The sequence below is a fragment of the Bos grunniens genome, chromosome 15 (assembly GCF_055505025.1).
Source record: "Bos grunniens cultivar Pamir isolate PY7600 chromosome 15, Bosgru_T2T1.0, whole genome shotgun sequence".
Classification (NCBI taxonomy): Eukaryota; Metazoa; Chordata; class Mammalia; order Artiodactyla; family Bovidae; genus Bos; species Bos grunniens.
In genome coordinates this window covers 50,966,472-51,079,614 of record NC_141179.1, presented here as the reverse complement: position 1 = coordinate 51,079,614, position 113,143 = coordinate 50,966,472, and the positions used below count along the sequence as shown (strand labels likewise).

Sequence of the window (113,143 nt, the reverse complement as noted above, 5' to 3'; positions counted from 1 at the left end):
GAGATACAGTTCCATATATTGGCTGTTGGTTTAGAGAATAAATTCTGGAGGTCAGCTTTCCAACTTAGTGAGGCCTCCCCAAACTGGCATCTAGACTCTCATTCCAATTTGATGGAGAAATTAAAAGCATTATAGACAATCAAAAGCTAAAATAATTCAGCACAACCAAACTAACTTTATAGCAAATGTTAAAGGAATTTCTCTAGGTAAAAAAGGCCAGAACTAGAAATAAGAAACTTATGAAATGAAAAAGCTCACCATTAATGACAAACATACAGTCAAGGTGGGAAATCAACCACACACAAAGCTAGTAGGGAGGTTAAAAGGCAGAAGTAGTAAAATTTTGTATATCCACAACAAGCAATTAAGGAATACACAAAAAATTAGACATAAAATCTGATATAAAAGTAGTAATCATGAAGGGCTGTGCTGTGCTTAGTTGCTCAATCATGTTCGACTCTTTGCAACTCCCTGAACTGTAGCCCACCAGGCGCCTCTCTCCACGGGGATTCTCCAGGCAAGAATACTGGAGTGGGTTGCCATGCCCTCCTCCAGGGGAACTTCCCAACCCAGGGATCAAATCCAGGTCTCCTGCATTATGGGCAGATTCTTTACCATGTGAACCACCAGAGAAGCCCAAGAATGCTGGGTGGGTAGCCTATCTCTTCTCCAGGGAAACTTCCTGACCCGGAATTGAACTGGGGTCTTTCTGCACTGCAGGCATTCTTTACCAGCTGAGCTTCCAGGGAAGCCCAATCATGTAGGAAGAGAAGTACATATGCAGGGTTTTAAAAATGCATTTGCAAGTAAGAGATCAGCAACTTCAAACAATTATATAAAAATACACACATACAGTAATATATACAATAGTATATATGTGCATGCGTGCTCAGTCCTATCTGACTCTTTGTGACCCCATGGACTGTAGCCCACCAGGCTCCTCTGTCCATGGGATTATCCCGGCAAGAATATACTGGAGTGAGTTGCCATTTCCTGCTCCAGGAGAACTTCCTGACTCAGGGATCAAACATGCATCTCCTGAGGCACCTGTATTGCAGGCAGATTCTTTACCCACTGAGTCACCTGGGAAGCAGTGTACAATAAATCCTACTATACAGTAAATCCTCTTAACCACAAACCAAAAATCTATAATAGATATACACATAAAAAGAAAAAAGAATCCAAACATAACACTGAAGATGGTCATCAAACCACAAAAGAACAAAAGAAGAAAATGGGTCAGGGGAAGATGACCTATAAAAACAAATGCAAAAATTAATAAATAGCAATAAGAACATGTATATCAATGATTACTTTAAATGCAAATATATTAAATGCTTGAACTAAAAGATATAGACTGACTGAATGGACACAAAAACAAGACATGTTGTATGCTGCCTAAAGAGGCTCACTTCAGGTCTAGGAACACATAAACACTGAAAGTGAGGGAATGGAAAAGATATTCCTTGAAAATGAAAATCAAAAGAAAGACAGACTAGCAATACTTAGACAAAATGACTTTAAAGACTGTTACAAAAAAAAAAATACTATTACAATAGACAAAAGGACACTACATAATCATCAAAGGATCAATCCAAGAAGAAGATAAAACAATTGTAAATATATATACACCCAACATAGGAGCACCTCAATGTCTAAGGCAAATACTAACAGACATAAAAGGAGAAATTGGCAGTAACATAATAATAATGTGTGTGTGTTAGTTCCTCAGTTGTGTCCAACTCTTTGTGACCTCATGGACTCTACCCTGTCAGGCTCCCCTGTCCATGGAATTCTCCAGGCAAGAATACTGGAGTGGGTTGCCATTTCCTTCTCCAGAGGATCTTCCCAACCCAGGCATCGAACTCGGGTCTCCTATACTGCTGCTGCTGCTAAGTCACTTCAGTCGTGTCCGACTCTATGCGACCCCAGAGACGGCAGCCCACCAGGCTCCCCTGTCCCTGGGATTCTCCAGGCAAGAACACTGGAGTGGGTTGCCGTTTCCTTCTCCAATGCAGGAAAGTGAAAAGTGAAAGTGAAATCGCTCAGTCGTGTCCGACTCTTAGCGATCCCATGGACTGCCGCCCACCAGGCTCCTCTGTCCATGGGATTTTCCAGGCAAGAGTACTGGAGTGGGGACAGCCTAAAAGTTGTTAATTGCATCGGTCCCCTGTCCATTCTTCTGGATGTATATATGGTCCCAGGCACATAGGTTTGTAAGTGAACTCTGACATAACAATGTCACAAACAACACTACCTCGAGATCTGACTTTCAGTTTTTAGTGGAACAGCATTATCAGATCATTCACAGAAGGAAGATTCATCTTCCCCAAACATTATCATAATATTTGGGGATCCAGAGGTGTGGGATGGTCATGATCAATTAACTTCCCCCAATAGTGAAAAAAAAAGGGTGGGGGGCTTCCCTGGTGACTCAGACAGTAAAGAATCTGCCTGTAATGCAAGAGACCCAGGTTTGATCCCTGGGTTAAGAAGATCCCCTTGAGAATGGAATGGCAACTCAATCCAGTATCCTTGCCCAGAGAACTCCATGAACCGAGGTATAGTCCATGGGCTCTCAAAGAGTCAGGACATGACTGACCAAATAACACTTTCACTTTTTCACTTTCAATAGCAAAAATGGCCATGGTGGTGGCATTAACTCTTTCCTCTTGTAGTAAATGTGAAACTATAGATATGTGGTTATTACTGTAATAGTTATCTTCCCTGTGTAACAAATTAGCTCAAATTTAGCAACTTAGACAACACTTATTATCTCAGTTTCTGATTGTCGGTGGGGTGAGGGCAAGAAGGTGGTCAGGAATTGGGAGATGGCTTAACTAGGTGCCTCTAGTTCAGATTGTCTTACTGGTTTCGATGAAGGTGTTGGCCAGAACTGTAGTCATCTGAAGATTCATTTGGAGGAGGATTTGCTTCCACGCTCACTTACATGGCTGGTGACAAGCCTCAGAAGATCCACTTCCAGGCTCACTCAGAGATACAATTTCCTTGTCATATGGATCTCTCCACAGGGCCACTAATAACATGACTGGCTTACCTCAAAATCTCAGAAAGAGTGAGAAAGACAGCAAAACAGAATGAGCAAGTTGGAAGCCACAGTCTATTGGTAATTTAAACTTCAAAGTTAAATTCCACCATTTTTGAAGCTTTCTACTCATTAGAAGTGAATTATTTGGTTGAATCCAGACTCAGGGCTTCTCTGGTGGCTCAGCAGTGAAGAGTCTACCTGCAATGCAGGAGCCACAGGAGACAGGGGTTCCATCCCTATGTTGGAAAGATCCCCTGGAAAAGGGAATGGCAACCCACTCCAGTATTCTTGCCTGGGAAATCCCATGGACAGTGGAGCCTGGTGACTACAGTCCATGGCATCACAAAGAGTCAGACATGACTGAAGCAGCTTAGCATAAGCACAGGCTCAAGCAGAGGGAATTAAAAATGGGTATGAATATTGGTAGGTACCTGATACCTACTACAAACTGCCTTCTGAGAAATCCCCATAATATTGGGACCAGGGGTTTTGGTGACTGAGGTTTTGTATCAACCAATGTAAATAACAAGTAAATAAACTTGGATGGCAATCTAAACATCTCATCTTCTGCCGCATCACCAACAATGGACATGAATTTGGGCAAACTCAAGGCTTCCCTTGATGGCTCAGATGGCTCAGCTGGCTCCTGCCTGCAATGCAGGAGACCTGGGTTCGATCCCTGGATTGGGAAGATCCCCTGAAGGAGGGCATGACAACTCCAGTATTCTCACCTGGAGAATTCTATGGACAGAGGAGCCTGGTGGGCTACAGTCCATGGGGTTGCAGAGTCTTGACAGGACTGAATGACTAAGCATATTGGGAGATAGTGAAGAACAGGGAAGCCTGGCATGCTGCAGTCCACAGGGTCACAAGGAGTCAGACATGACTTAGCGACTGGATAACAACAATAAACTTGGATGGCATGTTCTTAAAGACAGATAGATCTTTGGTCTATTTCTGAATGCCTCCACGTCTATCTTGGGGCAACATATTATAGCAGTTTTGGGGACTAGTTTTCTTTTTTTGTTTTTTGTTTTTTTTGGTTTTTACTTTTCTTTTTTTTTAAATTTTATTTTATTTTTAAACTTTACAATATTGTATTAGTTTTGCCAAATATCGAAATGAATCCGCCACAGGTATACCCGCGTTCCCCATCCTGAACCCTCCTCCCTCCTCCCTCCCCTACCCTTCCTCTGGGTCGTCCCAGTGCACCAGCCCCAAGCATCCAGTACCGTGCATCGAACCTGGACTGGCGACTCGTTTCATACATGATATTATACATGTTTCAATGCTATTCTCCCAAATCTCCCCACCCACTCCCTCTCCCACAGAGTCCATAAGACTGATCTATACATCGGTGTCTCTTTTGCTGTCTCGTACACAGGGTTATTGTTACCATCTTTCTAAATTCCATATATATGCGTTAGTATACTGTATTGGTGCTTTTCTTTCTGGCTTACTTCACTCTGTATAATAGGTTCCAGTTTCATCCATCTCATTAGAACTGATTCAAATGTATTCTTTTTAATGGCTGAGTAATACTCCATTGTGTATATGTACCACTGCTTTCTTATCCATTCATCTGCTGTTGGGCATCTAGGTTGCTTCCATGTCCTGGCTATTATAAACAGTGCTGCGATGAACATTGGGGTACACGTGTCTCTTTCCCTTCTGGTTTCCTCAGTGTGTATGCCCAGCAGTGGGATTCCTGGATCATAAGGCAGTTCTATTTCCAGTTTTTTAAGGAATCTCCACACTGTTCTCCATAGTGGCTGTACTAGTTTGCATTCCCACCAACAGTGTAAGAGGGTTCCCTTTTCTCCACACCCTCTCCAGCATTTATTGCTCGTAGACTTATGGATCGCAGCCATTCTGACTGGCGTGAAATGGTACCTCATAGTGGTTTTGATTTGCATTTCTCTGATAATGAGTGATGTTGAGCATCTTTTCATGTGTTTGTTAGCCATCTGTATGTCTTCTTTGGAGAAATGTCTATTTAGTTCTTTGGCCCATTTTTTGATTGGGTCATTTATTTTTCTGGAGTTGAGCTGTAGGAGTTGCTTGTATATTTTTGAGATTAGTTGTTTGTCCGTTGCTTCATTTGCTATTATTTTCTCCCATTCAGAAGGCTATCGTTTCACCTTGCTAATAGTTTCCTTTGTTGTGCAGAAGCTTTTAAGTTTAATTAGGTCCCATTTGTTTATTTTTGCTTCTTTTCCAATATTCTGGGAGGTGGGTCATAGAGGATCCTGCTGTGATATATGTCGGAGAGTGTTTTGCCTATGTTCTCCTCTAGGAGTTTTATAGTTTCTGGTCTTACGTTTAGATCTTTAATCCATTTTGAGTTTATTTTTGTGTATGGTGTTAGAAAGTGTTCTAGTTTCATTCTTTTACAAGTGGTTGACCAGTTTTCCCAGCACCACTTGTTAAAGAGATTGTCTTTAATCCATTGTATATTCTTGCCTCCTTTGTCAAAGATAAGGTGTCCATATGTGCGTGGATTTATCTCTGGGCTTTCTATTTTGTTCCATTGATCAATATTTCTGTCTTTGTGCCAGTACCATACTGTCTTGATAACTGTGGCTTTGTAATAGAGCCTGAAGTTAGGTAGGTTGATTCCTCCAGTTCCATTCTTCTTTCTCAAGATCGCTTTGGCTATTCGAGGTTTTTTGTATTTCCATACAAATTGTGAAATTATTTGTTCTAGCTCTGTGAAGAATACCGTTGGTAGCTTGATAGGGATTGCATTGAATCTATAAATTGCTTTGGGTAGTATACTCATTTTCACTATATTGATTCTTCCAATCCATGAACATGGTATATTTCTCCATCTATTAGTGTCCTCTTTGATTTCTTTCACCAGTGTTTTATAGTTTTCTATATATAGGTCTTTAGTTTCTTTAGGTAGATATATTCCTAAGTATTTTGTTCTTTCCGTTGCAATGGTGAATGGAATTGTTTCCTTAATTTCTCTTTCAGTTTTCTCATTATTAGTGTATAGGAATGCAAGGGATTTCTGTGTGTTGATTTTATATCCTGCAACTTTACTATAGTCATTGATTAGTTCTAGTAATTTTCTGGTGGAGTCTTTAGGTTTTTCTATGTAAAGGATCATGTCATCTGCAAACAGTGAGAGTTTTACTTCTTCTTTTCCAATTTGGATTCCTTTTATTTCTTTTTCTGCTCTGATTGCTGTGGCCAAAACTTCCAAAACTATGTTGAATAGTAATGATGAAAGTGGGCACCCTCGTCTTGTTCCTGACTTTAGAGGAAATGCTTTCAATTTTTCACCACTGAGGATAATGTTTGCTGTGGGTTTGTCATATATAGCTTTTATTATGTTGAGGTATGTTCCTTCTATTCCTGCTTTCTGGAGAGTTTTTTATCATAAATGGGTGTTGAATTTTATCAAAGGCTTTCTCTGCATCTATTGAGATAATCATATGGTTTTTATTTTTCAATTTGTTAATGTGGTGTATTACATTGATTGATTTGTGGATATTGAAGAATCCTTGCATCCCTGGGATAAAGCCCACTTGGTCACGGTGTATGATCTTTTTAATGTGTTGTTGGATTCTGATTGCTAGAATTTTGTTAAGGATTTTTGCATCTATGTTCATCAGTGATATTGGCCTGTAGTTTTCTTTTTTTGTGGGATCTTTGTCAGGTTTTGGTATTAGGGTGATGGCGGCCTCATAGAATGAGTTTGGAAGTTTACCTTCCTCTGCAATTTTCTGGAAGAGCTTGAGCAGGATAGGTGTTAGCTCTTCTCTAAATTTTTGGTAGAATTCAGCTGTGAAGCCGTCTGGACCTGGGCTTTTGTTTGCTGGAAGATTTTTGATTACAGTTTCAATTTCCGTGCTTGTGATGGGTCTGTTAAGATTTTCTATTTCTTCCTGGTCGAGTTTTGGAAAGTTGTACTTTTCTATGAATTTGTCCATTTCTTCCACGTTGTCCATTTTATTGGCATATAATTGTTGATAGTAGTCTCTTATGATGCTTTGTATTTCTGTGTTGTCTGTTGTGACCTCTCCATTTTTGTTTCTAATTTTATTGATTTGATTTTTCTCCCTTTGTTTCTTGATGAGTCTGGCTAATGGTTTGTCAATTTTATTTATCCTTTCAAAGAACCAGCTTTTGGCTTTGTTGATTTTTGCTATGGTCTCTTTTGTTTCTTTTGCATTTATTTCTGCCCTAATTTTTAAGATTTCTTTCTTTCTACTAACCCTGGGGTTCTTCATTTCTTCCTTTTCTAGTTGCTTTAGGTGTAGGGTTAGATTATTTATTTGGCTTTTTTCTTGTTTCTTGAGGTATGCCTGTATTGCTATGAACTTTCCCCTTAGGACTGCTTTTAAAGTGTCCCACAGGTTTTGAGTTGTTATGTTTTCTTTTTCATTAGTTTCTATGCAAATTTTGATTTCTTTTTTGATTTCTTCTGTGATTTGTTGGTTATTCAGCAGCGTGTTGTTCAGCCTCCATATGTTGGAATTTTTAATAGTTTTTCTCCTGTAATTGAGATCTAATCTTACTGCATTGTGGTCAGAAAAGATGCTTGGAATGATTTCTATTTTTTTGAATTTACCAAGGCTAGCTTTATGGCCCAGGATGTGATCTATCCTGGAGAAGGTTCCATGTGCGCTTGAGAAAAAGGTGAAATTCATTGTTTTGGGATGAAATGTCCTATAGATATCAATTAGGTCTAACTGGTCTATTGTATCATTTAACGTTTGTGTTTCCTTGTTAATTTTCTGTTTAGTTGATCTATCCATAGGTGTGAGTGGGGTATTAAAGTCTCCCACTATTACTGTGTTATTGTTAATTTCTCCTTTCATACTTGTTAGCATTTGTCTTACATATTGCGGTGCTCCCGTGTTGGGTGCATATATATTTATAATTGTTATATCTTCTTCTTGGATTGATCCTTTGATCATTAGGTAGTGACCATCTTTGTCTCTTTTCATAGCCTTTGTTTTAAAGTCTATTTTATCTGATATAAGTATTGCTACTCCTGCTTTCTTTTGGTCCCTATTTGCATGGAAAATCTTTTTCCAGCCCTTCACTTTCAGTCTGTATGTGTCCCCTGTTTTGAGGTGGGTCTCTTGTAGACAACATATGTAGGGGTCTTGTTTTTGTATCCATTCAGCCAGTCTTTGTCTTTTGGTTGGGGCATTCAGCCATTTACATTTAAGGTAATTACTGATAGGTATGATTCCCTTGCCATTTACTTTATTGTTTTGGGTTCGAGTTTATACACTGCTTTTGTGTTTTCTGTCTAGAGAATATCCTTTAGTATTTGTTGGAGAGCTGGTTTGGTGGTGCTGAATTCTCTCAGCTTTTGCTTGTCTGAGAAGTTTTTGATTTCTCCTTCATATTTGAATGACATCCTTGCTGGGTACAATAATCTGGGCTGTAGGTTATTTTCTTTCATTGCTTTAAGTATGTCTTGCCATTCCCTCCTGGCTTGAAGAGTTTCTATTGAAAGATCAGTTGTTATCCTAATGAGAATTCCCTTGTGTGTTATTTGTTGTTGTTCCCTTGCTGCTTTTAATATTTGTTCTTTGTGTTTGATCTTTGTTAATTTGATTAATATGTGTCTTGGGGTGTTTTGCCTTGGGTTTATCCTGTTTGGGACTCTCTGGGTTTCTTGGACTTGGGTGATTATTTCCTTCCCCATTTTAGGGAAGTTTTCAACTATTATCTCCTCAAGTATTTTCTCATGGTCTTTCTTTTTGTCTTCTTCTTCTGGAACCCCTATGATTCGGATGTTGTAGCGTTTAATATTGTCCTGGAGGTTTCTGAGATTGTCCTCATTTCTTTTAATTCGTTTTTCTTTTATCCTCTCTGGTTCATTTATTTCTACCATTCTATCTTCTAATTCACTAATCCTATCTTCTGCCTCTGTTATTCTACTATTTGTTGCCTCCAGAGTGTTTTTAATTTCATTTATTGCATTATTCATTTTATATTGACTCTCTTTTATTTCTTCTCGGTCCTTGTTAAACCTTTCTTGCATCTTCTCAATCTTTGTCTCCAAGCTATTTATCTGTGATTCCATTTTGATTTCAAGATTTTGGATCAATTTCACTATCATTATTCGGAATTCTTTATCAGGTAGATTCCCTATCTCTTCCTCTTTTGTTTGGTTTGGTGGGCTTTTATCCTGTTCCTTTGTCTGCTGGGTATTCCTCTGTCTCTTCATTTTGTTTAAATTGCTGAGTTTGGGGTGTCCTTTCTGTATTCTGGCAGTTTGTGGAGTTCTCTTTATTGTGGCGTTTCCTCGCTCTGTGTGGGTTTGTACAGGTGGCTTGTCAAGGTTTCTTGGTTAGGGAAGCTTGTATCAGTGTTCTGGTGAGTGGAGCTGTATTTCTTCTCCCTCCTTTCGAAGACTTGGGTTGCTTTTCTGGGTGCCTGACGTCCTCTGCCGGCATTCAGAAGTTGTTTTGTGGAATTTACTCGGCGTTTAAATGTTCTTCTGATGAATTTGTGGGGGAGAATGTGTTCTCCCCGTCCTACTCCTCTGCCATCTTAGCTCCTCCCCCCTGGGGACTAGATTTCTTGTAAGCTTGAAGACTGGATCTTCTCAAAGTTGCTAAGCCTAGCAAATTGAATCTAAAGTACTCCCTGGTCATTAGAAATGCATTGGCTGAGGAAGGCATGCAGTGCTCCCATGCCCCTCCCTGCAGAAGGCAGCAGAATGCCTTTCACCATTCACTAAGTAACAACTGTATCTCTGCTGAGGACTTGGGGAGCTGGGAACACACTGTATTATGTCTTGATTTTTCATATTTCCATATATGTGTGTGCTGCTGCTGCTGCTGTTTCGTTGCTAAGTCATGTCCAACTCTTTGTGATGCCATGGACTGTAGCTCACCAGGCTCCACTGTCCATGGGATTTCAATACTGGAGTGGGTTGCCATTTCCTTCTCTAGGGGATCTTCCCAACCCAGGGATGGAACCAGCATATATGGCATCTCCTGCTTGGCAGGTGGATTATTTACCACTGAGCCAACTGGGAAGCCTATGTATCTGTGTATCTTCTGCAATTGGGGAAAACAAACAAACAAACAAACTTTTGTATCTTGTGCCTGTTGGTTTATCTCAGCTTTATTCCTGGTGATACCCAAGTAGAAGTCAGGACTGCTAATATATGGCCCATACCCCCATCTAGCCTCATTACCTGCATTCTCTTTCAAGTACCCTGCATTCTACCTTCTCTGCTTATTTTCTATTTGGAAAATAGTTTGTCTTTTCATATCTTTGTGCTGAAGTGCATACCCTTCCCCCAGTTTGAAAAGCCTATCTTCCTTGGCCTCCCTTACACTCTATTTTCATTCCCTTTTCAAATAGGACTGTATACCACACTGCTAGGAGAAATATTTAAACAGTGAAGCCCAACATGAGTCCCCAGGCAGAATGCAGGAACTGAACAGAGAAGTGGACTTTGAGATATTAAGTATACTATCGGTGTAAAGAGTTCTTCAAAAAGCAAAATAAATTATGAATGCTAGAATTTGAATTATAACTCTGGTTTACTATTTTGTAACCTATACACCCTAATTTCATCTATAAAATATAGATGTAATAATGGTAGTTAAGTTCAGAGGGTTGTGAAAATTGAAAGAGATTTTTGAAAAATGTTTAGCACAGTGCTTGGAATATAACAGAGTTTCACAAATCTAACTAATCTTGGGCCTTTTGTTTTCCTTTTAGCATGCACTCTCTATTCTAACCCCTTAAGTATCCTCTGAGGATTTGAAGAAATGAAGACTCTTTAACCATTAGGCATCTGTCTCTCTCTGAAATCTGGAACACTCTAGGGACCAGAGCACAGATAAAAGTCTGTCTCTGGAGGAGTTACAGTGTTTGGCTGCTGGGTGGAGGCCAAGGGAAACTGGGGTGTCCAGGGGAAAAGAAGGATGATAGAGAATCTAAACGGGGAAGAGGGCCTCTAATGGGAGGTCTTTGAAAGAGACAGCACTCCTCACTATGCCTCTGTGTTGTTCATATTTGATCTTGTGTTGCTCCTTCTGATGGCTCCTGTATAAATCCCCCTTCTTTTGAGTGAAAGAAATATGGACCACCATAGGAAGTCAAATAGAGAAAACTCCAGGGATGTGAGTAGCTAACCTGGGGACTGGGTGTTGGGCTTGACAAAGTCTCAAAGCCAGGGTCACCCTAGAAAGGATATAAGCCTTCAGTGTGTTAGTCACTCAGTTGTGTTTGACTCTTTGCAAACCCATGGACTGTAGCTCTCCAGGTTCCTCTGTCCACGAGATTCTCTAGGCAATAATATTGGAATGGGTTGCCATTTCCTTCTTCAGGGGATCTTCTTGACACAGGAATAGAACTCAGATCTCCTGCATTGTAGGCGGATTCTTTACTCTCTGAGCAACCAGAGAAGACCATGAGCCCTCAACCCAACTAAAAAGGGCTGGCCAGGACTAGTGGGTACTTCTTATACCAAGATCACATCTGGAAGTGATGGGACAATTAGGGAAGGAGAAAGAACAGGAATACATGACTACTTTGGTTCAAAACTGAGAGAGGAAGGGGTAAGTCTAACCTTGAGGTGATGGAGAGAGGGTTTTCAGGGACTAGGGGGGTTTGAGAGAATAGAAACTGAGCAGTAGGGCTGATTGGGAGCACGTGCTTTTGGTCATAGAGGGGAGGCATTGTTTATCATAAACACAAAGGTTCCATTCGACTGAATTATGCATTACTACTTTTACCTTTTGATGTTGTTCAGTCACTAAGTCCTGTCTGACTCTTTGCAACCCCATGGACTGTAACCTGCCCAGCTCCTCTGTGTATGGGATTTCCCAGGCAAGAATAGTGTAATGGATTGCCATTTCCTTCTCCTGGGGATCTTTTTGGACCAGGGATCGATCAAAGACTCCTCTCCTGCATTGGTGGGTAGATTCCTTATCACTGAGCCACTACAGAAGCATGCTTTTACCTTTAAGACAATTTTAATTTGAATTACTTCCCATCCTTTAAATAGGAATAAAAAAATCTTCATATACCCTATGATTTAGTTAAGTGACTTGTTTTAGTTTTTCTCTAGTAACTGACTTTCCAGATCTTCCTGTGAATGTCTCTACAACATTGAAGGCAGAGATAGGTTCTGGGCTGGAAATTGGCTAGACCTTCCTGAAGAATAGTGCACTTCAACAACCAGAAAGCAATTGTGTCTGTATATTGATCTGGGTAGTGGTCATGAGGATGTGTTTATGTGCTGACCTTATAAAACTTTATCAACTACACATCTTCTGTGCATTTTACAGTATGTATATCACATGCTGTGTGCTCAGTAAGTAGCTCAGTTGTGCCTGACTCTTTCAGACCCCATGCACTATAACCCACCAGGCTCCTCTCCATGAGAATTTTCCAGGCAAGAATACTGGAGTGAGTTGTCATTTCCTATTCCAGTGGATCTTCCCAACCCAGGGATTGAACCCACATCTCTTGCATCTCCTGCATTGGCAGGCAGATTTTTTACCACTGTGCCACCTGGGAAGACCATGTATATCATATTTAAAAAACTTAACCAATATTAGAGACCAAGCAGTAATGTTAAGTGTTTGGATAGGTCAAGTAAAATAAAGACTGAAAAGAAAACACTGGATTGCCAATATGTCATTGATGGAGATGACTGCTGAACTTAGCAAGAAAAATTTCAGTAACAGTAGATTGAAGAATAAAAAAAAGACCAACCAAATCAATTGTCCTGTCACTTGAAAGGACTAATAAGGTATGTAAACATCTAGCAGTGCTAATCAAGAAAAGGAATGAGGGGGAGATAAATCTCTCAAAAGAATGAAAGGTATGACTATAATTTGAAAGATGGGCAAATACTAGCTCAGGCTGCCCATAGAAGAAAGGAAGATTTATACAGAGCAGAGATGCAGAGAGGAAGACCTTGGATGAGAGGTGAGTTAGTTCAGTTCAGTCGCTCAGTCATGTCCGACTCTTTGCGACCCCATGAATCACAGCACGCCAGGCCTCCCTGTCCATCACCAACTCCTGGAGTTCACCCAGACTCACGTCCATCGAGTCAGTGATGCCATCCAGCCATCTCATCCTCTGTCGTCCCCTTCTACTCTTGCCCCCAATCCCTCCCAGCATCAGAGTCTTTTCCAATGAGTCAACTCTTCGCATGAGGTGGCCAAAGTACTGGAGTTTCAGTTTTAGCATCATTCCTTCCAAAGAAATCTCAGGGCTGATCTCCTTCAGAATGGACTGGTTGGATCTCCTTGCAGTCCAAGGGACTCTCAAGAGTCTTCTCCAACACCACAGTTCAAAAGCATCCATTCTTCAGTGCTCAGCCTTCTTCACAGTCCAACTCTCACATTCATACATGACCACAGGAAAAACCATAGCCTTGACTAGATGAACTTTGTCGGCAAAGTAATGTCTCTGCTTTTGAATATGCTGACTAGGTTGGTCATAACTTTCCTTCCAAGGAATAAGCGTCTTTTAATTTCATGGCTGCAATCACCATCTGCAGTGATTTTGGAGCCCCCCAAAATAAAGTCTGACACTGTTTCCACTGTTTCCCCATCTATTTCCCATGAAGTGATGGGACTGGAGGTGAGTTAAGGGAGGAAGAATTCTGGTTCCTCAAACTCTTTTTTGATTCTTTGAGGAATGATGCTCAACCTTGAGTTTGTGGCATCCAGGAAACACACAGCAATCTTAAAGATATCCTGAAAAACTTTTTTTTTTTTTAACTCTGCATTATTTTTCTACTTTGAAAAGCTTTCCCTTCTCCTCTCATGATCTATCACTGAAGATGTTTCACCCAGTGGCTAGACACAGCAAGGCTCTCTGATCATGAAACATAGCTCACTACATCATTCTGTTTCATTATAAGGCATTTCTTATGTTCAGGGTTTTAGTTTGTTTGTCTGTTTAAACAAAGACCACAATTTGCAATCACATCCCAGAAATGTGGCTTTTTAAGAAACTTCAGAGGTCTCTCATCAAGGCTGCTGTTGGCACCTCAGTGTGGAATCAGTTAGTGGTAGGCACTCTAGGGGATAAATGGAAGGGTAACATATATTTACGTGTTACCTGGTTAGACTTGAGAACCAGGTAAGTGATTGTCTAAGGAAATATAATTTTAGTTGCTTCGTTGTGTCTGACCCTTTGTGACCTCATGGACTGTAACCTGCCAGGTTCCTCTGTCTATGAGATTTACCCCTTCTCTAGGGGATCTTCCTGACCCAGGGATCAAACCTGGGTCTCCTACATTGCAGGTGGATTCTTTACTGTCTAACCCATGAGGGAAGCCCAATGCTCGTTTAGTGCTTGGCTAAAAAAGAAAATGGTACAGTAGCTGATTGAATTCTGAAACCAGTACTCCATCAATCTTACCTACTCAAATCTTTAGGGAGAAGCCAGTCTGATGAGAAATCCAAGAAGGGTCAAGAATCCAAAATCACTGCAGATGGTGACTGCAGCCATGAAATTAAAAGACACATACTCCTTGGAATAAAAGCTATATGACAAACCTAGATAGCGTATTAAAAAGCAGAGACATTACTTTGCCAACAAAGGTCCATCTAGTCAAAGCTATGGTTTTTCCAATAGTCATGTATGGATGTGAGAGTTGGACCATAAAGAAGGCTGAGCACCGAAGAATTGATGCTTTCAAATTGTGGTTCTGGAAAAGACTCTTGAGAGTCTCTTGGACTGCAAGGATGTCAAACCAGCCAATCCTAAAGGAAATCAACCCTGAATATTCATTGGAAGGACTGATGCTGAAGTTGAAGCTCCAATACTTTGGCTACCTGATGTGAAGAGCTGACTTGTTAGAAAAGACCCCGATGCTGGGAAAGATAGAAAGCAGGAGAAGAAGGAGATGACAGAGAACAAGATGGTTGGATGCCATCACTGACTCGATGGACATGAGTTTGAGCAAGCTTTGGGAGTTGGTGATGGACAAGGAGGCCTGGCATGCTGCAGTCCATGGGGTTGCAAACAGTGGGACATGACTGAGAGACTGAACAACAACAAGTGAAGACAGTGTCCAGGATATGGAAAGTTCTTAGCCTATATGCCCCTGACTGAGGGGAGGGATAGGAGGTGAATGATAATAGTTGGCTAGTGTTCAGGATTAGCAAATAAGCACTCTTCATATGAGATTGCCTGGAAACCCAGGAAAGAGTTCTGGGCCTATAAATGACTATTGTAAAGTCAACATACTCACACAATTGGTGTGGTAAACCACTAGCTTAATGTCTTGAGAGATGCAATATTAGGGCATTGAGAGGTTGAGGAAGGAAAAGATATAAAATGTTACATGTTCAATCTCAAAAAGTTTCACACAACAATTATTAAATATTAGGAACTGAACATAAAAAAGTAAAACAAAAAACCTTTCTTTTGTTTCTGTTTCATCCATCCATCCATTCAACCATTTGCTATAATGAGTACATATATCTTCTTTTAATGGACCTGTACACAACAGCTGTGGGTCACACTCTTGGCATAAGGGATAAGGCCATGAACAAGACATACATGACTGAATATAAGAAAATCACAGGTAGAGTACTTAAAAGGTCAATTTAGGTCCCTCTGAGGTCAGCATGGATAAGTCCCCCTATGTAACTTAGGTTTAGCATGGGATGGGTCAGGAAGTAGAGAAGATTTCCCAAAGGATGTAACTTAAGATCTTTGAACACTGATAGAAATTAGTAAGGCAAAGAATACTGAGAATTATGGAAGGTAGAGCAGGAAAACTTTGTCACATGTCATTTCCTTAAACCTGCGGCCCACTGAGTTGAGAATAACATCAGGCCCTTTTAACACCGGAGCTGGGAACACATCTTACAGGATTGTATCCTTTTCTTACCTAATTTTATACATTAACAGGAAAGCAGTCTCATCTGTGATGCTGGGGTTACCCTACAACCATACAACGGAAGCCCCTGCCACCTTCATCCTGGTGGGTATCCCAGGTTTGCAGTCTTCACATCTTTGGCTGGCTGTCTCACTGAGCATCATGTATACCACAGCCCTGTCAGCAAACACCCTCATAGTGACTATCATCTGGATGGATTCCACTCTACAGGAGCCCATGTACTGCTTCCTGTGTGTTCTGGCTGCCGTGGACATGGTGATGGCCTCCTCGGTGGTGCCCAAGATGGTGAGCATCTTCTCCTCAGGAGACAACACCATCAGCTTTAATGCTTGTTTCACTCAGATGTATCTTGTCCATGCAGCCACAGCTGTGGAGTCGGGGCTGCTGCTGGCCATGGCTTTTGACCGCTATGTGGCCATCTGTAAGCCCCTACACTATAAGAGAATTCTCACACCTCGAGTGATGCTGGAAATGACTGTGACCATCACCATCAGAGCGACTGTATTCATGACTCCCCTGAGCTGGATGGTGAGTCATCTGCCCTTCTGTGGCTCCAACGTGGTTCTCCATTCCTACTGTGAGCACATAGCTGTGGCCAAGTTGGCTTGTGCCGACCCCAGGCCCAGTAGTCTTTATAGCCTGATTGTTTCCTCCATTATTGTGGGTTCTGATGTGGCCTTTATTGCTGCCTCCTATATCCTGATTCTCCAGGCAGTATTCAGTCTCTCCTCAAAGAATGCTCAGTTGAAAGCATTAAGCACATGTGGCTCCCATGTGGGGGTTATGGCTCTGTACTACCTGCCTGGGATGGCATCCATCTATGTGGCCTGGCTGGGGGAGGACGTAGCGCCTTTGTGCACCCAAGTGCTGTTAGCTGACTTGTATCTGATCATCCCGCCATCTTTGAACCCCATCATCTATGGCCTAAGGACGAAGCAAATACGGAAGCGAACATGGGGCCTGCTGATTCACCATCTCTTTAACCACTCCAACTTGGGCTCAGGAATTCAGGCCCTTGAGCAAACCAGACAACTTCAAAGACGCCCTAGCTAACCTGGACAGTTTGGTTCACCTGATGCCATACAAAGTCTAAGTAAAGAAGCTGTAAAGTTTAACTTTACCTAACTATTCAATCTCTAGCAAAGATGTCAATGAAATGATTTATTTTCTGATGAATATCATGGTTTGAATAAACTAGTATTTGAATCAGAGATAAGTCTGGGCAGGCAATATAGATTTGTGATTTTTCTTTCCTTAGATTTTGACCTACATTTCCAATTTAATATCCTACCAGACCCTCTGCAGAAGAAACCAACTGTTGGGTCTGCAATGTCTGACTGATTTTCTCACAACTGTTTTCCTTATAAGATTATATGGAAGCAACTGTTAATATATAATACACTGACCTCTGGATCACTGATAAATCCACTCAACTTGGATCCTGTGCTCATATCAGGAACAGAGTCTGTCTCCAGTCAAAATGGATTCCAGCTTCTGAGGAGATGTAAACTTGGAATCACTGATGATGGCCATTTTCTAACACATGTACTTGGAAAGTGAAATCTGTTCAAAAATTGGTTCTTTGGTTCCAATTCATTTCGAACACACAAGTACATCCCTGCTATTCAGTACTATAAGATGTACCTCTGTTTCCTATGTACCTAGTATTGTTCAGGAAGTTGGAATGGTGTACTAATCACCAACTTTTTGTTTGTAAGCAATGGAAGCTAAGGCAATGTGAGTTTGCTTTTAGTTTATCCTTTCAGAAAGTCTTAATTCCTATAGTTAGTGCATTGGAGAAGGAAATGGCAACCCACTCCAGTGTTCCTGCCTGGAGAATCCCAGGGACGGGAGAGCCTGGTGGGCTGCCATCTATGGGGTCGCACAGAGTTGGACATGACTGAAATGACTTAGTATAGCATAGTCAGTACATCTTAAAGAGAAAGGGATTTCATATGTAGGAGATACAATACATATATTTGACTCTGGTGTATTTGAAAATCTTAATAAACTATAGTTTCCAAATAAGTGTTGGTAGCAAGTTACTGTATCTTAATATTTCCTTTGTACTGATGGGGAAACAATGCTAATTATAAAGTGCATGGAAGATTAAATTTCAAAATGAGCACATAAAACAATACCTTACATACATACTGTGCATACTTTAAAATATACCCAATAATTTCTAATTTCATAATTTTAAGGGGTAGTCATAGGTACTGTTGATATTATATATTCCTGTGTAGATAAGCATGTACAAAGTAATTGTTCCAAAGAGATCTGATGCTCAACCACCTAGCAGCCACAGATTTCCCTAATATTGCTATTATTTACTTGCTTAGAATATATTCTATTTCTGAAAATGAAACAAGTAGGAATCAATCTCTAAAAATCAGATAAACTTATTTGGGGCCTTGTTTTCTTTTCAGAATATGTGTTATATTCCTTATTAGTTATCCTCTGAGGACATGAAACAAAGTCTCTTCCACTAAGCACCTGTCTCTCCCTACAATCTGGAAAGCTCCCTTGGGGCAGAGAACAGGGAAAAATCAGTCTCTGGAGGAGTTATAGGGTTTGTCCGCTGGGCAGAGGTCAAGGGAAGCTGGGGTGTCCAGGGGAAAAGCAGGGAGATAGAGAATCTGAAGGGAAAGAGGGCTCCCAATGGGAGGGCTCTGAAAGTGACAACACTCCTCATTGTGCCTCCACGTTGTTCATATTTGATTGTGTGTTGCTCCTCCTGTATAAATCCCCCTTCTTTTGGGTGAAAGAAACGTGGCCTGCCAGAGGAAGTCAAATAGAGACAACTCCAGGGATGTGAGTAACTAACCTGGGGACTGGGTGTTGGGCTTGATGAAGTCTCAAAGCCAGCGTCACCCTAGAAAGGAGGATATAAGCAACTCCACTACAAAGGGCTGGACAGGTCCCATGGGTACTGCTGATACCAAGATCACATTCTGGAAATCATGGGACAACTGGGGAGATAAAAGGAACAGGATATATATGATTATTTTGGTTCAAAGCTGAGAGAAGAAGGAGTAAGTCTAACCTTGGAATGAAGGAGAGAGGGTTTTCAGGGACTAGGGGGAGTTGAGAGAATAGAAACTGAGCAGTAGGACTGATTGGGAGCATGTGCTTTTGGTCATAGAGGGGAGACACTGATTTATCATGAACACAAAGGCTCCATTTGACTGAATTACAGATTACTACTTTTACCTTTAAGACAATTTTCATTTGAATTGAGTATTTCCCATCCTTTAATAGAAATAAAATATCCTGACATATCCTATGATTGTCTTATTAAGTGTCTTGTCTAAGCTTTTCTTTTTTTCCCTAAACTTTCTTCCTTTTATTCTTAAAATTTTTAGTATAAATTTATTTATTTTAATTGGAGGTTAATTACTTTACATTTCTTTAGTATTGGCTCTCCAGCTCTTCAAGTGAATGTCTCTGCAGGGTTGAAGGCAGAGGCAGATTGTGGTCTGGAAATGTTTTAGGAGAGCTTGGCTAGAGCTTTCTCAAGAAGAATGCACCTCAAGAACCAGGAAGCAATTGTATTTCTTGATCTTGGTAGTGGCCATGAGGGTGTGTTCATGTTCTCACAAATAAAACTTAGACTGTCCATTTTACCATATGGATGCTATATTTCAATAAAAAGTTAGCCAAAAAATAAAGAAGCAAGCAACAGTGTTAAATGTTCTGGATAGGTCAAGTAAAATAAAGACTGAAAACACTGGACTGGCAACATGTCACTGATGGAGGTAATTGTTGGTCTTAGCAAATTTTTTTTCAGTAGCAGCAGACTGAAGAGTAAGATAGTAATACTTATAAACAGACCCACCAAATCAAATGTTCTGCCAATGGACCAGACTATTAAGACATATAAATCTCTAGCACTACTAAGCAAGAAGAAAAAGGAATGAGGGAACTAAAACCTCACAGAAATGAAAGGTATGACCTGCGACAACTTGCCAAGGCTAGAGAGGAGGGATGGGCAGGCACTAGATGAGACTTCTCTCAGAAGAAAGGTAGATTTATACAGGGGGATCCAGAGAGGAAGATCCTGGATCAGAGGTAAACAGCAGGAAGAGCCATTCTGATTCCTCAGATCCTCTTCAACTCTTTAAGGAAAGATGCTCAATCTTGGCTTTATGGCATCCAGGCCACACATAGCAGTCTTAAGAGTACCCTGAATAATTTTCTTTTCACTCTACACTATTGTTCTACTTTAAAAAGCTTTCCTTTATCTTCTCATGCTCTATCATTGAAGATGTCTCACCCAGTGGTTATATGCAGTTAGGTTCTCTGACTATAAAACAGAGCTCATTACTTTATTTAGTCTATTCCATTATAAGGCATTTCTTATGTTTAGGGGTTTTTTTTTGTTTGTTTGTTTCAATAAAGACCATGGTTTTCAATTATATCCCATAAGCTTGGCTTTTTAGAAAACTTCTGAGGACTCTCATCAAGGTTTCTGTTGGTACCTGGGTGTGGAGTCAATTAGTGGTAGGCTCTCCAGGGGGTAACTGGAAGGGACAAATGTGTGTTGCCTGATTAGCACTGAGAACCAGGTAAGTGTTGGTCTAGTGCTTGGCTACTGCCATTGATGGGATTCTGAAGTCAGTTCTCCATCAATCTTACCTATTCAACTTTTTTAGGGAGGAGCCAGAAGTGATGAGAAATCCAAGAATGATCAAGTGAAGACAATGTCCAAGGATCTGGAAAGTTCTTAGCCTTTAGCCCCTGACTGAAGTGAGGGACAGGAGGTGATAACTAACCACTGGCTAGTCTGGAGGCTTGACAAATACACACTCTTTATTTAAGGTTGCCCGGACACCTGGGAAAGAGTTTTTGGCTTTATGTGAGTACTGTAAAGTCCAATAGTCACACAATCAGTGTCGTGACCCACTAGCCTGAGGCTCTGAGAGATGTAGTATTAGGGTAGTGAGAGTTTCAGGAAGGAGAAGATGAAAAACATTACATGTTAAATCTAGGAAGTTCATTGATTCATTCAACAATGATTATATATTAGGAACGGAGCATACAGAAATAAAAGAAACATTCTTTCCTCTGATTTTTCATTCATTCAACTTTTTGCTATAATGAGCACACGTATTCTCTCTTAATGGACTTGTGCACAACACATCTGGGTCACACACTTGGTATAATTTATAAGGCCATGAACAAGATACACATGATTGAATACAATAGTCACATGTATGATACTGGAATGATCAGTTTAGGTCCCTCAGAGGTAAGCACAGATGAGAGCCCATAAAAGCTCTGAAGCTACCTAACTTAGTTTTGTCATGAGATGGGGCAGAAAGTAGAGAAGACTTCCCAAGGGATGTAACTCAAGATCTTTGAACACTGATAGAAATTAGTAAGGCAAAGAATACTGAGAATGATGGAAGGTGGAGCAGGAAAACTTTGTCACATGTCAGTTCCTTAAACCTGCGGCCCACTGAGTTGAGAATAACATCAGGCCCTTTTAACACCAGAGCTGGGAACACATCTTACAGGATTGTATCCTTTTCTTACCTAATTTTATACATTAACAGGAAAGCAGTCTCATCTGTGATGCTGGGGTTACCCTACAACCATACAACGGAAGCCCCTGCCACCTTCATCCTGGTGGGTATCCCAGGTTTGCAGTCTTCACATCTTTGGCTGGCTGTCTCACTGAGCATCATGTATACCACAGCCCTGTCAGCAAACACCCTCATAGTGACTATCATCTGGATGGATTCCACTCTACAGGAGCCCATGTACTGCTTCCTGTGTGTTCTGGCTGCCGTGGACATGGTTATGGCCTCCTCAGTGGTGCCCAAGATGGTGAGCATCTTCTCCTCAGGAGACAACACCATCAGCTTTAATGCTTGTTTCACTCAGATGTATTTTGTCCATGCAGCCACAGCTGTGGAGACAGGGCTGCTGCTGGCCATGGCTTTTGACCGCTATGTGGCCATCTGTAAGCCCCTACACTATAAAAGAATTCTCACACCTCGAGTGATGCTGGGAATAAGTGTGACTATCACCATCAGAGCGACTGTATTCATGACTCCCCTGAGCTGGATGGTGAGTCATCTGCCCTTCTGTGGCTCCAACATGGTTCTCCATTCCTACTGTGAGCACATAGCTGTGGCCAAGTTGGCTTGTGCCGACCCCAGGCCCAGTAGTCTCTACAGTCTGATTGGTACCTCCATTATTGTGGGTTCTGATGTGGCCTTTATTGCTGCCTCCTATATCCTGATTCTCCAGGCAGTATTCAGTCTCTCCTCAAAGAATGCTCAGTTAAAAGCATTAAGTACGTGTGGCTCCCATGTGGGGGTTATGGCTCTGTACTACCTACCTGGGATGGCATCCATCTATGTGCCTTGGCTAGGGAAAGACATAATGCCTGTGCACATCCAAGTGCTGTTAGCTGACTTGTATCTGATCATCCCACCTACCTTAAACCCCATCATCTATGGCCTGAGGATAAAGCAAATACGAAATCGAACATGGAGCTTGCTGATGCACTGCCTCTTTAAACACTCCAACTTGGGTTCATGAATAGAAGTCTCTTCAGACTTTGAGCATTTTAGCCAATCCAAAGATGCTTTAGTTCACCTGGATGGTCTAGTTCACCTGGCACTATATAAGTTCTAAGAGAAAGCTATAAGGATATCTTTGCCTCAGTTCAGTTCAGTACAGTTGCTCAGTCCTGTCCAGCTCTTTGCAACCCCATGGACTGTAGCATGCCAGGCCTCTCTGTCCATCCCCAGCTCCTGGAGCCTGCTCAAACTCATGTCTATCTAGTTTGGTTGGATGGTGATGCCATCCAACCATCTCATTCTCTGTCGTCCCCTTCTTTTTCTGCCCTCAGTCCTTCCCAGCATTAGGGTCTTTTCAAATGAGTCAGTTCTTCACAAAGTGGTGGTCAAAGTGGTGGAATTTCAGCTTCAACTTCAGTCCTTCCAATAAATATTCAACTAATTTCCTTTAGGGTGGACTGGTTGGATCTCCTTACAGTCCAAGGAACTGTCAAGAGTCTTCTCCAACTTCACAGTTCAAAAGCATCAATTCTTCTGCGCTCAGCTTTCTTTATAGTCCAACTCTCACATCCGTACATGACTACTGGAAAAACCATAGCTTTGACTAGATGGACCTTTGTTGGCAAAGTAATGTTTCTGCTTTTTTAATATGCTGTATAGGTTGGCCATAACGTTTCTTCCAACGAGTAAGCGTCTTTTTATTTCATGGCTGCAGTGACCATTTGCAGTGATTTTGGAGGCCCCCCCACCCCACCAAAAAAGTCAGTCACTGTTTCCACTGTTTCCCCATCTATTTGCCATGAAGTGATGTGACCAGATACCATAATCTTAGTTTTCTGAATGTTCAGCTTTAAGCCACTTTTTCACTCTCCTCTTTCACTTTCATCAAGAGGTTCTTTAGTTCTTTGTCGCTTTCTGCCGTAAAGGTGATATCATCTGCATATCTGAGGTTATGGATATTTCTCCCAGCAATCTTGATTCCAGCTTGTGCTTCATCTGGCCTAGTGTTTCTCATGATGTACTCTGCATATAAGTTAAAAAAGCAAGGTGACAATATACAGCCTTGACATACTTCTTTCCCGATTTGGAACCAGTCTGCTGTTTAATGTCCAGTTCTAACTGTTGCTTCCTGACCTGCATACAGATATCTTAAGAGGCATGCAAGGTGGTCTGATATTCCCATCTCTTTAAGAATTTTCCACAGTTTGTTGTGATCCACACAGTCAAAGGCTTTGACATAGTCAATAAAGCAGAGATCTATGTTTTTCTCTTGCTTTTTTGATGATCTAATGGATGTTGGCAATTTGATCTCTAGTTCCTCTGCCTTTTCTAAATCCAGCTTGAACATCTGGAAGTTCATGGCTCATGTCTGCTGAAGCCTGGCTTGAAGAATTTTAAGCATTACTTTACTAGTGTGTGAGATGAGTACAATTGTGTAGTAGTTCGAGCTTTCTTTGGCATTGCCTTTCTTTGGGATTGGAATGAAAACTTATCATTTCCAGTCCTGTGGCCACTGCTGAGTTTTCCAAATTTGCTGGCATATTGAGTGCAGCACATTCACAGCATCATCTTTCAGGATTTGAAATAACTCAACTGGAATTCCATCACCTTCACTAGCTTTGTTCGTAGTGATGCTTCCTAAGGTCCACTTGACTTCACATTCCAGGATGTCTGGCTCTAGGTGAGTGATCATACAGTCTTTATTATCTGGGTCATGAAGATTTTTTTTTTTTTTGTATAGTTCTTTTGTGTATTCCTGCCACCTCTTCTTAATATCTTTTGCTTCTGTTAGGTCCATACCATTTCTGTCCTTTATCGAGCCCGTCTTTGCATGAAATGGTCCCTTGGTATCTCTGATTTTCTTGACGAGATCTCTAGTCTTTCCCATTCTATTGCTTTCCTCTATTTCTTTGCACTGATCACTAAGGAAGGCTTTCTTATCTCTCCTTGCTATTCTTTAGAACTCTTCATTCAAATAGGTATATCTTTCCTTTTCTCCTTTGCTTTTTGCTTCTTTTCTGAGCTATTTGTAAGATGTCCTCAGATAGCCATTTTGCTTCTTTGCACATCTTTTTCTTGGAGATGGTCTTGATTCCTGTCTTCTCTACAATGTCAGGGACCTCCAATCATAGTTCTTTAGGTACTCTGTCTATCAGATCTAGTCCCTTAAATCTATTTCTCACTTCTACTGTGTAATCGTAAGGGATTTGATTTAGGTCATACCTGAATGGTCTAGTGGTTTTCCCTACTTTCTTCAATTTAAGTCTGAATTTGGCAAGAAGGAGTTCATGATCTGAGCCACAGTCAGCTCCCAGTGTTGTTTTTGCTGACTGTATAGAGGTTCTCCATCTTTGGCTGCAAAGAATATAATAAATTTCATTTTGGTATTGACCATCTGGTGATGTCCATGTGTTGAGTCTTCTCTTGTGTTGTTGGAAGAGGGCGTTTGCTTTGACCAGTGTGTTCTCTTGGCAAAACTCTATTAGCCTTTGCCCTGCTTCATTCTGTACTCCAAGGCCAAATTTGCCTGTTATTCCAGGTGTTTCTTGACTTCTTACTTTTGCATTCCAGTCCCCTATAATGAAAAGGACATCTTTTTTGGGTGTTAGTTCTAGAAGGTCTTGTAGATCTTCATAGAACTGTTCAACTTCAGCTTCTTCAGCGTTACTGGTCAGGGCATGGACTCGGACTACTGTGATATTGAATGGTTTGCCTTGGAAATGAACAGAGATCATTCTGTTGTTTTTGAGACTGCATCCAAGTACTGGATTTCTTTGCCTAACTGTTCCTTCTCTAGCAAGGACCAATGAGATGATTAATTATCTGACAACTTTAATGGTTTCAATCAACTAGGATCTGAAACATAGAGTTTAGGCAGAGATGATAGATTTGGACATTTCCTTTCCTTAGCTCCTGACCTGCATTTTCAACTTAGTATCCTACTAGTCCCTTTGCACGGAGAAGGCAATGGCACCCCACTCCAGTACTCTTGCCTGGAAAATCCCATGGATGGAGGAGCCTGGTAGGCTGCAGTCCATTGAGTCGCTAGGAGTTGGACACGACTGAGTGACTTCACTTTCACTTTTCACTTTCATGCATTGGAGAAGGAAATGGCAACCCACTCCAGTGTTCTTGCCTGGAGAATCCCAGGGACGGGGGAGCCTGGTGGACTGCCGTCTATGGGGTCGCACAGAGTCGGACATGACTGAAGCGACTTAGCAGCAGCAGCAGCAGCAGTCCCTTTGCAAAAGAAGCCAAGTGTTGGTTGTACCATACCTGACTAATTTTCTCACAAACTGTACATCCTGGAATTCTGAGGTGGAGCTACTAGTAAAGAACCTGCCTGCCAAATGCAGGAGACATAAGAGACGTGGGTTCAATCCCTGGGTCGAGAAGATCCCCTGGAAAAGGAAATGGCAACTCACTCCAGTATTCTTGCCTCGAGAATCCTATAGACAGAGGAGCCTGGTAGGGTACAGTCCATGAGATCACAAAGAGTTGGACACGCCTGAAATCACATTACACACATGTATATCTCCTTATGTAATTATATGGAAGCAACTGTTAATATATATGACAGTGACCTCTATGAATTGATGAACCCACTGAACTTGGCTCATGTGCTCACACCTTGACAGAGTCCATCTCCAGTGATGATGGATTCTGGTTTATCTGAGAAGGTATAAACTTGGAATCACTGATGGTAGCCATTTTCTAACACATGAACTTGGAACTCTTTCACAGAAGGAGAAGCAAATTAGGAAAATGGTATAAAGAAACTGTCTGGCTCTCTGGTCCCAATTCATTTAGAATACCTAGGTACATCCCTGTTATTAAGTTCTACAAGATATACCTCTATATTCTTTTAATATACCCTCTGTTGTTAAGCTAGTTGGAATACTGTACTAATCACCAGCTTTTTGTTTCTAAGCAACAGAAATTTAGGCAATGTGAGTTTGTCTTTTTCTCCTCCTTTCAGAAAGTTTTAAACTGAATAGTCAGTATATGTTATAAGAAAGAGATTTCATATATAATAGATATGTCTATATATTTGACTCTGTTACATTTGAAAATCTTAATAAAATATAATTTTCTAATAAGTGCTGATGAAAAATTACTGTATCTGAGTCTTTATCTCCTTTTTACTGAAGGGAAAACAAACCCTCTAATTTATAGAGGGTACTGAAGATTAAAAATGAGTAGAAATCACATAAAACAACACTTGACATACTGTATATACCTAAAAATAAACCCAATAAAATTTTAATTTCATAATTTTAAGGGGTATTTGTAGGCACTATTGAAACTGTGAAAGTGAAAAGTGAAAGTGAAGTCGCTCAGTTGTGTCCGACTCTTTGTGACCCTGTGGACTGTAGCATACCAGGCTTCTCCATCCATGGGATTTTCCAGGCAAGAGTACCAGAGTGGGTTTCCATTTCCTTCTCCATGGGATCTTCCCAACCCAGGGATCAACCTGGGTCTCCTGCATTGCAGGCAGACGCTTTACCCTCTGAGCCACCAGGGAAGCCCCTAATGTAGATCAGTATTTATGTAATAACTTTTCCAAAGAGATTTGATGCTTAACAACTTAGCAACCATACATTTTGCTAACATTTATATTATTTACTTCCTTAGAATGTTTTTTATTTCTGAAAAATCAAAGAAGTATTGATCTACCCCTAAAAATCAGATAATGAGTTCCCGTCCGCTTGCAACATCATAACATAAAACCAAATCAAGAGCATGAGATGGTTAAGTATATTTCATAAGATTTCCATTTTGACAAATCACAATATTCTGTTTCCACATGCAACCCACTGACTTGGCCACATCTATTAAATAAAAAAATTATTAGATGCATTAAAGAATCTGATGGCAAGCAACGAAGGGATAGTCCAGCCAGCAAGTAGAGATTTCTTGCTGGTATTTCCATTAGAAGCCTATCTGCCAACTTTGTGTTTCTTTCACTTTGGAATTCACTGAAGCCAGCTAAGATCCACTGCTGGTACTCAAATACTGAACTTCATACTTCCGAAAATGGACTGGTTCTCTGCCATGGCTACCCCAAACAGAAAACCCTCTGCTTCTCCCAATATATTCAGATATGACCCCTGACCTATTACATAAAGCAACATATGCTCATTTAACTATAAACTGGGACCCACAGTAGACTCTCAGTGTTTTGATTTTTAAGAGATTACAACCAATCTTTATTGAAAAAAAATGGAGATTAGATTTTCTGCAAGGAGGTGGGAACTCAAGGATTCTTGGCCTTTGTTTCCACCTTTTGCAGGACCCAAGCATTTTACCCTTTGAAAAGCTTTTCCTCTCAAAGCTCAGGCATTGCACCATTTGGTTTTTCTGTTAGTAAAATATATGCATGGGCAAAGCTCATTCCTATCTTACAGTGAATGATCACATTAAACTGCAGGTACAGCCCTAGGCATTGCAGGAGCAGTGCAGCCTCTTGCCCTCCACATGGCTACCTGCCTCTTCCCCTTCTGGACCACTTTTGTAATTAGCCATTACATTTTTGAATGGGATTGTAATTAAATAACATCCAGTCTTTCATGCCCCTATGTGGCAAGAAGAGGTTATTTTTGTTTTGATTCTAGGCATATGAATGAAAGTTCCCTCACTTAAATATTTATATATGCACACACTGCCAGACTGGAGCTACAATGGTGAATCAGACATAAAAGGTTCTTGTTTTTTGGTTTTTTGTTCATTTTGTTTTTTCAGTGTCCATACATTTTTATCAGAATATACACTTATTAAGCATTATCTGTGGCTGCTTTCTCACCACAAGACAGAATTATATAGTTACATTGGAGACTATGTTACCCATAAAACCTAAAATATTAAGATATTTTAGAGAAAAACTTCACTGACCCCTGTTCTAGATCAAAATGTTAATAGTTACAAAGGGAAATCAATTGGAACTTCATGTAATATATAGATTAAGAATAAATAATATTTTTTCAATATTGAATCTTATCAAAGGACAAAATATATTTCACTTATTTAGATTTTCTGTTATATCTCTTAGTAGCATTTTATAATATTTTTCCATCTAGTTCCTGTATATTACTTCTATTAAATTTATTCCTAGAATTTTTGGTGTTGTTTTTGTAAATACAGTTGTTAACGGGATCTTTTCTTATACTGTGTTTTTTTCCTGTATCTGTGACTATGTGTATACACTTTCTTTATTTAAAAAAATTAAAAATATACATACTCATTATGAAAAGGGGTCCTCATTCTTAGAAGAGAAGTATAAACAATTAATCTAGAGGAAAGAATTTTTATACACTTAAGACCTTTTATCTTCTTGGCTGGTCTTGAAAATCAGACATTATGACAACACATAATAGGTTTAACCTTAATTCTTTTAACAAGTAATCATAACATCCAAATCAGCTTATAAACAGAAAAGCAAACAACCCAAAGATCACATTACAAATGAAGCCATTGCATTCATTAATTCATTCAAGATTTTAATGAATTCACCTAATAATCTTCATTTTCCAGGAACCTTCCAAGATTTATCTTAATAAAAGCACAAAAGAACACCGTTGATTTGGCCCCTGGCATCCCTGCTAAGTTTCCATGGACATAAGTGGAAGCACTTCCTACAGATCCATTTCTCCAGTCAATACACACTTCCCCAGGGATCCACCCTCCCACACACAAAAAACACATGTTCCCTCTAATATAGAACTGCTCAACCCTTTGCCAGGACCAGGTGTGTGACTTACCAGTTCATTCCTTTCCAGGCAGATGGAAAGTTCTCCTCTTCTGCTGCTAATAATGTTGAAGAAGTAATTTCGAAGCATGGTGGGCAGAATGAGTTTATTTCTCCATTTTGGCCTGTTTCACCTCCTTCATATGTGAACAACTGATACAATTAAGGTAGATTTTTTTTTAACTATTCTTCATTATAGGAATTATTTTCCTTCTGCCTGTACCTAACCTAGTATCTAGTTTGTTGCCAAATCCTAACTCAACAGTCACTACCTTCAAACTTAAAACTAGGTCAGAGGTTGCGTGACACAGCACCAGTGTGACCATACATAACGTATATATTGCAGCCCCTGCAGTAGGCAAAGCCCACAGTTCTCATATACTTGCCTCACAGTTTGTTTCCAGCACAACCATTCCCACATCATATTTTAAAGGCCTGTAATGAATTATTTTCATCGCACCCAACAATCACTCTAAAGGGCCAATTGCCCAGATATATAGTCTTAATTCTCCTTCATTATAATATATGGCTTTTTGTGCCTAGTCCTATCCTTTCTCTCCACAATTGCCTCCTGTTTTCCTCCTTTTGTCATAGATTTAGAAGAAAGGAAGGCAGAATACCATGTAGTTATCAGAATCATGAAGGTTCTCTTGGTGACATACGAAGACCCAAAATTTAGCCCAAGGAGATTGTGAGTAGGCTTTCCTTTCAGTGCATTTGTTTTACATTTTTCAAAATCAAACTAATCTCGGGCCTTTTGTTTTCCTTTCAGAATACACTCTATATTCTTCTAACTCTTAAGTAGCCTCTGAGGATTTAAAGAGACAAAGACTCCTTAACCATTAGGCATCTGCCTGTTCTTACAATCTGGAAAACTGGGGACCAGAGCACAGACAAAAATCAGTCTCTGGAGAAGTTACAGTGCTTGGCTGCTGGGCAGAGGCCAAGGAAAGCTGGGCTGTCCAGGGGAAAAGTAGGGTGATAGAGAAGCTACAGGGGGAAGAGGACTCTTAATGGGAGGTATTTGAAAATGACAAAACTCCTCACCATGCATCCATGTTGTTCATATATGAGCTCATGTTGCTTGTCCTGAAGGATCTTATATAAATCCCCTTTCTTTTGAGAGGAAGAAATGTGGACATCCAGAGGAAGCCAAATAGAGAAAATTCCAGGGATGTGGGTAACTGACCTGGGGACTGGGTGTTGGGCTTGAAGTCTCAAAGCCAGAGCCATCCTAGAAAGGAGGATATAAGCTCTCAACCTCACTAAAATGGGCTGGCCAGGGCTAGTGGGTACTGCTGATAGCAAGTTCACATCCTGGAAATCATGGGACAACTGGGGAGAGAACAGGAACAGGAACACATAACTATTTTGATTTAAAGCTAAGAGAGGAAGCATTTAGTCTAACTTTGTGATAATCAAGACAGGGTTTTCAGGGACCAGGGGAATTTGAGAGAATAGAAACTGAGCAGTAGGGCTTATTAGAAGCATGTGCTTTTTGTTCTAGAGAGGGGAGGCATTGGTTTATCATAAACACGAAAGCTTCATTTGAGTAAATTATGCATTCCTTCTTTTACCTTTAAGGCAATCTTCATTTGAATTGAGTATTTTCAACCCTTTGCTGCTGCTGCTGCTGCTAAGTCGCTTCAGTTGTGTCTGACTTTGTGCAACCCCAGAGATGGCAGCCCACCAGGCTCCTCCATCCCTGGGATTCTCCAGGCAAGAACACTGGAGTGGGGTGCCATTGCCTTCTTCAAGAGGTCAGCATAGATGATTTCATAAGTTCTTAAGTTACCTAATTTAGTTCCGGCAGGGGTTGGGGGAGGTGGTAGAGAAGAAAAGACTTTCCAAAGGAGGTAGCTTATGAGCTGACTTTTGAAGAATGAATAGAAATTAGTAAGGCAATGAATACTAAGAATGATGGAAGGTGGAGCAGGAAAACTTTGTCATACGTCAGTTCCTTAAACCTGTGGCCCACTGAGTTGAGAATAATATCAGGCTCTTTTAACACCAGAGCTGGGAACATGTTCAATTCTTTAAATAGGAATAAAAAATTCTCACATATCCTTCAATTTTATTATTGAATTAAGTGATTGTCTAAGTTCTTCTTTAGTGATTGGCTCTCCAGCTCTTCATGTGAATGTCTCTGTAGGGTTGAAGGCAGAGGCAGGTTGTGGGCTGGAAATGTTTTAGAAAAACTTGGCCATAACATGAAGAACAGCACACCTCAAGAACCAGGAAGCAACTGTATATCTTGATCTGGATAGTAGCCATGGGGGATGTTCATGTCCTCACAGATAAAATTTTATCAACTGTCCATTTTATAGTATGTATATTTTAATAAAAAATTAACCCCAAAATATGAGACCAAGCAGTAACATTAAATGTTTTGGATAAGTAAAATTTAAGACTGAAAGCGCTGGATTGAAACAGTGAAAAGTGTTGATGGACTGAAAACATTCCATCAACATGTCACTGATAGAGATAATTGTTGATCTTAGCAAAAAATTTTTCAGTAGCAATAGACTGAAGAGTAAAATAATAAGAAAAAAGGACCAACCAAACCAAATGTCATTGGAAAGGACTAACAAGATATGTAAATGTCTAGCAGTGCTAATCAAGAAGAAAAAGTAATGAGGGAAATGAAGCCTCAAGGGAATGAAAGGTAGGGACTGCTACAAGTTGGAGAGATGGGCAGGCACCAGCTGAGACTGCCCTCAGAAGAAAGGTGGGTTTATACAGAGCAGGGATGCAGAGGGAAAGACCTGGGATCAGAGGTGGGTGGGGGGAGGAGGCAGTCTGGTTCCTCAACCTCTTTTTTGATTCTTTAAGGAATAATGCTTAACCTTGAGTCTGTGGCATCCAGAAAACACACAGCAATCTTAAAGATGTCCTGAATAAATCTTTTTCACTCTGTACCCTTCTCCTTTCATGATCTATCACTGAAGATGTCTCACCCAGTGGCTAGACACAGCAAGGTTCTCTGACACGGTTTGGCCACCTGATATGAAGAACTGACTTATTGGAAAAGACCTTGATGCTGGGAAAGATTGAGGGCACAAGGAGAAGGGGAAACAGAGGATGAGGTGGTTGGATAGCATTAACTCAATTGACAGGAGTCTGAGGAAACTCCTGGAGATAGTGAAGGACAGGGAAGCCAGGCAAGCTGTAGTCCATGGGGTCACTAAGAGTTGGACATGACTTAGCAACTGAACAATAACTACTTTATTCAGTCTGTTCCATTATAAGGCATTTCTTATATTTAGGGTTTTGTCTGTTTCAATGTAGACCACAGTTTGCTATCATATTCTAGAAATTTGACTTTTTAAAAAATGTTTGAGGTCTCTTGTCAAGGCTGCTGTTGGCAGTTAGGTGTGGGGTCAATCAGTGGTAGGCTCTCCAAGGGGCTACCGGAAGGGGCAAATGCATGTCATTGGTTAGCAGTGAGAACCAGGTAAATGTTGGTCTAACATTTGATTAACATGCTTGCTTAACAGGAGAAAATGCTACAGCAGCTGATGGGATTCTGAGGCCAGTACTGTCAATCTGATTGACCCAATTTTTCAGGAAGAATCCAAGCCTAATGAGAAACAATCTGAAAGAATCAAGTAAAGAGTGTCCAAGGATATGGGAAAGTCTTAGCCTGAAAGCCTCTTCCTGAGGGGACAGACAGGATGTTATAATTAACAGCAGTCTGGTCTTAAGACTTGGCAAATAAGCACTCTTTATTTAGGGTTGCCTGGACACCTGGGATAGAGTTCTTGGGCTTTATTGAGTATTGTAAAGTCAACATAGTCACACAATATCCATGTGTTTACCCACTAGCCTGAGGCCTTGAGAGATCCAGTATCAGGGCAGTGAGCATTTGAGGAAGGAAAAGATGCAGTTTGCGGTGTTCAACCTCAAGAAGTTCATTGTTTAATTCAACAATGATTAAATATTAGGAACTTATCATACAGAAATAAAAGAAAAACTCTTTCCTCTGATTTCTCATTCATTCAACTGTTAGCTATGATGAGTACACATATCTTTTCTTAATGGATCTGGGCAACAAAACTCTGGGTCACATACTTGTTACAAGTTATAAGGCCATGACCAAGACACACATAATTGAATAAAGTCCCAGGCAAAGTACTGGAATGGTCAATTTAGATCCCTCAGAGGTCAGCATAGGAGATTCCATGAGTTCTTAAGTTACCTAATTCAGTTCTGGCAGGGTCTGGGGGAGGTGGTAGAGAAGAAAAGACTTTCCAAAGGAGGTAGCTTATGAGCTGACTTTTGAAGAATGAATAGAAATTAGTAAGGCAATGAATACTGAGAATGATGGAAAGTAGAGCATGAAAAGTTTGTCACATGTCAGTTCCTTAAATCTGTGGCCCACTGAGTTGAGAATAACATCAGGCCCTTTTAACACCAGAGCTGGGAACACATCTTACAGGATTGTATCCTTTTCTTACCTAATTTTATACATTACAGGAAAGCAGTCTCATCTGTGATGCTGGGGTCATCCAACAACTATACAACGGAAGCCCCTGCCACCTTCATCCTGGTGGGTATCCCAGGTTTGCAGTCTTCACATCTTTGGCTGGCTGTCTCACTGAGCATCATGTACACCACAGCCCTGTTAGGAAACACCCTCATAGTGACTATCATCTGGATGGATTCCACTCTACAGGAGCCCATGTACTACTTCCTGTGTGTTCTGGCTGCCGTGGACATGGTTATGGCCTCCTCAGTGGTGCCCAAGATGGTGAGCATCTTCTCCTCAGGAGACAACTCCATCAGCTTTAATGCTTGTTTCACTCAGATGTATTTTGTCCATGCAGCCACAGCTGTGGAGACAGGGCTGCTGCTGGCCACGGCTTTTGACCGCTATGTGGCCATCTGTAAGCCCCTACACTATAAGAGAATTCTCACACCTCGAGTGATGCTGGAAATGACTGTGACCATCACCATCAGAGCTATTATATCAATGACTCCACTGAGCTGGATGGTGAGTCATCTGCCCTTCTGTGGCTCCAACGTGGTTCTCCATTCCTACTGTGAGCACATAGCTGTGGCCAAGTTGGCTTGTGCTGACCCCAGGCCCAGTAGTCTTTATAGCCTGATTGTTTCCTCCATTATTGTGGGTTCTGATGTGGTGTTTATTGCTGCCTCCTATATCCTGATTCTCCAGGCAGTTTTTGATCTCTCAAAGAATGCTCAGTTGAAAGCATTAAGCACATGTGGTTCCCATGTGGGGGTTATGGCTCTGTACTACCTGCCTGGGATGGCATCAGTCTATGTGGCCTGGCTAAGGGAGGACATAGTACCTTTGAGCACCCAAGTGCTGTTAGCTGACTTGTATCTGATTATCCCATCAACCTTGAATCCCATCATCTATGGCTTGAGGACCAAGCAAATACGGAATCAAACATGGAGCTTGCTGATTCACTGCCTCTTTAACCACTCCAACTTGGGTTCATGAACACTTTGTCTGTTGAGCCCTTGAAGATTTCGGCCAACTTCAAAGATGTCTTAGAGTTCTGTGGATCTCGTTTGGTTCACCTGGCAGCATAGAAATTCCAAGATGAAACTGTGGAGAGTATTTTTGCCTACGTTTTCAATTTCTACCACGGATGTAAATGACATAATTTTCTGACAATGCTTTTTATGGTTTCAGTCACCTAGTAACTGAATCAGAGATAAGTTTGGTAGAGTATATAGAACTGGGATTTTTCTTTGCTTAGATTCTGACCAACATTTTCAACTTAGTATCTGATTGAACTCTCTGTAGAAGAAACCAACTGTTGGGTCTCCCATACCTGACTGGTTTCCTCACAATTGTTCATCTTGTGTGATTATATGGAAGCAACTGTTAATACATAGGCCATTAACCTCTGGCCATTGATGAATCCACTCAACATGGGTCACATGCTCACACCTGGACCAGAGTCCATTTCTAGTGAAAATGGACTTGATTTTATCTGAGTGGATATAAATATGGAATCACTGATGGTGGCCATTTTCTAACATGAACTTGGAAGGAGAAATCTGTTCCACAGCAAGAGAAGCAGATGAGCAAAATGAGATGAGGAAACTGAGTATTTGGTTACCTGGTTAAAATTAACTTGGACCACCCAGGTACATATCTCTTATTAAGTTCTATAAGATATGTCTCTATAGCCTTTTAATATATCCACTATTGTAAATTTCCCTGTAGCTCAAACAGTAAAGAATCTGCCTGCGAGGCAGGAGACCAGGGTTTGATCCCTGGATTGGGAAGTTCCTCTGGAGAAGGAAATGGCAATCCACTCCAGTATTCTTGCCTGGAAAATTGCATGGACAGAGAAGCCTGGTGGGCTACAGTCCATGGGGTCACAAAGAATTGGACACGACTGAGTGACTCACACACATTGTTAAAGCTGGTTGGGATATTTTTATTAGGTTGGTACAAAAACAACTGCGATTTTGCACTGTGAATTTTAAGTCATTATAGCTAGACTAAAATACATCTTTATTAATTAAAATAAGAACCATTATAATCAACACATTTTTACCAAAGAGAAATAAGTTTGTTTATTCCTGTAGTGTAAAAATTTGTGCTTCAAGATTTGATGAACTCTTTAAAGCATCTTCTGCCTCCTGCTGGTTATAGAATTGTCTTTCCTGCAAAAAGTTGTCAAGAAGCTTGAAGAAGTGGTAGTCAGTTGGAGAAAGGTCAGGCGAATAAGGCAGATGAGGCAAAACTTCACAGGCCAGTTTGTTCAACTTTTGTAGCATGGTTGAGTGACATGTGGTTGTGCATTGTTGTGGAGTAGAATCGGGTCCTTCCTATTGACTGATGTTGGCTGCAGGTGCTGCAGTTTTCAGCACATCTCATCAATTTGCTGAGCATACTTTTCAGATGTAATGGTGTTGCCAGGATTCAGAAAGCTGTAGTGGATCAGACTGGCAATAGACCACCAAACAGTGACCATGACCTTTTTGTGGTGCAAGTTTGGCTTTGGGAAGTGCTTTGAAGCTTCTTCTCGGTCCAACCACTGAGCTGGTCTTCGCTGGTTGTCTATGAAACCCACTTTTCATCACATGTCACAATCTGATCTAGAAATGGTTTGTTGTTGTGTAGAATAAGAGAAGACGACACTTCAAAATGATGATTTTTTTGATTCGCAGTCAGCTCATGAGGCACCCACTTATCGAGCTTTTTCACCTTTACAATTTGCTTCAAATGCAAATGACCATGGAATGGTCAATGCTGAGTTCTTTGGCAACTTCCTGTGTAGTTCTAAGAGGATCAGCTTCAACGATTGGTTGCTGTCAACCTTTTTTTTAATTGGAGGTTAATTACTTTACAATATGCTGTCAACTTTTGATGTCTGGCCTCTATGCTCATCATCTTCAAGGCGCTCATCTCCTTTGCAAAACTTGAATCACCACTTCACTGTACATTTGTTAGCAGTTGGGTCAAATGCATTGTTGATGTTGTGGGTTATCTCTGCTGCTCATTTGAACTTGAATAAAAAAGTCCCTTGAATTTACTTTTTGTCTAACATTAGTTACATTGTCTAAAATAAATATAAGCAGCAAGTAATAACTAGCAAAAAATCATAAAGCGATACATGTACATTGCAATGATGTATAAAATAACCACACTTAAGAATGTATCTCAATATCAAATGGTAAATTTCAACAATGCAAAACCCCAATTATTTTTGTACCAACCTAATAGTTATCACCAGCTTTTTGTTTCTAAGCAACAGAGGCTAAGGCAATGTGAGCTTGTTTTTATTTTCCCCTTTCAGAAAATCTTAAACTGAGTAAGTCCGTATATGTTAAAAGAAAGATATTTCATATGTAAGAGATATATATATATTTGATTTGGTACATATGAAAATCATAATAAAATATAATTTCCTAATAAGTGTTGATGGCAAGTTATTGTGTCTGAGTCTTTACCTCCTTTCTATTAATGGGGAAATAATGCTAATTCATAGAGGGTATTGAAGACTAAATTAAAAATGAGTGGAAACCACATAAAACAACACTTGAAATATTGTATATACTTTAAACATATACCCAATAAGTTTTTAATTTCATACTTTGAAAGGGTAGTCCTAGGCACCATTTAAATGTATTTCTGTGTAGATCAGCATTTATGTCGAAACTGTTCCAAAGTGAAGTGATGCTTAACATCTTAGCAGCTATACCTTTTTCTAATATTATGTACTTGCTTAGAATGTATTTTATTTCTGAAAATCAAAGTAGGAATCCACCTGTAAAACTCAGATCAACCCCTCGCAACCCCATAACATAAAACAATCAAGACGGTGTGATGGTTAAGCGTGTTTGGTAAGATTTCCATCTTGACAAGTCTCACTACTCTCTCTCCATAAGCTACCCAGTGACTTAGTTATGCCTATTAAATCTAAGAATTATTAGATGCACTAAAGAATCTGATGGAAAGTGACAAAAGGATAGTCCAGCCTGCATGCAAAACAGGAATTTTTTTTTCTGGCATTTCCGTAAGAACCCTGCCCTGCCAGCTTTGTGTTTCATCCACATTGGTATTCCCTGAAGCCAGATGAGACGTTCTCAAATATCGAACTTCATACTTCCCAAAGTGGGCTGGGTCCCTGCCATGGCTACCCCAAACAGAAAACCCTGTGCTTCTTCCAGTATATTCAGATAGGACCTTTGTCCTAGCAGAGGAACATATGCTCATTTAACTAGAGATTGGGACTCTCAGTAGACTCTGTTAGAACTTTAAGAAATTACAGCCAATCTTGCTTGAAAAAAAGGGATATTGGGTTTCCTGTGGAGAGTTGGGAACCCAAGGATTTTCCCTCTGTCCACATTTTGTAGAACCCAAATGCTTTACCCTTTGAATAGCCTTTTCTCTCAAGGGCCAGCCATTGCAACCCTTGGTTTCTATCTTCTCTGGCAGCAAAACAAAAATGGGCAAAGCTCATCCCTGGCTTGTAGTGAATGATCACACCAACATGGAGGAACAACCCTAGGCATTCTAGGAGCAGTGCAGGCACTTTGCCCTCCACATGGCCACCAGCCTCTTCCCCTTCTGGACTACTCAAGTAATTAGCCATCAAATAAGTTTTTAAATGGGATTGCAATTAAATAACATTCAGTCTTTCATGCCCCTATGGGGCAAGAAGAGCTTACTTTTGTTTTGATTCTAGGTATATAGAAGAAAATTCGCTGAACTTAAATATTTACAAAAACATACTCAGTGCCAGAATGGAGCTACAGTGGTGAATTGAACAAATAAGATCTTTATTCTTAGAAGATTATTGTTGGCAACTACCCTAGAGAAAAGGATTGTCAGATACTTAAGACCTTTTATCTTGCCTGGTCTTAAAAATCAGACATTATGATTAACACATAGTATGTTTAACCTTGTAATTCTTCTAACAAGTAATCATGGCACCCAAATTAGCTTATAAATATAAAGACAGAAACAAAACAACAGTCCAAAGAGCACATTACAAATGAACACATTCTATTCCTTATTTCATCCTAAGTTTGGCTGACTTCACCCAGCAATTCTTTTTCTAGGAGCCTTCCAAGGTTTGTCTTAAGAAAACCATGGTAAAAAAACAACAGTGTTTCAGTCCCTGGCCTCTCTGAGAAGTTTCCATGGACATAACTGGAAGCACTTCCTACATATCTATTTCTCATGTCTATAACACACTTACCCAGGGAATTCCTCTGCCCGGCCCCTCTGTACACACAAAGACAAAGTCCTTCTCATGTAGATCAGCTCAACCCTTTGCCAGGACCAGGTGTGTGACTTACCAGTTCATTCCCTTCCAGGCAGATGATGGAAAGTTCTCCCACTCTGTGCTAATGCTCAAGGAGCAACTTGAAAGCATGGTGGGTAGAATGAGCTTATTTCTCCATTTTGGCTTGCTTCACCTCCTTTACATGTGAACAACCAATACAATGAAGTCAGAAAGACAATTTATACTATTCTTTATTACAGGAATTATGTTGCTTCTGCATGTATCTAACCAGTGTCTACTTTGCTGCCCAATCCTAAGTCAACAGTCACCACCTTCAAGCTTAAACTACATCAGAGGTTGTGTTACACAGCATCAATGTGACAATATGTGTATCTTGTAGCCCCTGAAATAGGCAAAGCCCACAGTTTTCATATGCTTGCCTCAGTTTGATTCCAGCACAACTGTTCCCACTTCATACCCTGAAGACCTATAATGAATTAATTTCACCACACACAATAGCCCAGATATGGTCTTAATTCACCTTCATTATTATATATAGCTTTTTGTGCCTAGTCCTATTCTTTATCCCCGTGCTTTCCTCCTGCTTTCATTTGTCACAGATTTAGAGAAGATAAAGGCAGAATATTATGTAGTTACTAGAACTATGAACATTCCCTTGGTGACATACAAAGATCCAAATTTTTGCCCAAGGAGATTATGGGTGAGCCTTCCTTTCAATGCATTTGTTTTACATTTTTCTTTGTATTATTTCTAGTCTCTACCCTGATGTCACAGTCCCTGTTCTAACCCAAAGACAAACACATACCGATGTTGAATATATTACAGTGGCCTGAATTTCCCAGGCAGGGCATCTTTCTATTGAAGGGCAGGACTGTCAGAAAAGGTGCTAGGAAACTAAGGCAGTGCTGCAAAGATGCTGGGAAAAGGCAAGATGGGAAGGTCACCACAGGCAAAAGCCATGGCTTGCCTTCCTTGTCCCTGAGAAAGGAACAAACGTTCAGGATGGATCTGAGATATTCACAACGACTCTGTGAGGTAGGAGAGGATGCAGTTACTACGCCCATTTTCCCACTGAGGATACTTAAAATCTTTCAAAGACTGGGGTGTTCAGACCTGAATGTAATGAATGATATGCAGCCATGTGACCTGAGAAGTGAGCTCATCAACTTTGTTTCATTTGAGTGTGAGAAATACTTATATTATCTATGTACTCTTCTCTCCACACCTCTGTGAGAAATAACTGGCTGTATTAAGGCCATTTCAGTTTCTTCATCCATGAAGTGAAAATAGAAACAAAGGTTCATAGGTTTCTGATCCTGATATTAGACTGATATCAGATAGTAAACCTGACTGGGACACAGGTTTACTTAGAGTCTGAGATAGCGACTCGCCCAGCTTGTGCTCAGAGAGGGGACAGCCACTGTGGGGGATCTGGGCAGTCAGTGACACATTTCTCCAGTTGGGAGGTCAGAGTGCTGGGGTCAAACATGGGTGCTCAGAGGTGGCAAACCTCAGGTGAAGCATCCTCCCGCTGGTGTTGGCACAGTAACCAGCTCTGGAGATGGACAGGATTCTTCTGGTTATTGGTAAACCTGACCCAGTGGGTTTCCTGAAGGTGAGATCTACTTCATTATCCTCATTGAATTATGGTCCTGACACAGATGTGGACGAGGGATGTGACCTGCAGAAAGGACTGTCTTGATCCTTAGGACCACTGTGATCCTCACCAAAAGGCTTGTTACACTTCCCACAGGGCTGCAATGCTCCTCTGGCCAAGCCTCGGCTTTTTAACAAGTGATTTAGTGGGAGATGTTGGCCCAGGAGTGAGAGACCACTGGGTCAGGCAGTGGAATCCATGGGTTCCAGGCTCAGCTCAGTTCTCTGGGCAGGATCACCTCACCAGGGGCAGGGTCTTCCCTTCAGACCTCTGTGGGCCAGGTGAAATTCCAAGGCCTCTGGCTAAAACGGTGGCTTAGTCTTCCCCGTCCAGGGAGCAGATGGCCAGGGGAGCGGTGTTGTTGGCTCCGATGCTGTAGCAAGGGCTGAAATAGGGCAGGAGGCGCCCAGGGAAGGGGTAGTGGGGGAAAGTGAAAATGTGGGAGCCATTGTCAGTCACGTTGTAGAAGGAGATGTCATGAGCCTCATAATCCAGGAAGACTCCCACCCGGCGGGGAGGGACGGGCAAGGATAGGAGGGGGTACTCATCAGTGCCTGCCCGGTACTCATTGCCCTTCCTCAGCCTGATCACCCAGAATCCATAGTGGGGGGATAAGAAGACCACCTCCTTCCGGTCTACGTTCTCCTTGCACACGCCCAGGCCCCATTCGGACCTGTCTCCCACCTCCACCTCCCAGTAGTGCCGGCCCGAGGAGATGCACTGACTGCCCAGGACAATGTTGTAGCGGTAAAATCTTTCAGGGTTGTCGGGTAGCTTCTGCTTGGTGTCTCCATAGCGCACACATTTCCTGTCCTCAGACACGATGAGGCGAGAGTAGGCAGTGTCTGGATCCAGCCGCACATCCGCTGAGGAAAAAGGTCTTGGTTGGTACCCTGACACAGAGTGAGGGGGCTTGGGTGACATCTCTGTGACAGATACAGCCACAGATTTCCTCCATGATGGGTGAGTGTGAGGGTGAGGACAGATGGGGCATCCAGAGGGCACTGGGAGATTTCATTCCTCGGGGAGGGGATCCACTCCCCACAAGCCTGCCCTGCTCTCATTACCTGCATATGTCTTCAGGATCTCTCTGAGCCCCAGCACACGGCAGTCTGTCTTCAGTTCCAGGGAGACTGGTTCTGGTCTCTGCAGACTCCAGGAGTTGCTCCTGGTAGATGGGAAAGGCCTTGGGGTTAGCAATCCTGTCTCTGCCAAAGGGTGGGGCCTTCCCTTAGTACAGGGGAGGGGGCTTGGCTAGGGATGGAGTCAGTGAGCTGCCTCTCCTCACAACACCAGGCAGAACAGGGAGGTGATGATTGTTTGACTGGGCCGAACAGTCTATGGCACAGAGAGATAATCACATTCCTGGGCCATGGGAAGGATTAGGTATGACTCTGACATTGGGAAAGGCAGAGGTGCACAGCAGAGGAGAAGGGCTGGTATGCAGACTCAGAGGATGAATGCTCACGCAGACACCTGTAGGCACTCCCTCTCCTTGGGCCACCTGCTTAGGCCACCACACATTTTATAGCTCTCACCGAAATTCTTATTGGTAGTGGCTGAAATGAATTTGACCAAGTAATAATACAAATTAAAAAAAGAAAGATGTTCAAAACTTCTTTATCCAATACAACAGAATAGGGAGAAGGTTACAGACCAGCACCCACTTTTCTGTAGGTACTTGGTCTATGTTCCTTCCCCATTTCTAGCTCTGTCCAGGCCCCACTATCCCAAAGATGGAAACATACCTGTTCAAGACTTCCTGAATACCCTGGAAGGAGAAAAAGAAAGGCAGCACATGAGTATGCCCTATTCCTCAAAGGGACCAGACAGACACAGAGGTCTCTCTATGGAGAGGGAGGTAGAGAGCTGGAGAGGAGACATGCAGGAGTAGAGGGGAGGAGCCTACAGGAGTGGGCAGGGCAGCCCTAGCCCTCTTGCCAGATTGGCTGACCTCGGGCTCCATCTCAACTCTCTGACCAGAGGGGAGGAACAGGTATGATGCAAGAGCTGCCTAAACGATGCCCATCTAGGAGGCTGCGAGGCCATTCACCAGATCAGGGTATGGGAACAACTGGTATTGATGGTGGGTAACAAGATCTGTGCTGGCTGGCCAAGTGCTGACAGACCCTATACTGAAGACTAGGCAATCCCCTCTCTCAGAATGCCAGGCTACCTTCAGGTCTGGCTCAGACTTCCCAGGAAAACCTGCTCCTTACCTGCAGCATCCAGCGGACAGGCCTCTGAGACCTCTCTTCCAGCTCTGCGATCATCCTCCATAGGACCCGGCTCTGCTGGATGAGTGCCTCATGATTCAACTCCAGTTTCTGCATGGTCTCCCTTTCCTCCTGCTGCAGGCTGGCCAGAGCTGCAGCAGCCTCCACCTCCAGCAGCCGACCTGGTGGCTGTTTTTTCTTTAGTAATCGCCGATATTTCTCAAACTCCCATATGATGCTCTGCTTTCGGGTTTCCACCTGTATCTGCATAGCCAGGATTCGAAATCAGCACAAAAAACCCAAAAGTTAGTAGAAGGAAAGGTCATAAAGGTCAGAGCAGAAATAAATGAAAAAGAAATGAAGGAGACAGCAGCAAAGATCAATAAAACTAAAAGCTGGTTCTTTGAGAAGATAAACAAAATCTGACAAGCCATTAGCCAGACATCAAGAAAAAAAAGGAGAAGACTGAAATCAATAAAATTAGAAATGAAAAAGGGGAAGTTACAACAGACAACACCAAAATACAAAAATCATAAGAGATTACTACAAGCAACTATATGCCAATAAAAAGGATAACCTGGAAGAAATGGACAAATTCTTAGAAAAGTATAACCTTCCAAAACTGAACCAGGAAGAAATAGAAAATACGAACAGATGAACCACAAGCACAGAAATCAAAAGTGTAATAAAAAATCTTCCAACAAACAAAAGCCCAGGGCCAGATGGCTTTACAGGTGAATACTACCAAAAGTTTATAGAACAGCTAACACCTATTCTGCTCAAATTCTTCCAGAAAATTGAAGAGGAATAAAAACTCCCAAACTCATTCTGTGAGGCCACCATCATCCTGATACTAAAACCAGACAAAGATGCCAACAAAAAAAGAAAATTACGGGCCAATGTCACTGATGAACATAGATGCAAAAATCCTCAACAAAATTCTAGCAAACAGAATCCAACAACACATTAGAAAGATCATATTTATGATCAAGTGGGCTTTATCCCAGGGATGCAAATCAATCAATATGATACACCATATTAACAAACTGAAAGATAAAAACCATATGATCTCAATAGATGCAGAGAATGCTTTTGATAAAATTCAACACCCATTTATAATAAAAACTCTCCAGAAAGTAGGCATAGAAGGAACATACCTGAACATAATAAAGGTCATAGATGATAGATCAGATCAGATCAGATCAGTCGCTCAGTCGTGTCCGACTCTTTGCGACCCCATGATTCGCAGCACGCCAGGCCTCCCTGTCCATCACCAACTCCCGGAGTTCACTCAGACTCACGTCCATCGAGTCAGTGATGCCATCCAGCCATCTCATCCTCTGTCGTCCCCTTCTCCTCCTGTCCCCAATCCCTCCCAGCATCAGAGTCTTTTCCAATGAGTCAATTCTTCACATGAGGTGGCCAAAGTACTGGAGTTTCAGCTTTAGCATCATTCCTTCCAAAGAAATCCCAGGGCTGATCTCCTTTAGAATGGACTGGTTGGATCTCCTTGCAGTCCAAGGGACTCTCAAGAGTCTTCTCCAACACCACAGTTCAAAAGCATCAATAGCAAACATTATTCTTAATGGTGAAAATCTGAAAGCATTTCACCTAACATCAGGAACAAGACAAGGGTGGCCACTCTTGTCACTATTATTCAACATAGTTTTGGAAGTTCTAGCCACAATAATCAGAGAAGTAAAAGAAATTAAAGGAATCCAGATTGGAAAAGAAGAAGTAAAACTGTTTGCAGATGACATGATACTATATCTAGAAAACCCTAAAGATGCCACAAGAAAATTACTAGTGCTAATCAATGAATATAGTAAAGTTGCAAGATATAAAATTAATAGATAGAAATCTCTTGCATTCTTATACACTAACAATGAAAACTCAGAAAGATAAATTAAGGACACATTCCCATTCACCATTGCAACAAAAAGAATAAAATACCTAGGAATAAACCTACCTAAAGAGACAAAAGACCTGTATGCAGAAAACTGTAAGACACTGATGAAAAGAAATCAAAGATGACACAGACAGATGGAGAGATATATCATGCTCTCGGACTGGCAGGATCTTGTGAAAATGATTATACTACCCAAAACAATCTACATATTCAATGCTATCTCTATCAAACTACCAACGATATTTTTCACAGAACTAGAACAAACATTTTCATAATTTGTATGGAAACATAAAAGACCCCAAATAGCCAAAGCAATCTTGAGAAAGAAGAATGGAGTTAGAGGAATCAACCTTCCTGACTTCAGATTATACTATAAAGTTATAGTCATCAAGACAGTACAGTACTAGCACAAAAACAGAAATACAGACCCACACACCCATGGGCACCTTATGTTTGACAAAGGAGGCAAAAATATACAATGGAGAAAAGATAGTCTCTTCAAGTAAGTGGTGCTGGGAAAATTAGGCAGCTATGTGTAACAGAATGAAATTAGAATACTTTCTAACACCATACACAAAGATAAACTCAAAATGGATTAAAAGACCTTAATGTAAGACATAAACTATAAAACTCTTATAGGAAAACATAGGTAGAACACACTCTGACATAAATCACAGCAAGATCCTCAAAGACCCGCTTTCTAGAATAATGGAAATAAAAACAAAAATAAACAAATAGAATCTAATTAAACTTAAAAGCTTTTGCACAGCAAAGGAAACTATAAACAAGGCGAAAAGACAGCCCTTGGTATGGGAGAAAATAACAGCAAATGAAACAACTGACAAAGGATTAATCTCCAAAATATACAAGCAGCTCATGCAGCTGTATACCAGAAAAACAACCCAATCAAAAAGTGGGCAGAAGACCTAAACAGACATTTCACCAAAGAAGACACACAGATGGCTAATAAACACATGAAAAGATGCTCAACATTGCTGATTATTAGAGAAATACAATCAAAAAACAATGAGGTATCACCTCACATCTGTCAGAATGGTCATCATCAAAAAATCTACAAACAATAAATGCTGGAGAGGGTCTGGAGAAAAGGGAAACTCTCTTGCACTGTTAGTTGGAATGATATAGCCACTATAGAGAAAAGTATGGAGATTCCTTAAAAAACTACGAATAAAACCACCAAATGACCCAACAATCCCACTACTCAGCATATACTCTTAAGGAAACCATAACTGAAGACACATGTACCCCAATGTTCATTGTAGCACTATTTACAATAGCTAGGATATGAAAGCAACCTAGACGTTCATTGACAGATGAACAAAGAAGTTGTGGTACATATACACAATGGTATATTACTCAGCCATAAAAAGGAACACATTTGAGTCAGTTCTAGTGAGGTGGGTGAACCTAGAGCCTATTATACAGAGTGAAGTCAGTCAGAAAGAGAAAAACAAGTATCATATATTAATGCATAGATGTGAATCTAGAAAGATGGTATTGATGAACCTATTTGCAGGGCAGCAACAGAGATGCAGAGACAGAGAAGAGACTGGTGGACACGGTCACAGAAGAAAAGGGTGGGATGAATTGAAAGAGCAGCACTGAAACATATACATACCATTTGTAAAACAAATAGCCAGTGGGAATTTGCTATATGAAGCAGGGAGCTCAATCTGGTGCTCTGTGAGCAGAGGGGAGGGATACGTTGGCAAGTAGGAGAGAGGTTCAAGAGGGAGGGGACATATGTATCCCTATGGGTGATTCATGCTGATGTATGGCAGAAACCAATACAATATTGCAAAGTAACTATCCTCTAATTGAAAAAAAAAAAAAAAGAAATCAGCACAGATACTGGTTGTATAAGGGCCACCCAGGATTGAGGACACTGGCATGTACATATACACACACTCTGAAATGTTTTGGTACCAACTGTGTGCCAGGCACTATAAAGGCAAAGATAAAGGATATTTTTCCTACTTTCCTATTCCCACAGCTCCAGGACATGCTCCTTAAGTCCCTATTACTAACTCTTATTAACCCCAGTAGGGCTCAGGATACTATCTTGGCACTCTATGTTCTAGATCAGTTTCCATTTTCAGAATAATATATTCTGTTTTCAGAAGCATTACCCTTAAGCCTCTAAGACAGTATAAAATTACACTGTTAGTTGCTTTTGTTTCTTACTGGTGTCATATCAATTCTTCATGCTGTTTTAGATTGATTCAATGCTACCTCCCGTTGATTGAGATAGTTTGACAGTTACAGGCCTCGAGTTTATTTCCAAGCTGATTTTCCAATATTTTAATTACTTAACTTTTAGTAAATATGCTTTAGCTGAGGAAACAGAAACAGAAACTATGCTCTACTAAGCATTAAACAAGTCACACCTCTGTGAGCTAAAGTACATGTGAGGTATGCACTTTTCCATTCTCACATATGCAGATATAAACCCAGAGGTTCTCCCTATATCACATTCAAGGAACTTCAAAGCAAGTGGCTCCAAGGTTTGCTTAAAGCTGCACACCTGGTACAGAAAGCTGTATGAGGACCCCAGGCTTTCTGACCTCAAACCCCATATTCTGCCTCACAGGGATAAGGAGGGGGCCATGAGGAAGCCAGCTTCAGGACAACACAGGGACCATACAGACTCTTTTCCTCAGGGGGCAACTTGCCTTCCAGTTGGCAGTTCGTTTCCTCTCACCAACTTCCAGCTTCCAGGCCTCTTCCTGCTCTTTCTTCAGATGTTCCAGAGCCTCATGGAGTTTCCACTGAAAGAGATAAAAACCTCATGAGGCCACCTTGGGCAGCCTGCGTGGATTGCCAGGCTTCCAAGCATTGGCAGGTGATGGGAAAACAAGCATTCCTCAGAGGATGGGCCAGAACGGACGCTGGGAGAAAAGGGAAGCCACAGAAGATTCCTGCCCAGATGACAGCCAAGGTCTTTCCATCTGAGAATCATTTAATCTCCCACTTAGTCTCTAAGTTTCTGTAAAGTAGAAGAAAAGATCTGTTTCCAACTTTGCCAGAAAACTACCTTGGACTTTTCCTATGCATGACTCTCCTCATAACTCTCCTGTCTTGTTACCCTACAGCCTCCTAAACATTGTTAGTCAAAGTGTGGCCCAAGTGTGTCAGCAGCATCAGTATCACCTGGGATCTTGTTAGCAATGCAGGACCTTGGGCTTCACCCTGCTGCTACTGCTGCTAAGTCACTTCAGTCATGTCCGACTCTGTGTGACCCCATAGACGGCCTCCCACCAGGCTCCCCTGTCCCTGGGATTCTCCAGGCAAGAACACTGGAGTGGGTTGCCATTTCCTTCTCCAATGCATGAAGTGAAAAGTGAAAGTGAAGTTGCTCAGTCATGTCTGACTCTCAGCGACCTCGTGGACTGCAGCCTACCAGGCTCCTCCGTCCATGGGATTTTCCAGGCAAGAGTACTGGAGTGGGGTGCCATTGCCTTCTCCGGGGCTTCACCCTAGACCTCCCTGAATTAGAATCTGAATTTTTGCAAGATCCTTGCTTGGTTTATATGGACGTTAAAAGAGTACTATCTTAGATACTAATGCAAGAGATTACTACTGGAAAGCATAAAGTAATCTTATAACAATATCAACCATTTTATTAAAGATTTACCAATAAAACTGAGGCTTAGAGAGTGATCTATTCAAAGTTATTCAGCTGGTAAATGGCTGGGCTGGGATTTAACTTAGCTCTTTAATTCTTGTGTGTAAGGTATATTGCCTCCCTATTCTAACACTTGCAAAACAAAATAAACTCTTAATTTTTCAGAAATTCTCTTTGCAAAGGAAAACAGCTAAATCAGGGATTCATCTAACACTTTTACCTTCTAATCTCAACTTTAAGAATTAAGACCAGTAGAGAGGATCAATGTATCACAGAATCATTGGGATAATGATTCTGATAAAGATGTCAGCCTGGGTGTTCACTGGAAGGATTGATGCCGAAGCTGAAACTCCAATACTTTGGCCACCTGATGCAAAGAGTTGACTCTTTGGAAAAGACCCTGATGCTGGGAGGATTGGGGCCAGGAGGAGAAGGGGACTACAGAGGATGAGATGGCTGGATGGCATCACCGACTCGATGGATTTGAGTTTGAGTGAACTCTGGGAGTTGGTGATGGACAGGGAGGCCTGGCGTGCTGCGATTCATGGGGTAGCAGAGTCAGATATGACTGAGCGACTGAACTGAACTGAACTGATGGACATCTAAGGAAAAAGAAGTTAGAAGTCAATAAGGATAGCAAAAAAAAAGGAGCAGTGTGTGTGTGTCAGAGATGGCTTTCCCCACATCCCCCCAATAAATAAAAGGTAAGGAGATGAGAAAGAACACTAGGTAAGGAGAAAGAAGACTTGAGTTCTAGTCTTTGAGCTTCCTTTCACTAACGTAAGCCCAAAGGGACCCTACAACATGAGATCAGACAATCTAACTCAATCCTAAATGACTCTGCCATGGTCCTTACTAGCTCTAAAACCAATGATCATGATCTCAGATTTCCAAGTCTTCATTTCTGTCTATAAAATGAGGAGTTTAAAGTGACTCACCTGATATCAAAAGATTATTTGTGGCATTGCTAGGAGTTTGCAGGTTCTAATAGGTACAATCTTGATGACCTCATCCAAGGCACCCAGAACCCCAGCTAACCCAAACTGGTCTCCCTCAAATTCTCAGTAAGGATAGCAAGTTTGGATTAGGCATTAAGGCCTGTGGGATCAATAAAGGGGTGGGGGTAGGTTTGGAAGTGGGAGGGAAGGAAGAAAGGTCATAAAAGCAAGGAGAGGTGCAGCTCACTGGATCAGGCACCCAGGACCTGATGGTGTGAGAAGTCAAAGGAATCAGTTCTTATCTTGTCTCTGGGGCTCCCTCTCAAGTTCTTGATCTAGAGATAGCCAAGCGAGGGGCAGGGGAGAAACTGGATTGGGGATGGGGATTGGCCTCCATCTCCCACCTTATAATCCCAGGCGACATCCTCCATGGGCACGACACTGTGGGCCTGATGTTCAGGGGACCGGCTGCAGGCCTCACACACGATCAGGCCGTCCTCTTTGCAGAACATCTTCAGCTCTTCTCTGTGGGGCTCGCACATGTCAGCCCTCAGCCCCATTCCAGGATGTAGCCCCAGCCGGCGGACTTTTTCCACAACATTGGCCAGCTGCCAATTAGGCCGCAGGTTCCTGGGCTCGATGGGAGCCCGGCACAGGGGACATGAGTAAGCCCAGTTCTGGGATTCTCCTGGGACCTCCCAGAGTCCTACGAGACAGCTGTGACAGAAGCTGTGGCCACAGTCGATGCTCACAGGCTCCTTCAGGAAGGTCATGCAGATGGGACAGGCCACTTCTTCTACTACAGCTTCCATCAATGTTGCGGGATCCATGGTTCCTGTCACACCCTCCACAGAACATGAACAAAACCAGGCGGAGGCACTGAAGGCTGAGAAGGAAAGAAACACAAATAAGAGAAAAAGGAGCAGAAGAGCAGCGGGAGCCGTAATAGGAATAGGTAGTGACTGAAAACAACAGCTGCCTCATTTGGATCTTTTATGGTGGTGGTTTAGTCACCAAGTTATGCCTGGCTCTCTGTGACCCCATGGACTGTAGCCTGTCAGGCTCCTCTGCCCAGGGGACTTCCCAGCCAAGAATACTGGAGTAAGTAGCTATTCCCTTCACGGACCCTGTTTAATAAGCACTGGCCTTCCCAACTGAATCTGACTGAGTCACATTTCTCACATCACAGAAGGGGCATTTGGGGATTTCTGAGAATTGGGATGTTGAGAATTCTCGTTTCCATTTGCCTGATCATCTCTGACCTCCTCAGGGTTCACTGGCCAGACCATTCTCACTCTACCTCTATCATGCTCTGCAGAGTAACATTATTCCTCTTGAACTTGGGTGAATTCAAGAGAACTTAGCCATGTGGTGTTTCAGTAGCCAACTAAGGTCAGAAATACCCCCAGCCTCACTCTCCAGGATGTTTCTATGTATATTTACGTCAAGATGCAAAAAAGTTAATATGCCAGAAGCCCATTGCCTATAGGCTCATTTTGTTTTCTTGTGATGCACACTGAAGTGTAAGGAAACCACCAATATTTCCCCACCTCCTGTAAACCTCTGCCCACTTTTCCACTGCTAACATCCACTCAGATGCCAAGACAATCTCCTCAGTGATATGTTAGAAGCAGATATGGATAAATAGCCCTTGGAAGATAAAAACAAAGGTCATCTGATGATACTTAAACCCATTATTGATGATTCACTACTCCAGCAAGAGACCTGAGATTTCTGCCCAGGCTATAAGTGTATACAAAGGAACAGTGGTAGGCTCTTGGTACAGCTGGCAATATGTATTTGTTCACTGTGCAAGTGTGTATTACCCGCTAGTCTATAAAGGGAAAAGCCCTGATGGTCTTAGTCACCATTGTATCCTGAGGACCTAAACAGTGCCTGCCATGCAGTACTGCTACATATAAATATTTGACCTAGACACAGAAAATAGTTCCTAAACCCCAAATGCTTTTATAACTAGTTAGGGAGTTGAGAGCATACTATACGTTAGTGATAATAGCAAACACTCCTTGAACATACTATATGCCAGGCATTCCTTTCCTTTGAGCTTTTTAAATGAACTGACTCAATGTATTTCACAACCCTAAGTAGAAATCATTACTCTACTCTTATCATATTACAGATGCTTGGTCCTGGGCTCCATCATTCTATCCTGGGCAAAGTATCTAATCTCTCTAGCTTCAAGGACAATAAAAATTCAACAGAACAGAGAAATCACGGTGGTTTAGGGTAGTTCAGTAAGGCTTCCTGCAGAAGTGGGGCAATAAGTAGATTTTGAAGGACTGTTACAGGCAATCAGCAGGTCTCGCCTTCTCAATGGCCTCCCTGCCTCTTGCTTTTCCTCCTCCCACTGTCACTACCACACTGTAGGATCAGTGTCCTAAAAGCTTGTCTTACTGTCACTAACCTACCGAACAGCCTATCCTGGTTCCCCAGGCCTCATTCCAACAGGAAGTTCCCTCTTGACGCTGAAACAGCCCTGTCAAGTAAACGGGGAAACTTCCACACTTTCTTGCAGACCCCCCATATCCATTCATTCCATCCCACTTGGATTCCTGCTGTCCTTCCAGCTTGAAATGACCTCCAAATTCCTGCTCTGAATGTCATTTGACATCTATGTGTCTTACTTCCCACAGTACAAGTTTCATGACGATAGGGACATAATCTGTTTACTACCACATTCTCAAGGCCAAAAACAGTGCTCAAATATTTTTGAATACGTGAGAATTAAATGTAAATGTTGAGGTCCACCTGTTAGAAGGCCGTATATGAAAGAAACATCAACATCCTCATCTAAAACGGAGGGGCACCAAGAGATACCAGCTACACAACAGACATTGATATCTATGATTTATAGCTACAGAGGACCAACAAATGAATAAAAATAGCTACTGAAAACTGAGAAGATGGTAGCAGAAGGGAAGTCGGGTAAATACCAAAACGATAAATCAAGAAAATAGGATGGAAGCATCTTATTTAGAGAGCCATCAGTTCAGTTCAGTCGCTCAGTCGTGTCCGACTCTTTGCGACCCCATGAATCGCAGCACGCCAGGCCTCCCTGTCCACCACCAACTCCCGGAGTTCACCCAGACTCATGTCCATCGAGTCAGTGATGCCATCCAGCCATCTCATTCTCTGTCGTCCCCTACTCCTCCTGCCCCCCAATCCCTCCCAGCATCAAAGTCTTTTCCAATGAGTCAACTCTTCGCATGAGATGGCCAAAGTACTGGAGTTTCAGCTTTAGCATCATTCCTTCCAAAGAAATCCTAGGGCTGATCTCCTTCAGAATGGACTGGTTGGATCTCCTTGCAGTCCAAGGGACTCTCAAGAGCCATAGAAAGCTCTAAACATAAAAAAGTTAAGTGATGGCCTCTGCAAGTCTCTGCAAAAAAAGGATTTAGGGCTAGTAGCTATTGCCTTATTATTTTGTTTTTATTATACACAAATTCCTCGGACAAAACTTTAATTATGAAACGTTTAATTGCTTCAACCTTGCGTTTAGCAGAACCGGGCCCTCAAGGAAAGACGTTTGAGAGGAAAGGGGGCGGAGCCTGAAAGAGACTCGAGAGGTGGGGCCAAAGAGGGAGGTGGTGACCTCCGCGATTCCGGAGCAGAGGGGGATGGTAACTTCTGGGGCACAGGATGCCAGGCAGAGCGCCAGGGCACAGGGCGGGTGAGAGCAGAGTAAGGCTGATCGGTTGCAGGACCTCTGAAGAGGCACAACTGTCTACCCACCTCCCTCGTCACCCGGAACTAGCGCTTCGAGGCGGAAACCGAAAATGGAGACGCCCAGTTGGTTCCCATGGTCGAGTCTCCGCAGCGTCCGAAGCGCTTGGCCACGCCAGAGAGGCACTTACCGCTGGCCCAGAGACGAAGACCTCAGCAGCGTCCACCTCTTCGGCCGCCTTTCCCGCAGCGCTCTGAGGCCCCGCCTACAGGGAAGGAGCCAATGAATGGCATGCAGAACCTGGCGTCGGGATCCGCCTCGCCGGCGGCATCTTTGGGGAATCAGCCAATCACAGATAGGAATCGGGAGAATCCTAGCCAGTCGCAGCAGGGGACAGGGCTGCGCCCACCTCTCGCCCATACGGTGTATTTTGTGTTTTTCTGGCCCCTTCCCCTACTCAGAACGCTTTAAACTGTAGAAGGGCCCAGGAGTCAGTCGAGGACCGGTCGAAGGGGTGAAACTCCAGGATGAGGCCGTTCAGGCTAGGCAGTAGCAGAAGCCCAGTTAGCCCCCGGGTCAAAGAACCCCTTGCGTCTTACGCTTCCGCTCTGGATGACTAGTGGTTCTTCTGGGTGAACGTTGTTCCTTCCAGGTGGTAGCCCTGGACCTAATAGTATTCCTTAGCCAGTTTTCTACGTTAAACTCAGCACCCTATGAGATCAATCAGGTCTGGTTCTGTGACCCAATTTAGTGCAGGGCTGGGCACTGAAAATGCAATAGACTTTGTAGTTTCCTGCAAGATGAGCGACCTCTCCTGGCTCCAGATGGTGGTTTCTCATTAAAAAAACCCTGGGCTTTCTGGCAAGCTCTTATCCTTCAGTACTTCAGCAGGCAGCCTCTCATCACTATTGCCACAACCCCGCTTTACAATTAGAAACAGATGGTGGGAACTGGCGGAGTATAAGTGGAATTCCTCTTTCGAAACTTCTATAGAAATTGGAAACAAAACAAAAGAAAACAAAACAAAACAAGGGGTGCTCGACCCTCACAGAAACACATAGACTGCTACTTAAGGTGATGATTTCTTTGTAGTCTCTGCACCTTGTCCTTTACCTGATACTTCAGTATTTACTGGATAAGCAAATAAAGGCACACACTGTTTGCATTGAAAATAACCAGGAAATCCTCCCAGTTGAAGCGTAGTTCAAAATGATTTTCTTGTTGGGACTAATAGACTCTGTGGATTTTCATGCCAAGTCAGGGCTCAGGACGTGGTTTAAATTCTGAAGGGTGAGGCCCAGAAAATTCCTGAAACTAATGAGGCCATGAACAAAAAAAGAAGAAAAGAGGTAGTTGAGGTCTGAGCTGTACTGTGCATCTCACTTGAATCTGGAGACATGGCTGCCTAACAGAATAATAAATGGATTAATTGAAATAGGACACTTTCAACATATTTTGAGCACTCGCTTTTTATACTTTATGCTGGGTTCTGGAATTATAACCATAGGCCACAGACTCTGTTCAAAAAACTCAAATTGGTTGTAAGTTGGCCTTTAAACATTGCAGGGGCCAATTGTACAGTCAAAAATCTGTGTATAATTTTTGACTCCCCCAAACCTTAATTGCTGGTAGCCTACAGTTGACCTGAAGTCTTACCAATAACATAAAGTCAATTAACATATTTTGTATTATATACTATAATCATGATAAAGTAAACTAGAGAAAAAATGTTATTAAGAAAATTATAAGGAGAGAAAATGCAGTTATTTTACTATGCTATATTGATTGACATCATAACTTTACATCTGTTTACAAGATGAACTATCTATCAGTACCTTCATCAGTGGGCTTCCCTGGTGACTCAGTGGTAAAGAATCCACCTGCAATGCAGAAGCCACAGGAGATGAGGGTCCAGATCCTTGGAGGAGAGCATGGCAACCCACTCCAGTATTCTTGCCTGGAGAATCTCATGGACAGAGGAGCCTGGTGGGCTACAGTCCCTAGAGTCACAAAGAGTCAGACACAACTAAAGTGACTTAGCAAGTATGCACCTACATCAATATTGTCTTATATGATATAAAACACTGTAGATGTTAAATATATTATTAACATTAGACATAAAAATCAAAAGATAACATGAAAAAGAAACTAATATTTATTTACAGTTATAACAATTCATGGATAACAAGCAGCAATATGATTGCTTTTTGGTAGACTGGTGTAATTGATATGATTGCTTCACTGTAGCCTATACACTAATGAATGAATTGTTATAAAATTTTCATAGCATACAGTATTATCAGTCAGTCAGTCAGTCAGTTCAGTCGCTCAGTCGTGTCCGACTCTTTGCGACCCCATGAATCGCAGCACGCCAGGCCTCCCTGTCCATAACCAACTCCCGGAATTCACTCAGACTCACATCCATCAAGTCGGTGATGCCATCCAACCATCTCATCCTCTGTCGTCCCCTTTTCCTCCTGCCCCCAATCCCTCCCAGCATCAGAGTCTTTTCCAATGAATTAACTCTTCGCATGAGGTGGCCAAAGTATTGGAGTTTCAGCTTTAGCATCATTCCTTCCACTGTTAGTGAGAATGTAAATTAGTACAGCTATCATGGAAAACAGTACAGAGGTTCCTCAAAAATTAAAAAAAAAAAAAATAGAATTGCTACGTGATCCAGATATTGAATGGGTCCTTTTTGAGATTGCATCCAAGTACTACATTTTGGACTCTTGTTGACTATGATGGCTACTCCATTTCTTCTAAGGGTTTCTTGCCCACAGTAGTAGATATAATAGTCATCTGAGTTAAATTCACCCATTTCAGTCCATTTTAGTTTGCTGATTCCTAAAATGTCAACGTTCACTCTTGCCATTTCCTGTTGACCACTTCCAATTTGCCTTGATTCATGGATCTAACGTTCCTATGCAGTATTGTTCTTTACAACATTGGACTTTGCTTCTATCACCAGCCACATCCACAACTGGGTATTGTTTTTGCTTTGGCTCCATCCCTTCATTCTTTCTAGAGTTATGTCTCCACTGATCTCCAGTAGCATATTGGGCCCCTACTGACCTGGGGAGTTCCTCTTTCAGTATCCTATGATCCAAAAATCCCACTTCTGGGTATATATCTACAGAAAATAAAATCACTACCTCAAAAATATATCTGCACCGCCATGTTCACTGCAGCATTATCTATAAAAGCTAAGACATAGAAACAACATAAGTGTCCATTGACACAAGAATGAATAAAGGAAATGGGCTTTTATTAGTGGAAAGTCCTTGGCCCCATTGTCTACTCTGTACCAATATCACACTTTCATAGTTATTATACCTTTATAATAAGCCCTGATATTTGATATAGCAAGTCTTTCCACATTGTTCCAATATTTTGAGTGTGGTGGCTATTTTCAGCAATTTACATTTTGCTATAAATTTTTAATTAAGCTTGTCAAGTTGTACAAAATGATCTGTTAGGCTACTACTGAGATTACATTGAATGTTTTGAAAAATTGGGGGATATAATTAAATTCTTCAATTAAATTCCATTTAATTTATTCTTTTGGAGATATACACACATATATAAAATCACTGCTGCTGCTAAGTTGCTTCAGTCATGTCTGACTCTGTGCGACCCATAGATGGCAGCCCACCAGGTTCCCCCGTCCCCGGGATTCTCCAGGCAAGAACAATGGAGTGGGTTGCCATTTCCTTCTCCAGTGCATGAAAATGAAAAGTGAAAGTGAAGTCGCTCAGTCGCGTACGACCCTCAGCGACCCCATAGATTGCAGCCTACCAGGCTCCTCCATCCATGGAATTTTCCAGGCAAAAGTACTGGAGTGGGGTGCCATTGCCTTCTCCGATAAAATCACTAAAATTAGTGATAAAATCACTAATCCACAGATAATGATTGCATGTATTTTTCTAATTCTCATACCATATATTTCTTTTTCTTGTCTTATTTCAAACTATTAATGTAAAGACTTATTTTAAAGCCATGTTCTCTTTTCATGAGGGCTATCTGTGGCCTTGTGTGGCTTTGTCCACCAGTGTTTCCTAACAAAAAACAATGGCATTACTCATCTGCAAAAGAAGCTTGGATACCTTTGGAAATAAGAGGACATTTTCATACAGGAAAGATTTCCTTGAAGAACCAGTACGTACAGTGAAATGTAAGAATGGTTAGTATGTGTAGGAGAGACATAGAGCTTGACTATGCTAGACAAAGCAAGTGCTTGGAAGTGAGTGTAAGAAAAGAGAACTTTCATTTGAGGAGCAGAGAGAATTCCAGTGTAGGATCTTGTTGAGGGACACTTGGTGGGTCATGATATCAACTGGGAATTATTATCAGCAAGTTTATATAATTTAGCACCTCCTAAGCCAAGAATTTGAGTATATCTCTGGCCAGAGGTCTCCATTATTGGTTGGACATTTTAACACTTTGTGTATGTTGAATGATTTTTTTCTTTAGAAAAATATTGAAACAAAAATATAGGGATATACTACAATTTTAAAAGTTCACCTTACTCAGTAAAATACCATTCTTATTACTATAATAAGTGAAAAAAAATGCTTTAAAAGTGACCATGAAACCCCTTCATTCAAAAATTGTGCCAAGTTGATGCTACTAAGAACAATTTAAGGGATCTACCTGTTACACACACCTTAGTTGAAGTAACTGAATTGTGAGCTATGAGTGAACATCAATGAGGACCAATAACTTCTGCATTAAGAGTGAATGAAAGAGTACTCTGTAAATCTCCCCCTTTAAATATACACATTAGTGTCCATCTCCCCCCTCCAAAAATAGGAGGATAAGATCTGCTCAGAATTATGGAGACTAATTAATCTCATAATGTTAACGGGTTTATTTGAAACAAAGGGAAAAAGAGTCAAGTGATTCCATCAAAATTAGGCCTCAGGAAAGATCTTTCTAAGGAAGGAGGTTTAAACAGATATCTCAAAGCTAAAACTTAATAAAAACAGGGAGGAGGGTGAGTATTTTTACCATAAGGGAAAATATGTGAAAGTTACAAGGTGAGAAAGCCTGGCACTTTGAAGCAGGGGGCCAATTTCAATGTGTCTGGGACTTGGCACTCAGACAGGGAGTTAGAGTGATTAAAGATGGAATGGAAAAGTGCACAGAGATGGCACATGAAAGCTTTAATAGCTATATTATGAAGTGTGAATTTAAACTTCCTATTCTAAAATCAATGGGAAGATGTTATGAACTGATATGTGTTTGGAAGATCACACTGGTGGACAATGAATTGATGGCAAAGATATTCTATGAGGCTGGCAGGTAAACAAATGATTCTGATGATCTAGGCAGAGATTATCTTTGTTAGGAGGCAAAAGACATGGACAAAAAGAATCTGATTCACAAGATTTCCAGGAAGTAAATTAAAGAGAACTTGGTGACTGATTGGATGGGATCAGAGAGAGGTAAGAGAGAGCGAGAAGGCAGAGATGATGGATTCTAGGTTCCTGGCTGAGGCAGCAGACACAGAACAGAAAACACAGACTAGAGGCACAGACTGAGGATCAGAGATAGTGAACGTGGTTGGAGGCATTGAGTTTGGGATGCCTGAGGGATGCTTAAATAATGTCCAGTAGGCATGACCATGTCTGGAGTTTAGGGTGTTGGTTTGGACTGTTTGGGGGATGATATGGGAGCAATTAAGATTTCTCATGGTCACTGTATAGAGGGGGAAGGACAGAGGGTCTACCTGGGTCACAGCACTGAAGAACTTCACTACGAATATGAGAAATAAAGGACTCTCTACTAATTGGCAACCCACTCCAGTGTTCTTGTCTGGAGAATCCCAGGGGCGGGGGAGCCTGGTGGGCCTGCCATCTATGAGGTTGCACAGAGTTGGACACGACTGAAGTGACTTAGCAGCAGCAGCAGCAGCTACTAATTTCATCCTGTTGACATTTACTTGTGTTTAATCTCTTTAAGCTTCAAATTTGTAGAAATTTCCTTTTGAGCTATTAATACTTCATGTATAGTCCATTTCATTCCATACAAACTTATCAAAATTGTGGTCTACAGCCACTTTCTCCATTTCTTCCCAACTCACTCACTCCTCACTCTGCTGTATTCAAGATTCCATTCCTACCAACTACCTCAACAGTTCTTCACGAGGTAACCAGGGACCTTTCATTTTCAGTTCTCCAACTACTTGATCTCTCAGCAGCCTCCAGCACTGCTGTCCACTCTTTCTCTCTAATGTATTTGCTTCCTTTGGCTGTTCTAACACTATCTCAACTAGATTTTCTCCAATTTTGTTGGTTTTTCCTGTTGTTTTGACCAATAATAATGAACATAATAATTCACTGGAAAATACCTATTCGTTGTTATTGTTCAGTCACTAAGTCATGTCCGACTCTTTTCAACCCTATGACCTGCAGCATGCCAGGCTTCCCTGTCCTTCACTATCTCCTGGAATTGCTCAAATTCATGTCCATTGAGTCAGTGATGCTATCCAACCGTCTCATCCTCTGTCACAATCATTCACTGGAGAATTGCTAGTATCTCATTTTATTTTTCACATCAGACTGAGGCTAAGAATGGTAAGTGGTTGAGCCCAGATTTGGACATAAGTTTGTTCCTTGATAGAGCCCCACATTTAAATAGACATTCTACACTGTCTCATTTTGGATGGGGAGGTGGGGACAGGAGAGTATTATTATCAGCCTGAGGAATAAATAATTGGCTTATTAGGGAGAGGAGAAAGAGCTTAGGGGCAGCCGTAGTGCAGTGGTAGGAGCTCAGATACAAGGTAAGTTAGGTCCTTAGCTCATCGTCCTCAGAGTCAGAGAGCAAGCAGCGACGAGACTGCAATTCGCCTATATTACCATAAGGGGGCACCATCGAGAAGCGAGAGGCAGTGCCTTAGCCCAGCTCTGGATCCCCGAGGACAGTGTGTCCGGGCAGAGAACAAGAATATTCACATCTGTGTACTTTTAAATGAGCGCCCTCACCTCCATTCCAGTAGCTCTTTTCTTCCAGTGCCGGTAATCTCTCACCTCCACTGTACTCCCTCTCTCACTAGTCTCCTGAAGGGCCTTAAGATGGTAACTGAGTGCAGGCCCCCGGGGTAGGAGTCGGGGTTCGGCTTTCCTTGGGTGCCTGAGCCGAGCGGTGCTCCCAGGGAGTCTGGCGAAGTTCACTGTTCATCATCCCTCACGCTCCCTAGGGCCCCCAGAGAAGCTATATAAGGGCAGTTGCCTGGGGCAGCGTCATTGTAGGAAAGTGTGCCAGGCTTAGGTCAGGGTGGGGAGGGGAGGGCACCCGAAGGGAACCTTGCCCGGGTCCTGGGAAGTTCGCGGAGACCGGGAAGGGAGGGCGCATTGCCTGAGGAAGCCTGCCCTTTGCTTACACTGCCTGCCAGCGCGCCCTGTTCCGGAACCCACCGTCAGGATCCCAGACGCAGTTCAGTGACCTTCCCAAAGAGGAATTCCTTCTAACCGCTGTGAGGCTCATTCCAAACTTTGTCTACCCCTTTGCCAGGAACCCCCTCAGTTCTAGCTTCTCACCTTTCGCTGAAACATGAGGCAAGGGGAATTAATTTACCCAGAGAAAAATATTTGTGTATGTTGGTGGTGGTGGTGGCAACTGGTAAATGAAGAAACAAACTGAGAAGCTTGGCAGGAAAGTTAAGTGGGATCCACACTGGGAAGGGCTTTGAATGCAGACTGTTGGATTCCTATTTGATCTTGAAGGCTGTGGGAGTCACCTGTAACTTGCTAAACAGGAGCCTGACATATCCAGTTTTTCTGTTTAGATGTCAGCCATGTGGAAGGTGGATGGAAGAATCTGATTCTGGAAGCAGGGAGGTGAGTTCGGAAGTTCTTTTCATAATCAGAGCAGAATAAATGATATAATGAGGTTGGGAGGGAGGGAGGACATGTTGAATAAAAAGAAAGCCATGATGGATTACTTGCAAAAACAAAATTACAGTAGAGGAGAAAGAGCAGAGATGGGTCTAGCTTCCCTGACCAGGATGACATGAGTGACTCACTGATACCATTCAGAGGGGTCCTATTTGGGACAAAATGAGTATGAAACTCTTGGATTATCCAAGTAGAAATATGAAGAGGAAACATGTTATATGTGTTTGGATCTCAGGACAGAGGCTTAGAACAGAGTGGTCTGTGTAGAGGAAGGAAGCTGAGCTCGTTCTGTGTTCACCAGGGAGGGTAGTGGAGGAAGGAGGATATGCCTGTGGATACCACATAGCACTGGCAGCAATGCGGACTGATTTGTCTTTTCATGTCTCAGCTGCGTCTGGCTTCCATGTCACACTCCAGCTAAGCAAATCTGAGGATGACACTCATGTGGGCCTTGAGAGATCCCACTGAAAGACTATATTTCATTCTTTGTTAAGGGCTGGAATCTCCCTCCCTCCCAGAACACCAGAACAACTTTTCCTAAATTTCTCTGATTAAAAAAAAAATCACTCGGACAGAAGAGATTTGTTGTTCTTTTTAAACAGATTTCTGGACCCCTTCCCTGGAAAATCTGATTCTCTGGGTCTGGAGTAGAACCTGAGACACAGTGTTTTCAATAACAGCTTTAGCTAATTCCATCAGTGAAGTCTGAGAAATGCTACTCAAGCTGAAACACAAACCTATCTCTTGAAATTGAGTCTCAGATGGACACTCCCACCCCCACCCTACTTCCTGCCCTGAAGTCAGTTGAGAATGGATTTTAAAAGGCAAGCACAGACTGACCTCAAATTCTGAACCCAGACATACCCTAACCCAAACATGCACTAGCAAAGCTGGGTTCTGGCAGGATTTGTGCAAGTCTGGCAGTGCTGGTTTAGAAGGGACCAAAAGCAGGATATGTGGTCAGCAACATCAGCTCTGGAAATGAAGGGTGTTGCACATGTATCCTGGGTGGGCTTCACAGTGAGATTAATGGGACCCTCGGGGGGTACATCTATGATAAACTAGAGCAGATAATGTTATGTGGCAGCCTGAATGGGAGGGGAGTTTAAGGGAGGACAGTTCAGTTCAGTTCAGTTGCTCAGTCATGTCTGACTCTTTGCAACCCCATGCACTGCAGCACGCCAGGCCTCCCTGTCCATCAACAACTCCTGGAGTTCACCCAAACCCATGTCCATTGAGTCAGTGATGCCATCCAGCCATCTCAGCCTCTGTCGTCCCCTTCTCCTCCTGCCCTCAATCTTTCCCAGCATCAGAGTCTTTTCAAATGAGTCAGCTCTTTGCATCAGGTGGCCAAAGTATTGGAGTTTCAGCTTCAACATCAGTCCTTCCAATGACCACCCAGGACTGATCTCCTTTAGAATGGACTGGTTGGATCACCTTGCAATCCAAGGGACTCTCAAGAGTCTTCTCCAACACCACAGTTCAAAAGCATCAATTCTTTGGTGCTCAGCTTTCTTTATAGTCCAACTCTCACATCCATACATGACCACAGGAAAAACCATAGCCTTGACTAGACGGACCTTTGTTGGCAAAGTAGTCTCTGCTTTCTAATATGCTGTCTAGGTTGGTCATAACTTTCCTTCCAAGGAGTAAGCCTCTTTTAATTTCATGGCTGCAGTCACCATCTGCAGTGATTTTGGAGCCCAGAAAAATAAAGTCAGCCGTTCTTTCCCCATTTATTTGCCATGAAGTGATGGGACCAGATGCCATGATCTTCGTTTTCTGAATGTTGAGCTTTGAGCCAACTTTTTCACTCTCCACTTTCACTTTCAACAAGAGGCTCTTTAGTTCTTCACTTTCTGCCATATGGGTGGTGTCATCTGCATATCTGAGATTATTGGTATTTCTCCCGGCAATCTTGATTCCAGCTTGTGCTTCTTCCAGCCCAGCGTTTCTCATGATGTACTCTGCATAGAAGTTAAATAAGCAGGGTGACAATATACAGCCTTGACGTACTCCTTTTCCTATTTGGAACAAGTCTGTTGTTCCATGTCCAGTTCTAACTGTTGCTTCCTGACCTGTATACAGGTTTCTGAAGAGGCAGGTCAGGTGGTCTGGTATTCCCATCTCTTTCCGAATTTTCCACAGGTTATTGTGATTCACACAGTCAAAGGCTTTGGCATAGTCAATAAAGCAGAAATAGATGTTTTTCTGGAACTCTCTTGCTTTTTCCATGATCCAGCGGATGTTGGCAATTTGATTTCTGGTTCCTCCACCTTTTCTAAAACCACCTTGAACATCTGGAAGTTCACGGTTCATGTATTGCTGAAACCTGGCTTGGACAATTTTGAACATTTATTTACTAGCGTGTGAGATGAGTGCAATTGTGTGGTAGTTTGTGCATTCTTTGGCATTGCCTTTCTTTGGGATTGGAATGAAAACTGACCTTTTCCAGTCTTGTGGCCACTGCTGAGTTTTCCAAATTTGCTGGCATATTGAGTGCAGCACTTTCACAGCATCATCGTTTAGGATTTGAAATAGCTCAACTGGAATTCCATCACCTCCACTAGCTTTGTTTGTAGTGATGCTTCCTAAGGTCCACTTGCCTTCACATTCCAGGATGTCTGGCTCTAGGTGAGTGATCACACCATCGTAATTATTTGGGTCATGAAGTTCTTTTTTGTACAATTCTGTGTATTCTTGCCACCTCTTCTTAATATCTTCTGCTTCTGTTAGGTCCATACCATTTCTGTCCTTTATTGAGCCCATCTTTGCATGAAATGTTCCCTTGGTATCTCTAATTTTCTTGAAGAGATCTCTAGTCTTTACCATTCTGTTGTTTTCCTCTATTTCTTTGCATTGATGGCTGAGGAAGGCTTTCTTATCTCTCCTTGCTATTCTTTGGAACTCTGCATTCAGATGCTTATATCTTTTCTTTTCTCCTTTGCTTTTCACTTCTCTTCTTTCACAGCTATTTGTAAGGCCTCCTCAGACAGCCATTTTGCCTTTTTGCATTTCTTTTTCTTGGGGATGGTCTTGACCCCTGTCTCCTGTACAATGTCACGAATCTCCGTCCATAGTTCATCAGGCATTCTATCAGAACTAGTCCCTTAAATCTAAGGGAGGGATGTGTATGTACAGCTGAGTTCCTTCGCTGCTCATCTGAAATTGTGACAGCATTGTTAATCAGCTGTACCCCCAATATAAAATAAAAGGTCTTTTAAAAATGTTAAAAAAAAAAAAAAAGAATTAAAGCAGAATGAGACTGAAGTTTTGGAATTAACTTGGACATTCTGTTTGTTGCCATCACTGTTTCAGTGCCCTTTCCTAAGTCCTTTCTCTCTGCTGAACCATGACTGAGTGATATTTCTCCTCTTCCCTTTCATAGACCTCGGACTTGGGATACAGAAACCTCGGCTCTTCATTCCTGCCATGACTGTGCCAAATGGAACTCTGGTCCAGCCAGCGTGCTTCCTGCTGGTAGGCATCCCTGGCCTGGGACCTGACACCCACTTTTGGCTGGCTCTCCCACTGTGTTGTATGTATGCCTTGGCCAGCCTGGGCAACCTAGCCATTATCCTCATCATCCGTGTGGAAAGGCGCCTGCATGAGCCCATGTATCTCTTCCTGGCCATGCTTTCCACCATTGACCTAGTTCTCTCCTCCGTCACCATGCCCAAGATGGTCAGCCTCTTCCTGACAGGTGTCCAGGAGATCGAGTTCAATGCCTGTCTGGCCCAGATGTTCCTTATCCATGCTCTGTCAGCCATGGAGTCAGCTATTCTGCTGGCCATGGCATTTGACCGCTTTGTGGCCATCTGCCACCCCCTGCAGCATGCTTCTGTACTCACAAGGCCTATGGTTGCCAAAATTGGACTAGCTGCCCTGACCAGAGGGTTTGTACTCTTCTTTCCCCTGCCCTTCATCCTGAAGCGGCTGTCATACTGCCGGAAGCACACTGTCACACACTCATTCTGTCTGCACCAAGATATTATGAAGCTGTCCTGTACTGACACCACGGTCAACGTGGTGTATGGGCTCTTTATCATCCTCTCGGTCATGGGTGTCGACTCCCTCTTCATTGGCTTCTCCTATATCCTCATCCTGAGGGCTGTGTTGGAGCTCTCCTCTCAGGGGGCAGCACTCAAAGCTTTCAACACCTGCATCTCTCATCTCTGTGCTGTGCTGGTCTTCTACGTGCCCCTCATTGGGCTCTCCGTGGTGCACAGGCTGAGTGGCCCCACTTCCCTGCTCCATGTGATTATGGCTAATATCTATCTACTGCTGCCACCTGTGGTTAACCCTATAGTCTATGGAGCCAAAACCAAGGAGATTCGTTCTCGAGTCTTCCATATATTCTCACAGAATGGCAGGTGAGTGGGATTTCCTCCCCAGTGTCCTTAGTCTCTACCAAAGATGGCAGGGTTCAGGTCCTGTTGAACATCTTGGTGATTGGAACGTCCAACCCACTGGGCTCTGTGCTCCAAGTTGTCTAAGTAGATCTTCAATTTCTATCTCCAGAGATGGGTCACTTCAGAAGAACCAGTTTTGACAGGACATGCTGGGTAGAGATCACTCTACACTCCCTTCCTATGGTGACCTTACCTTATTTCTCTCTCCCAACTAGAAAATACATGTAATTTTGACATGGAAAGGCTGTAAATTATACACATCATGATTCATTCCAGTCTTGATGTATGATTTTTATTATTTTGCTCCCATGTATCTGCATCAGTGAAGACATGTTAACTATAACTTCTTTCTTGGATCCCAAAGAGGTAACACAGTCATTTTTAAGGATTAATAAAGGTATTTGTGTGATGGTGATTGAAGGGAGGGGAGGGAGATGGTAGTAAGCAAAGAAACAGCTCCCGTGAAGTGTTTATGTTTCTATATATATGGGCGTGTATTTATGTGGAATCTGCCAATGTCATCTATGTGGTTCTATTGGAGATTATTTTTCTATAAGGGTGATGTTTATCTTGTTTGCAGCTGTGAGTATGTAGGTATGTTTGTGTGGCTATATGTGATTTTAGCCTGTGTGTGTGAGTACACAGAATGTGTGCCAGCTGGTCTACCTGTCAGCTGTGTCCTGTCATGTATAATATTTTGTGGATAATGTCTATAATTACACACTTACTGTGTTTATGTGACCTCTGTTAGTTGGTATATGATACGCATCTATGTGAGAATGGTTGTAGAGCATGTGTATCTAATGAGAATAGATGCCTCCTTTCCCCCTCATATTTGTAATATGTAAATGTAGAATTTAATATGTAAAATGTAGAATGTATTAATCATATATAAATGGTAGGGTGTAGAATGTTGCATATTTGTAACAATGTAGACTATAATACACATAAGTGTGTGGAATATGTAGTGTTGGGAGGGCTGTGTCTTTTGGCTTGTTTATCTTTGGGTGTATGCCTGTGATGCAAAGTAGTTGTGATATGAAATCCTTCTGTGTAATATATATGTCTTTAGTCATAGATAGATGGAATATAATATCTGAAGGGTATATGTTTACAAATGTGTGTGTGTGTATGTATTGTTTGTGGTTACTATGTATTAAGGCATATTGCACTCATTTGTCCAATGTCTGAATTATAAGGCACAAGAATGTGCCATAATGAACTTAGAAACTGTTAGGTCAAAAATGTTCACAGTGAAGAATTATAGGTAGAAAATAATGTAGGTTCATTTGAGGGAGATGAAAGAATACTGAAGTAAGACTTATAAGGTTAAAATCCTGGAAATATCATAAAATGGCATACTGTAAAACCTCTCTGGATCTGATTTCCTCTTCTGAATAATGAAGCTACAATGGCAGTGATGCTGTAAAGCTTAAATCCTACGAACCTCCTATGTAAACTGAAAAGTGAAACATGCAAGAAATGATCATATTCGTGGTTGTCTCATTGTACGGCTTTAGGAAACAACATCCACGTCATGGTCCACGTGAATGCTGCTCCTATATTGTGCAGTGCATCACCAGTGTGGCCTCGTGTGGCCATCCTGATTTACTGTTATTAATGAAAACATTATTATTTACTATCTCATAATAAATTTTTTTCACAGAGCTTCAGACAAGTTGACATTTATTTTCCCATGCTGGTGTCTGATTTACAAGTGATGTGCAAATTTACAAATGAAATTCAAAGAAATCACAGCCTTGCCAAGAAGTTCCTTTAAACATGGTTGATAGCTGTATCAGGAAAAGACATTGTGGGGTGGGGATTAGAATCAATAGAGATTAGGATCACTAGCTTTAATATTTGGGCTCATTGCTTAACCTACTGCACCTCAGTAATTTTGGGAATTGTAAATGCTGTAAAAAAGGAAATATAATGTACCTCCTATCAGGTGGTTGTGGGGGTTAAGTAGAATAACAGATGTGAAAACACATGGAAAATAGACAGTGATCGATACACGTTGATGGTAATGGTTTTAAATAATAAAACTGATTAAATGAGGTATATTTATTCCATTTTAGGGAATATTCAGACAAGAGACTTCACCTTTCATAAGGCCCTGCTGTGCCAAGGCCAGAAGCTAGTCTCTTATCCAGGCAACAGTATCTCTGGTTTTATATTAACTCATGGCCTTCTTTCTCAGGAGATCTTGGGAAATCTTGGAGTCCTCTAGAATCTCTTTATTTTGATAAATGGTGATGACTGGGGTAATTGTCGCTGGTTTGAAGACTTGGCTAAGTGCCAGACTATATTAAGGGCTTCCCCGAGGTTCCCACAAACTCTGTTTCCCTTGATCATGAACTTTAAAGCTTTATTTTCCAACTGGATGTTTATCCCTCTGTCATAGAGCTTAAATAGTTTTATGAAAGCTGTATGTTTATCTTCCATCAGTTCAGTTCAGTCGCTCAGTTGTGTCCGACTCTTTGTGACCCCATGAACCGCAGCACGCCAGGCCTCCCTGTCCATCACCAACTCCTGGAGTCCACCCAAACCCATGTCCATTGAGTCGGTGATGCCATCCAACCATCTCATCCTCTGTCGTCCCCTTCTCCTCCTGCCCTCAATCTTTACCAGCATCACGGTCTTTTCCAATGAGTCAGCTCTTCGCATCAGGTGGCCAGAGTATTGGAGTTTCAGCTTCAACATTAGTCCTTCCAATGAACACCCAGGACTGATCTCCTTTAGAACTGAAATATCCTTATACATAGTTGTCTGTCTCCCTTGAGGAAAAGGACTAGGCTTCTCTGTCTCCAGGGCCTGACATACTTTATGCTCAATGGCTGTCTGTCTGGGACCTCTCAGAGAGAAGGAGAGCCTGAGTGGGTTGTGGTTTACTTACTTAAGATAAACCAAATTCACTTATCCCTCTCCAAACCCCCTCCAATCCCCATCCACACTCATCTCTTGTTCCTGTCTCTATAAATTAAAGTCCTTAGTTTGACTGGTACTATTTTATAAAGTCAACAAACAACTTTCCCCACTCATTGATGATCAATTATGATCTAAAATCCACATGATACTGCAGATAATATTTGGTTAATTATTCCCCACTACAGAGGCAGGATCCTTCTGTATTCTCTACTCAATGCCCTGTGAATCTTGAAGTTCTCCAATCTGGCAGGTAGGAACAGTCACTATCTATGACCCAATATGAACCCTGGGTGGGGATGCCAACTCTAATATTTCCGGGTGGCTCTGCCCCCAGTCTTAAGTAGCTTGTTCACATGCATGTGGGCTCAGTACTCAGCTGGATTCTTGCAGAGGATCCTCTACATGTCTCTAGAGTTCTCTCTCTGTAGATCTCTCACCTCCAATACCTGGTCTTCAAATTCTAGCTAGCTGGGGCTTCCTGGACTACCAGCTCTACATCTTTAACTTAAGATATCCTCTGGAATCTGCATTCTCCTTTCCTGGACTGCAGCAGGGAACCTCTCAAGGCAGTAAGCTGGGGAAACCCCAGGTTCACTCCATTTGTTTTCCATGCCTCAGGGCTCATTTTCCTTCATTGCCTGATATCTAGTATCTTGCAGACTTTTTTTTTTTCAATGTATGCTGTCTATTTTAGGTTCCTTCAGGTGGGATGTTACCTCATGTTATTCTCTCTTGGCCAGAGGTAGAAGTCCCTGGGGTGTCCTTCACACCTTCTCAGTCCATGGGAGTTTGAGGGAAGCAACAGAGATGGCTGCAGGGTGATAGCAATGAATGACAGGCTGCAGGTTTACAGGTACCTGGAGATCTTGTAATCGCTAGTTTTGATATGGTCTGAATTGGAATTGTCTGATTGACATTGTCTAATTTTGCATAACTTAGATCGCCCTGTGTTGTGAATTTAAAACTTGCAGTTGTGAAATTGATCAGTAAAAACACAAGGAGAAACCAATGAAAATTCACTCTGCTTTATTAATAGATTTATTAAAAATTATTTAAATATGTGACATACTTAGTTTCTCATTCCCACTGATCTCTAACTCTCTAAAATGTTCTCTCACTATTTTTGCCCTTAAGAGAGAAACCAGATGGCATTGGTCTTATATGGCTGGAGCTGGAGGTAGGGGAGGGCTAAGGAAACCACATCCTCCTTTCTCAACATGAAGTTCAAGGCCAGGGAATAGAAGTCAGATGTATGGTCCCCAGGGATCCATGTTATGAATTAGCTAGAGACGGGCCCTAGAACCCGGGGGATAAAGAAAACGCAGCCCTATAGCTTTTGGGAAAGGCAGATGGGTCCACTGGGATGCAGGCCCAGCAAGGACCAAGCAGGTACCACCCATGGAAGGAAGGTGGAGGCCAGAGAAAGCTTCAGGCAGGTGATGAGTTTCACAGGGTCTCCCTGAAAACGTATACTGCTTTTCCTCTGGTTGAGTTTGATGAGGCTGGGGGAAATTTGGAGAAAGCCTCTCCCAGAGACCATGGCCACACACATGAGTTTCTCTAGACTCTCCATACTCATTCACCCTAACTTCAAGTTGGGACCTGGCAGAAATACTCCAACTGGCACAGGGCCCATCTGGGGAGGACTCTAGAGACCCCTTACCCACTACACCTCCTTCCCCATACCCCAAGCACACCTTCTCAGGACACAGCAGCCCAGAAGGACATCAGTCCCACAGTTGGGTATGAGGGGTATCTGCAGATAGACCCTCTGAGCAGCGCCCTACCCCCAGCAGGGAGAAGCCAAAAGAGGGGAGGAGATATGACAGAATAAATAAGCCTGACGAGGGAGGGGGCGGAGACTGAGAGGGCGGAACTACGGTGCAGCCTGCCAGATCGCTGCTGGAAGAGTCCTGGAGAAAAGGGCACTCGTTCCTTCAGTGCAATTGAGGTGAGTGTGGGAGACTGGAGGTGACTCCTGGGGTGTGGGTTTCCTGCAGCTAGGGGTCCCTCATTAGACCTGCTAAGTGAATGAGAGACCAGGCTGAGGAGAGCCAGAAGTAGGGAGTGGGGCCGGGGATGTGAAGGAGGCCCCAGACTCAGGACAGACGGCCTCAGCAATTTCTGTGCTCCTGTGGTAAAGGGAACCTGGGGTGCTGGATGCTTCTTTTGCAGTTTTTAAGACATTTTCCTGTGATCATTTTACTGGGGTACCCATCTTGAGCCTGGTGGGGATGGGGCTAAATGAAGGTGGTGGGGTCGAGAGCAAATGGGGCTGGGACCACACTAGAGTTGGATTGGGGTTTGTTGTGTGAACAGGGCTGGTTTGACCCAGGTTGTTAGTGTGCTTGAAGCTCGGTTTATGATCAGGGGTCAGATTATAGCCCTGTGTTGGGTGTGGGCTCTGAATGGGGTCTGGGTTCATGCTATACTTTATATCAGAAGTCAGGCTGTGCTGAGTCTAGAACTTAGAACAATTCCTGGGGTTCCGATCCTGACCCAGTCCATGTCTAGGATCAGGGTTCAGTCTTCAGCCCACTTAAAAAACTGGATTTTGTGTCCACGCTGTGACTTCTCCTGCCTTGCACTCTTTAGGCGTCCCCCCTTCCCCTACCACCCCCCCTGCCCCCCGCCCCACCACAAACGCACACACACTGAACCACTTGCAGCTTTTCAAACAGGGTGTGTTCTCGTTCTCTCTGGGTCTTTGCATTTGTAGAATGCACTTCTGAAAACAAATTAGATCAAGCCTATTGCTTAATTTCCCCCAAGTCACTCAGAATTAAATCAAAGCTCCTGGCCGCGCCCTGCAAATCCCTACATGACCTGTCCCCTCCTCTCCTCTGTGACTTCATTTCCTACAACTCTCCTGTGCTCTTGATACTCTGGCCACCTTTACCTTCTTCCTCCTGTGAATTCCCAAAACAGAAAACCTTTTTCTCTTGCCTCCTCTGCCTGGAATGCTCTTTGCTTCGATCTTAGAATGGCTGGTGTTTTCTCATCACGCATCTCTCAGTTGGTATGTCACCACCTCAGAGAAACCTTCACTGACCCCCTGTCTCAAATAGGGCTGTCCTGCCTCTGTCCTTTTCTATCCCTTCACTCTGTCTTATCTTCAGGGCACTTATCTTTATCTTAAATATTCTTGCTTATTTGTTTCTTTTCTATTATGGCTCTCCTAGTGCTTGGGCTCCATAGAAGCACTGATCTTTTCTGTTGCATCCACTGTTTTATTTCCAGTTTTGGGCACATTATAGGCACTTGATGTGTTTTGTCATCTAACTGAATGCTGCTGGCCCCGTGTTCCCAACCCTGCTAACTGTGACTGGCCATGCAAGTCTTGGCTCAGATGTCACCTCCTCAGAGCCTGACAAGTTGGTGAACTATTGTCTGCTTTGTTCTGAGCCACTTGTACTTACCCCTGCCCTAGCATTTATCATAACATGTTATGATAGCTGCATATTTGTCTCAATTTCTCTCCCCACTCCCCCCCCACCCCCCACACTGGAAGGCTGAAACATGACTTGTTTACTCTGTGTTTTAGTATCTCTGGTGCTTAGTCTGGCATAATCTGATATTTGAAAAAAAAAAAACAGAAAAATGTATATTAATCAAAGTCCAAGTTCAGGCTGTTCTGCTGCATATAGATGATAATCAAAGAAGCTCTGAAGGTCTCTGATAAGGATCAAAATGTGAAGGTGTGTGGGAACCTTCTTGGCTCTGGTCCTACTTGGGAAGTGGAGGGGCAGGGCCATGAATGCTTGGAGCTATGACTGTGGTTGATTTTGGAGGGACAGACTGGATTGAGTGAGGAGAACGAGGATGGGACGGAGAGTGGAGATGGGAGCCTCACTCTGCCTTTTGAGAGTCAGAAATTGTACTCTCTCACCTTTCCAGTCTCTTTGTGGCCATTCTTTTTAGAATGTCCCTGTAAGGGTTCATCTGCATTATAAAATACAAGCAAGATATAAGGGGCAGAAAATGCAGATGACTCGGGTAAATGTGGTACTCTTCTAGGGTCTTCCTCGGTGGCTCAGTGGTAAAGAATATGCCTGCAATATAGGAGACACAGGTTCGATCCCTGGGTCAGGAAGATCCCTGGAGGAGGGCATGGCAACCCACGTATTCTTGCCTGGAGAATCCCATGGATAGAGGAGCCTGGTGGGCTATAGTCCATGGGGTCGCAAAGAGTCGGACATGACTGAAGTGACTTAGCAAGTGTGAATCATACCCTTATAGAGTATGAAGAGAAGGTTCCCTCTCCATGAATTGAGTGATGAGCCCTGGTAGTCCTGCCAGTCACAGTATCACCCCTGAGGACTGCCTTCCCTCTATGGCCTGGCAGTAATAGTCAGAGGTTCCCAGGTATTCCTGGGCTTCCCTCCAAGGACATTTTCTTCCAGATGTTCCCACAGATGCTGGCAGGGGCACCAGAGGCCCCCACCCCTCTGTTCTAGGCACAGAACATTCTGTGTGTTTAGCCAAGGTAAGAACAGTGGTCACAAATCCCCTCTTCCATTCCCTCCTTGTCTCCCTTCCCCACTGAACCCAAGTGGGGACAGCTGGTCAGGTGTCCTGAATCCTAGAGAAGCCCTCTGGACTCATGGGTTTTTTAAATTTTGGATTCCTTGGAGATTAACCTTGAAATAGTCCTTAAAAAATCATTCAAAAGGATACTGGGAGAGAGGCAGGGCAGTAGCTTGGCATATTGGAAAGCACATGGATATGATGCTGAGAGCTCTAATTAAGCTTCAACATCCCTGTATGCAAAATGGGATTAATGATGTCTGCTTGACAGCTTGATGAGAGGCCTGTATTGAATGAGAAGGAAGTACTCAATAGAGGGTAAAGATTTTTACTTTCCACTGTGGGCCCTGCCTAAGTCACAGCCAGAATTGGGGCTGAAAGGTGGAAAGTGCCTAAGTCCCAGTCCAGGAGGGCCCTCTTGGTTTCTCTTCCAAGGATCTAACTGGGCCAGGTGTTCTACTTGCCAAGCCCCCTTTCTATTCTGCCTCTGGGGCAGATTTTATTAGCTTTCAGAAGGTGCAACACAAAGACAGTTAAAGGGGAGAATGTACAGGTGTTGGAATTGAACAGTCTAGCTCAAGTTTCTGTTTTACCAGCCAACTATTAAACCCTGGGAATATTTAACTTTTGAGGGGTGGGCTTCTGTTTTCTCACCTATAATGTAGACATGATACATAAAAGTCTTATTATGGAGAATTGTTCCTGGGTTAAATAATCTCTATACAGGCAGGATCTGGCATTTTGTAGGCAGTCTGTGATTTCTGTTTTAATCATAAAAACAATAGACTCAGTGCTGGCAGTGATCTCATTGTTCTCCTGGATAGTGTATCCCTGACCACTTTTCCATGATTCTCTGACATGGAATTTAGAGACTCTGGGGAAGAATCTGAGGATGGGCTGGGCTGGGGGCTGAGCAGGCACTGAGGGAAGAGTCCTGGAGGCCAGGGGGAAGGAATGTGGAGGACTGAAAGCCTCAACGTAGATTTCTACTCCACCTCACTGGAGGCTCTAATGCCCTGTCCTCAAGAAAGGGCTAAGATTTTTCACAGTTCTCCAAGAAACATTCCTGAGACTTGTTAAAATGATGTGACTTTTCAGAGAAAATCTCAAGCATAGAGCTATCCCCTGGGGGTTTAAGGCAGTGTTCAGTTCAGTTCAGTTCAGTTCAGTTGCTCAGTCGTGTCCGACTCTTTTTGACCACAGGAATCGCAGCACGCCAGGCCTCCCTGTCCATCACCAACTCCCGGAGTTCACTCAAACTCATGTCCATCGAGTCGGTGATGCCATCCAGCCATCTCATCCTCTGTCGTCCCCTTCTTCTCCTGCCCCCAATCCCTCCCAGCATCAGGGTCTTTTCCAATGAGTCAGTGTAGGCTTTCTAAAAAAGAAACAGACCCTTTCTTTGTTTATTTTTCCTTGATTATGTTCTGTTTTCAAAATAGAGTGATTTAGCTCCAATTTCCTTCAGAGCCTCCAAATGTTATCTGAGTGTGTGCCATGGTTCTAATTACTAACTGCTGCTCAGGCTGGCAGTCAGCTGGCAGGACTGTAGGAGACTGGGGTGCTTCAGGGCTGAGCAGTCTGAAGGGTGACTCTTGGGTCGTTGGGTTGGCTCCCTCTCCAGTCCTTCATTTCTCTCCTGCAGCTGCCATCTGAGGTCCAGCCCGATTTTACCTCAAATAGCTGTCCACTTTATGCTGTTGAGGCACCTCTCTTCTGGGCCAGCTAAATCCTCCTCTCTCTGATTTCTGGTGTCTCCTCAGTTCTCAGTCTTTCCCTTTGGGAGAGATTGGCTGCTAGTTAGTATGCGTGTGTCTATGAGGATGTGCTTGAGGTAAAGTGGAAATTAAGGTGACAAATGGGGGGGTGATAAAAAGTTTTTGGAAACTGCAGAGATTTTCAGAGCCCTTATTCCCCATTTTTATGCAAACATGAAAAAAAAACAACACTTTGTACACTGTGATGCTGTTTTATGATGTCTTTTGACAGTCCTGACCTCGTTGATTTTGCAACAGCACAATGAGGTTATTATCATCCTCTGCATTTACTTGGACCCAGGACTTGCATTTGTAGTCCCAGGGCTCCACTCAACACATCAGTTTACCCTCTAGGTAACAGGATTGAATGTGCCAACCCATAATTTCTTCTCAGTATATTTCCTAAGACAGTGCATCTTTATCCTGGCAACTGCCCAGTTTTGCATTGTCTGTCCATGTGAAATTTCTGGATGGTATTGATATCTGACCCTCTGGAGCACCAGAACCTTTTTGCTGACATCTCCAGGTCAGGGATCCTTGGTTACCCTCTCTCTTAGGTACAAACTGTGCTGCAAGTGTCACCGAGTCCAAGCTCATTCTGCTCGCTACACGATAGGCCAATAAATCTGGGAGATGAGGTATTGAGGCAAGCAATATGACTTTGGAAAGCTGGCTGACTGAGAAAATGACAGACTAGTGTCTTAAAATAATTGTATTGTTCTGGATGCCAGGGCTTAGATGCTAGGTTCTTTTATGGATCAGAGATGGGGGGAGGTGAGGAAACAAAGTAAAAGACCATTTAATTCTTGCAAATGTCTCTCAGAATGGCAAGCCTTAGGCAGAGGGCTGTGTTAGTTTCACTTCCTTATAGTCATTTCACAGGTGGTATGAAATGGAGTATCTCCTGTCATATCAATAAACAAATATGCCATAGCTATCTGTGGTTCTGGCCCTCCACATATGAATTTCTGAGCCAAGCTGGTAAACAAGAGACAAAGGGCACCATTTCCCACACAAAGAACTCAAGGATGTCCCAGTTTTTCACAGGTGGGCAGGGTCAGGCTATCTGCCTGTGAGTCAAACAAAGGGACCATAGCCCAGGGCTCAGGCAGAGGCGGGCAGGCAGGGCTCCCTGAGGCAGTCTGTTATGAATGCCTACAAAAGGGCTTCCCTCATAGCTCAGTTGGTAAAGAATCTGCCTGTAACCCCTGGGTTGGGAAGATCCCTTGGAGAAGGACAGGGGTCGGGAAGATCCCCTGGAGAAGGAAACGGCAACCCACTCCAATATTCTTGCCTGGAGAATCTCATGGACAAAGGAGCCTGGCAGTACAGTCCATAGGGTCACAAGAGTCTGACATGATTTATCGACTAAACCACATAATAATAAAATCGGCAAAATAAGATTTAAAGTCACAGAAGCAGATCCAATATGGAGTCAGATTTAACCCTTCCCAGTTATATATGTCCATTTTGCATTTATTTAGAGTCAAGGCTTTGCTTTTGCCCTGTTCTCTATGTATCCATTCTCATGCCCTCTGGATCCCTGAATGAGAAAGATCTTTTCTGTTTGATCCTAAAAATTCTTGTTCTGAACTTACAACACCCTGCTATGAATTTCCAGTTTTTATTTTTCCTCAAAAATCTCTATAGTTCAGACAGTTGGCAGTCTTTCTTATCCCCTTGGCTACGCTACCCTCATTAGACATTTACTGAGGAATTCTTGTGATAAAACTCTTTTTTATTTTCAACAAACATTAACTAAACACAGGATTGGGTCCCTGCCATTTAGGAATTAAAATTTAGTGACAAACAAACATAGCAATAATTCTAGTTCAGGATGATAAATGCATAAAAAGAGACCTAAGCAAAGTTCTTTGGGAGCACAGAACAGGAAACATTTAATAATACCCAAGGAGATCAAGGGGAAAGAGGTTCAGGAAAGTGCATAGGAGAGAGACAGTAAACTAGGATGTGGAAGATGCAATTTTGCCCAGTGGGAAGAAAAGGAGGGAGATTTAGGAGGACAAAAGAAAAGTAAAAAAAAAAAAAAAGACAAATAGACACAGAGGCACAAAATCAATGCTACATTTATGAAATGGTATGTATTCCAATGTTCCTGGAGTATAGGGGCCATGGGAAGAGTGGTCAGAGAGAAACTAGGGCTGGATGCTGAAAGGCGGAGCTTTGCTCCACCCTAGTAGTTCTGTCTTTATTCCAGAATTAATTTGAAGTTTTAAAAGGTATTTTTTAAAACAACAAATGGTGACCTGATTTCATTTGGGTAGAAGATTCTTGGGATTGTGCTGATAACAAAGTTAACACTAGGGGCGTGGCTATGAGAATCAGAGTATTTAGCTTATGAGTCTGTTTGCCAAGTTGTTTCAGTTGTATCCGACTCTTTGCGACCCTATGAACTGTAGCTGGTCAGGTTTCTCTGTCCATGGGATTCTCCAGGCAAGAATATTGGAGTGGATTGCCATGCCCGCCTCCAGAGGATCTTCCCAACCCAGGGATTGAACCTGGGTCTCTTATGCCTCCTGCATTGGCAGATGACGTTCTTTATCATTGGCGTGGCCACCTGGGAAATCCTGTGTCTGTTTAGGCCACCATAACAGAAAAAGGGAAACACGATAGGAAAACAGTTAACAGCAACATATATAATTTTTTTTTTTTTGGTGCAGATTTACTCTGTTCCAGGCATTGTGTTAAAAGCTTTAACACTGATCATCTCAGTTAATCCTTACATTGATTTCTATTAAGCAGGGACTATTATCCTCATTTTAGTGATGAGGAAACTGAGGCTTATAAAGGTTAAATAATTTTCCCCAGATCGTACAGCTGACAAAGTCGTTGCCATTGTAAAGTTAAAAAATAAAATAAAATAAAATTAAAAAAAGAGTCACTATGAAAAAAAAAAAAAATCCAGGCTCGATTTAAATCCAGTCTTAACAGCTGTACAATACTGCCCTTGGAAGACCTTGATCTTTGGACATGGAGAGTTTGATGTGTTTCAGAGACAACTAGGTTGTTTCTTTTAGTAACTTTAGAATTATGAATCTGGATCACAAAAGATAATTCAGGCCTTCCCAAGAATATCTGGGAATCAACAGTTTACTGAAGGTTTACTGAAGTGGGTGAGATGGCTCAGGGAATGTATATAGATTGAAAAGAGCTCTGAGGATAAAATTCTGAGAGCACTATCATTTAAAAGCATGCTTAAGGGTCAAGTGAAGGAGGCTGAAGATCCAGAAAGAACCAAGAACTAATGGTCAGAGTTATGAGGAGAAGTAGAAGGATCAAGGAGAAATTTTAAGAAGGAGGGAAATAATCACAGTGTCATATGCTATGGAGAGGTCAGTACAGAAGATTTAAGTGACTTTGAAGACTTTGGTCTCTTAACCTGAAGGTCTTCATTAAGCATGACTCCTTAGAGCTTCTCCCTCCAGTTTTTGGAATTAAACTCTGTCCCTCTCTGTTCTCATGGTCTCAGTGTTTTCCCCTTTGTGTCTGGCCCGCGGGAACCTCTGGATGACAGATGAATGGTGGAACAAAAACCATCAACACATTCTGAGCCCAGTGAATGGTGTAAGCCCCTCCTGATGCTGGCTGTGAGCTCTTCTCTGCATTCAACTGCTGTCTGGTAGCCCATGTAGAAGCCCCTACCTCAGTTATCAAGGACCAAATCTTAAGAACCTAGTCCTTCTATTTTTCTTGCTGTGCTGTGCTTAGTCGCTCAGTCATGTCTGACTCTTTGCAAACCCATGGACTGTAGACTGCCAGGTTCCTCTGTCCATGGGGATTCTCCAGGCAAGAATACTGGAGTGGGTTGACACGCCCTCCTCCAGGGGATCTTCCCAACCCAGAAATTGAACCCAGGTCTCCTGCATTGCAGGTAGATTCTTTACTGTCTGAGCTACCAGGGAAGCCCCCTTTTTTCTTACCAAAATAACATTATCTTAAACATACCCTAGCATAATGGGAAGAGGAGAAAACTATATATATATATATATATATATATATATATATATATATATATGTAATATATACACCTATATGGTGTGTGTAAATACAATTTATATAATCTAATAAATAATAGGAGCATGTGAATATCATGAATGAATGGAGGAAAGGGAAACAGGGAGAAAGTTAGTTAACTCTCTTATTGTTTCAACAGAGATGTGAACTGAGATAACTCAAGTCTGATATTTCCCACCTCAGGAATCTCTACTTATATCCCTCACTTGAGTAGCCAGATTTGGGGATTGTGGACCCCGGTATAGGATGGATTGTTCCTCCAGTGCTTCTAACGCCATCATCTTTCACGTTTAGTCCTCTGTGTCAGTCTCACTCTCTTCGGCCTAGTAGGTGCCCTAGAAACACAGCCTAAATAGAAATTCTTATTTAAAGGACATATTGTCACGAGAAGATGAGTGAGGGAAATCGGATAGAGCAGGGAAAGAAAATAATGTGAGGCTGTGGTTTCAGCTGGAGACCAGCTACAGGTTTGGTTCCTCAGGAAGCTTTGGAGCACACATTGCCTCCCAGCTTTGGTCCCACCTGGGGTCAAGGAGGCTGGCTTTGTGTACTATTGTGTCAGGCACTCATTGACCTCTAGATCTGCCCTGGTGGGGATAACATGACTTTCTGGGTGAAGTGCCTCTCATTTGGTAAATAAAAATTTTCTGTAGAAAGGGAAAATTCTGAGCCTGTCTTACTCAACATCCACTGCAGAAGGGATATAGATGCATTGGCTTGGTGAAGGGGATCTGAGTGGGACACCTATGGCATCCACTGCAGTCACTGTTCCTTTAATGATATAAACTGGGCAGTCTAAACAAGTATAAGACTTTGGGTGAACATTTGAGCCAGAGTAAAAATGTAGAGTTAGAGTTCAATATGAGTTTCGTGTATTTTTTTTTTTTAATGGAATTAAGGGTTACCATAATAAAATAGGTATTATTAAGTTTTACATTAAGTTTTAAATAGCTGCAGGAGTTAAGTGTTTGTTGTTTACTTGCTAAGTCCTGTCTAACTCTTTCATGACCTCATGGACTGGAGCTGTCCAAGGGGTTTCCCAAGCAAGAATACTGGAGGGGATTGCCGTTTCCTTCTCCAGGGGATCTTTCCAACCCAGGGATCAAACCCATGTCTCCTGCATTGGCAGGTGGATTATTTACCATTGAGACACCTGGGAAGGCCATTATTAAGTTTTACATTGTTTTAAATAGCTACTGGAGTGAAGTCTTAGGTTAATGATAAAGTTAGGGTTAAGGCTAGAATTGGAGAGGTCATTAGAAGGTTATATTTCACTGTTAGTCTGTCTTACTAGAGTATTGCTACATTGGACTGTGATTAGTCTTAAAGATAGTCTAATGATAGAATTACAGTAGGTATTAAACATAGGGGAGCACAGGGTAGTTAGGATAGAAGCAATGGGAGTTTTTATCATCTATGTCTGATATTAACTTAGTCAACTACCTCTTCCTGGTGAACTACATGATTTAAAACACTTAGAATTTTTGCTTCAGTATTTTATTTGTTTTCCAAATTCACTTTGAGGTGAGGCTAGTAAGTAAGACTAGGTGAATGCTCATTTGGGCCTTGAGTTATGAAGGATAGTTAGGTTGAATTTAGAATAGAATCAGAGTTTGGATAGGCAATGAAGTTAGAGTTCTTATCAGAGAATAGGGAATGGAACAGGGAGGAGGGTAGTGGGGAGGAAAATGACAGAAAAATCTTAGAGGATCTGACAATGGCTTATCTTTGTATTCCAGCCTATACCTGCCTGGCACTGGTTGCAGCTCAGCTTCTTCACAATGGTGGGTCCCAATGGCAACGAATCCAGTGCCACATATTTCATCCTAATAGGCCTGCCGGGCTTGGAAGAAGCTCAGTTCTGGCTGGCCTTCCCATTGTGTTCCCTCTACCTTATTGCTGTGCTAGGTAACTTGACGATCATCTACATTGTGCGGACGGAGCACAGTCTTCATGAACCCATGTACATCTTTCTTTGCATGCTTTCTGGCCTTGATGTTCTCATCTCCACCTCATCCATGCCCAAAATGATGGCCATCTTCTGGTTCAACTCCACTACCATCCAGTTTGATGCTTGTCTATTACAGATGTTTGCCATCCACTCTTTATCTGGCATGGAGTCCACAGTGCTGCTGGCCATGGCCTTTGACCGCTATGTGGCCATCTGCCACCCACTACGCCATGCCACTGTGCTAACACTGCCTCGTGTAACCAAGATTGGCATGGCTGCTGTGGTGCGGGGGGTTGCACTTATGGCACCCCTGCCTGTCTTCATCAAAAGGCTACCCTTCTGCAGCTCCAATATCCTTTCCCATTCCTACTGCCTGCACCAAGATGTCATGAAGCTGGCCTGTGCTGACATCCACGTCAATATCATCTATGGCCTCATCGTCATCATCTCAGCCATTGGCCTGGACTCACTTCTCATCTCTTTGTCATATCTGCTTATCCTCAAGACTGTGTTGGGCTTGACACGTGAAGCCCAGGCAAAAGCATTTGGTACATGTGTCTCTCATGTGTGTGCTGTTTTCATATTCTATGTGCCTTTCATTGGATTGTCTATGGTGCACCGGTTTGGCAAGCAGCATGACTCCCTCCTGCCTGTCATCCTGGCCAATACCTACCTGCTTGTTCCCCCCGTGCTCAACCCTATTGTCTACGGAGTGAAGACAAAGGAGATCCGACAGCGCATCCTTCGTCTTTTTCATGTGACCACCCACACTTTGGATCCCTAAGGGATCAAATTTCTTTTTCGTGCAAAGTCTTTCAGTTCAGATTTTAATATCAACATTTTGGAAGACAGTATTAGGAAAAAAATTCTTTATAAAAACACAACTGATCCTTCAAAGATGAAACTGGTTGGAAGATCTCCATGTGTGTAGGGGCAGCAGAACTGTATACTCCCAATCCTTATTTTTCAATATTATTTTTCCCTTTAGCTCTTTGGGGTGGTTGTGGTTGGAGGGTTATTACTTCCTATTTGGTTGGAATTCAGTTCAATTCTCAAGTCCAAACCATTCAGACAATTGCTTGCGCTGATAGTTCACAGCATTCTGAGATAAGGGCGATATTTCTAAAGGACGTTTATCAAAGGTTTGAGTATGACAAAAATTAAATACAAGAACATAATACAATTAGATAATCTGGCTTAAAACTGATTTCCTCTTCAGAATCCCCTACCATTTGGATCTTAGGAAAGGAGACATACCTGGATTTCCCTCTTCAAAGTGACCTCCACAGAGAAAACATGATTTCTTTTTTTTTTCTGACTACCATTCCTTAAGAAGAGGATTGAAAGTAAATTCACAAAAGATTACATTTATCTACATTAATGAAAGATGATACTGTATCTGAGCATTTTCATAGACTCTGGACAGTTTTCCTTATTTTCTGGTTTTCTTATCAATCTTTTGATTTTGGCAGGAATATGAGTAGTGTCCCCATTGTACTGATGGGGAAACTGATGTTCAATGAGATCACATGGGCTTAAAACATTATCTTTTGATGCCCAATCCCATATTCGAGGAGGGGCTGTTAGACTAGTGGGGTAGTAAGTCAGACATTCTAGAGTCTTGAATTTTCTGTATTTAAGTTCCTTTCTCGTTCAGTATTGTATTTAGGAATTCCCTGTTAATGTTGTTGATGGCTTTAATTTCAAAGGTTCCCAGCCTACTTGCTATTGTACTTATGTCGTAGCAACAGGAGTATGTTTGGGCAATTCCCAAATAGTGGCTATTTCGGGCAATAGTATGATTAGTAGTTGGGGCATTCACTGGATATCTGGAGAGACACTTTATAGAGAGATGCAGCTGAAAAAACTTAGGAGCTCATGGCAGAAAGGGCAGGGCTGGTACCATAGACCAGGGAGTCAAGAGCACAAAGCATTGTGAGACTGAGTAGGGTCAGTGGCCCAGGTGACCAGCAAGGAAGAAAAACTAAGGCAAGCATAGGTCCACAGAAAGTGAATAGAACATAAAAGTGGACAACATGTATTCCCAGGGTTCTGAGGTACCCTGCTGGGGACACCCATAGCATCAAAGTGCCATGGGTTTGATTCGTGGTTGGGGAATTAAGATCCCACATATTGTGTCATGCAATACAGACTTTTTTTTTAAGACTGTATCTCTGATAGCTGTATTTAGCATGAGTGTGGTTCCAAAGGCCCACCCAGGCCAAGTATAGCACTTGCAGAAGGAAGCCAAATGGGAAGAATGTGTGTGGGCATTGCAGGAGTGCGGGAGGAATGAATGGAGCAGGAGTGAGATCTCCACCCACAGGGGAGTGCTAGGCAGACCTAAGGAGAGGTAGGTAAGTGTGAGAAGCAGGTAGGAGAGTAGTGAGCATGGCACATGGCTGGCCAGACTTTTCTGGCCATAGCCAGAAGCACAGGACTACTTGGTAGAAAGGATATCAGGAGAACATATCCAGTTTCTTCGACTGGAATCCAGAAGATGAGAATTGTGAGCAGTAGGGAATCTGCTGTGTCCGGTGAGTGGTGACCAGCAGATCGAGGTATATAAGCTACTCAATGCCAGCTAGGGTCACTCTGAACTGTATAGAGGACATCCCAGTTCCCAATAGTGCCCTGACACTACGATTGAAAGAAAGAAACAGAATGAGAGAGAAGAGAAAGACTTTTTTCTTATTAGGAAAGCAGTATATGATCACAGTAAACAAAAATCTTAGACATTCTGAAAATATAACAGAAATAAAAATGTAATAAAAACTCCAGTAAACCTGTCACCCTAAAGAAAAAAAAAGTACTGCTGGCATTTTGGTGTTTATTCTTCCAGATTTCTAATAAGTGTTTGTATACATGCTTCTGTATGGGTATATGATGAATGTGGGTATCTGTTTTATAGTTGAAATCCCACAAGAGTCGTAGACAAATGAGTAAAAAGAGACAAATCAGAAAGACACATTTTTAACTTTTATTTCTGGGGATGCAGCTATTATCATAGATTTCAAAAGAGATTCCAAGTGTATAATAGTTAATATGTTCAGGATAAAGTTTCATGGTTTTGATCCTAAAAGGATTAACCATTTGGTGAATGTAAACCCACATGCACACACATCAACACTTACACTACCTTCTTTCCTGTGTTTCTTAGTAAGTACTAAATGCCAGATTTAGGGACAAAACTATATCTGGTCATTTACTTCAGTACTTACTGGGTCATCTGGAGGGCCCAGAGGTAAGAACTAGGATGAAAAGAGAGACTGCCTTTTTTAGGAGAGTTGACTGGAAATTAGAGGTTTCCTGGGTAGTTTTAACAGTAAAGAATCTGCCTGCAATGCGGGAGACCTGGGTTTGATCCCTGGGTTGGGAAGATCCCCTGGAGAAGGGAAAGGCAACCCATTCCAATATTCTTGCCTGGGAAAACCCACAGGCAGAGGAGTCTGGTAGGCTACAATTCATGGGGTTGCATAGAGTTGAACACGACTCAGCAAGTAACACTTTCACTTTTCAAAGAACTTTATTATATACATTTTACCTGGACATCTTCTTTTGGCCCCATTTCCTTTGTTTAGATATTCTTGTCTCTGGCCCCACCATTGCAGCTAATTGGCCCTTTTTTGGGTCCTAGAAAAGTCGGAATAACATGAAATTTCAGCCTTTAAGTCACTTACTCTCTCTCTCTCTTTTTTTTTAGGTTTTACCTAGAAAGGATCCATAAACATGTCTTGTGTTCCCAGTTATGACTACCAGCTCTCTAGTCCAGATACTCCCCTGCTGCTTGGACAATTGTCAAAAGCTTCACACTGGTCTCCTTGCTTTGAATATCATTTGCACCAGTCCTAAATCTCACAGAGCTGGTAGGAGTTTTTTCCAAACACACCTCTGATTAACTTCCCTGCTTAAAATCCATCAAAGATCTTTTGTTACTTCCCCTAAAAAGTTTTTACTTCTCAGAAAGACAGTAGGCTACACCTTTCCCTTTTATACCTGTTCCTGTCTTATTTTTTCAGTATAACATTTATAATTCTTCCACACAACATATTATTCAGCTACTTGGTGTCTCTGATTGATTTCATGCATTTTTAAAGCCTTTGTTTCACTCTGTTCCATTGTATGAACTGATCTTTTGCCATCCTTATAAAATGAAGCTATTCATGATTTGTCAGGCTAGAAGAAGTATTCTCTCTTCACTGTGCTCTGACTTCTTGAAGATTTTTACAACTGGACTGTTTTCAGTTCAGAAAAGCTAGAATGAGATCTCTGAGTTATATCTGTTTAAGATAGTAACATATCTTATATCACTCTTTTAATTAAGTTGAGAAGATTCCCTTGTATGCAATGGACATACATGTGGAGGGTCATTCCCTTCCACTATGGCTGGCCTTCTTGACATAGGCAGATCTGAACTTGGGAAAGGAATATATTATAACATTGGTTTGGGCTTTCAGAGTTGATGTTCATTGTTTATCTCTTAAGCAACGTACTTTCAAAGTACTTCATGCAATCTCATAGTTTTTGTTATCCTAGATTTGAGCCAAAGAATATGAAGCTGATGCAGAACCAGATTGTAATCTGCTATTCCTAAGGAAGCCAACAAGGATGTAGAGTTCTTAACTCTAACACACTTGAAGAATAAGGGTATGAAGACTTGGTTGGAAATCTGAAATGGGGTTATTGGAGAGGATGCAACTGTCAGTGTCAGACTTCACCTTGGAATCTGTCAGGCAATCAAGTCTCTTGGAGAAAAAGACACCCCTGAGAGGGGTTACAAGAAGAGTTAGTGCTTAGGCAGGTGGCACCATATCACATGATTAACACATTTATTCACTTGTTCAATAAAAATTTATGAAAAAATTAAAAGTGGGCTTTTCATGTTGTTTTTTTCCTCTACAGTTTCCTCTTCCTTAATTTATACTTTGCCTAGAAAAACCCTATACATTTTCCAAAATGAAATAAAAAGCCTTCTCCCCTTTGTGGAGGTTTGTCTGATCTTCCTAGGAAAGTTCTAGCATGTATGGATTTATTGTCCTTGTGATCTCTTGCACTAAATTTTATTATGGTATGTATAAATCTATACTCTGATTGTGTATTTACATGCCTTTATCCTGGCACAATATTGTGAACTCCTGGAAAGAAAGGACAATGATTAAAATATTTCTTAGCCTTTCCTCCTAAGCACTGCTTCTGGTACAAAGTAAGTGGTGAATGTCCATTTGTATCATGAAGAAGCCTCATTGTCTTCCTACTGCATGAGCACAGATTCATTGTCAGTGTTTGCTGAGGGTAGCAGGATCCTATGAGGCTACAGAAAGTGTCTTTTGTGGTATCCAGACTCTGTAACAAGTCATAATTACATCAGCCTCTGTCTTTCCCCCTTAGCATCCTGAACATGGCCTCCCTGATGGGCTTGGACTTGACACATAGATGACGGGGTTGAGTGCAGGGGCCACCACTGGTACATGTAGGAAACAAGGGCATGTACCACAGCGGGAAAGTGCCTCCCAAAATGATGGATCATGGACATGGTGACACCTGGAATAAAGAAGACAAAGAAAGCCAGGTTATGGGAGGCACAGGTGTTGAGGGCTTGGATGCGCTCCCTTGGAGAGGCCAGACTCAGGACCATGTGCAGGATGAGAGTGCAGGATAGGACAATGAGCAGGGAATCTATGCCCCCAGTGGACACAACCACATAGAGCCCATAGCGTATATTGATGCTGATGTCAGCACAGGCTCTTCTCATCATGTCAGGATGGAAACAGAATGAGTGAGACAGGACATTATTGCCAGGGCAGAAGTTTAGGCACTTAACCAAAAATGGCACAGCGAAGAGGTACAAAGTAGCATGGGCCATAGTGGCCAGCCCAATCCTGATGATGACATTGTTTGTGAGGATAGAGGCATAGTGCAGGGGGTTGGAGATGGCCACAAAGCGGTCAAATGACATGGCCAGGAGCACCGAGGACTCCACCATGGAGAAGGAGTGGAGGAAGAACATCTGGACTAGACAGGCATTGAAGCCGATGAGCCGATGGTCAAACCAGAGCACAGCCAGTGTGGTGGGCATTGTGGCCAAGGTGAGGCCCACGTCGGTGAGGGCCAGCATGGACAGGAAGTAGTACATGGGCTGGTGCAGGCTGGGGGTCTTCCTCACAGTCAAGAGGATCAGGGAGTTTCCAGTGAGGGCCGCAGTGTACATGGAGGAGAAGAGGATGGAGATCCAGCCATGAACAGCCTCCAGGCCTAGGATGCCAATCATCAGGAAAGCATGTGGCTGGAAGAAGGAGATGTTGGCAAAGGACCAGGAAGAGAGCATCTTTAGTTTACAGATCAGATCTCCAGAAAGATGTGACTTCTTCAATCTGGGCAGGCACTGAGAGGATCCAGAATGATAGTAAAGAAAAATCTAATATTGAATCTGAATTCTAAAAATCAAGTCCCATACCTGATCAAGTCCCACTACAATCAAGTAATTGGTTGTATTTTTTACCAACATGTCTAAAACCTAATGATAATAACAATTTAAATCTTTGAGACCCCCTATTATATTTCATGTACTATGCTAATGTATTGCCTAGATATTCTCATTTCATTATCAAAGTCATAAATTTCTTTTTAAGGCTGTTCCCCCTCATCCACAATATTGGACCTTATGAGTCATGTCACTATGACATAATTTTATCTTGCAAAAGTTTACCATCCCTAATGTTGAGCCCAGGTATGAGCTGATGAAATTTCTCTGTAGGGAAATAGCGATTAGAATTCAGAGAATCTGATCATTGTCTACTTGTTGCCCAAATTGAGGATGTATTGTTACGTGCATTGGGATATAAGAAGAATGCCTGTTTGGAGAGAGAGAAGGACAATTGAATCAGATATCCAGGGAGAGGCAAGGATGAGAGCTCATGCAGTCTGATAGAGAGAGGGTCTGAAAGAGTGACTAGCTGCTTTATTCCCCCATGGAGATGGCCTTACACTTCCTGAAACCAGGCATTCCTAAGGTGCCATGTTTTTCTTGCTTTTGACTTTTGTACAAAACATTTTGAGTATAATAAATGGATTGATTTGTGCATACGAATTTTTGACTGAATTTCTCCATCTCAGAACCAGCAGAGACTTTGGACAAGGCCACCTCCCCCTTCCCATTATACAGATGAGAAAACTGAGACTCAACTCTAGTGGCTGGCCTCTGAGTGAACTGCTCCTGTGTTGTAGTCCTTCATATTAAATCTGAGTCTCTCTGACTCCAAATCCAATATTCTTTCCTGCGACTTCTTCAAATGAGAGAAAGTATTTGAAAACTGTCTTAAGTGCAAAGCACCACAGGCATGATTTTTGTTATTATTGTGTAATATGTATTTCTTTAAACCTTTCTCTGTATATTATTCCTTTAATCTTCACAATTATCTTGTGATATAGACTCTGAAGGGATTACTATCCCTACTTTAGGGATAATGTAACTGAGATTCAGAGAAGTGGCTTGTTTATGCTACTCCCCTGCTTAAAATCTTTTAGTCATTCCTAAGTGCAGTCTGATAAAATGCTTGTGATATGATGTTATATGGTGATACTGCTGCTGCTAAGTCGCTTCAGTCGTGTCCGACTCTGTGCGACCCCATAGATGGCAGCCTACCAGGCTCCACCGTCCCTGGGATTCTCCAGGCAAGAACATTGGAGTGGGTTGCCATTTCTTTCTCCAGTGCATGAAAGTGAAAAGTGAAGTCGCTCAGTCATGTCTGACTCTTAGCGACCCGATGGACTGCAGCCTACCAGGCTCCTCTGTCCATGAGATTTTCCAGGCACGAGTATTGAAGTGGGGTGCCATTGCCTTCTCCAATATGGTGATACTGACCCCTATCATTTCAAACTTTTTTTTTTAATTGGGATATAGTTGATTTACAATGTTGTGTTAGTTTCAGGTGTATAGCAAAGTGAATTAGTTATACACATAAATATATATACTCATTTTTAAGATTCTTTCGCACATAGACAATTACAGAGTGAGCAGAGTTCCCTGTGCTATATAGCAAGCCCTTGCTGCTGCTGTTGCTAAGTCGCTTCAGTCGTGTCCGACTCTGTGCGACCCCATAGATGGCAGCCCACCAGGCTCTCCGTCCCTGGGATTCTCCAGGCAAGAACACTGGAGTGGGTTTCCATTTCCTTCTCCAATGCATGAAAGTGAAAAGTGAAAGTGAAGTCGCTCAGTCGTGTCTGACTGGAGCCCACCAGTCTCCTCCACCCATGGGATTTTCCAGGCAAGAGTACTGGAGTGGGGTGCCATTGCCTTCTCCGAGCAGGCCCTTACTAGTTATTTATTTCATATATAGTAGCGTGTATATGTCAGTCCCAAGCTCCCAATTTATCCCTCTCAACCCCACCTGCCTAACTCTCCACCCTTATCACAGAACAGAAAACCTCTTGCTCAGTATTCTTTAACCACACAGACCTTATTTCAGTTTATTAAAAAAGCCAAATTACTGCTTCACTTTGGGGCTTTCCTGTTCATCCTTTATCCCTCTATTTGCTTTCTCCTGGGTCACTCTTCTGTCCTTAGATCTTAAATATAATTTTCTCAGAGACCATTTGGGTTGACCCTCATTAAGTAGGTGCCAAGAGCCATACACCAAACCCATTATCCTCACTCTGCACATACTTAGTTCCCTTGATACCACTCCACATATTTTAAAATTTTATGATTGCTTCTTTCCTTGAAATCTTTTGTTCTCTCTCACTAGACTGTAAGAGCCCTGAATACAACAGCCATATGGTTGTATTTGCTGACACAGAGCTCTTGCATTGTGCAGTGTCTGGAACAGAGCAGATTTTCAGTCAATATTTGCTTGTTTGAATAAATAAATGACAAAATAAATAATCAAGTCTGTAAACTCAATGAAAGGAGAGGAAGGAAAAGAAAACTACTATTCCACTATCCTCCAAATATTGGGGAAAGGGCTGATTTAAAGAGGAAGGTAGTTGAGGTCTTATCCTAGGCATTAAAGCATTATAGAATTGAAAACGTGTTTGATTCATGGATGACTGGGCATAAGAGAAATGCCCAATGAAGGGTCTTGTTAAATTTTTGAAAATGAATTTATAGAAAGAATTAAGGTCAACAATGAATTTCAAGTATTTGGGTCTATCCATACTGCTTTGAGAAGTGTGATGGGGGCCTTCACAGACATATGTGTACTTACAACCTTATTATTGGATAATCTGTCTAGAATTAAAGCTAATGGATGTCCTTTCATCAACTTCCTATAGCTGCCCAATATGCCTTACATCTGTGCTCTCCTTCCTATCATTCAGTCCCTAATTCAATAGTTCATAATCTCATCATTCCTTTTATAGTTTCTTAGGGTGGATGCTTGGCTGGTATCATTTCTCTTACCTAAATGACCACCTCCTCTCCTGGCAGATTTCTCAAGCTACTTCAATCAGTTCAATTTGTTGGGGTCCAGCCCCAGCAGGATCTTAGGGTACCCTCAGGATGGATGGTGTCAGTGAGAGAAAGAGATGACATGGGTTTTATAATGGATTGGGACCTGGTGGTCCGGGGTCAAAATAAAAATAAAAATAAAGAGAAAGAATAAGGCAGAGAGAAAGAGGCTGATGTTTTTTGGTTTACACAGAAAGCCAGTAAATTCCCTGACACGGGACTTGTTCTGTTTGTGGAGGCCACAGGCTCCATCTGGATGGGGTGAAGATGCAAAGCGCCTTCTCGATTGGGTCTTAGAAGCCCGGGCAAAAAAGTAAACTCAGAGAGCCTCTGTGCTCCAGGGAGTCAGCCTGAAAAAAAAAGAGAGAGAGAGACAGAGACAGAGACAGAGACAGAGACAGAGACCAGAGCTCTGGTGAAGTGGGATCCGCAGCTTTATTTTTAAAAGGGGCTTTTATACCCTGAGTTACACATAACCCTGTGTACTAGACAGCAAAAGAGACACTGATGTATAGAACAGTCTTATGGACTCTGTGGGAGAGGGAGAGGGTGGGAGGATTTGGGAGAATGGCATTGAAACATGTAAAATATCATGTATGAAACGAGATGCCAGTCCAGGTTCGATGCATGATACTGGATGCTTGGGGCTAGTGCACTGGGACGACCCAGAGGGATGGTATGGGGAGGGAGGAGGGAGGAGGGTTCAGGATGGGGAACACATGTATACCTGTGGTGGATTCATTTTGATATTTGGCAAAACTAATACAATTATGTAAAGTTTAAAAATAAAATAAAATTAAAAAAAAAACTAAATTATAAACTAAAAAAAAAAAGGTACCTGTACTTATAGAAAGTATGCTAGATTTTATGTATGGAACATCAAATAAAATATACTGCCTCTGTTTTATAGAGGCAGTATAATAATTTTTATTTAAACATGTAAATTCACAATCACAAAATATGCAAGTACTAAAAAGGGAAAGATCATCACTTACAACCAAATTTATCCCAAATCATCACCATCCAGATGGTTCCAACATACTCTAAAACCCACAGTCAGTTAAGGTCATGCTGCAACCTAGACACCATCATAAACAGATCATTAGGAATAGTTAAGTTCTCTGAAAATTTTCAGTGTTAAAACAACACTGAAAATTAGAATGGAAAGTATTTGTTTTTCAAATGCTGGATAGAAAAAAAGCATTGTTTTTGACACTTCTACCAAATAAATATTTCTAAATATAGAAGCTGACCAAATTTCAATAAATCTGCAGTTAATTTGATTAGCTATTAAAAATAAGATATTCCCAAGAGGCAAAATAAACATAAGACTATATAGCACTTAACCCTTTTTTATTCTCAACAACTAGTCATGCCTGTTATACTTTCAGAATTTGTATCCTGATAAACCTTAAACAATTTATTTAAAAATAAGAACAGAAATTTTTCCTTGCAAAAAAAAAAAAAAAAGAAATGAAAGATGTAGAGGCGTGTAGAGTCAGCTCAACAATACATCTGTTTAACCCTTATCGAAACCAGGATGTTCTCTGTATACCTTTCCATTTACAAGGGTCTTGTATTATGTACATTATCTTTTGGCCTGAAGGCCTATTAACATTTTATGACCTTTTTCTAATAAAGGTTGGTCAACCAGAAAACTTGTTTTTCCTTTAAAGTGTTTTTTCTTTATTTTTCCAATCAGTGTCACCCTCAGAAAGTACTAAATAAAGTTACATTCTTATGGAGCAAAGGTGTAGTGGGTTACAACAAAGGAAGAACTTATTAACTCAAAGGTCTTATGTTGCTATTGTCAAGGCTACTACTTGTTTTTCTACATTCTAACTATATTAAGTAATATACTCCCAGGCACACAATGGGTAAGGGATAAGGAAACTTGGCAGCAAACATTGGCTCAACAATGAAGCCCTTCACCAGTATTATCTAATAATTTCTCATGCCTCAAAGGGCTCTATGCCCATTAGGACTTTTAGAATGCTTTAGGCTTCCTGTGCCTCTCATGTTTGGGAAGTTGTGAACCATCATGTGCGTTAGTTGCAAGAGTATGGACAAACCTGCCAAGCAAGCTAAAATGCTAACAGAGAGGTTAGAATTGAAATACTCCTTTCAAGCCCAGGAGACTTATAACTAGAACCCTAAGTTGATTTTCTTCAGAGAAAGGTGGTTGGGGATAGCCTCCTGTTAATGTCAGAAGAGTTGGTGAAAGGCATAATATAGTAAACAGTAGACAGACAGACTTTGGTTTCGGGGTAGATGCTTGCGTAGGTCCAGGGAGTCCCTGGAGTCCTGATCTGCCTTGCCTGTCAGGTCTCCTCTGCAGGACCTTGTCATGGGTGGGATCTCCTGTGCTGGCTCCCAGCCACCTCCTCTCCTGGCAGATTTCTCAAGCTACTTCAATCAGTTCAATTTTCCTACTTTTCCTTTCCACACTGAAATTGGTGTATCCCTACACCACTGAACTTCTTAATCATTTTCTAGGCCAGTCCACCAGTGCCTTTGGCTGGAGCTCTGTACTGTCACTTGGGTGTACATCCCTTCAGGGCTTCAGAATCCCTGGGGCAAGCACAGGAGCAGAGACCCTCGGTTCTGTCTCCATGCTTTGTAATTGGTGGAGTAACACCATCACACAGCATACAGCAGATACAATGCATTCCAATTTATTTTAATGTAGAGAATTAGAGTTATGCTGCTATATCATTGAGTTGTGCTGGTTATGTATTGCACAGATTAGAAATTAGTCAAGTTACCATGAACAATGAATTCCCTCCACTCTGAAGCCACATGGTGGGATATAACTAACTTTTCCCATATATATCAATGAAGGCACTGATGCTTGGAGAAGTCAAGTTTCTAGTGAGGATACAGCATTGAATGATCTAATCTTAATTCTGTTTGTCACATAATACCTTGTTGTTACAAATAAACTGCACTGTTTGCCACAGACTGCACTTGGTACCAGGCTTACTAAAAATCTGTCAGTTTCTCCTTGTGATCCTCAATTTCCTCAGGAACCGAGACAGATTATCTGTCTTTCTAATTTTGGCATTCTATGATTGCAAGACCCAGTGTTCCTAAAATAGATGTTTTGCACTTTCCCACTTTTTCCTTTTGTTGTTTTTTTTCCCCTCTGATTCTCCTTCCTTTAAGGTTCTCATGCTCCTAAACTTTTGTTTTAGCTAAACAACCCTCCACATGCCCAGCCATTTTTTTCCTCCCTTCTGTTTCTTCATTCACATCTCTTAGAAACCCCGTCCAATCATTCAGTCATTTACCTGGTGATTTCTGATTTCTGTCTCCTCTCAGCTAGCTTGAGCCTCCCAAGAGCAGCAATTCTGATTTATATTCATAAGGCTCTACTCAGCACAATGTATGGTATATCTTGGGAATTTGGTTGCTGTTATGAACAAGTGAATGAATGAAAGTCACCAGAGTAATTTGCATACTATGCTTGTGTGTTGCCAAGCATGCATCTTTCTATTTTTCTAGAATGGTAGCCCAGAAGAGATTTTGGTACCCTTAACCATTACCACTCTGGATCACCAATATGGACATCAGTCTTAGAAACAGAGCTTGGGATTTTGAGGCCTTCTCTGAGCTAATCCAGGAGCCACAGGACAAGATTATCCTTGATCTTTCCCTTATACAGAATATGAAACTGCCACTGAGGGTACTCAGTACTCCTGTCTCCATATTTCTCTGCTACCTCTGCCTTCTGTCACTTGTCTCAATTGACTCTTATTTTGAAGGAGGAGGAAGGGAGGTAACAGAAGTGTCCTCCAGGACTCTGGACATAGAGAAGGCTCTGAGACTGGGCCCTGGCTACTTACCCTGGCTGCTTCCCCAGGCTGCTTTTTTGTGCCACTTCTTACATAAACTCGGGAAGACTCTGCAGCCAAGACACTCCCCTTTTATGCTGCTTCAGGGGAATGCAGCCCATCTCTAGGGATATCAGGCTTTAGGTCACAGAGAAAGTTTTTTCTGTTGTGCTTCACCCCTGGGATGGGAACACGTGATGAGAGGGTAAGAAAGATGGAGGAGGCTGAAGGGAGCTTTCAGGAGAAACGGAAACCCTGGTCAATCAGAGACAAGAGCCATTAGAACTCTCTGGAATGTAGAGACTCTCTGGTAATCTACCCCAGCCCTCTGTAAAACATGCTTTCAACGGGTTTTGATGCTTCAGGGGCCCATCTATGCTGTACACATCATTTTAAAATGAATACCTTTCTCTTTGCTGGAAAGAGGCAGAGTTAGCCAACACAGAGATGACATTACTTGTGACCAATAACTAAACTGAACACTCAGAAGTAGGTCATGAGGAAAAAAGGAATGCCTATGTCACAGAAGGAAAAATGCTTTTCACCAAAAGAATTTTCAAGAACTGAAGGAGCATGATATTTGGACATGGATATTAAGATCACTGGCCAAGGTTTTGGAGAAGAGGCCAGAAAGTGGTAAGTCCTCTGAATATCCTCATAAAACATATGTACACAGGGGACTTCCCTAGTGGTCCAATGGTTAAGACTTTACCTTCCAATGTAGGGGGTGTGGGTTCCATCCCTGGTTGGGGAGCTAAGATCTCACTTGCATTGTGGCCAAAAATGCCAAAGCATAAAACAGAAACAATATTGTAACAAATTCAAAAAAACCTTTAAAAAATCTTGAAAAAAAAATAAGAACCCCAAGGGCTGGTCCAACCGCAATTCTGGTTATCCATAGGCTAAGGCCATCATTAAAATAATTATATATAAAAAAAGACATTTGCACATCATATAGTGGGAGAAAAAGTGCTCAAATATTAGGCAGCCAGACACATCAGTGAAGTTCTGTGTCCTGTCAGCCTACCCTCTCCAAGGTAAAGGGAAAATTACTTCACCTTGTTCTTTCTACTTCCTCCAAAGAGGCACAGAACCTATTAGTCTTCCTCGGGTTTTAGAGAGAGCGCTTATACACTTGAAAATAATCATTTGACCCATTTGTCAGGTGCATAACAGGATGTCAGTTTTGAGAGGGACTATCAGACCACCTTACCTGCCTCCTTAGAAACGTGTATGTAGGTCAAGAAGAAACAGAACTGAACATGGATCAATGGACTGGTTCCAAATTGGGAAAGGAGTACATCAAGGCTATGTATTATCACTCTGCTTATTCAACTTCTGTGAAGAGTACATCATGCAAAATGCTGGGCCAGATGAATCACAAGCTGGAACCAAGATTGTTGGGAGAAATATCAACAATCTCAGATATGCAGATGGCACCACCCTAATGGCAGAAAGCTGGTTTAAAACTCAGCATTAAAAAAACTTAGATCATGGAATCCTGTCCCATAACTTCATGGAAAATAGATGGGGCAAAAATGAAAATTGGGGCACACTTTATTTTCTTGGGCTCCAAAATCACTGCAGATGGTGACCGCAGCCACAGAATTAAAAGACACTTGTTCCTTGGGAAGAAAATCTATGACAAACTGGGTTCCTCTGTCCATGGGATTCTCCAGGTAAGAATACTGGCGTGGGTTGCCATCCTTTTCTAGGGGATCTTCCCAATCTATGGGTTGAACCCATGTCTCCTACATTGGCAGGAAGATTCTTTACCACTGCGCCTGGTAGGCTATAGTCCACAGGGTTGCAGAGTCAGACACAGCTGAGCATGTACACTTACTTAAACATTTTTCTATGTGTAATTTTTATGTATATTCAAAGGTGAGATGTTTGAAGGGAAAGACCATTTGTAAATCATTTCTCTATTCCTTCTACTTAGCATAGGACCAGAAAAGAGTTAGCATTGAAAAAATGTGTGTGAAATAATGAGAAAATAAATAAATAAATGAAAGTTTCCCATGATTATCAATCATCTCTTTTCCCAGATGCCCCAAACAGTGCTATGGTGGGACTTGATCTATCCAGGAGTTGAAATTTTGATTTGCCAAACTTTCTTCAAGGCCCCCAATCTTGTAGGCATCTGGCATCATCAACTCTGGCACTTCCTTCTCAGCACCCAGAGCATGGCCTCCCTGATGGGCTTGGACTTGACACTGTAGATGACAGGGTTGAGCACAGGGGGCACCCCCAGGTACACATAGGCAACAAGGGCGTGTACTATGGGGGGAAGGTGTCTCCCAAAACGGTGGATCATGGACACACCTATGACTGGGATGAAGAAAACCAGAACAGCTAAAATATGAGAAACACAAGTGTTGAGGGCCCGGATACGCTCCCTGGGAGAGGCCAGACCCAGGACCGTGCACAGAATGAAAGTGTAGGACAGGACGATGAGCAGGGAATCTATGCCTGCAGTGGACACAACCACATAGAGCCCATAGAGGATGTTTATGGTGATGTCAGCACAGGCTCTTCTCATCACGTCAGGATGGAAGCAGAATGAATGGGACAAAATGGTCTTATTAGGGCAGAAGTTCAGACGTTTAAGCAGGAAAGGCACTGGGAAGAGCGACAGGGTAGCACGAGCCACAATGCCCACTCCAATCCTGATGATGACATTGTTTGTGAGGACAGAGGCATAGCGCAGGGGGTTGGAGATGGCCACAAAATGGTCAAATGACATGGCCAGGAGCACCGAGGACTCCACTATGGAGAAGTAGTGGAGGAAGAACATCTGGACTAGACAGGCATTGAAGCTGATGAGCCTATGATCAAACCAGAGCACAGCCAGCGTGCTGGGCATTGTGGCCAAGGTGAGGCCCACGTCGGTGAGGGCCAGCATGGACAGGAAGTAGTACATGGGCTGGTGCAGGCTGGGGGTCCTCCTCACAGCCAAGAGGATCAGGCAGTTTCCAGCGAGGGCCACAGTGTACATGGAGGAGAAGGGGATGGAGATCCAGCCATGAATGGCCTCCAGCCCAGGGATGCCAATCATCAGGAAAGCAGGTGGCTGGAAGAAGGAGATGTTATTGAAGGACTGGGAAGGGATCATCTTTGCAAGGCAGCTGAGGTCTCCAGAAATCTGTGACTTTTTCAGTCTCGGTAGATAGAAGATAGATAGAAAGACATTGACCAGATATCTGTCAAAGAAGACATTTATTTTTGCTTTTCATTTATTATTTTTCCTTTTCTCAGCTTTTACTTTGTATTATTAACTATTCCAGGGATGTGTATACATTAGCCAATGTGTCCTCAAAAGAAATGCAGCCTGTTGGGGGATAATTTAAAATTTCCATGGCTGGGTGGGTGCTTGGTTGCTCAGCCGTGTCCAATTCTTTACAATCCTTTGGACCCCATGGACCCCAGAGGCCCACCAGCCTCCTCTATCCATGGGATTTCACTGGCAAGAATACTGGAGTATTGCCATTTCCTCCTCCAGGAGAAAGTAAATGACTGAAATAGATTTAGGATTTTTTTCTTTCTAAATATAAACGCTATACTATTTTCGCCCTTTACTTGCAGGCAGTGTCTTCTAATATTGAAAAAAGTGATGTTTGTTAACACTCTTCACTAAGTAAGTGAAACTGAAAATCTCTCAGTTGTGTCTAACTCTTTGAGACCCCATGGACTGTATAGTCTATGTAATTCTCCAGACCAGAATACTCAAGTGGATAGCCTTTCCCTTCTCCAGGGGATCTTCCCAACCCAGGGGTTGAACCGAGATCTCCCACATTGTAGGCGGATTCTTTACCAGCTAAGCCACAAGGAAAGCCCAAGAATACTGGAGTGGGTATCCTATCACTTCTCCAGTGGATCTTCCCAATCCAGGAATTGAACTGGGGTCTCCTGCATTGCAGGCAGATTTTTACCAGCTGAGCTACCAAGAAGCCCTTCACTACGTAAAGCACTCTCTAAATGCTCATCACTGTCATCCCTTTGCCCTGATTATTGTTATTCCATTGATAGTGTATTTTGCATATGTGCTTTTACACAGCACATTATTTTTTACCTTGTTGATAGACAAGAGAAACATTTTAGCTAAAAAGAAAGAAATTCTTAAGTCCATGAAAGGAGGAAAAAACTACAGCTTTCACTTGACTCAGCTATTAGAGCTTGAAATAGTTTTGTATTTGGAGGGTCTGAGTACAATCCCAGGACATTGTCTTCTAATCAACACCCAATAATGATAAATTCCTAGGCTGAATGTCATATTAAGTACTCAGAAAGTTAAATGAAAAGATGCTTGATTCTTACCAGGTCACTAAGAGCACTTAAGTTTTTGGGATCTATCTCTGCTTTGCCCAGAGAATATCCATCTGGGTCTTTGGATGCCCTTATAATCCATTGCTTTACAGGAATCATTCCCTCACTGCATTCATTGAGCATTCCCTATCACTGTTTCCACTTTTCCCCATCTATTTGCCATGAAGTGATGGGACCGGATGCCATGATCTTCATTTTTTGAATGTTGAGTTTTAAGCCAGCTTTTTCACTCTCTTCTTTGACCTTCATCAAGAGGCTCATTAGTTCCTCTTAACTTTCTGCCATTAAAGTAGTATCATCTGCATATCTGAGGTTGCTGATATTTCTCCCAGCAATCTTGATTCCAGCTTGTGCTTCATACAGCCTGGCATTTCACATGATGTACTCGGCATATAAGTTAAATAAGCAGGGTGACAACATACAGCTTTGACGTACTCCTTTCCCATTGTTGATTCAGTCCATTGTTCCATGTCTAGTTTTAACTGTTGCTTCTTGACCTGCATACAGGTTTCTCAGGAGGCAGGTAAGATGGTCTGGTATTCCCATCTTCTGAAGAATTTTCTACAGTTTGTTGTGATCCATGTAGTCAAAGGCTTTAGTGTGGTCAATGAAGAAGTGGATGTTTTTCTGGAGTTCTCTTGCTTTTTCTATAATCCAATGGATGGCAATTTGATCTCTGGTTCCTCTGCCTTTTCTTAATCCAGCTTGAACATCTCGAAGTTTTTGGTTCACGTACTATTGAAGCCTAGCTTGGAGGATTTTGAGCATTACCTTGCTAGCATGTGAGATGCGTGCAGTTGTGCTACAGTTTGAACATTCTTTGGCACTGCCTTTCTTTGGGATTGGAATGAAAACAGACCTTTTCCAGTCCTGTGGCCACTGCTGAAGTTTCCAAATTTGCTGGCATATTGAGTGCAGCACTTTCACAGCATCATCTTTTAGGATTTGAAATAGCTCAACTCAAATTCATAGTAATTTGATATTTTTATGGATTATACTCTATACAAAGTTATTATAAAATGACTATATTCTCTGTGCTGTACACCATATCCTTATAACTTACTTTATACCTAATAGTTTGTATCTCTTTGTCCCCTTCACCTATTTTGCCCCTTTTCCCAGCTCCCTTCCCTCCTATAACTTTTAAGGAATAATAATAAAAACAATAAGGCAATGTTTAAAAAAGAAGGGAGAGGCTTAGTGAGTTCCCTTAGGCTATGCTGGAAATGAGCCTAATTTCAAATTCAGGCCTATTTGGCTTACACACTTTCAGGGATCATACACCACCTGTATTGACTATGGGCTGTGCTAGATATGGAACATTTGTTAAGTGTGGGGTTGGCAGGATTAGATTATCAAGAAAACCTTGTTCTCTTCTGATATTCCATAGTGACAAGATTTGAGGTTGTGCAGTTGAAGCCCCTTCCTGTTTTTCTAAAAATCTTTTTAATCCATTCTGTGACCCTTTGGCTCCTTCTTATAAAGAATTAAAAATTTCTGTTTATTGTGTTAATTATCTCCTGGCTACTGCTTTTCTTTTTCCTAATCCAAGACACATTTCCTCAAGAATCTCATTCATTCTCAGTGTTTTGATAATTTCACAAATTTCTTCCCCCCCCCCAAGAGTAATCAATGAATGCACAACAAAATAATAATTGAATGAAGACACCCTAAATTTTATAATCCAGTTCCCCTTCACTGTGGGGCTTCTCTGATAGCTCATTTGGGAAAGAATCCGCCTGCAATACAGGAAACCCCAGTTTGATTCCTGGGTTGGGAAGATACCCTGGAGAAGGAACAGGCTACCCACTCCAGTATTCTGACCTGGAGAATTCCATGGTCTGTATAATCCATGGGGTCGTAAAGAGTCGGACATGACTGAGCAACTTTCGCTTTCACTTTCCCCTCCACTGCAACCCTTCACACAGCACCTCCTAGGTGTGTATGTTCACAACTTGAAGTATAAATTTTGTATATATTAAAAACCAGTGGCACCTTCAGATGAATACAATTACTACTTATTATTATCCAATTTTATTTAGGTTTACTTAGGATCAACCCAGGAAATACCCTCTGTCATTCGTAACATAAATGATGACATGATAACAGAAGGTGAATTCTGGGCTGTTCATTTAACTTGCGGGAATCTGAAGATTATTTTTAACTCAGATTAGTGTCACAAATATCTTTCTTCCATTCTGCATTAATTGATCTAGTATTGAGTTATTCACAAATCCCTTATCTTAGAACTTGCCTTTGTCCACAGTTCATAGGTAGATCCCACGCAATTGTGGGTATTTGTGTGATCTATTGCTCTTGGCTGTGGTAGAAGGATCCAAATGGTAATTTAGGCTGAACTTTCAGGAAATTTAGAACACAAGGAGTAAAATGATAGGATACCAGTTAAGACTAGTTGCCAAACCCACGAGTAACTCCAATGCAATCACAAAAATTTCTCCCTTGCATCCAGATCATTTCCTTTCTATCCCCTTTGTGAATATTACAGTGTCATGAGGAGCCTGATAATAGAAAAGGAATCTCTGTGGTGAAACAAAAGAAAAACTTTATTTTCTGTTCTTTTACTAAACTGCCTATTTTAGTAGCCAAGTTCTATCAACATATTTCTTGCTTCCCATGAGGTTCGGAAGTGTTATAATAAATCACTTTAACCTGGAAACAGATCAGGTTTGTCCTTCTATTATTATCTCCACTACACTAAAGAGTCAAAGATATTATGAATTATAGCTCTCCTCCCCCAAGGAATTCAAGCACTTCCACTTTAGCATTCTAGATTTCCGTTAACCTGTGACTGGGTATGTCTGGGAATGTCAAATTGTCTACAGACAAAGGCTGAATCCACCATACTTTCTCTACTTACCTCAAAACCAAATGCTTTTCTTTTTTAAAAATTTTCTACAAAAAAAGAAAACCATGGTAATTATGTGATATGAGAGAGGTGCTATCTAATGCTATGGTATAATCATTTTGTAATGGATGAGTCTTTTATAAAAGGCTCTTCTTACTCAGAAAAATGGAAACGAAAATCTCATAGTGAGAGTACGGTGAAAGTGAAGTTGCTTAGTCGTGTCCGACTCTTTGACACCCCATGGACTGTATCCTACCAGGCTCCTCTGTCCATGGGATTTTCCAAACAATCATACTGGAGTGAATTGCCATTTCCTTCTCCAGGGGATCTTCCCAAACCAGGGATTGAACCTGGGTCTCCTGCATTGTAGACAGACACTTTACCATCTGAGCCACCAGGGAAGTGAGAGTATAGACACCTAGAAAATGTTCAGATCACCCACAGGATGGGTGGGATTTCTCTTATACTGATGCCTTACTTAGAGAAACAAAAGTGTACTCATCTGCTTGGACACAGAGCCTGGGTTTCTGAATAATTGTATGAATTAGGAAATTTTTGTGTTCAGAAAGTAGTTCTTTACTTCTCCCCTACCTGGGTATATGGACCTGCCATTTATGGAAGGTCCTTTTCTTCCTGCTCCTGGCATCTACTCATCCTCCAGCTCACTGGCTCCTCAAGACAGCAACTGACAGAGAGGGATCTCAGACTCTCTAACTAGGTCCTCATCCTTCTAAATGTAGAAACGGTTCTATCTGATCCCCAAGTTACTCACGCTACTTGTTGTTGCAGTCTTCTCTACTGCTCCACATTCTGAAGGAGCCCAGAAAAACTCTGCAATTAAGATCCTACTTTATACCACTGACTGGGAGCATTAGTGATTCACTGCTCCCCAGGGATGGCCCTGCCACAGGTGACAGAGGATAATCTCTGCTTAGTCTTTCCTGGGGAATTGACAACATGCGGGATATATGTGTTTGGATGAAAACTTATAAAAAATTATTTATTTGAGCAATTGAATTGTGGAGGAGAGGGCTAGAATCATCATCTTTTCTAAGTTGATCCAACTGTTAAGATGGCTGTCATTAAAAATAGTATTGGTGAGGATGTGGAGAAATTAGAACCCTTGTACACTGTTGGTGATACTGTAAACTGGCACAGCTGCTATGAAAAACAGTATAGAGTTTACTCAAAAATTAAATTTGCAACTACTGTATCATCCAGCAGTTCTATTTCTGAATATATACTCAAAAGAACTGACATCAGGATCTAAAAGATATCTGCAATATCACCTTAAGACAATATTTATGTTTTCAGATGTTGACCTCTAAATCCTGCTTAAATTTACCCACTCCCCAATTTTTTTGCCAGTATAGCTGCCAGTGAAGAAAGTGCCTACAGGAGTGTTCTCTGGGATGACTTTGGAATGAAGATATTTCTATCCCAGACACACAGAATTTTACAAGGCGAGGCAGAGAGAATGATGTGTAACTAAAATGTAGAGGCTCTAATATTATAATTTCAGGCAATAGCAAATGGTCAGACGAAGGCCATTCTTGAGCAAGAAGGTACACTTTTGGAGCAACAAGGATGTCCATTGGATCCACAGCTGTGAAGAGCTGTAACTCTACCTTTCATTGCTTGAGATTTGATGTAAATTTAATAAGTAGTTGTTGAATAAATACATGAATAAACTTCAGTGCATTTATTTAGGAGTTATGACTCATAAATAGGTTTATTCAAGCAGTATACCTGAAGCCATCTTTGGGCTAATCTCTTTTCTGGATAATGAAGACATTCAATGTGAATCAGATTTCACTGTTGCCTTCCAGAAACTGTCAGTACAAAGCATGGTTTCAACACCAAGTGGTAAGAGTTCTAAGAGAGATGTGTATAGGCTACAAAAGGAGTAGCAGAGAGAACATCACAGACCCAGAGGACAGAAACTTTTATCTCCTCCAGAAGGAGAAGAGTCTTCTAATTAGGAGTAGGAGTGGGGGACTCTAGCAGTAAAGAAGCTGGAGGTCCTCTCCCCAGGGATGTGCAGCTGTGGGCCAGGCCTCTGCTGTCTACATTTGAAGGTAAACTAGGGGAGGAGTACGAGACCCTGCATCCATTGATCCAGAGATCTCCATTTCTGAAGAGACCCCTTAGGCCCTATGCTACTGATACATTCTCTCACTGTGTTCACTCATCCATCCATTAAAGCATTGTGCATTGAGTGGTAAGCACTTTTTATCCATAATTATGATACAGTGTGTTAAGTATTATAACTGAAGGAAACGTTGGGTGCTCAGTGATCACTGTTGAACTCTCTGATTTGGCTTGGGGTGGGTGGGAGTTCATGAAGTCCCAATTACAGTTTTGAGTAAAATCATATGCTAGTCAAGAGGAGGTATAATTATTTTGCTGCCTCTGAATTCTAATTCAGCATCCCTAACATGCATACCCAAGCTCAGTCTTAGGATCTCCTCAGTATCTAATAATTATCTAAGAGGCTGTCCTATCTCTCTTGAAATATAGGACTATGGGCATGAGGGTCTCTCTGTCTCTCTCCCTTATATATATATGTCATCCAGTCAGTTCAGTTCAGTCGCTCAGTCATGTCTGACTCTTTGCGACCCCGTGAGTTGCAGCACGCCAGGCCTCCCTGTCTATCACCAACTCCCGGAGATCACTCAAACTCACATCCATCGAGTCGGTGATGCCATCCAGCCATCTCATCCTCTGTTGTCCCCTTCTCCTCCTGCCCCTAATCCCTCCCAGCATCAGAGTCTTTTCCAATGAGTCGACTCTTTGCATGAGGTGGCCAAAGTACTGGAGTTTCAGCTTTAGCATCATTCCTTCCAAAGAACACCCAGGACTGATCTCTTTTACAATGGACTGGTTGGATCTCCTTGCAGTCCAAGGGACTCTCAAGAGTCTTCTCCAACACCACAGTTCAAAAGCACCAATTCTTTGGTGCTTAGCTTTCTTCACAGTCCAACTCACACATCCATACATGACTACTGGAAAAACCATAGCCTTGACTAGACAGACCTTTGTAGGTAAAGTAATGTCTCTGCTTTTTAATACGCTGTCTAGGTTGCTCATAACTTTCCTTCCAAGTAGTAAGCGTCTTTTAATTTCATGGCCACAATCACCATCTGCAGTGATTTTGGAGCCCCCCAAAAATAAAGTCTGCCACTGTTTTCACTGTTTCCCCATCTATTTCCCATGAAGTGATGGGACTGGATGCCATTATCTTCGTTTTCTGAATGTTGAGCTTTAAGTCAATGTTATCACTCTCCTCTTTCACTTTCATCAAGAGGCTTTTTAGTTCCTCTTCACTTTCTGCCATAAGGGTGGTGGCATCTGCATATCTGAAGTTATTGATATTTCTCCCAGCAATCTTGATTCCAGCTTGTGCTTCTTCCAGCCCAGTGTTTCTCATGATGTACTCTGCATATAAGTTAAATAAGCAGGGTGACAATATACAGACTTGACGTACTCTTTTTCCTATTTGGAACCAGTCTGTTGCTCCATGTCCAGTTCTAACTGTCGCTTCCTGACCTGTATACAGATTTCTCAAGAGGCAGGTCAGGTGGTCTGGTACCCCCGTCTCTTTCAGAATTTTCCACAGTTTATTGTGATCCACACAGTCAAAGACTTTGGCATAGTCAATAAAGCAAAAGTAGATGTTTTTCTGGAACTCTCTTGCTTTTTCCATGATCCAGTGGATGTTAGCAATTTGATCTCTGGTTCCTCTGCCTTTTCTAAAACCAGCTTGAACATCTGGAAGTTCATGGTTCACGTATTGCTGAAGCCTGGCTTGGAGAATTTTGAGCATTCCTTTACTAGCGTGTGAGATGAATGCAATTGTGCGGTAGTTTGAGCATTCTTTGGCATTGCCTTTCTTTGGGATTGGAATGAAAACTTACCTTTTCCAGTCCTGTGGCTCTTGCTGAGTTGTCCAAATTTGCTGGCATATTGAGTGCAGCACTTTCACAGCATCATCTTTCAGGATTTGAAATAGCTCCACTGGAATTCCATCACCTCCACTAGCTTTGTTTATAGTGATGCTTTCTAGGGCCCACTTGACTTCACATTCCAGGATGTCTGGCTCTAGGTGAGGGATCACACCATCGTGATTATCTTGGTTGTGAAGATCTTTTTTGTATAGTTCTTCTGTGTATTCTTGCCACCTCTTAATATCTTCTGCTTTTGTTAGGTCCATACCATTTCTGTCCTTTATTGAGCCCATCTTTGCATGAAATGTTCCCTTGGTATCTCTAACTTTCTTGAAGAGATCTCTAGTCTTTCCCATTCTGTTGTTTTCCTCTATTTCTTTGCATCGATCACTGAGGAAGGCTTTCTTATCTCTTCTTGCTATTCTTTGGAACTCTGCATTCAGATGCTTATATCTTTCCTTTTCTCCTTTGCTTTTCACTTCTCTTCTTTTCACAGCTATTTGTAAGGCCTCCTCAGACAGTCATTTTGCTTTTTTGCATTTCTTTTCCATTGGGATGTACATACACATATGTATATATATGTATGTATGTTTATAATATACATGTGTATATATGTATGTATGCATATACATATACATATGTATATGTATATATATCTATGTACACATATGTATATATGTATGTATGTATATATGTATGTATATACATACACATTTGTATGTATGTATGTATGTATATATATGATATGCTCCACTCACACTTTCTCATTTTTATAAATTTAAAATATCTGCAAAGTCAAAAGAATATTCTTTTTTTAAAATTTATGTATTTTATTTGGAGGCTAATTACTTTACAATATTGTATTGGTTTTGCCACATATTTACATGAATCTGCCACGGGTGTACATGTGTTCCCCATCCTGAACCCCCCTCCCACCTCCCTCCCCATCCCATCCCTCTGGGTCATCCCAGTGCACCAGCCCCAAGCACCCTGTATCATGCATTGAACCTGGACTGGTGATTCATTTCACATATGACATTATACATGTTTCAATGCCATTCTCCCAAATCATCCTGCCTTTGCCCTCTCCCACAGAGTCCAAAAGACTGTTCTATACATCTGTGTCTTTTTTGCTGTCTCGTATACAGAGTTCTGATACTTGTATTCCAATCACCTAGATTAACAACACTTTTAACACTGTTTTCTATCTCTCTTTCCTGCATTCACTCTCTATATATGCACTCACATACATTTATTTTGATAACTCATTTGAAAATAAGTTATAGCTATTATAACACTTCTTAATAAATATTAAGCACGCACTTCCTAAAAATAGATTTTCCTACCTAATCACAAACTATTTTTAAATCTAGGCAAATAATACCAGCCTAATACTATTGTGATCTAGAGCCAGACACCCTGGAATGCAAGTCAAGTGGGCCTTATGAAACATCACTATGAACAAACCTAGTGGAGGTGATGAAATTACAATTGAGATATTTCAAATCCTGAAAGATGATGCTGTGAAAGTGCTGCACTCAATATGCCAGCAAATTTGGAAAACTCAGCAGTGGCCATAGGACTTGAAAAGGTCAGTTTTCAGTCCAAGCCCAAAAAAGGCAATGCCAAAGAATGTTCAAACTACTGCACAATTATGCTCATCTCACACACTAGTAAAGTAACGTTCAAAATTCTCCAAGCTAGCCTTCAACAGTATGTGAACCGTGAACTTCCAGATGTTCAAGCTGGATTTAGAAAAGGCGCAGGAACCAGAGATCAAATTGCCAACATCCGTTGGATCATAAAAAGCAAGAAAGTTCCAGAAAAACATCTACTTTTGCTTTATTGACTATGCCAAAACCTTTGACTGTGTGGATCACAACAAACTGTGGACAGTTCTGAAAGAGATGGGATTACCAGACCACCTGACTTGCCTCTTAAGAAACCTGTATGCAGGTCAGGAAGCAACAGTCAGAACTGGACATGGAGCAACAGACTGGTTCCAAATTGGGAGAGGAGTATGCCAAGGCTGAATATTGTCATACTGCTTAATTTATATGCAGAGTACACCATGAGAAATGCTGGGGTAGAAGAAGCACAAGCTGGAATCAACATTGCCAGGAGAAACATCAACCTCAGATATGCAGATGACACCACCCTTATGGCAGAAAGTGAAGAAGAACTAAAGAGCCTCTTGATGAAAGTGAAAGGAGAGTGTAAAAGTTGGCTTAAAACTTAACATTCAGAAAACAAAGATCATGGCGCTGGTCCCATCACTTAATGGGAAATAGATGGGGAAACAATGGAAACAGTGTCAGACTTTATTTTTTTGGCCTCCAAGATCACTGCAGATGGTGACTGCTGCCATGAAATTAAAAGACGCTTGTTCCTTGGAAGAAAAGTTATGAGCAACCTAGACAGCATATGAAAAAGCAGAGACATTACTTTGCCAACAAAGGTCTATCTAGTCAAAGCTATGGTTTTCCAGTAGTCATGTATGGATGTGAGAGTTGGACTATAAAGAAAGCTGATATGTACCACAGCTTTCCTATCTATTCATCTGCTGATGGACATTCAGGTTGCTTCCATGTCCTGGCTATTATAAACAGTTCTGCAATAAATGTTGGGGTACACGTGTCTCTTTCAATTCTGGTTTCCTCAGTGTGTATGCCCAGCAGTGGGATTGCTGGGTCATAAGGCAGTTCTATTTCCAGTTTTTTAAGGAATCTCCACACTGTTCTCCGTAGTGGCATATGGAAAGCTGTGGTACATATACACAATGGAGTATTACTCAGCCATTAAAAAGAACACATTTGAATCAGTTCTAATGAGGTGGATGAAACTGGAGCCTATTATACAGAGTGAAGTAAGCCAGAAAGAAGAACACCAATACAGTATACTAATGCATATATATGGAATTTAGAAAGATGGTAACAATAACACTGTATATGAGACAGCAAAAGAGACACTGATGTATAGAACAGTCTTTTGGACTCTGTGGGAGAGGGAGAGGGTGGGATGATTTGGGAGAATGGCATTGAAACATGTATAATATCATATATGAAACGAGTCACCAGTCCAGGTTTGATGTACAATATTGGGTGCTTGGGGCTGGTGCACTGGGACGACCCAGAGGGATGGTACAGGGAGGGAAGAGGGAGGAGTGTTCAGGATGGGGAACACGTGTATACCTGTCGCAGATTCATGTTGATATACAGCAAAAGCAATACAATATTGTAAAGTTAAAAAATAAAATAAAAAAATTAAAAAAAATAAAGATACATGGAAGTCAAAACTAAAAAAAAAAAAAAGAAAGCTGAGCACTGAAAAATTGATGCTCTTGAACTGTGGTGTTGGAGAAGACTCATGAGAGTCCCTTGGTTAGCAAGGAGATCCAGTCAGTCCATCCTAAAGGAAATCAGTCCTGAATATTCATTGGAAGGACTGATGCTGAAGTTGAAGCTCCAATACTTTGGCCACCTCATGCGAAGAACTGACTCATTGGAAAAGACCCTGATGCTGGGAAAGATTGAAGGAAAGAGGAGAAGGGGACGACAGAGGATGAGATGGTTGGATGGCATCACCACCTCTAAGGACATGAGTTTGTTTAAAGTCCAGGAGTTGGTGATGGACAGGGAGGCCTGGGGTGCTGCTGCAGTCCATGGGGTTGCAAAGAGTCAGAGATGACTGAGCAACGGAACAGAAGTGTACTGAATACTATTACCTATATACAATACATATTTGAATTCCATGATTGTCCAAATAATGGCTAATTAATGCTAGCATTTGGTTTTCATGCCCCTTTGATCTCTTTTAATTTAGATTAAGTCCCTGACACAACGTTTATAACACCGTGTTTTGAAAACTATCCCAGGCTACTAGTTTGTGTGTGTGTATGTGTGTTAGTGTAGGTATGCCTGTGTGTGGTGCTTTCCATATTTATTGTTTCCCTGGTTATTCCTGAGTGTTAGATTCAGGTTGAGCATTTTTGGTAGGACTTTTACATATGTGATTTTGTGTCCTTATTCATATCAGAAGGCACATAAGGTCAGATTACATATTATTGGTTAACCTAAATTTGACCATTTGCTTAAGGTATTATTGCCAGTCTCTTTATTGTTGAAACAGATCTATCCTTTTTTTATTTAGTAAGTAAGTTGTGCAATGTACTTTGAAACTGTGTGAATATTGTATATGAACATCCTTTAAGCATTTGTTGATTATTTAAAATACATTATAAACTGCAAAGAGGTTATCTTATAAATCAAGACTTTTGCATTTATTTCATGACCTTCTTCTATAAAAAGAGTTTTCTTCTTTTCTCCCTCTTCATTTTGAATATCACTGGGGACTCATACTTTTCTTAAAGAATTCTATTTGCTATAGTCAATTGCTGTTATAATTATTTTTAATGTTCTAATTGACCTACATTTGAAAAGTGGTAGACTTTTTGAATGAGTTTCTGTTTTTTTTTTTTTTTTTAATGCTCCCATTGACTTTGTGTCTTTTTACTGCTTCAGACATAAACTATTCAGTCTCACTTTGTGTACTCCCTGCTTCATACCTGGATACCTGGAATTAGCCACTACTCCAAGAATCCTAGGTTTTATGTAGTGGTGAATGGTATTTAGAAGCAAATAGATACTAGTTTTGGTCACTGATGCTGGTATCATTGCTTCCAGGTACTTTCAGAAGACAGAGAAGAGAAATGTGGAGACGAAATTAAATAAAAAATTACATCTATTTTAAAAAAAATTATTGACTTAGCTTTAGTTTACATTCTTTTTTCTATACTGTTGAAACAACTTCTGAAATGTTTTCCTTGCATTCTTTTTCTCCTCCACTTTCACCTTCTTAATTCGTGATACACAGTAAAGCCTCTACAGCTTTTTACATTGCAGTAGCCTTTCTAAGGCTGACTTTTAAACAAAGAATGAAGACCACATGGTCCAGTCAGATCTGAAAGGTTAAAGAGGTCTCACCACTGCCTGTCATTTCTAGCTCATCTCCAGTTCTTCTCCCTCCAACACCTAACACATTATGCTGAACCACATTTAACCACTCACTTTTTCACATCAACCAGGTAACTCCATGCCTCAGTTTTATCATTTTTTTATATTGTTTTCCATTTATTAGGTATGACCTCCTATTGCCTACATTTTCTGCCTGACAAGCTCCTGCTTATCTTTCAGCCTCCTTCTTCCTATCTCATTTCCTCCTGTCAAGGCAGCAAATCCACTTCTAGGCTCCTATAGCACTTTGTCTGAACCTCTCATGGCCTTATTACACATTATTATAATTGTGTGTTTAGAAGCTGCTATCTTTCAAAGTAGGGAAGAGACTACATATGGTTAATTTAAATATTTCTTATAACAACCACAGATTCTAGCATAAATAAACACTAAATTAAAAAATTGAATTTAATGAGTGGAGTAAGCAATTAGAACCGAGGAAGTCCCTGGTGGTCCAGTGGTTAGGACTTGGCACTCTCACTGCTGGAGCTCCAGGTTTCATCCATGGTTGAGGAACTAAGATCCTGCAAGTGATGCAGCACAGCAAAAAATAACAAATAAATAAATAAACAAATAAATTAAATGTGAAGCCACAAAGACTTAAAAAACAATCAGGACTGTGTTTCACCCATATGTATGTGGGTGATTTGCTTGTTATTCTCTTGATAATGTTTCTGGGTCAGGGCTCAGAAAAATGGGCTTTCTGGACATAAGTTATAACTGTTTGACTGTGTTTTCCCTCAGATTCTGAGGCTATTTCTTGTTTCCATCAGCCTTTGCTCTTCTTGCTCAGCACCCTGAGCATGGCTTCCCTGATGGGCTTGGACTTGACACTGTAGATGATGGGGTTGAGCACAGGGGGCACCCCCAGGTACACATAGGCAACAAGAGTGTGTACTATGGGGGGAAGGTGTCTCCCAAAACGGTGGATCATGGACACACCTATGACTGGGATGAAGAAAACCAGAACGGCTAAAATATGAGAAACACAAGTGTTGAGGGCCCGGATACGCTCCCTGGGAGAGGCCAGACTCATCACTGTATGAAGAATAAGGGTATGCTGCTGCTGCTGCTAAGTTGCTTCAGTCGTGTCCGACTCTGTGTGACCCCATAGACGGCAGCCCACTAGCCTCCTCTGTCCCTGGGATTCTCCAGGCAAGAATACTGGAGTGGGCTGCCATTTCCTTCTCCAATGCATGAAAGTGAAAAATGAAAGTGTAGGACAGCACAATAAGCAAGGAGTCAAAACCCACTGTGGACAGAACCACATACAGCCCATAAATGATATTGACAGTAATGTCAGCACAGGCTCGTTTCATGACATCTGCATGGAAACAGAATGAGTGGGACAGGAGGATCTTGCCAGGGCAAAAGTTCAGTCTCTTTAGTAAGAAGGGCCCTGGGAAGAGGGACACAGTGGCGTGAGCCATAATGGCCAGCCCAATCCTGATAATGACATTGTTTGTGAGAACAGAGGCATAGCGCAGGGGGTTGGAGATGGCCACAAAGCGGTCAAACGACATGGCCAGGAGCACTGAGGACTCTACCATGGATAAGGAGTGGAGAAACAATAATTGGATCAGACAGGCATTGAAGCCAATGAGCCGATGGTCAAACCAGAGCACAGCCAGCATGGTGGGCATTGTGGCCAAGGTGAGGCCCATGTCGGTGAGGGCCAGCATGGACAGGAAGTAGTACATGGGCTGGTGCAGGCTGGGGGTCCTCCTCACAGCCAAGAGGATCAGGCAGTTTCCAGTGAGGGCCACAGTGTACATGGAGGAGAAAAGGATGGAGATCCAGCCGTGAACGGTCTCCAGGCCTGGGATGCCAATCATCAGGAAAGCAGGTGGCTGGAAGAAGAAGATGTTGGCAAAGGACCAGGAAGCAAGCATCTTGGGAAGGCAGTTGAGGTCTCCAGAAATTTGTGATTTTTTCAATCTGGGCAGACACAAAGACATTGACCATACACCTATCATTAGGAAGATATTTATTTATACCATGTAGGCTCTTTCATTAATTATTTTCCATTTCTCAGCTTTTACTTTGTATTATTAACTGTTCCAAGAATGTACATACAACAACCTATATGTCATGAAAACAAATATACCATTTAGGAGATAGTATAACTTCTCTATGATTATCAGAAAATAAATGACTGAAATAGATTAAAGATTTAGTTCTTAATAAATGTAAATTTTATACTATTTCCACCCTTACTTCCACTGTTTTCTTTAAATAAAGTGATGTGTGTTAGCCCTCTTGAATATATAAAAGACATTTTAAATGCTCATGATTTTTTCAGAATTTTAAAAGATTCACATAGTTATCACATGTGCTCTCATAATTACTTTGCTGATAGATAGAGAAAGGAAATATTTTATCTAAAGTGAAAAGAGAAATTCTGAAGTCCAACAAAGGAAGAGAAAGCTGCAGCTTCTTCCTGAATCATTAAAACTATTAGAACTTGGGATCTTCTTGTATTTGGAGGGTCTGAGTACAAATCCTAGGATGTTGTCTTCTAATCAAGACCCATAATGATTAATACCTAGGCTGTTAAGTACTAGGAAAGTTTTGGTAAATGAAGAGACACTTGATTCTCACCAGGTCGCTGAGAACACTGATATATCTGGGGTCCGTCTCTGCCTTGCTCAGAGAATATCTGCCTGGGTTTTTAAATGCCCCTGCAATCCAGGCTACACACTGCTTTGTAGGCATCATTTTCTCCATTCACTGAGCGTTCCTCATAATGTTTAGAATACCAGCTAAATCTTTTGTTCAGCCTCTTAGCACACTCATCAAAAGTGTGATTTGTCCTAGAATGACCTCCCTGTAATCTCTCAGCACTGATCTCAGCCCTAGCTGGGAGGGCCACAGCTGCAGGAAGATGAGACCTAAGGTTCTCTTCTTCAAGTTAGAATTTCCAAAGAAAGATATGAATGAAAGACGTAAATTTAGGCTCATTGAGGATTCAGTGGGATCTGTCCTAGAAATGTCAGTTTAGTTTCTGATTTTGGGGAAATAATTTTTCTTTTTGTTTGAAACTAACACAACATTTTATACTAAAAAAATTTTTTTTATCTTTAAAATTTTATTGCATTTTGCCTTTTTTATTTTAAATTTTTATTTATTTTTTAATTGACAGATAATTTATTTGCAGAATTTTGTTGTTTCCTGTCAAACCTCAACATGAATCAGCCATAGGTATACACATATATCC

At 41.8% G+C, this 113,143-nt stretch overlaps 8 protein-coding genes and 1 pseudogene across 14 annotated transcripts; 5 read left to right on the top strand and 4 right to left on the bottom strand.

The window, feature by feature from the left end:
- The first annotated feature begins 15,927 nt into the window (after positions 1 to 15,927).
- On the top strand, positions 15,928 to 17,125 carry LOC147358156 (olfactory receptor 52I1-like). Its single transcript, XM_086340463.1, has one exon. It carries the CDS (start codon positions 15,945 to 15,947, stop codon positions 16,965 to 16,967), a length of 1,023 nt encoding a protein of 340 aa, XP_086196589.1. The 5' UTR covers positions 15,928 to 15,944; the 3' UTR covers positions 16,968 to 17,125.
- A 4,366-nt stretch (positions 17,126 to 21,491) lies between these two features.
- On the top strand, positions 21,492 to 22,466 carry LOC147358155 (olfactory receptor 52I2-like). Its single transcript, XM_086340462.1, has one exon. It carries the CDS (start codon positions 21,492 to 21,494, stop codon positions 22,464 to 22,466), a length of 975 nt encoding a protein of 324 aa, XP_086196588.1.
- Positions 22,467 to 33,396: 10,930 nt separating this feature from the next.
- Positions 33,397 to 34,659, top strand: LOC147358154 (olfactory receptor 52I2-like). The gene has a single exon (XM_086340453.1). The coding sequence runs from the start codon at positions 33,688 to 33,690 to the stop codon at positions 34,657 to 34,659; it is 972 nt and encodes a 323-aa protein (XP_086196579.1). The 5' UTR covers positions 33,397 to 33,687.
- Positions 34,660 to 38,441: 3,782 nt separating this feature from the next.
- TRIM68 (tripartite motif containing 68) lies at positions 38,442 to 53,238 on the bottom strand. Of its 2 annotated transcripts, XM_086340451.1 has the most exons (7): positions 53,174 to 53,238; positions 49,703 to 50,184; positions 47,408 to 47,503; positions 42,809 to 43,069; positions 42,338 to 42,360; positions 41,657 to 41,757; positions 38,442 to 41,455 (listed from the first exon to the last, which is right to left on the bottom strand). In XM_086340451.1, exons 2-7 carry the CDS (start codon positions 50,126 to 50,128, stop codon positions 40,905 to 40,907), a joined length of 1,458 nt encoding a protein of 485 aa, XP_086196577.1. In that variant the 5' UTR covers positions 50,129 to 50,184; positions 53,174 to 53,238; the 3' UTR covers positions 38,442 to 40,904. The 2 variants fall into 2 exon arrangements, with proteins under 2 accessions (XP_086196577.1, XP_086196578.1); XM_086340452.1 differs by lacking the exon at positions 49,703 to 50,184.
- Positions 53,239 to 59,913: 6,675 nt separating this feature from the next.
- OR51D1 (olfactory receptor family 51 subfamily D member 1) lies at positions 59,914 to 66,969 on the top strand. 2 transcript variants are annotated; one of them, XM_086340461.1, is made up of 3 exons: positions 59,914 to 60,005; positions 60,776 to 60,827; positions 64,273 to 66,969. In XM_086340461.1, exon 3 carries the CDS (start codon positions 64,317 to 64,319, stop codon positions 65,259 to 65,261), a length of 945 nt encoding a protein of 314 aa, XP_086196587.1. In that variant the 5' UTR covers positions 59,914 to 60,005; positions 60,776 to 60,827; positions 64,273 to 64,316; the 3' UTR covers positions 65,262 to 66,969. The 2 variants fall into 2 exon arrangements, with proteins under 2 accessions (XP_086196587.1, XP_086196586.1); XM_086340460.1 differs by lacking the exon at positions 59,914 to 60,005 and adding an exon at positions 60,375 to 60,463.
- On the top strand, positions 60,377 to 85,366 carry LOC147358151 (olfactory receptor 51E1). Of its 4 annotated transcripts, XM_086340455.1 has the most exons (3): positions 60,377 to 60,463; positions 60,776 to 60,827; positions 80,286 to 85,366. In XM_086340455.1, exons 2-3 carry the CDS (start codon positions 60,798 to 60,800, stop codon positions 81,279 to 81,281), a joined length of 1,026 nt encoding a protein of 341 aa, XP_086196581.1. In that variant the 5' UTR covers positions 60,377 to 60,463; positions 60,776 to 60,797; the 3' UTR covers positions 81,282 to 85,366. The 4 variants fall into 4 exon arrangements, with proteins under 4 accessions (XP_086196581.1, XP_086196583.1, XP_086196582.1 ...); XM_086340457.1 differs by lacking the exons at positions 60,377 to 60,463; positions 60,776 to 60,827 and adding an exon at positions 64,352 to 64,364; XM_086340456.1 differs by lacking the exons at positions 60,377 to 60,463; positions 60,776 to 60,827 and adding an exon at positions 70,024 to 70,178.
- A 495-nt stretch (positions 85,367 to 85,861) lies between these two features.
- LOC147358150 (olfactory receptor 51I2-like) lies at positions 85,862 to 90,084 on the bottom strand (annotated as a pseudogene). Its single transcript, XR_015142138.1, has one exon. The product of XR_015142138.1 is annotated as an olfactory receptor 51I2-like (transcript).
- A 4,696-nt stretch (positions 90,085 to 94,780) lies between these two features.
- Positions 94,781 to 99,218, bottom strand: LOC147358149 (olfactory receptor 51I2-like). The gene has a single exon (XM_086340458.1). It carries the CDS (start codon positions 96,888 to 96,890, stop codon positions 95,928 to 95,930), a length of 963 nt encoding a protein of 320 aa, XP_086196584.1. The 5' UTR covers positions 96,891 to 99,218; the 3' UTR covers positions 94,781 to 95,927.
- An 11,477-nt stretch (positions 99,219 to 110,695) lies between these two features.
- LOC147358148 (olfactory receptor 51I2-like) lies at positions 110,696 to 111,902 on the bottom strand. The gene is made up of 2 exons (XM_086340449.1): positions 111,156 to 111,902; positions 110,696 to 110,995 (listed from the first exon to the last, which is right to left on the bottom strand). The coding sequence occupies exons 1-2, from the start codon at positions 111,900 to 111,902 to the stop codon at positions 110,696 to 110,698; spliced, it is 1,047 nt and encodes a 348-aa protein (XP_086196575.1).
- Positions 111,903 to 113,143: the final 1,241 nt, after the last annotated feature.

Bases quoted from the DNA above. Each gene is read 5' to 3' on its own strand.
- LOC147358156 (XM_086340463.1), top strand. From the start codon at position 15,945: ATGCTGGGGTTACCCTACAACCATACAACGGAAGCCCCTGCCACCTTC.
- LOC147358155 (XM_086340462.1), top strand. From the start codon at position 21,492: ATGCTGGGGTTACCCTACAACCATACAACGGAAGCCCCTGCCACCTTC.
- LOC147358154 (XM_086340453.1), top strand. From the start codon at position 33,688: ATGCTGGGGTCATCCAACAACTATACAACGGAAGCCCCTGCCACCTTC.
- TRIM68 (XM_086340451.1), bottom strand. From the start codon at position 50,128: ATGGATCCCGCAACATTGATGGAAGCTGTAGTAGAAGAAGTGGCCTGT. The intron at 43,070-47,407 runs GCAAGTTGCCCC...CTGGCTATGCAG, and splicing joins AACGAACTGCCAACTGGAAG to ATACAGGTGGAAACCCGAAA. The intron at 42,361-42,808 runs GTAAGGAGCAGG...TTCTCCTTCCAG, and splicing joins CTGTCCGCTGGATGCTGCAG to GGTATTCAGGAAGTCTTGAA.
- OR51D1 (XM_086340461.1), top strand. From the start codon at position 64,317: ATGACTGTGCCAAATGGAACTCTGGTCCAGCCAGCGTGCTTCCTGCTG.
- LOC147358151 (XM_086340454.1), top strand. From the start codon at position 71,211: ATGGCTGGTGTTTTCTCATCACGCATCTCTCAGTTG. The intron at 71,247-80,285 runs GTATGTCACCAC...TTTGTATTCCAG, and splicing joins CATCACGCATCTCTCAGTTG to CCTATACCTGCCTGGCACTG.
- LOC147358149 (XM_086340458.1), bottom strand. From the start codon at position 96,890: ATGATCCCTTCCCAGTCCTTCAATAACATCTCCTTCTTCCAGCCACCT.
- LOC147358148 (XM_086340449.1), bottom strand. From the start codon at position 111,902: ATGATAGGTGTATGGTCAATGTCTTTGTGTCTGCCCAGATTGAAAAAA. The intron at 110,996-111,155 runs GTGCTGTCCTAC...GCAACTTAGCAG, and splicing joins GTTTTGACTCCTTGCTTATT to CAGCAGCAGCATACCCTTAT.